Source organism: Ovis canadensis, chromosome 19 (assembly GCF_042477335.2).
Source record: "Ovis canadensis isolate MfBH-ARS-UI-01 breed Bighorn chromosome 19, ARS-UI_OviCan_v2, whole genome shotgun sequence".
In the NCBI taxonomy this organism is placed as follows: domain Eukaryota; kingdom Metazoa; phylum Chordata; class Mammalia; order Artiodactyla; family Bovidae; genus Ovis; species Ovis canadensis.
In genome coordinates this window covers 40,461,878-40,606,056 of record NC_091263.1, presented here as the reverse complement: position 1 = coordinate 40,606,056, position 144,179 = coordinate 40,461,878, and the positions used below count along the sequence as shown (strand labels likewise).

At 38.7% G+C, this 144,179-nt stretch overlaps 1 non-coding gene across 1 annotated transcript; it reads left to right on the top strand.

Annotated features, from left to right (window-relative positions):
- The first annotated feature begins 5,132 nt into the window (after positions 1-5,132).
- On the top strand, positions 5,133-5,205 carry TRNAW-CCA (transfer RNA tryptophan (anticodon CCA)). Its single transcript has one exon. It is a non-coding gene; the product is annotated as a tRNA-Trp (tRNA).
- The last annotated feature ends 138,974 nt before the right edge of the window (positions 5,206-144,179 follow it).

Here is a 144,179-nt window from a genome sequence, read left to right as displayed (position 1 = left end):
ACCTGCCCAAAGAAATGTCCTGGGCTAGGCATTTGAAAGAGAGTTCTAAACCGGCCCACTGTCAAGCAGGCACTTCATCTGGATACTGTCAGACCACGGTTTAAAAATAAAAACCGAATGATTTCATGTCTCAAATCGCTGCTTTTTAATGGAATGTAAATGAAAACATGAATGAGGATTTCCTCACAAGAGTTAAAGTGGTCATAATCCAAAGCCTACTGAGAAATAAATGCTGGCTAGGGCCTGGAAGAAAGAGAACCCTCCTAATCTGGTGAAAACGTAAATTGGTACTACCTCTATGATATACAGGTGCCTCACAAATCTACGAAGAGTTGGGACCCTATGAGGGGGGAATTCCACCATGGGGTCAACAGAAAACAATATTTTTGCAAAGATAACTGCACCTGGATATTCACTGCAGTACTATTTACAGCATCCCACCTAGAAAGAATCAAAATGTCCAGTGACAGATAAATGATTAAAAAACATGTGGTACATTATACAATGGATTATCTCTCAGCTATGAGATATCATGAAATAATGCCATTTTCACAACATGGAAGTCATACTTAGTCGATAACTTATCTGGGACAGAAAAAGATATAAGCTTAGGATATCACATAGGTTGAATCTAGAATTTCATAGGAATGAATGACTTTCAACACAGAAACAGAATTACAGACTTGGGAAAAAAAACAATACTCCCCAAAGATGAAACATGAATGCAAAAATAATTTTAGGAGGTTGGCATTAACATACATGCATAAGTATATGGGAAATACATAACCAGCAAGGACCTACTGTTGGGCTGCTACTGCTGCTACTGCTGCTAAGTCACTTCAGTCGTGTCCCACTCTGTGTGACCCCAGAGACGGTAGCCCACCAGGCTCCCCCGAACCTGGGATTCTCCAGGCAAGAACACTGGAGTGGGTTGCCACTGCCTTCTCCTTTGGGCTAGGAAACTTCCGTTAAAAACGCGCATTCATCCACATGTGCAAACATTCAAACAAAACGCGCATACATACACCTACAACTGAATCACGCGGCTGTACACCTCGAAACACACAACCTTCTAAATCATTTATACTCGCAAATAAAATAAAAGTTAAATTTAAAAAGACAGAAATGGCGATTGTATTCCACTGAGACACTAGGGAAATCTATTTTTGTCTGAAGTCTGGAATCCATGCACGTTCCAGTCCCAAAGCTACTATTTCTAAGGCAAAGGAGATGGGGACGGGGTGCCAGCAAAGAAAGCCCCCTCAAACCCTGTTTGCCCTGCCACTCTCTGGATGGCATCAGGAGCTGGGGTCCAACCCTTCCTACATTCATACCAAGCCTCGGTTGGCTCCTAAGGGTAAGAGGGATGAAGTAATGAGACTCAAGCACCCGGGTGAGACTTCCCCCGCGACAGGACTTTCCCCAAGGCTCTGGTGGTTGCACTTACGAGTGGGGCAGGAGTAAGTGCTGCCGCCTTGTGGACACTTCCCACAACTGCAACTTACAAAGGGCAGATTGTCAGCACTTGATACTCAACAAGGCCTTGGGGTTTGTAAACAATACCTGGTTGGAGAAATGATCTGGGCAAAGATTTGAAACAGAGCTCTAAAGTGGGTCTACTGTCAAGAGTCACTTTCCACTGGTATATTGTCAGCACACAGCTTAAAAGAAAACAAACAAACAAACATGACTTCAGGCCTCAAAAGTCTACTTTTTAATGCAATACAAAACAAGATGACAATGAGGATTCCCTCACACAAATCAAAGTGGTTATCCTCAATAGGCCTACAGAGAAATAAATGCTGGATAGGGCCTGGAAGAAAGGGAACCCTCCTACACTGTTGCTGGGAATGTAAGCTGGCACTCCCTTTAAGGACAGCCATATAGAAGCTCCTCACAAATCCATGGATGGAGAGTGGTACCCAACGAGGGGGGCAATCCCATATGGGATCATATTTTGCAAAGATAACTGCACCTGAATATTCACTGCAGAACTTTTTACAATGTCTTAGAAGGAATCAGAATGTCCATTGACAAACGAATGGTTAAAAAACCAATAGTACACATATACAATGGATTATCTCTCAGCCATGAGATTGCATGAAATACTGACATTTTAGTAACATGGAAGGACACAGACATGCTCAGATGCTAAATGTTGTGAGATAGAGAAGTATAAATAGCTTAGGTTATCACTTAGAGTCTAGATTTTCACAGGAATGAATGAATATTTGAAACAGAAACAGACTTTCAGGCTTAGAAAACTAAAGGTTCTCCAAGAGGACACATGGGGGAAAGGAGGGTTTAGGAGGCTGGTATTAACTTATATATACACACATATTCTGGAAATACAAAATCAACAAAGGCCTACTGTAGGGCACAGTGATCCTCAATCAACACTGTGTATTAATTTATACATGAAAAGTTTCAAATAACAATAGTCACATATCAGGGGCTTCCCTGTTGACTCAGTGGTAATGAATCTGCCTGCCAGTACAGGAGGTGATGGTTTGATCCCTGGGGTGGGAAGATGCCCTAGAGATGGAAATGGCAACCTGTTTCAATATGCCTTCATGGGAAATCCCATGGACAGCGAAGCCCGGTGGACAAGAGAGTCAGACACGACTTTCCAACTACCCAACAACAACAGTCTATGTAAATCTAGAACTAAATCACGTGACTGTACATCTCAAAATATACAACCTTCTAAATGGATTATGCCAATAAAAAAATTAAGAATTCAATTAAAAGAGAGAATATATTCCATTCAGGTCTTGGGGACCTCTGCTTGTGCCACAGGCCTGGACTCCATGCAGGTTCCAGTCCAAAGCCGAATTGTTCTGATGCTAAAGAGATGGGGAGGAGATGCCAGCATGTTAAGCTTCTTCAGCCTGAGTGCCTGGCCACTTCTGGTTGGCAACATGAGCTGTGGATCTTGCTGGGCCTTCCTACACCCATACCAAGCCAAGTGTATCCAAAGGACGGTGCTCACTGTGGGCTGAAAGAGCTTTAGACTTTCCCCTGGTCTCCAGCTCCGATCTCCTTCTCCACAGTCATTCCAGGCACATCTACAGCACCCTGAGGACAGAGTTTTAGCAGGGATTGGTGTTAGTCTGGGCTCTTAAGAGGGATGAAGTAATGAGCCCTAAGCCCTGGGGTCTTTGTGCTGGCACTTTCCATTCTTAACTACCTCCCGGGACACAGCTTGCCCTAGGCTCTTGATCTAGTAACCAGAGTGGGGCAGGAGGAAGGGCCACCACCTGTGGAAGCGTCTTGCAACTGCAATTTACAAAGGGCAGCTTGTCTGCGCTTGCGATTCACGATTCACAAGGCCCGTGGGTCTGTACACAATAACTGCTGGAAGAAATGTCCTGGGCTAGGCAACTGAAAGAGAGCTCACAACACTCCCACTGTCAAGCAGGCACTTTCAACTGGTATACCGTTGACCCAAGGTTTCAAACAAACAGGCAAAAAACCCACGCGATTTCATGCCTCAAACCACTACTTTTTTGCAATGCAAATAAAAATGTCAGTGAGGATTCCCTCACACTCCTCAAAGTGGTCATCATCCAAAGTACTACAGAGAAATAATTCTGCACAGGCCATGGAATAAAGAGAACCCTCCTACAGTGTTGGAACAATGTGAACTGGTAGTCCTTCTATGGAGAGCAGTCTAGAGGTTCCTCACAAATCCATGAAGAGAGGAACCCTATGAGGGGCCAATTCAACTACAGACCAATCTGCAAATGAAATAATATTGTGCAAGGAGGATAACTGCACCTCAATATTCACTGCAGCATGATTTACAATATCCAAGACCCAAAATGAGTCAAAATGTCCACTGACAGATGACCGATTAAAAAATGTTTGGTACATTATACAGTGTAATACCTCTCAGCCATGAGACACCATGAAATATGCCGGTTTACAATATGAATGGACCTCGCCATGCTTGGACACTGACTGTTGTGGGACAGAGAAAGATCCAAGCTTAGGATATCACCTATAGGCAGAATGTAGAATTTCATGGAATAAATGACTCCAAGACAGAAACAGACTCACAGACTTGGAGCAACGACGACAACAACAAATGATAATCCACAAAGATGAAATATGGATGCAAGGATAATCCGGAAGTTTGGCATCAACATATACACACAAGTACACTGGGAATGCATAACCAGCAAGGGCCCACTGTGGAGCACAGGAAACGCAATTAGCAGCGTGCGTTCATCCACATGTGTAGAGATTCAAATAAGAACAGTCCTAAGCACGTCTACATTGGAGAAGGAAATGGCAACCCACTCCAGTGTTCTTGCCTGGAGAATCCCAGGGACAGGGGAGCCTGGTGGGCTGCTGTCTATGGAGTCGCATAGAGTCGGACACGACTGAAGCGACTTAGGAGCAGCAGCAGCAAGCACGTCTACAACTGAATCTCATGGCTGCACACCTCAAAATACACAACCTTCCAAATCAATTATACCCCAAAGTAAAACAAAAATTCAAAGAAAGAAAGAGGTAGAAATGGCAATTGTGTTCCACTGAGGCACTGGGGACCTCTACTTTTGTCTGAGCCTGGACCCCATGCATGCTCCAGTCCCAAATGCTAAGGAGATGGTTAGAAGTGCTCACAAATGAAGCCCCCCCCACCCCCAATCCCGATTGCCCTACTCTGGATGGTAACAGGAGCTGGGATACAACTGGGCCTTCCTACACCCATACAAAGCCTAGTGTATCCAAAGGGTGGTGCACACTATGGGCTGAAAGAGCTTTAAACTGTCCCCTGGTCTCCACAGTTTCCAAGGGGTGGGTTCTCACCTTCTGCTTTTTCAGTAGTTCACCCCATATACCAATCACCCTGAGGGGCTGGTTTTGGTAGACATTCGTGTTAATCTGGGCTGTTAAGGGTAAGAGGGGTGAAGTAATGAGACTCAAGTCCTTGGGTCTTTGTTCTGGTACATTCCACTCTAACTTCCATCCAGGACAGGACTTTCCCTAAGGCTCTGGTTGAAGCAGTAACCAGAGTGGGGTGGGAGGATGTGCTGCCTCCTTGTGGCTGCTTTCTGCAACTGCAACTTATAAAGGGCAGCTCGTGGTCATTTATTCACAAGGCCTATGAGCCTGAAAGGGCTTCCCTGGTGGCTCAGAGGTTAAAGCATCTGCCTCCAATGCGGGAGACCCAGGTTCGATCCCTGGGTCAGGAAGATCCCCTGAAGAAGGAAATGGCAACCCACTCCAGTATTCTTGCCTGGAGAATCCATGGACTGAGGAGCCTGGTGGGCTGCAGTCCACGGGGTCACAAAGAGTCGGACAGGACTGAGTGACTTTACTTACTTACTTACTTACGAGGCTGAAAACAATACAGACCTGAAGAAATGTACTGGGCTAGGTGTTTGAAAGAGGGTTCTTCTAGCTCAGTTGGTAAAGAATCCACCTGGAATTCAGGAGACCTGGGCTCGATTCCTGGGTCAGGAAGATCCCCTGGAGAAGGAAACAGCAACCCACTCCAGTATTCTTGCCTGGGAAATCCCATGGACAGAGGAACCTGGCAAGCTACAGCCCACGGGGTCCCAAGAGTAGGACATGACTTAGCAACTAAACTGTCACCATCTTCTGATCCAGGCCCTCTGTCAAGCACGCACTTCAACTGGTCTATTGTCAGCCCACAGTTTCAACAACAACAACATGATTTCATGTCTCAAATCACTGTTTTTTAATGTAATGTCATCACCCAAAGGACTACAGAGAAATAAAGCTTCACAGGTTATGGAAAAAAGAGAACCCTCCTACACTGTTGGTGCAATGTAATCTGGTACCCCTCTATAGAGAGCAGCATAGAGGTTCCTCACGAATCGATGAAGAGAGAAACCCTATGAGGGGAATTTGACTATGAGTCAATAAGCACACAAATAATATTTTGTGAAGAAAACTGCACCTCAGTATTCACCACAGCACTATTTACAATATTTAAGGCTTGGAAGGAATCAAAATGTCCATTGACAAATGAATGATTAAAAACATGTGGTACACACATACAACAGAGTGTCTCCTAGCCATGAGATAGTATGAAATAATGCCACTTTGACAGCACGGATAGGCCAAGCAATCCACAGGCTGCAATGCAGACCCCACGAGCGTCAACTAAGACACAGACAGATAAACTATAAGAACATTTTTTAGTTGAAGAGTAATAACCATATGATCATCTCAACAGATGCAGTAAAGGCTTTTGACAAAATTCAATTCTCTTTAAGATAAAAAGTCTGCCGAAAGTGGCACAGAGGGAACATACCCTCTGTGCAGAAATAAATCAAGCACTTATGGGCAATTAACCTATGATAAAGGAGGTAAGCATATACAAGGGACGAAAGACAGTCTCTTCAATAAGTGGTGCTGGGAAAATGGTGCATGTGAAAGAATACCCAAATACATCAACATAATAAGGGCCATATATGACAAACTCATAGCTAAGATCATATTCAATCGAGAAAAGCAGAAAGTCTCCGGAAAGATCAGGAACAAGACAAGGGTGCTCACTCTGACCATTATGACTCACCACAGTATTGGGAATTCTAGCCACAGCAATTGAAAAAGCATCCAAAGCAGAATGGAACATGCAGAACTGTCACTGGTTGCAGATGACATGATACTATGCAGAAATCAATCTAAAGAAGTCACTGAGAAACTACTAGAGCTCATCAATTAATTCACTTAGTTGCAAAATTAACACACAGAAATCTGTTGCACTTCAAAGCACTAACAATGAAAGATCAGAAAAAGAAATAATGCCATTTACCATTGCACCAAAAAGAATAAAATACCTAGGAATAAACCTACCTAAGGAGGTAAAAGACCTATACTCAAAACACCATAACACTGATGGAAGTAACTGACGATGGCAAAAACAGATGTTAAGATATACAGTGTTCTTGGAATGGAAGAATTAATATTGTTAAAATAACCATACCACCCAAGGCAATCTACAGATTCAACGCAATTCCTATTAGAATATGAATGGTATTTCTCATAAAACTAGAACAAATCAATTAAAAACTTGTAAGGATACAGAAAAGACCCAGAATATTCAACACAATGTTGATAAAGAAGGCTGGAGGAATCACACTCCTGACTTTAGACTTTACTACAAAACTACTAAATCAAACAAGTATGGTACTGTCACAAAAATAGACACAGAGCTCAACGAAGCGGAGAAAGTGCAGAAATAAATCAAGCACTTGTGGGCAATTAACCTATGATAAAGGAGGGAAGCATATACAAGGGAGAAAAGACAGTCTCTTCAATAAGTGGTGCTGGGAAAACTTGGTGCCTGTGAAAGAATGAAACATTCTCTCATAAAATATACAAAAATAAACTCAAATCACTTAAAGACCTAAACGTAAGACATGAAACTCTATAACTCCTAGAGAAAAACATAGGCAGAATAGTCTTTGACATAAATCACAGCTATAGTTTCTGGGATTTGTCTTTTAAAGCAAAGGAATTAAAAACAAAGATAACCAGATGGGACATAGTTAGACTTAAAAGATTTTGTGCAATAAAGGAAACCACTGACAAAAAAGACAACCTACTGAATTAGAGAATATATTCATAAATAATATAACTAGTAATGGGTTAATATCCAACATATATAAAACAATTCATACAACCCACCATCAAAAATTAAAACAACAACAATCTGATTAAAAAATGGACAGAAGATCTGAATAGACATTTTTCCAAAGAAGACATACGGATGCTGAGCAAGCACATGTAAAGATGCACAACATTATTAATCAGAGAAATGCAAATTAATACTGCAATGAAATATCATCTTATACCTGCCAGATGGCCATTACCAAAAAGACCACAAAAATCGAGTGTATTAAAAGGATTTGGAGAAAGAAGAACCCTGGTACCTTGTTAGTGATGAGCTAAATTAGTGCAGCCACTGCGGCCAACAGTATGGCAGTTTCTCAAAAAACCAAAAATAGAACAACCATGTAACATAGTAGTTCTGCTCCTGGGTATATATCTGAAAAAAATGAAAACAAACACTGTTTTCAAAAAGAGACATGCACCCAATGTTCGTAGCAGCATTATCTACAATTGCCAAGATACGGAAAGGAGCTAAGCGTTCATCCACAGATCAGTGTGTAAGAGGTGGCACGTACATACAACAGAATAGTACTCAGCCAAAAAAAGAATGACATTTGGCCATTTTCAGCAACATGGATTACCTTGGAAGATATCCTATGAAAGAATAAATCAGAGCAAGACAGATACTACGTGATATCACTTATACGTGAAATCTAAGAAATAAAAGTTCTGAACAGAACAAAAAGGAAACAGTCTCACAGATACAGAGAACAAACTAGTGGTTACTAGTGAGGAGAGGGGCAAGAGAGCAGTAGGAGATTAAGAGGCACAAACTATTATACTTAAATATACTACAAAGATATACTATTATAGCCACAGGGAATATAGCCAATAATTTATAATAACTATAAAAATGAGCATAATCTTAATTGTAAGTCACTATGTTGTACACCTGTAACATATAATACTGTATGTAACTATATCTCAATTAAAAAATAAAATGAGTGAAATTAGATGCTTCTGTCTATATGAAGTAACTGAGTCGTTACTGTGGCTTTAACGTTAATGTCTCCCCATAATTATACACTGAATTCCCCATGAATGCCATGAATGGCATCAGTGGTCTTGTAAGAGAGATGCCCAAGAATTCCCTGGCTCCTTCCACCATCTGAAAGTGTTAGTCATTCAGTCCTATGTGACTCTTTGCAAACCCATGGACTGTAGCTCGCCAGGCTTTGTCCATGGAATTCTCCATGCAAGAATACTGGAGTGGGTTGCCATTCCCTTCTCCAGGGGATCTTCCTGACCCAAGGATCAAACCTGGGTCTCCTGTGTTGCAAGGAGAATCTTTACTATCTGAGTCATCATGTGAGGACACAGTGAAACAGGTCCAGCAATGAACTGGGAAGCATGACCTCATTCAATCATGCTGGTGCCGTGAGCTTGGACTCACCGGTCTCCAGAACCAGGAGTTACACAGTCTTTGCAAAGATTAATAATTTGGCTCTTTGGGGGTAGCATTGGCAAAAGATATTTAACCACCACGTGTCTTAATTTTGAAAACAGGGATAATAACCCTGTGAGACTTACATGGTTACGAGAATAAAATAAGACCAAAGCACTATCTCCGCGAAAAGTTCAAAATGCTCGGGGAAACAATTTTTAAAGTAAATCCCTGACAGCTTATTTTCTGTCATCCATCATCAACATAGTTCAGTTCAGTTGCTCAGTCGTGTCCGACTCTTTGCGACCCCGTGAATTGCAGCATACTAGGCCTCCCTGTCCATCACTAACTCCTGAAGTTCACTCAAACTCACGTCCATCAAGTCTGTGATGCCATCCAGCCATCTCATCCTCTGTCATCCCCTTCTCCTCCTGCCTCCAATCCCTCCCAGCATGAGAGTCTTTTCCAATGAGTCAACTCTTCACATGAGGTGGCCAAAGTACTGGAGTATCAGCTTTAGCATCATTCCTTCCAAAGAACACCCAGGACCAATCTCCTTTAGGATGGACTGGTTGGATCTCTTTGCAGTCCAAGGGACTCTCAAGAGTCTTCTCCAACACCACAGCTCAAAAGCATCAATAACACTCCCTCAAATAATATGGTGTTTTTCTGGTTGATATGTATAATGTGTATAGTATTAAAATATAAAACATGCCTGTGTCATTAGCCATGAAAACACGCAGAATCAAAATTAATTACAAATGTCCATTTTTCAGCTCAGCTGGTAAAGAATCCATGTGCAATGCAGGAGACCCCGCTTCAATTCCCGGATTGAGAAGATCTGATGGAGAAGGGATAGGCTACCCACTCCAGTATTCTTGAGCTTCCCTGGTGACTCAGCTGGTAAAGAATCTACCTGCAATGTGGGAGACCTGAGTTCAATCCCTGGGTTGGGAAGATCCCCTGGAGAAGGGAACAGCTACCCACTCCAGTATTCTGGCCTGGAGAATTCCACGGACTGCATAGTCCATGGGGTCAATTTTCACTTTTCATACATTTGTCATCTATAGGTATACAGTTATGCCTTCTATCAAAAAAAAATAAGATTCGCTACAAAGGCAGCAGCATATAATAGGTAAGTGTCTAAATAATAAATTGGCACAGAAATAATTCCAAAATAGTATCACAATGGATGGTTGCATTATTCATGTAGTAGAACAATACTTAACACATATCAATACAATTCTCCTTTAATAGAGAATCCCCCAAGCAAAGTAACCATTCCATTTTGCTGTGAGGAGAAATTCCATTTTACAAAGTTGGCTGCGGAGGCTCATACATATTTTATAGCTGGTAATCAGTATTTTCCCAATATAAATTTCATGTTCCAGTGTAAAAAGCAGTTTGCAGCAGCTGTTGCATAATTTTTAAATTACAAAGATCTTAATCTTCATGAAGTGTAAGAAAGTAAGAGATAAAACATAGTGAAAATAAAAACAGTTTGGAAATGGCTGTGTCTTCAAAAATTAACAATCTGAATGTTTTACTATTTGGGCAATTGTAATAGGAAGCCTGCATCCCATAAAGTTTTCAAATTGTTTCAGTGCACATTCCTTGCAGAATAATGGGGGGCAAAATGTGGTTCTGACCTTCCAAATTATCATCATTGCAAATACCGGCTGAGAAGGGAATTTGCTTATACCAGTTTATGATTTTATCATCTTAAAATCATTTCTATTGGGTAAGTGCGAAGAACACTAAGATGATAAAGTCTTACAGTCTGAGTTTTAGCTTTGTCCCCATCATACTGAAGCAAGTGCTTAGCACACATGGCTATATTTCTTGGGGTCTGTTTCCTTACTTGGAAAAAGGACGTTTAAATTAGTCTACAACAATTCATTGCAGTTTAAGTTTCTTTAATCTTATGGATAAGGCCTCTGATATGTATATGATACATTTCTGCTTTCCTTTTACCGCATGCGTTTTATCCTATCAGTACAAGAGTGACTAGAGGGTTAACGAGGTTCCAACCACATTTTCAATTCCATGACCAAAGACAGTCCCAGTCATCATGAACATTCAAGATTCTAGTTACTCGGAATCTGGAAAAGATGCAAAGCACATTCTATTTATATTAATGTTTAGTCAGTACTGTATTCTGATATTGAAGACATTTAGATTTTAGAACATGTATATGTTATTCTCCACGCTTCTCACTCTATGATGAAAACCTACAATTCTGTTTCTATCATTTACCAAATGCCCAATTCACAAGAAATGCCATAAAATTAGATGGTTGACATTCTGTTTAAGCCTGAAGACAAAGTTAAAAGTAAAGAGGAAAAGAAACACTGCAAAGAAAGCTCTTCATTACATATTTCAAATAGCTTTTGTATGAGGATGCTGATGCTGTATGGTGTATAGAGTTCATAATTTTAAAATACATATATTTATTTTGGTTGTGCTGAGTCTTCATTACCATATGGCCTTTACTCTAGTTGTGGCCAGCAGGGGCCACTTCTCTAGTTGGCAGTGCCCAGGCTTCTCATTTTAGGCACTTCTCTTGTTGCAAAGCACAGGTTCTTGGGCTTCAGTAGTTGTGGTTCCTGGGCTCCAGAGCACAGACTCAACAGTTGTGACTCATGGGCTTCGTTGCCCTGCAGCATGTGGGATTGTCCCAGATCAGGGATTAGACTCACATCTTCGGCACTGGCAGGAAGATTCTTTACCACTGAGCCGCCAGGGAAACCCCAGAGTTCATTTTATATTGTGTAGTCAAGAGGCAAAGATTTTAAAGGCTGCACTAAAGTAAAAGAATTATGCCACTTAAATTTTCTGTACAAGGATATTTCTCTCTTCTCCCCTACTTGTTTCTTTACCAATAACAACATGCCCGATTTTCCAACTTGGTTTGCTCTACAAGTTGGGATGATGACTCTTCCACTTTTATTGAGCCTATAGCTCTGTGAATACTTTCAGACCCAAATGGGTTGTATGAAAAAGTGTTCTCATTTCAATAACTCTAACTGTAGTGAGTGAATATTATTGATGTGGAATTGAATCTCTTATTTAAGATTTTAAATGACGAGGAAGGCAATAATGGCTATTTTAGGAGTCATGAGTTGAATCCCTAGGTCAGGAAGATCTCCTGGAGAAACATGTGGCAACCCACTCCAATATTCTTGCCTGGAGAATCCCCATGGACAGAGGAGCTGGTGGGCTACAACCCACAGGGTCACAAAGAATCAGACATGACTGAAGCAACTGAGCATGCACAAACACAGGTGAAAAACTGCAGCAAAGTCTATTTTGACAGATGTCTTAGGATGCAATCAACTGGTTCCAGTGCCCAGCAGGTGACCTATACACTGTCAAAACTCCAGTTCCTATTAATTCGATCTTTTGTTAATTGTTCATGCTACATTATAACACCGACATTTGAGTTTTCCTCCACATATGGCTCAGAAAGCCACAACAAGTTACTTGGATTTGGTACGTGCCATGTTTTATGTCTCCAAAATTCCTAAATTGAAATCCTAATCCCCTATGTGATGTTACTTGGAGGTGATTAGGTCATAAGGGTGGCACCCTTGTGAATGGTACTACTGCCCTCTTAAAGAGGCCCGGGAGAGCTCCTTCGCCCCTTCTGCCATCTGAGGACACATATGAGAGTCATCTATAAAACACCAAGCATGCTCTTGCTAGACAGTGAATCAGCCAGCACCTGCATCTTCAATTTCTCAGTCTCTAGAAATGTGAGGAATAAATCTCTGTTTGTAAGCCATCCAGTCTATAATATCCTGTAACAGCAACCCAAAGGGATTAAGACCGTGTAGGCGGTGAAATCCATCTACTATCACTCTAAGTTGTCTTCCAAATAGAAACACTCTCTAGGTCGGTGGGTACAGCTAGACTGGCTTTGGGTCACACATTCACAGCATTTATTTATTCTCTTACATATTCTACCATGTTGATTCCTCTGTATGACCATGTTTTTCCTCATAGTAAACCCAAAGCTGATTTTCTAGAGTACCTATCCACTGATTCTCATTGGGTTTTTGATGGAAAATGTTCATTTGTTTTTCACCACCGCTGAAGGGTTGCTTAAGCCATGGCTTGGCAGTAGACGGTGGAAAGCAGTTGGAGGTTCACTAGTACCAAGGCAGACCTAGTCGGTCTTGCTAATAGCTTTTCTTTATATATATGCTCAATACTCCCAATTTCTACATTGGTGACAGATATGGTAAATTCCAAAGCTGTACTTGCCTCTCCCAGGCAAGAAATGAGCTAAGGGGTATATATTTGTTGCTTAGCGTTATTCACAACTGCCCTGCTTTTCTTAACTCTCCACTACTTGGGTACATGAAGGAGGACCAACTGATAAAAGAATTCAAGTGATGGTAAACAGATACTTTTCAGAAATAAAAAGAGTGTACCAAGAAGCCATTCCCAAATGGTGCGCCACATAACACGAATTCTGAGGGGTATTTTAAGTTGGAAAAAGTGGTAGAAATGTTGGGCAGACACAACATCTTGCATCTCTCTGTTGAAGGTGATGTATATTAACATGGTTCTGAGAAGTCTGGTGGTAAAGAATCTCTTTTAAGTTACTGTTTTTCAAACAAATTTACTGCAAAAGTTTCCCTTCTAACATTTCTTAATCTTATACAAAATTAATATTCCAGCCCATGCAGTGTTGGGAACATAGACTATTGTACAAGTTAATGTGTAACTTAGCATGCAAATAGAATAGTATTAATAAAATGGACAGCTGAACTTTTGCAAGGGGAGCTGTCCTAATGCAAAATAATCACATTGTTTCCATTACTTTAACCAGGTGGGAGTCTAAAGGGAGCTAATCAGACAATTTGAGGTCAATAAGAATACCAAGTGCCCTCATCTATCAAATAACTATCTTTAACTCCTAATAATGAGTACAATTCTTAAGGGAATCTCTTTCATGTTTAGTATAAGATAATTAAAGGAACAAAGATAGATGAAAATCATACTTGCATGAAACAAATCCTATTTGTAAAAAGAAGCAAGTTTCAGACTCCTAGGTGAGGCAGAGAGCTATTTCGATTCTTTAAATGCACAGACAGGCAGACAGAACAGATGACTTTATTTGGATCCTATTGAGTTTGAAACATCTGTAAAACTTCACTGTGAGTTCCTTTCAGGCCTCAAAGACAGGGCTCCTTATTCACAAGGAACTTGATTTAGTACATGAAGATGGTGATCACTAACACTAGCAAATCGTGGGCATCACGTTATGACTTCACAAATGTTAGCATTCCTGTCTCCTTCCACAAAACTCCTCAGTAAGAGTCTATGAGTTAGTAGTACCATTGGCTGCTCTATAGTATCAGCCTTATTAAAATCTGGAAACTCTGCTTGGTGAAATCAACCCAATTCGACTCATTTCCAACAAAGAACAGTTTAATCATTTGAGGGGCGAGGGCTGGAGCTAATTCTATGTTTCAGTGAATTAACCAGCTTAACGGGCATTTTATGGGCTTCCCTGTTGGCTCAGAGAGTAAAGAATCTGCCTGCAGTGCAGGAGACCCAGGTTCTATCCCTGGGTCAGAAATATCCCCTGGGAGAAGGGAATGGCTACCCCTCCAGTATTCTTGCCTGAAGAATTACATGGACAGAATAACCTTGGACACGACTGAGCAACTAACAGAGAGGCATTTTACATATGGTTACTCATTGTGATAATGTTTTTGAGAGTGTAATAGCAAACAGCAAACGTATTTATGGGGAGCCAAGGGGAGAAGTAAATATCAAAAATAGGTGGACACTGCATCATGTTTTCAAAGATGTACAAAATCCTTCAGTATGTGCTGTGACTACTAAAAGAAATAGTTTCATTTTTTAAAATTTAGCAAACACTTGTATGATTTAGTATGTGGCAGGTAGAATTCTCCATTCATTTCAAATATTACTTTTTCCTCAAAGCCTTTGTATGTATTGCTGCTAAGTTGCTTCAGTCATGTCCGACTCTGTGCGACCCCATAAACGATAGCCCACCAGGCTCCCCCATCCCTGGGATTCTCCAGGCAAGAACACTGGAGTGGGTTGCCATTTCCTTCTCCAATGCAGGAAAGTGAAAAGTGAAAATGAAGTCGCTCAGCCGTGTCCGACCCTTATCGACCCCATGGGCTGCAGCCCAACAGGCTCCTCCGTCCATGGGATTTTCCAGGCAGGAGTACTGGAGTGCGGTGCCATATTAGGTACCTCTAATTATCCCACTTTACAGATGAAGAAATGGGAACACAGAGGCTAAATCACTCCTGAAGGCTCTAAGCTAGCAGGGGTTGAGACAGGATTTGAACCTAGAAATTCACTGAAAAAATCTGTATTCTTAACCACCATGTTACATTATTCTGGCCACTGGATTTTTATGTTATGTTATTTCTTTTAAAGCTCTGTACATGTGTGTTAGTATCTGTATATGGCATTCAGGTTAGAAGAAGAATTGCAAAATTTCCTAAAACTGGAGGGAGAATGGCAACAGACATATCAGCTAAAAAGCCAACCTCGCTTTCTAGTTAGAAACTAGTAGCTTAGAGAAATGATCTTTTTGATACACTGAAATATTGCTGTTAGGAACAGCTGGTTATAGAATTTACACACTTATTTGTATGACATGTTTAAATAAATTTTTTCAAATTTAACTCAAAATGACATATGAGTATTTGGGAAGACCGGCTGATAGATTGGGGCACTAAGAAGTTTGGGATGTAAGTATTCAAACAAAGCAAGATTTCATGCCCTACATTTTTGTTGAATAAGATGCAAAGTGATCTTTTTGAAATTTTTATTTTTAATGTACAAATTATAAGTCACATAAAATGGTAATAATAATCCAATTTTAAAATGCTGCTAATAAAAGAAATCCTGTGTTAGATAGAAAACCAAACATACTAATTTTGCTACCTTTAATTACTCAACTGATCTGTTGGATGAGCCTAGAGGATGTTTGCTTTATAATCTGCATTAAATTAGGCAGAAATCAACAAATAACACTGCAAAACTCCTTGAAATACTATAATTTTAAATTATCTTTTCTAAGGAAAAATTTGCCTTCATTGATATATTTTGCAATTTACTATCTTGATTGGTTTTCTATTACTAATAAGTGGTAAACATTTAGGAATATATTTTCAGTATATCTAGAAAATTAATTCTAGTCAAGGGATTTCCTTATTACACATGAAGCTAAATAACTTGGAAAGTTGTAAGAATTAGAGTAAAATCCTTTAGGTTCACTTCATGTTGATAAATATTTTCTGAGTTCTTCTTCTATGAAAGACAACGAAATGGATGTTGAAGAGACTATCAAAATGAATAATATTTAAGTGTTTCCTGATAGGTTTTCATAACCTAAAAACGTTAGAGAGTATATATGCATATTTGTAAAATTCACATATTATATGAGCGTACACACATGCACAAACACTGCTGCTGCTGCTGCTAAGTCGCTTCAGTCGTGTCCGACTCTGTGCGACCCCATAGACGGCAGCCCACCAGGCTCCCCCATCCCCGGGATCCTCCAGGCAAGAACACTGGAGTGGGTTGCCATTTCCTTCTCCAATGCATGAAAGTGAAAAGTCAAAGTGAAGTCGCTCAGTCGTGTCCGACTCTTAGCGATCCCATGAACGATAGCCCACCAGGCTCCTCCGTTCATGGGAGTTTCCAGGCAAGAGTACTGGAGTGGGGTGCCATTGCCTTCTCCGGCACACACACACACACATACTGGCAAATAAATACAGATACTTAATTGTGTATATTTGCCAGCAAATTAAAAAAAAAAAAAAGTATCACTAGCTTCGAAGAAACCCTCAGGGGTAGCAATCAATCATTTGTTAAAAAAAAAAACAAAACTTCATTATCATTAGTTTTGAAGAACTTGTAGATGTTAATTAGCAGTTGTATGTGGAAAAAATATACAACTGTGAGTATAAATGTTATCTGGAAAGGTTAAACACAGAATGGGGAAAAAAGGAACATACTAAAAGTGTATTTTGCTTATAAAACATCCATTGCTAAATAAGGAAAAATGATTTTTCAATACCTAGAAAATTAAATACTGCTTAGTAACAAAACACGGTATCCCTTTAAGTTGTAACATTTTAGTCTTTCTCAATGAGACATAAAATAATGGTCATCTCTCAAATAATAAAATCTCAGGCTTAGTCACACTATATGTTTTAACAAGTGTTTTCATTGGAATAATGCAATGTTCTTTATCAGAAAATCCAAAATAAAGAGGACTGGAGTTAGAAGTGAACTTGAACCCTGTTTCTGCATGACCATCGGAAAGGTAATCACCCTATTTCATTTTCTAATGGGAATGATATGCTCTCCTATGGCAAGAATTGAAAACTTCAATTTTTAAACGGGCTTTTAGACTAGGGCATATAATAACACTCAGGAAACGGCGGTATCCTTATTTCCTTTCCTACCCTTTATTCTTTCCCAATTTATACCTCTGTGGTATGCACACTGGAGTGCAGGTGTACACACACACACACACACACACACACTCCCTTTCCATTAGGAAGATGTCCAGTTCTTTTCAAAAATGTCATATTGTCCCTACATTGCAAATGTCGTAGGATTTCTTTGCAATTATTCTTTGTCATTTTTTACTTTGATGTTTCAAGATTGCAGTGAAAATGCAAGTTTGATATTGCTATGGAGATTGCCTAATTTTCTCATCAGTTTCATGTAACTTTCTGCTTTGGGTTTTCAGTTTATTTAATATTCTTATGCTTCTATGTCCAGTTTAGTTACACCCAAAGAACTGGGTAAAATAACACGGACTTGAAGATATTTAATATAACTCTAAAGAACAGATCTTCAGCGAAAATTTGTCTTAGACTCTAAGAGACCCTTAGTCATCGCTCAGTCAATATATATGAGCAAATTAGCTTTCCAGAATTAGAAATACATATATAATTCTACAAATATACATAGGAATATATGTGCTTTTAAATTTAAAGAAATTCATTTTTTAATCTTAAGGGAGAAAATGAAAATCATTCTTTTGTCTAAGCACAATGATATTCTTTCTAATTTTCCATTTGTATCAAATCTTAACTTCTGCCTTGTGAATACATTTGCACAAGGTCATTCAGCTAATCTGGAAGTATCAACATTCTCTAATAATTCTATCTGTGCATGTAGCATGTCAAAAGATAATTACCAGAAGTTGAAAATATGATTTTCATACAAATACATCAGGAGCAATTCTCCTCATTAATGCAGTAATCAGCAGGAAGGCAAAGATGATTCAAAGGATAATTGTTGGAACAAAGATTGTATAGTACTGGGGAAAAGAATGTGGGCATAACATTGCTAGATTAGCTACAAAACTGGTTAATGCTCTACAGGGCAAGAAAACCCAAACCTTTTAGTTACATTTTCTATTAGAAAATAATGATTTACATCTCTACCAGGCAAAAGTCTAGAAGTTAACTTGCAACTTCACAGAATATGTACTTTTACAATAAGTGTTAAGTTGATCAGTGGTACATTCCTGAAATATAGATAATTTAAAAACCTTTGCGTTGGTCTGATAAGCAATACTCTAACTTAATATGTCTATGAGAGTGTGCATGGCCCTGCCTTTGCCTGATTTACAAGTTTGATTCATTTTTCTTAATAAACTATGTTTGACTCCTACCAATACGAAAGGACACCTAAGATGGAAGCAGGACGTGCCTTTATTAGTTTGGACAGTTGGATGAAAACAACAGCATTCATGTAGGCTCACCTATGTTTGAAGGGAATTTATTGGAAAGACTATTTTGGTATTGTTCATTTGCTAAGTCATGCCCGACTCTTTGTGACCCCATGGACTACAGCGTGCCCGGCTTCCCTGTCCTTCACTGTCTCTTGGAGTTTGCTCCAAATATGAGGTAACTTAAATATCAAAGGAGAAACTGATAAGTTTGGAGCCAGAAATGGGGCATCTTAGTAGATCAAAGCCAGAGCCACCTATGTTTGAAGGGAATTTATTGGAAAGACTATTTTGGTATTGTTCATTTGCTAAGTCATGCCCGACTCTTTGTGACCCCATGGACTACAGCGTGCCCGGCTTCCCTGTCCTTCACTGTCTCTTGGAGTTTGCTCCAAATATGAGGTAACTTAAATATCAAAGGAGAAACTGATGAGTTTGGAGCCAGAAATGGGGCATCTTAGTAGATCAAAGCCAGAGCAAAAGAAAGGTATACTAGTTTTCTGGGGCTGATGGAACAAATGATCACAGACCAGGTTACTTAAAACAAGGGAAATTTCATTTCTCATGGTTTTTCAGTCTAGAAGTCCAAAGCAAGGTGGAGGAAGGGCTCTACCCTCCAAATCTTCCAGAGAAAGGTCCTTTCTTGCCTCTTCTGCCTTACGATAGCCTCAGGCATGTTGCGGTTTGTGCCAGCGTAACAGCAACCACTGTGTCTGTCTTCACATGACTGTCCTACCTCTATGTCTGTGTCCATTTATACTGCGTGAGGGCCATTTTAATCTCATGCTGGAGAAGACTCTTAAGAGTCCCTTGGACTTCAAGGAGATCAAACCAGTCAATCCTAAAGGAGATCACTCCTGAATGTTCATTGGAAGGACTGATGATGAAGCTGAAGCTCCAATACTCTGGCCACCTGATGTGAAGAGCTGACTCACCAGAAAAGACCCTGATGCTGGGAAACATTGAAGGCAGGAAGAGAAGGGGATGATAGAGGATGAGATGGTTGGATGGCATCACCAATTCCATGGACATGAGTTTGAGCAAACTCCAGGAGATAGTGAAGGACAGGGAAGCCTGGCGTGCTGCAGGATATGGGGTCACAAAGAGCCAGACATGAACAACTGAACAACAACAATCTCATGTAAGATGAGGTTGTATGACCTCATCTTAACTTGACTGCATCTACAATCATGGACTCCATTTCCAAACAAATATTATATTAATGATATAAATGGCATCTAGAGAGACTTCCCTGGTGGCTCAGACAGTAAAGCATCTGCCTGCAATGCGGGAGACCCAGGTTCAATCCCTGGGTTGGGAAGATCTCCTGGAGAAGGAAATGACAACCCACTCCAATATTCTTGCCTGGAAAATCCCATGGAGGGTGGAACCTGGTAGGCTATAGTCTATGGGGTCGCAAAGAGTCGGACATGACTGAGCAACTTCGCTTCATTTCATGGCATCTAGAAAAATGGTACAGATGATCTTATTTGCAAAACAGAAATAGAGATGTAGGTGTACAGAGCAAATTATGGACACCAAGCAGGGAAGAGCTGGAGGTGGGAAGAATTGAGAGGTTAGGGTTGACATATATATACTAAGTATAAAACAGGTAACTAATGAGAACCTGCTGTATAGTTCAGGGAACTTAAGAGTTCTGTGGTGTTCTACACTGGAAGAAAATTCAGAAAAAGGGAGGATATATGTATGCTGCTGCTGCTGCTGCTGCTGCTACTGCTGCTGCTAAGTCACTTCAGTAGTGTCCGACTCTGTGTGACCTCATAGACGGCAGCCCACCAGGCTCCCCCGTCCCTGGGATTCTCCAGGCAAGAACACTGGAGTGGGTTGCCATTTCCTTCTCCAATGCATGAAAGTGAAAAGTGAAAGGGAAGTCGCTCAGTCGTGTCTGACTCTTCACAACCCCATGGACTGCAGCCTACCAGGCTCCTCTGTCCATGGGATTTTCCAGGCAAGAGTACTGGAGTGGGGTGCCATCGCCTTCTCTGGATATATGTATACATATAGCTGATTCACTTTGCTGTACAGTAGAAAGTAACACAGTACGGTAAAGCAACTATCTCTCACACCTCGTGTGTGCATGCGCAGTCATTTCTGATTCTTTGTGACCGTATGGACTGCAGCCCGCCAGGCTCCTCTGCCCATGGGATTTCCCAGGCAAGAACACTAGAGTGGGTTGATGTTTCCTCCTCCAGGGGATCAAACCCATGTCTCCTGTGTCTCCTGCACTGGCAGGTGGATCTTGACCACTAAGCTACTTGGGAAGCACCATAAAGCAACTATACTCCAATAATGTTTTTCTTTAAAAAGAATGCATGCATGTATGTATATAACTGAATCATTTTTCCATACAGCAGAAATTAACACAACATTGTATACCAACTACACTTCAGTTTAAAAAAAAAATGAATGCTATGACTTTTGAATGCAAAGTAGTGCCTTATATATCTTGCAATAAATATAGTTTCCTCCTGTCTCCCACCTACTCACGACAAAAGTTGCATTAAATTACCTCAACTTTATTCATCAGCAACTCTGACCTTGCAGATGCCTGAGAAATTTGAAAGGAAAACAAAATCTGTCTTCTTCTCCTGCTATTTCCATCACCTTTTAAGAAAAAGAGTTCTTTGCCATAAAATAGCCCTAGTAACACGTTCACAACCAACTGCTGTCTATTTAGAGGGAAAGCAGGCAGGTAAATGGACTACATTGTCTGACTCTTTACTTTTATCATTGCAGGATGGCAAAGAAGTTTAAAAATACGAGTTAAAAGCAGCTTCAATTTGTGTGCAACTAGGAGATATACAGCTGAACTGTGCCCTGCTGAGCACCTGTAATTTTATTTATTTGAAAAAGAAATAAAGATCCAGCTGTGATGGTGGCAGCAATGCTACCGGCAAGAAAATGAGTGTCACTCTTCCAGCACAGGATAAAGAGATTGGCCATCTGAGAAATGCGGAAGTCCTGTTTCTTATCTCTGTCTTGCGGAACTAGATAACAATAACGTGAAGAAGAGTGAAGCAGCAGGGGGTGGGAGGTGGTGGGGGAGTAATTTTCCCAGACACCTTTATTCTGGCTGGAATTATACCTTCAGGAAGATTCCTGGTCAGTATTTTGTTCCGAGTGGATTCACGTTATTGAACTGCTTATTTGCACCTCCTAATAAGGAGTAGAACTAATTTCCTGAATAGAAAGCACTCTTAACTCCAGTACATTAAACACCTTCTTTTTAATTAGCCACTTACAGTGTAATTATAGAAGCACTTGAGTGAAGGCTGGGTAAGGTGTGTGAGGTGGTGGTGACATTCTTAATAGACAGGCTCACTTAGAATGGATTTAAACCCCTAAATCCTTAATTATTTTCTAAGCTCTTACTGAAATAGAAGGAATGTGGTATCCTCAAATGGGCATGCATCATGCATTCAAATTTTTTCACCCAAAACAAAAACAAAAAAAACAACATGCCTGAATGCGGTTGTCAGTGCTATGCAATATTCAAGGAGAGGAGAAACATTCTTGAAAACAAGGCTTAAGATTATCATTCAAAATCGACACTTCTATAAAAGGCTGGAAAGTATCTGTATGATTCCGCTACACATATGATTTAGATGACATATGTTGGAAACTCTAGATAAACGCCTCAGAAGTAGATTTCAGGAAGGGCAGAATTCTCTTTCACTGTCAACCCCTGACTGATGAGATCTCAGTTTGGGGGAGAGGGCAGAGTATCATGTAACTGTGGGTTCCCAGTTTCTTGTTCCATGTGTAAGAAACTTAGAAGTTGTCACTCAGGCTCAACAACAAATAAAAAGCTCAAGAAACTAAAAAATCAATAACCCTTCTTGGATCCATGAGAGAAGAAAACAGGATACACCGCTGCCCCAAAGATCGAGACAGACAGGGAAAAACAGGGCATCATGGTTTCCTGGAGCAGAAATTCACTGGCAGAGACCAAGGCAGGGATTGGTGCTATAGTAGAAAACCTTAACTGTGAACGATAGATTGCTGGAGATTCAGTGTGGGCAACTCAGGGCTAAACACTCCAGGGGGACCCAGCCATCAGGGGGCACCCACAAACTAGTGAGCTTATACCTCCTGAAGCCTTCAGCAGATTTCTAAAGTCACTACCAGAGAACATTCTCATTTTGCTCCTGGCAGAGGGAGGGGAATGGGAACTGTTTCGAAACACATCAGAGAACTCTGTTCTTTTACAGCTTGTGCTGTGTTGTCCTTAGTCGCTTAGTCATGTCGGACTCTTTGCGACCCCATGGACTGAATCCCGCTAGGACCCTCTGTCTATGGGCATTCTCCAGGCAAGAATACTGGAGTGGGTTGCCATGCCCTCTTCCAGGGGATCCTTCCAACCGCGGGATTGAACCGAGGGCTCCCACATTGCAGGCTGATTCTTCACTGTCTGAGCCACTAGGGAAGCACAGATGGCCTGCCCTCAAGGAAACTAATCAGAACCGGATCAAATATTAGGAGTACATAGCTGCCTTGAGGGTTTTCCCTGGTGGCTCAGTGGTAAAGAATCCATCTGCCAATGCAAGAGACTCAAGTTCAGTCCCTGGATGGGCAAGATTCCCTGGAGAAGGAAATGACAACCAACCCCAGTATTCTTGCCTGGGAAATCCCATGGACAGTGGAGCTTGAAAGATTATAGTCCATGGGGTCGCAAAAGAGTCGGATACATTGAATGACTAAACAACAATAGCAAGCTGTCCTGAGGGAAGGGAAATACCCACCTCCAGCCACTCAAGCTATTCTTTCCAGTCTAGAAGGGGGAAAAAAAACAACAATAAACAACAAAAATCCCCCAAACCTAAGAAGCTCTTGTGAAGTTCACAGTACAGAGGCAGAGGCTCATAAAAGGACAGAAATTTTAGGGCCATGTAAAGCTTCCCTTCCACCTACACTTCACTACCACATTCCTAAGGCCTATTTACAGCAATTTTTTAAAATCCAGTGCATGATGTCCAGATATATATATATGGTACAGTAGTGTCAACTATAGTTACCATTCTATTCCTTAGATCCTCCGAACCTATTCATTTTACAGTTAGAAGTCTAAACCCTTTATTTAGAACCTAAACCCTGTAATTAAAAGTCTAAACCAACCTCTCAGCTTTTGTCCAAATCCCCAAACTCTAGCAAACAACATTCTCCCCTTTGATTCCGTGAGCTTGACTATTGAGACAGTCAATTCCCAGGCAGGTTGATAAGAAGTCTGGGGTCCCCGGGGAGGAGAAAGTGGTCTGAGGCTCTCAAAGAGGAGCTAGGGGTCTGGAATCCTCAGGAAGGAGGAAAGGACAAACATCTTTTTGTTTTCTCTACATTCCTTAGTCTTAGTCACATAAAACGTTTTTCTTTTTTCTTTTTCTTTAAGCCCAGAACTGCTGATTACACAGCAAACAACTCAGTTTAAACTTTGTTCAGTTCAGTTGCTCAGTCCTATCTGACTCTTTGTGACCCCATGAACTGCAGCACGCCAGGCCTCCCTGTCCATCACCAACTCTCAGAGTTTACTCAAACTCATGTCCGTTGAGTTGGTGATGCCATCCAACCACCTCATCCTCTGTCGTCCCCTTCTCCTCCCACCTTCAATCTTTCCCAGCATCAGGGTCTTTTCAAATATGAGTCAGTTCTTCACATCAGGTGGCCAAAGTATTGGAGTTTCAGCTTCAACATCAGTCCTTCCAATGAATATTCAGGACTGATTTCCTTTAGGATGGACTGGTTGGATCTCCTTGTGGTCCAAGGGACTCTCAAGAATCTTCTCCAACACCACAGTTCAAAAGCATCAATTCTTTGGTGATCAGCTTTCCTTATAGTCCAACTCTCACATCCATATGTGACTACTGGAAAAACCATATCCTTGACTAGATGGACCTTTCTTGGCAAAGTAATGTCTCTGCTTTTTAATATGCTGTCTAAGTTGGTCATGATTTTTCTTCCAAGGAGTAAGCATCTTTTAATCTCATGGTTGCAGTCACCATCTGCAGAGATTTTGGAGCCTCCCCAAAATAAAGTCTGTCACTGTTTCCACTATTTCTCCATCTATTTCCCATGAAGTGATGGGACTAGATGCCATGATCTTAGTTTTCTGAATGTTGAGCTTTAAGCCAATTTTTTCACTCTTCTCTTTCACTTTCATCAAGAGGCTCTTTAGTTTTTCTTTGTTTTCTGCCATAAGGGTGTGTCATCTGTGTATCTGAGGTTACTGATATTTCTCCCCACAATCTTGATTCCAGCTTGTGCTTCATCCAGCCCAGTGTTTCTCATGATGTACTCTGCATATAAGTTAAATAAGCAGGGTGACAATATACAGCCTTGATGTACTTCTTTCCCTATTTGGAACCAGTCTGTTGTTCCATGTCCAGTTTTAACTGTTGCTTCTTGACCTACATACAGATTTCTCAAGGGGCAGGTCAGGTGGTCTGGTATTCCCATCTCTTTAAGAATTTTCCACAGTTTGTTGTGATCCACATAAAGGCTTTGGCATAGTCAATAAAGCAGAAATACATGTCTTTCTGGAACTCGCTTGCTTTTTATATGATCCAATGCCTGTTTGCAATTTGATCTCTGGTTTCTCTGCCTTTTTTAAAACCAGCTTGAACATCTGGAAGTTCATGGTTCATGTACTGTTGAAGCCTGCCTGGCTTGGAGAATTTTGAGCATTACTTTGCTAGTGTGTGAGATGAGTGCCATTGTGTGGTAGTCTGAACATTCTTTGGCATTGCCTTTCTTTGGCACTGGAATGAAGACTGACTTTTCCAGTCCTGTGGCCACTGCTGAGTTTTCCAAATTTTCCAGCAGATTGAGTGCAGCACTTTCACAGCATCATCTTTTAGGATTTGAAATAACTCAACTGGAATTCCATCACCTCCATTAGCTTTGTTCACAGTGATGCTTCCTAAGGGCCACTGGTCACCTTTCCCTGGTCTCTTCGACCATTTCATAATTGCATGGGGAATTAGCACTACTAACATAATCTGTTGGATCATAGACCTTCAAGGGACTTGTGATCCATGCTGTTATTGTGTACTTTTACTTAGACCCTGTGCATGGAAGCACCTAGCCTTGCTAGACTAGGCAAGCCTTTCTAGGAAGTTACCAGGAGCATGTATGGAGCGAGGGGGAACCAGCTCCAGCAGCACGTTTGGGAACTAGGTGGAACTCTAGCTCCAGGAGTGCTTTCAGGCTAGAGGTTACTCTCTTGGCTACCTCCCTCAGGAGCCAGAGACCTGAAAGTGAGTCTCTGTCACACCTGTGCCTCCTGTCTATGGGGATAAAGGCACTGCTGGTGTCCATGTGGTTTTTGAGGACACAGATCTGGAATCGCAGGATCTGGTCAGATTGGAAGTGCAATGGGCTTCTTCCTTTGGTAGTGCTGGCTCTTAGCAGACCAGAGAAGCCTCTCTGATGGCTTCTGTCTCAACTCCTTAGATATTCTTTCTGTGGAATCTGTGGAGATGAACTGGAAGGCTTTGTCCTTATAGCTTGAGGACAAAAATCACTTTTTCCTAACTGGCTGACCCTTTCACTATCACATATACTGATGTGGCAATGACTCACTGCTTCTACTGTGGTCAGACTATACTCAGGAATGAGGATAGGCACATGGAAACACGGATGCTTCCCCCAGTAGCCCCAGCTTGGGAAATATTCTAAAAAGCTACCCTGCTCCACCCCGGGTGGCATCAGAGAAAAAGGAGCAAAAATCAGACAAAGGTCTTAATGGTGAGGGACTGGACATCAATCTGGGATGCCATCAGTTCTACCCCTGGTGCATCCCACCTCAGTGGTAGAACCGGGAGGGACAAGTAAGGTGCCTGCATCGGTAAGGGACAGACTAAGTCCCACCAGGGAAGGAAAGCTTCGGTGGAGAGTCTGTTTACACCTGCATCTAGAGAAGGACGGATGCCTTCGGTAGAAAGGAGCCACGGCTGTAGATGCCGCTTTTTTCTCTCTTACAGATGGGAACTAACAGTTCCATAACTACTCCTTTAAAATGTATTAAAAAACTGGGACGTTTGATCCCTAGAGTTTAAAAAAGACACTTCTGATCTTCTTCTGTGATACTGAATGGCCACAGTATCCTTTAGAAGACAAGGAATGCTGGCCTGTTGAAAGGTCTCTAAATTACTATATTGTTTTACAGCTAGACAGGTTCCATAGAAAACAAGAGAAATGGATAGAAGTTCTGTATGTGTTGCTCCTGATTTCTCTGCAAGACAGGCCAGACTTGTGTCCTAAGGGTACAGATTTTGGTGTGAAACCTACGACTGCCTCCTGTTCTCTTCCTTTGCCCCTGTATCTGGGGGGTCCCAACTGAACAGGCTGAGAATTAGGGCACCCTTCTAGGAGGGATTGCCTGGGTCTTGGTAGACTATTTAGAGGATCCAAAAATTACATAGAAGACTTTATGGGACTAACTACTTTATGACCTTACTTAGAGAGATGTAATTCATGTCTTAGCACAGACACGGACTTCTGACTTGAGAGCTTGAGTTTTGCAGAAAGTTTCTCCTTTTGGAGATGAATGGCTTGAACATGAGACAAGGGGAAAGAGGGAGCACAAAACAGCCCTCCTTCCTACTGGAAGCCAAGCAGTTCCTATAACAGAGCTGCTCTGCTGGATGTATTCTTGAAGGACTCTGGCGAGTGCATGCTGAGACTTGATGCTAAGTTTGCTGACACAGAACAGGAGAGAAGGAAACTTCTGATAAACTCCTAGTATAGAGTATAGGAGACTCTTTGCAAGTTTATTGATGCTGATCCTGAAAGTGCAGAGGGAGAAATGATCTTAAAAGATAGATTTCTCACTCAGTTGACTCCAGATATTTGCTGTACCTTCCTAAAACAGGCGTTCGGACCAAACCAATATTTAGAAAAACTGTTGCACCTGGCTCAGACAATATATTACAGTAGAGAATATGAGGAGGAAAATAGAAGCAAAAAAGAACCAGGCAAAAGACTAAAGCCCCAACAACGGCTGTCAGACCTGCTCTGAAATAGCCTGAGGAAAAATGCCCAGAGGGACCCAGGTGAAAAGGGAAGGACTTGTTATTACTGGGGAAAGGAGGGGCCTCTCAAGTGGGATTGCCCTCAGGCATCTAAGCTGCCCCTAGCTCCACGCCTAGTCTGTAAAGGATCACACTGGAGAAGAGACAGCCCTCTGAGGTGTAGACCCCAGGGCTTGGACTCTCAGGACAATCAGGACTGAATGTGCCTGGGGGTCCCCACACAAGTCTTCGTCCTAATAACACCGGAGGAACCCCAGGTATTAATAACTGTGGAGGGCCAATCAATTTCTTTTGGATACTCGGGCAAATTTCTCTGTGCTCACTGAAGCTCCTGGTCCACATTCCTCCAGATCCACTATCACAATGGGACTGTCTGGATGAACCAAATGTTATTTCAGTCATCCTTTAAGCTGCAACTGGGACTCTGTACTATTTTCCCACAACTTTCTATTTCTGCTGGAGTCTCCCTCACCCCTTCTGGGAAGGGATATTCTGAACAAGGTCCAGGCCTCTGTTTTTCATGAATATGGAGCCTGCTCTTTCTCTCCCACTAATGGAACAAAATGTAAATCCTAGAGTGTGGGCTAATGGCAAAACTATGGGTCGAGCACAAAATACCATTCCTGTCATTATCAAACTCAATGATCCTCACCTAGTTTCACATCAAAAGCAGTATTCACTAAAGTCCAAAGTTAATGAATGGGCAAAATCTTACTGTACTGACTTCTCGTGATGTAAGTGGGATCTTAAACTCTAAAGTTCAGAGTGACAATGGCTCCATCTTTAAAGCTGCTGCAACTCAAAAGATGTCAAAACCTCTAGGAAGAGAATATCACTTACACTGTTCCTGGAGACCCCAATCTTCAGAAAAAGTTGAAAAGGCTAATGACATCATTAAAAGACTCTTGTGTAAGCTAACTCAGGAAACACAAGACAGTTGGTTTAAAGTTTTACCCATAGCTTTAATGAGGGCTCAAGCTGCCTCTAAGAAGAAGGGACTGTCTCTATGGGAGACAGTTTTTGTGCACAGATATTGTCATACATCCTGAAGCCTTAGAATTAACTATGTGGCCCGGCTTTCAGCTTTTCAACCTCCTCGTCAATTGACGGCTTCCCATTGTGGGTTTCTCCACTTTAAGGAAAGGACTTTCTTCAACTCTGAGAATACCGTCACCAATAACAATCATATGTGATGCCTCTTCTTGATTTGATGACATCTAAAAATTCTAGGATAGACTGATGTAACTATGTACATAATATGACTTTTAATTTTGATCATGTTTTAACTTGGTTTAATGACTATTTTGCCTTACATCTGTAACTGTATAATGGGGTTTGTTTCTAACCGTCTAAAAGCTTTTAAGTAACAAATGGTTGTCCAGGCTCCTTCTAGTGCCACAACCTCCTCCAACTATTACTCGGGGCCCCTGGATCAGAGACCCTCAATATGAGGGTTTAGGAGAATACGTTGCCTCAACAATTTAGGGACGACACCCCTCAACAGCAGGAAGTAGTTATAGAATGAAAACGATGCCCCTTTCCCTTGGCAACATAATTCTCTTAAAAGAAAAGGGAGGAATGAGTCAGTTCCTAGGCAGGTTGATAAGAAATCTGGGGTCCCCAAGGAGGAGAAAGGGGTCTAGGGCTCTCAAAGCAGAAATAGGGGTCTGGAATTTTCAAGGAGGAGGAAAGGACAAACATCTTTTTCTTTCTCTCCACATTCCTTAGTCTTAGTTACATAAAAGCCCAGAACTGATGATTATACAACAAAGAACTCCATTTAAACCGTACTAAGGATTATATAACAACAATGCATCCTGCTTGAGGACAGTTTCACCTTCCTGAAAACCTTCTGGCTAATCTTGTTATCTTAAAATGTAAAGTATGGGAGTGGCCTAGTAAGATCTTTAGAACCTTGAGACATTCTTTCGATTGATTGTGATAACTAATTTAAAAAGTATATAACTCTCTTGCTTAGACTATTGAGGGGAACACTTTCCGTGCCCCTTCTGATGTCTACTGTCAGAAGCTTTCTCTGCCCGTTTTCACTTTAATAAAACTCTACTATACAAAAGCTCTTGAGTGATCAAGCCTGGTCCCTGGTCCCAAAGTTAAATCTTCTTCAGAGATCACAAATCCGGCACTGCTCACTGTAAGCTATCACTATTTTTAAAGATTATGCATGCAAGTGACACTATGCAATATCTGTATTTTTGTGGCTTATTTCACTTAGGTTACTGCCTTCCACGTTCATCTCTGTTTCAAATGGCAGGATTTTCTTTTTGTTGAAGGCTTAATATTTTCCAGTGTGAAAACATAACATATTTTCTTCATCTGTCAGTTGATGGATGCTTAGGTTGTCTCTGTATCTTGGCTATTGTGAATACTACTGAAATGAACATGTGAATGCAGATATCTATTTGTGATGGTGATTCCACATTTCTACTGGGTATGTACTTAGAATTGGAATTGCAGCCAAAGATGGAGAAGCTCTATACTGTCAACAAAAACAAGACCAGGAGCTGACTGTGGCTCAGATCATAAACTCCTTATTACCAAATTCAGACTCAAATTGAAGAAAGTAGGGAAAACCACTAGATCATTCAGGTATGACCTAAATCAAATCCCTTATGATTATACAGTGGAAGTGAGAAATAGATTTAAGGGCCTAGATCTGATAGATAGAATGCCTGATGAACTATGGACTGAGGTTCGTGACATTGTACAGGAGACAGGGATCAAGACCATCCCCATGGAAAAGAAATGCAAAAAAGCAAAATGGCTGTCTGGGGAGGCCTTACAAATAGCTGTGAAAAGAAGAGAGGCAAAAAACAAAGGAGAAAAGGAAAGATATAAGCATCTGAATGCAGAGTTCCAAAGAATAGCAAGAAGAGATAAGAAACCCGTCTTCAGCGATCAATGCAAAGAAATAGAGGAAAAGAACAGAATGGGAAAGACTAGAGATCTCTTCAAGAAAATTAGAGATACCAAGGGAACATTTCATGCAAAGATGGGCTCGATAAAGGACAGAAATGGTATGGACCTAGCAGAAGCAGAAGATATTAAGAAGAGGTGGCAAGAATACACAGAAGAACTGTACAAAAAAGATCTTCATGACCCAGATATGCACGATGGTGTGATCACTCATCTAGAGCCAGACATCCTGGAATGTGAAGTCAAGTGGGCCTTAGAAAGCATCACTACGAACAAAGCTAGTGGAGGTGATGGAATTCCAGTTGAGCTATTTCAAATCCTAAAAGATGATGCTGTGAAAGTGCTGCACTCAATATGCCAGCAAGTGTGGAAAACTCAGCAGTGGCCACAGGACTGGAAAAGATCAGTTTTCATTCCAAGCCCAAAGAAAGGCAATGCCAAAGAATGCTCAAACTACTGCACAATTGCACTCATCTCACATGCTAGTAAAGCAATGCTCAAAATTCTCCAAGGCAGGCTTCAGCAATACGTGTTCTGTGAACTTCCTGATATTCAAGCTGGTTTTAGAAAAGGCAGAGGAACCAGGGATCAAATTACCAACATCCGCTGGATCATGGAAAAAGCAAGAGAGTTCCTGTAAAACATCTATTTCTGCTTTATTGACTATGCCAAAGCCTTTGACTGTGTGGATCACAATAAACTGTGGAAAATTCTGAAAGAGATGGGAATACCAGACCACCTGACCTGCCTCCTGAGAAATCTGTATGCAGGTCAGGAAGCAACAGTTAGAACTGGACATGGAACAACAGACTGGTTCCAAACAGGAAAAGGAGTACGTCAAGGCTGTATATTGTCACCCTGCTTATTTAACTTATATGCAGAGTACATCATGAGAAACGCTGGGCTGGAAGAAACACAAGCCGGAATCAAGATTGCTGGGAGAAATATCAATCACCTCAGATATGCAGATGACACCACCCTTATGGCAGAAAGTGAAGAGGAACTAAAAAGCCTCTTGATGAAAGTAAAAAAGGAGAGTGAAAAAGTCGGCTTAAAGCTCAACATTCAGAAAACGAAGATCATGGCATCTGGTCCCATCACTTCATGGTAAATAGATGGGGAAACACTGTCAGACTTTATTTTTGGGGGCTCCAAAATCACTGCAGATGGTGACTGCAGCCATGAAATTAAAAGACACTTTCTCCTTGGAAGAAAAGTTATGACCAACCTAGATAGTATATTCAAAAGCAGAGACATTACTTTGCCCACTAAGGTCTGTCTAGTCAAGGCTATCGTTTCTCCTGTGGTCATGTATGGATGTGAGAGTTGGACTGTGAAGAAGGCTGAGTGCCGAAGAATTGATGCTTTTGAACTGTGGTGTTGGAGAAGACTCTTCAGAGTCCCTTGCACTTCAAGGGTATCCAACCAGTCCATTCTGAAGGAGATCAGCCCTGGGATTTCTTTGGAAGGAATGATGCTCAAGCTCACACTCCAGTACTTTGGCCACCTCATGCAAAGAGTTGACTCATTGGAAAAGACTGTGATGCTGGGAGGGATTGGGGGCAGGAGGAGAAGGGGACAACAGAGGATGAGATGGCTGGATGGCATCACGGACTCTATGGACGTGAGTCTGAGTGAACTCCAGGAATTGGTGATGGACAGGGAGGCCTGGCGTGCTGCGATTCATGAGGTCACAAAGAGTCGGACACGACTCAGCGACTGAACCTAACTGATAGTAGTTCCATTTTTAATTTCTTGACAAACCTCCTTACTGTTTTCTATAGTGGCTGCACCTATTTTCATTCCCACCAATGGTGTACAAGGATTCAGTTTGCTCTACATTCTTGCCAATATTTATTCTCTCTTCTCTTTTTTTGTAAAAAGACATACTAGCAGATGTAAAGTAATATTGTAGCTTTGATTTGCATTTCAATGGTAATTAGTGATGTTGGGTGTCTTTTCAGGTACTTGTTGGCCAGGTATATGTCTTCCTTAGAAAAATATCTATTCAGGTCCTTTGTTCTTTTCGTTCGGTTATTTTTTGCTATCAAGTTTTAGGAATCTCTTGTATATTTTGGATATTAACCCCTTATACAATGCATGGTTGCAAATATTTTCTCCCATTAGGTGGCCTTTTCATTTTGTTGATGGTTTCCTGTGCTGTACAGAAGGCTTTTTTGGTTTGAAGAAGAACTTGAACTGAGGCCTGAATGACAAGCAGAAATCAGCTACGTATCAGAAGAAGGCTATCACAGAGGTAAAAGCCTAGGGTGCAGTGCATGTGGGAAATGGTGTGTGTGTGGTGAGGAACAAAGCTGAGCAGAAAGGTGAGAGCAGACTTGGGAATCTCATGTTTATCTTTTGTTGGTGAGAGGGCATTGAAAAGAATTCCCTCTGAGCAGGATTCCTCCAGTTATGGTATAAAGAGGGAGTGAAGAGAGAGGCTGGCAGGCAGAGTTGGTGAAGTAAGGTGGATGAGGAAGTTAGGCATCTGCTGTGGTCAGATCTAGAGAGGAGGAGGACCGTGTGGATGAAAATTGGACAATGTCAATACACAGCAAGTGCTAAGCACCTGATGTATGTGATTTGGCTTAACCATTTCCATTTGTTAGTTACAAGTGAAGAAACCAAAGTTTAAAAAGTTAAACAATTTGTATGCATCAATAGCTTTTGAGTTCCAAAGCTGGTATGTGAATTCTTAAACTCCTTTTTTCCTGTAGCCCAGACTTTTGGCTGCAAGAAGTATTGAGGAGGATGGAGGGGTAGGAGTGGAAGGAGGAATGAAGATGGGAAGATCAATAAAAGGAGTGTTGTTTCATGGCAAACAAAAACAAAAACAAAACAACAACAGTGTAGTAAAATAAAAGTGCATTAGGCCATGGTCTGAACTCTTATTTACAGTAGTTCAAAAGTTGACTTTAAGACACCCTTTCCTTCATGCTCATATGATTTTGTGGGGCTAGTTCCTTTTCATTACAAGTAGTTCAGAGGCTGAGTTTAATACCACAGTGGCTTTAAAATAAAGTGTTCTCAGGGAATTCCCTGGTGGTCCAGTGGCTAAGACTCTGAGCTCCCAGTGCAGGGGGCCCAGGTTCGATCCCTGGTCAGGGAGCTAGATCCCACATGCTACAACTAAGACCCAGAGCAGCCAAATAAATAAACAAAAATTAAAAAAAATAATAATAAAATAAAATAAAATAAAGTGTTCTCAATTAAACACAGTTTTGCCTCTTCTCCTCAAATTCATGTGGCCCTCTTAAAATAAGTTTAAAATTATACAATAAGCTCTTTGAATGCCAAAATCGGTCTCTTCCAAATAAACAGGAAGTGAAAGTGTTAGTTGCTCAGTCGTGTCTGACTCTTTGAGACCCCACGGACTGTAACCCACCAGGCCCCTCTGTCCAGGGATTCTCCAGGCGAGAATACTGGAGTGGGTAGCTGTTCCCTTCTCCAGGGTCTCTTCCCAAACCAGGTCTTCTGTATTGCAGGCGGATTCTCTACCAGCTGAGCTACGAGTACTTTCTCAGGGACACATCACAACTAACCTGTGAGTTGGTGAGTGTTCTTTGGGGACAGTTTACATGCCAACCCAGATTTGCTCAGTTTATTTGCCCCTGTGCTTCAGCTGCTGAAGCCACTGAAAATTTCAGCATATGGCCTCATCTGCCTGATCTCCATAAACCATTTCCAGGATAAATGCTCGGTTTGGATAAGCTTCCATTTCACCTGCCATTAATCCACCCCAATCCTACCTACCAGAGGCTCTCTCTAGTCTTCCTACTTCTGAATTCAGGGGAAGCCCTTCCCCACTTGGTGTGGGATGTGGCTTCCTGAATGCCTAGGTGGACTGGGTGACAAAACCAAGAGCGGGATATGGGGAGAGCTGGAGAGTTAAGGGTTCATAGGCTTAACTAGGAAAAATGAGAAAGAGGCAATAAGAAGGAGCTGTACCAGATACATATTTCTTGTCTTTATCCCACTGAAGGGTGCTGAGGATGGTGGCTGCACAAGTCTGTCTGGAATTGCCTACATAACTGAGCAGCTGTCACTGTTCCTGTGAAGCTGTGACCCACTTGGTAATAGTGTACTAGCAGGCACAGTCACCTTCAGTACCCATGGGGGATTAGTTTCAGGGCTCCCGAGGATGGCAGAATTAGGGATGCTCAAGTTCCTTACATAAAATGACATAGTACAGTTGACCCTCTGTATCTGTGGTTACCACTTTCTGAGATTTAGTTAACTTTGGACCCAATGCTGGTTATATCTGCAGATGATGAACAACTGGTAGGGAGGGCCCACCATGTTTGCTTCCAGTGTTTTCTGGCCTCTTTGGCATTTTCTCCCTTACTCTTATTGCTGCACGATTGCACTCACTCCACCAAAGGGTTAGCAAACAAGTTCTACCTTAGGGTGTCTTGTAGAGAACCTGACCTAAGACAAACTATTATTATTGCTGTTAGCATGATCAGCCAAGGGAAATATGATTTAAAAATTAAATGTGAGGTCATAGAACTAATAAGGAGCTTATCTGAGATCAGCAATTGGGCCACATTTATGTAGGATATTTGCCTGATATATCCTAGCTATTTCAAGAATCATGGGCAGCATTTGTGGCTGTTATGGGTTAAATTCTGTGACCCCAAAAGGTATGCTGAAATTTTAATCCCAGCACCTCAGAAGGTGGCTTTATTTCAGAATAAGTTCATTGTAGATATAACTGGTTAGATGTTTATAGTTAGTTATAAGATAATGTCATATTGGAGTCAGATGGACCCTTAATCCATCTGACATCCTTAAAAGAGGAAAAGACAGACAAGCCCATGGAGAATACTACGTAACACGGAAGCAGAGATTGGAGTGACACCAGCTATTAGCCAAGGACTGATGGCCACTACCAGAAGCTAGAAGGACAAGAAGTGATTCCCCCGTACAGTTTCCAGAAAGAACAAGCGCCTCCTGAGACCTTGATTTTGGACTTCCAGCCTCCCGAACTGCAAGAGATTAAGTTTCCATTGTTTTAAGGCACTGAGTTGTGGTACTTTGTTACAGTAGCCCTTAGAAAACAATGCTGTGACTCTTGACATATTAGGGAATTTGAACCTGGATATATCAGGTCAAATTTGGTCTTGAGTTGACTTAAAATTTATATACCTTTTTTTTTTTTTTAATGAAAGTCACACACTCTTACTAAAAAAAGTTATGCAATAAATCAAGAAAAGTAAAGGATTTATAAATCCGATAACCCAGAGCTGTTGTTAATATTATCTAAAAATATTAATTTTAACTTCTTAGTATGTGAAATGTCACAAATGGATAAAATTAGGGAGAGTATTATATTAAAACACCTTATACCTGCCACTTAACTTAGATAGTTATCCACATATGGCCAACCTTGATTACCTACAACACCACCCATTATTTTATCATTCCACTAGCGTATTTTAAATCAAATCTAAGACAGCATATACTTTTGTCCATGAACAGTTCAGTTTGTACTTCTAAAATATAAATGATTCTATTTTGTAACCTAATTAAAATACCATTATTGCACTCGATGTATTTGAAAATGTGTTCAAAATCCCCTAGTCAACATTTTGTTGTTGTTCAGGCGCTCAGTTGTGTCCAACTCTTTGTGACCCCATGGACTGTAACATGCAAGGCTTCCCTGTCCTTCACTAACTCCCAGAGTTTGGTCAATTCATATCTGTCAAGTTGGTGATGATATCCAAACATCTCATCCTCTGTCTCTCCCTTCTCCCCCTGCCCTCAATCTTTCCCAGCATCAGGGTCTTTTCCTATGTTCAAGCTTTCACAGTTGTTTTTAAATGTGTTTTTACTATTTTGTATGCTTAAACTGGGATTAAAAAAATATCCAACAGGTACCATTTGGTTGAGATAACTGCTAAATCTCTTATTAATCTACTGGTCCCTTTTCTTTCCTTATTTATTTTCATGCCACTGACTTGTTGAAGAAATCAGTTACTTGTCCTGAAGAATTTCTCACACCCTGAATTTTGCAGATTGTTTCTCTGTGGTGTTTTCAACACACTGTTCTACCTGTGTATGTCCTACAAACGGGTAAGTCTTAAAGTTTGGGTTCAATATAGTGACATGGATAATTTATAGCTGTAGGTGAAGCTGAATAATTTCTATTGTATCACATCAAATACGCACATTCTACTTTGTGGGTGTGTGTTTGTATGAGTATGTGTACATGTGTGTGTGGTACTAAGACTGAAAGAGGTTGACAAACTGATCTATCTGTTATGAAGCTTCCCACTAGGCATTCATTTTTGGGTTTTGGTTTTACCAGCTATTAATCATCATTCTTCTTTTCAATATTGGTTACAAAATGGTAATAACCTAATTTTATCGTTAATTCCACATTTATTATCTGAACTACGTCTATATAAACTCTTGGGCTATGTTGATGTAGTCTGAATAGAAAAGTACCTGATTCTCTTTTTATCTTTTTTTTTTTTTGTATCATTATGCAGTCACATGATTTACATTTTGGTACATTTCAATTCATTGCCATTATTACTGTGATTTCCTTTTCATGTAAGGACAGTAATGTGCCTTCCTTCCTTGGGAAGTTTAACCAAATGTTTCAGGCTTCTATATATATTTTTTCTGCCCCAAACCTATAATTGGTCATCTCTCCAAGGTGTCCTGTTTTCTTTGATGAGGAAAGACATTTAGAGACCATGACCTGCGGGCTGGGACTATTAACAAGTACTGGGATAGTCATTATTTCTAGACATTTTAGTGAAGAGATATGGAAAATATCATGTCAAAATAAAGCATGAGTTTATTTTGATAATTTCAACTTAAATATTAGATGAAAAGGCTTTTGCTTAACTTCTTTAAATTTACATTTATATTTTTCTAACAATTAAAGCCATGTCTCCTGATGACATAAAAATACGTATTTGATTTATTCCAAAATAGGTAGGTAATATGTTAAAATAACAATATCAGTATTATTAAAATATGATTACAGGTAGCATTTTAAGATTTCTCTTTTTTTTCTTTTTTCTTTTTGCCAAGGGAGGGACAGTTTAAGGGTGTGGAACTGAGATGCACAAACTATCATGTTTAAAATAGACACGCCAAGAATACACTCTATGGCACAGGGAATTATAGCTATTATTTGATAATAACTTTTAATGAAATATAATGTGTAAAAATACTGAATCACCAGGCTGTACAGCTGATACCAAAATAACATTATAGATTGACTATACTTCAATTTAAAGGAAATAAAGATGTTTTTGCCATATCTTTGTTATTGAGATATATTCCAAAATTCTTATACAGATTATTAGAATGCAAAGCTGCTTCTTTACATCTTTAACTAACTGTACACTCAGGTTCTTTATTTTCCTTTGGAATTTAAGGATTTGTTTTCTATATTACACATTACATAAAACATATTTCTGCTTCCAAATTCAAAACTAAAGTAAACCAAGCTCTATTTTTTATTTTATTTTTTCCTTCTTGCTCTTATGCTACTGCTGCTACTACTAAGTCACTTCAGTCGTGTCCGACTCTTGCGACCCCATGGACTGCAGCCCACCAGGCTCCCTCGTCCCTGGGATTCTCCAGGCAAGAACACTGGAGTGGGTTGCCATTTCCTCCTCCAATGCATGAAAGTGAAAAGTGAAAGTGAAGTCGCTCAGTCATGTCCAACTCTTAGCGACCCCATGGACTGCAGCCTAGCAGGCTCCTCCATCCATGGGATTTTCCAGGCAAGAGTCCTAGTCAAGCCAAAGTCACTCAGTCGTGTCTGACTCTTGCGACCCCATGGACTGCAGCCCGCAAGGTTCCTCTGTCCCTAGGATTCTCCAGGCAAGAATACTGGAGTGGGTTGCCATTTCCTTCTCCAAAGGTGATCAGCTTAAGTCAGGTTTAAATCCCTTATGAGTTTACCGATGGCATTTTGTTGATGCTGATCACCACAGTTCTTTCTCTGAACTACCATACTACAATGCTCTGTAATTCTTTTTTTTTTTTTTTTAAAGAAGGCAGGTGTTTAAAAATGGACTCATTTGTTGTTTTTTTTAAGACAATTCCACATAATGTTACTAGTGGCTAATGATGGAATTCAGCTTGCCACCCACCCTCCCCAGGCCACTCCTCAAAGCAAGCTGCTTTATAGAACTTTCCCAACTGTGCGAGAATTTTGGAGTTAACTAGCAACAAGCCGAAAATTTGGTTATGTATATAAGTACAAAGCTGGTTCATCAAATCCCTGTTCTGGCCCTCAACCCAGTGCATTCCAACTAAGGCGTCATCTACCTCCTAGGTAACCATTATTATTAGTTTTTGTTTTACTTTCCATCTTTTTATCTCAGTTTAAAGATAACATAATATATACTGTTCTGTATCTTTCTGGAAGTATAACGATGTTAATTTCAATCATGTAGGTTTAACCATTATTTTGTCTTAATAGTTCCACGTCAAAGAGCAGTGTTTCTTTTTTCTTCTATTACACACAAAAAAGCTTTGATACATATTTCATACATACATCTTTGACTATCCTCTCACTATTTCCTTAGATTAGATTTCCAGAAGTATGATTTCTAATTTCAGTGTGAATATTTTAAGCTTAGTCACATAAATGCCAAGTTGCTTTGCCCGGATATGATATTCAAGTGTACTTTCCCCCACACCATTTGAAGTGCCAATTATCTGTGCTGACAGTCTGACATGAATAAGAAAGGCATTATGGAACAGTCCATTTCTGTAACATTTTTTTCTTTGGTGACTTTCATCAAGTTAAGAGGTAATGAAATTTTGTATGAAATTTCAAATCATTCAAATCAATACTATAATGCAGAAGGTTTAAAATATAAAACCATAAAACTTCTACATTATGCCTTGGCATTTCTAGAATGATGTGAATGTTTTATTTCTGATTTCCTTGTTCTTTTCAGCCTCTAAGCACAGAGCACTTATGGGAGAGAGATCGTGATATTCTTAACAACTTCCTTTCCACTTTAGGAACCCACGCAGTTCTGACTTTTGTTTTAGCAATCCTTCCCCAACAAAACTTACCTGCCTCATGTCAGGGCCCTCAGGACCTTCACAGATGAAAAGTAATTCATTTGATAAATCAGCAAGAAATACAGAATCAGTCAACCGTGTGATGTGGCTACCAGCAAAGCTCAGGTTATAGTTATTGAAAGTAAAGTGTTAGTCGCTCAGTCATGTCTGAGACTTTGCAGTCCTACGGACTATAGCCCATGAGGCTCCTCTGTCATTGAATTCTCCAGGCAAGAACACTGGAGTGGGTAGCCATTCCCTTCTTCAGGGGATCTTCCCAACCGAGGGATCGAACCATCTCAGCCACCAGGGAAACCATAGTTATTGAAATAGATATCTATACTATGGAGGACCATGCCATATTTACAGTATTTATTAATGAAACAACTATTAAGTGCCAACTGGATATCAGGTCCTCTGCTAGGGTACTGGGGTTACAATGGTGAACTGCAAAGACATGCGCCTACTTTGATAGAACACACACTCTCCAGAGATCACAAATAAATGTCTCACTGCAGGGCTTTCCTGGTGGTCCAGTGGTTAAGAATCCACTTTGCAGTGCAGGGGATGCCGGTTCGATCCCTGGTCCAGGAAGATCCCACATGCCATGGGGCAGCTAATCCTGCGTGCCGCAACTACTGAGCCCATGAGCCGCAACTATGGAGCACACTATGACACAACTACTGGAGACCACACACCGTAGGGTCCATGCTCCACCACAAGGCAAGTCACCGAAAGGAGAAGCCTGCACACTGCAACTCGAGAAAGCCCAAGAAGACCAAGGGCAGCCAACATGAACAAGTAAATTAAATTAAAAAATAAATATCCCATTACATATCATACTTGATATTCAGTTTTGAGTCCCAGGAGTTAAGAGGAATGGTGGCAAGCTAGTATGTGCTCAAAGAGGTGACCCGAGTAGTAAGAGTAACTGTGCTGAATCTTAAGAGAAAAAGTCAAGAGAATGAGATATTTAGCCCAGTGGAATAAGAGTTCCTTGGAGTTATACATTCTTCAAAGAAATCTTGAACTGGAAGATCATGTTCAAGACTAGAAACAGTTGGCAGTTACTTGCTTTTTGGCTATATGACCTTTGTCAAACATACATACGAAGATACCCAAGTAGCCCTCACTTTACACGGTACCAAGTTAACTGACATTAATGCATATTACACACATGTGTGACCTGCTTAAGCAAGGACTGAGTTTCCACATAAACACAGTCACACATTTGTGTTAGTATGGTGTTGTGCAAAGTGAGGGCTACTCACACCCTGACTGAAGTGCCTGTGGAGTAATGAAGCTTTAGTGCGTGCCCTCTCCCTTATGTGCTCCAGTGGGCATTTAGGGTCTTGCACTTGTAAGACCCTTAGAGTTTCTCAGCACACAATTGAAAATGAAAACGAGGGCTTCGTGAAGGAAAAGATCTGTTAAATTTTTACTTCTACTGTATGTTCATCCCATAGCAATATATTTAAGAAACAATTAAATTAGTGCTTCTGACAGTGATGAGTCTGCTGCTACTGTGGATATATGCCCAGGTTACAATCTATTAATGTTTCCTATGCTGTCTCTGGTAAAATACATTTCACAATTGGCATTAAGCATTTCTGAATTTTGGGTTTAATATTTGCCTCTTATCCTCTAAAATATAAATTTCATATTTCAATTGTGTTTAGCTTGGTCCTCAGTTTATCTGCAGTGTTTACAAATAGGTGTTCACTCAATATTACTGGCTGAATGAATTAAATAATAAAGCAAGGCAAGAAGAAAGGGAAGAAGGGAGAAGAGGGATAAAAGGAAGAAGGGGGACAAATAATTAGTAACTTTCAGATTTTATAAATTTAACTCTAGAAAATACTGTCAGATTTTATAAATTAAACTCTATAAATGTGGTAACGTGCAAACGGGTTACAGGGAAAAACCAAAATGTTTTACAACTATGATTACTATTAGCATTGCTTGTTAACATTTATGGAGTTTACTTTCTGCCCAATATTAAGTTCTTTACAAGTCTCATCTTATTCAGCCTTCAAAATACATGGATGCAAAAGTAACTTTTTATTACCTCCATTTACCATTTCAGAGAGCATTTGGGTAAAGTACTAATAAGACTTTTTGCTAATTGCCTCTGTATTTTCATGGAACTGTAGAAGCTCACGATTTTCTAAAATAAAAGCAACTTTTAGCAGGACAGGCTTTGGTCTTTTTTGAGTTATAGGTTCCTGACACCATCTTGAAATGGAAGGGAAGATTTGGAGAAGGAACAGTTCCAATTTTAAAATCACACCACTCTCTATTCTCTTTGTCTCTGTATATACAGACAACTCTTACTTATCGCCATAAATGGGATACACAGAAAATCTCCCTGCTAAGAATCACGAGGCCACAAAGACATAAAGACATGCTGTGTTTCCCTTTAATCCTGGAGTAGCTTGAGAAAGCAAACAGAGTAAGTTTTTTTTTTTTTTTTTTTGGGTCAACCTTTCTTGCCCAAAGGGAAGAGTCGAGTTCAATGGAACATGACAAAGTGCTTTGAGATCTGAGGAGCAATTATATCAACTCGAAGTATTTCATGTAAAGTCAAAGGTGGTTTTATGTCCTTGAAAAAGAGTGTCAGTGCTCCCCTTTTATAGGTTTGTGCTTTGAAACAGTAGAGAAATCAAAACCCTATAATTTAATCCTTTTCTGCTTTGGGGGACACTTGCAAAGATTTGGGAAATAATAATACGATGCCTTGTGCTCTGAAGTCTTGCCTTATGTATCCCCTGTGGATTTCCTAAAATGAGACCGAGGCTACTGAGAAGAATATTGCTTTCTTAATGAAGCCAATACTTCTTGACAATTCTTCATTAACAAAATTCACAATTCAGGGGCACCTACTGAGCAGTGAGTGCAATGTATTGACAACTTGAGCAGTTACTGAAAATCTATATACTTGGAACAGTTATCCTTGCCAGTGTTAAGTGCATTAAAAAAATTTATTTTTGGGGGGCTGCTAACTCCCCAGGAGGGAAACTAATAAATAGTCCCATCTTCTGTGTTTCTGTGACATTAACCTTGGAGGTTAGTATTACTGTAACCTGTCTTTTATATATGGTAAGTGCAGTTCTGAAATCTTTGGGGACCCTTTGTGTAACGCTCTCTTGGAGCAAGGGGGTACTGGTTGCAGCATCTGTGTTGCGGTATAAAGTATGTTTTATGTAAGTGTAAAATATGTTTCATCTCCAAAATGAAATAACTCGAGAGTCTATTAAATATAAGAGCCTTCACCACCACAGCAATCACCTTTAAGGAGATTAGAGGAAAACAAAAGACTTCCGACCACGAAGACTAACTGCTCAGCGCTTGCTTGCCTCTTTTCTTTTAAATCCCTTTGTGTTACATTATTGAACAAGCCTCTTGGCTCCAGACTATTTTTCCTAATCACTAATACTCCCATCACCTGCTACACTCCCGGTTCTTGCAAACCCAAGTCCAAATGCCAGGCTTCTGAGTCCCTGGAGGGCAACAGCCTAAAGAGGATTGCTCAGATTAAGCAGACTTCTTGCCTTGTGGTTAACTGCCTCTGTGATTTGAGAATTTCACAGAAGTTCAAAATTTCCTCAACTTTTCAGCTGATAGTCCTTGATCTTCTCTGGACTCAAGGCCTTCCAGAACCTTGAATATACGTTATCTATTCTCTTTCCAGGGAAAAGAAAAGCACATAACCATGGAGCTTGGCCTACAGTCCCCAGGATATGATAGTGAATATTTCTGAAATTCTATTTCTGTTGATCTTACCAGGGGTTTGTGATGAAAAAGGTGAAACGAGGTCCCCCATTTATTGGACTTTTAGTACAAAGGATGCCCTCCTCTCATTTGTCAGGGCTGCAGATACTAGCTCCTGAAAGAGACAAGTCCTGAAATCTTAGAGGCACAACACAATCTTGTATGTGTGTGTGTGTGTGTGTTGTTTTTTTCTCACCAGGTCTGATGTGGAGTCAGGCACTTGGTAGAACGTGTGGCTGCAAGGTGACAACAGAGGAACAAAGATGGTGATGGCAGGCCACATTGTAAGTCCATTACCCCAGGCCATGCTGCTGATACCGGCTTTGTTTATAGACCTATTAATATGTTTCAAATCCACCCGTAAGAGAAACAATACAATGTCAGAGTGACTGATATTTGACGTGTATTATCAGATTTGGTGTCTGATAATATTTTGTCTGGTGTCTGATCTTCTTGTTAGATTTGGGGTCTATTATCTCCCTGGGCTATAACTTTTCATGGAGAGAGGGAGACAGAGAAAGAGTTTAGGTAAAGTGCTGATTTTTTCTTCAAAAAAAGAAAAATAGACTTTATGTGGCTTAAGACGATTTACTCACAAGAATGCTCTGATTTCTTAGAATGTCCACCTAAGTTAAAGAAAATATCTCAGCTGATTAGAATCTCCCTCTTTTGCTCAGATATTATAATAAAACAAAATAGCATATTGAGAGAGAAACTCTTCCTCCCTAATACACACACACACTGGAATTGACATTATTTACATGGTACTTCAAGCTCCAACTTTGCTTATTTGGCCACGTGTGTGGCATGTGGGTATTAGTTCCCTGACCAGGGATAGACCCTGTGCCCCCTGCAGTAGAAGCGTGCAGTCTTACCCACTGCACTGCCAGGGATATTCAAGCCCCAGCATTGATCTCTGGCCTTTCCGTAGAAAGACAGATGAAAACCTGTATATCTGAGCCACGTCCCGGGGAGAAGCATTGCTATTCCATCAGCTGTAAGCCATCTCTACACTGAAGAAAACTGTGTGAGGTCCTTTGAAAGTCTCTGACCACTGTGGCAAAGAGGAGAGAAAGAGAAAAACAGAGGAAATTCATCATGGATTGTCGCTCTGTCTTATCTTTCGTGTCCTCATATTCAGTAAATGTGCTTTTTTTTTTTTTTTCATGCATGCCCTGTAGTAAATATTGCTTAGTTCAGTTTTACTGTGTAGATATGCCTATGATAACTGAAATAAGTCATTATTAAATGAAGTTAATTCATAAAGCACTACTCGAGGCTTACCTGTGGATTCCACAGGAGAAGCATCCATTTATTAACAATCTTCTCATTTCACCATATTTTCCTCTTATGTCAATCACATAAAAAAACATAGATGTCCTTTATTCTTTTATTCACACAACAACTATTTCTGAAGCCTCGCTATGTGCTTGTGATTCTTCAAGCATGTAAAAGAATGTTAAAGAGATTTGTTCTCAGGACTTCCCTGGTGGTGCATGGATATGAACCTGCCTGCCAATATGGAGACATGGGTTCGACTTCTGGGCCAGGAAGATTCCACATGCTGAGGAGCAAGTAAGCTCCTATGTCCCAGCTACTGAGCCTGTGTGCTGCACCTACTGAAGCCCTCTTGCCCAACGCCTATGATCTTCAACAAGAGAAGTCACCACTATGAGAAGCCTGTGGACCACATCTAAAGAGTAGCCTCAACTCTCCGTAACTAGAGAAAGCCTGCATATAGCAATGAACACCCAGCACAACCAAAAATAACATTATAAAAGCGGAGAGATCTGTGGTCCATTTTCCAAAGGAATATGAAAAGAGAATTGGAAACAGGACTTAAAAATCTCAGAACATCTGTTTACAGTGCGTTTCACTGACAAAATAAGTAGAAATCCAGAATATATGATTCACAGGTCTGTATCTCTGAGGCTGGAAGCCTGGGTGTTACATTCCACAGACTCTTGTATCTCTAGGGCTCTGGATTCAATCTGCCTGTGCCAGTGAGACATGCTTGTGTGCGCAGAGGAAGATGTAAGAGGCAGAACAGGCCACCTTCCTCCAGCAGTGGAGTCTGACGGTGTTGATTTCAGAAGACGAGAGCATCTGCAGGGTCTGGCCAGACTCCATATCCTAGGCCAGTTCTCACCTTTGGCAGCTCCTTTCTGATGTTAATGCAGTTTACAGGATGTGACCTAAAGATTCAGCAGCAGTATTTCCCACCTACCTCCCACCTAATTCCAAGTGTGAAATTCTGTTCTGTTTGAAGTAATTAATATTCTTTTCTTTACCTGCTCTGAAATCTACTGATACAGCAACTCTTTTCTTTGCAAAAGAATTCTTCATTTTAAAATAGGATTTACTGAGAGGCTATGTGTCCTGCAGATATCAGTTCCATAGTTTTTAATTTGTACTAAATGAAATAAGGGTCCTTTTGTCAGAGGTGCTGGGAAAATCTGCATTTGTATCTCATTCTTGAAAATCATGATGAACTTTATTGATCATTCAACACATTGGCATGTGAAAGTGTCTACAAGGCCAGCAATAAAATAACCACATTGAACTTTTAATAAAGCATCATTTTTCACACTCAATTAATCAAGAGGGTTTTTTTTTTTTTAAAATATAATCTTTTTGGAGCATCTTAGAAAATTACCCTTTAAAAAAAAAAAAGAAAATTACCCTTTTAAAACTTCATTATGGTAAGTGGCATATTGCACCATTTCTGGAAATAGTAAATTCCTGTAATAAGTGATGCTTTTCTTTATAAAATAAAATTAACCACACTGGTTTTCCCAGGATACAGATATTACAAAAAATAATTTATTACTATTGCAGAAAGTATGTCCAGAAGAGTGTTCATATGAATGGATTTTTAGGTTTTAAGTAGTGTTACAAAAAGTTGTCAAATCTATCTAGAAGCTTTTAAAGATAAACACAAGGCCAATCTCTGTGTTATAAGTATGCCTGATTCTCAGCAGGAAGATTGCTGTAATTATTCAGAGCTGCATATTCTTCTGCTATGTCTGCCATAACAAAACACCATATTGGGCAGCTTGAAAGAGATTTATATCCTCCCGGTTTCAGAGCCTGGAAAGTCCAAGCTCAAGGTTCTGTAGAGTTTAGTTTCTGGTAGGGTTCTCTGGCTTGAAGATGGCTTCCTCTGAGCAAAAGTGGGCAGAAGGGGAAAGAGAGAAAGCCATATTCTCTCTTCTTGTAAGGCCACCAATCCTATCAGATTTAGGTCTCATCCTTATGACCTTATTAATTATCTCTTAAAAGGCCTGACTCCTAACATAATCAAAATGTAGGTTAGAGCTTTTTTAAGAATTTTTTGGGGACACAAATCAATCATAGCAAGTGGATATTCATTTGATAATAGCAGTAGGGTCATACAAATTGTTTATAGTCAGTAACTGTTTTGATTCATCAGGACCTCTGTACCTTTTAAAATATTTTGACTATTATCATTGAAATTGAGATATGGGAATCACTGTGTGTACCTCTTGTCTAGAGGTAAAAGTGAATAGAATCACATGATCTTAAAGTTATTGTTGGACATGTTCTACTGAGTTATAAACTTACATTATTAAACTAACATAAGGGCATTGACTTCAAATTTTAGGAGACAGAAAATTCTCTTTTCTCCAGCTCTTCTCAGTGTTGTGCTAATGATCATAGTATTGAATTGCACTTCTAACTGTGCCTTCTCAGACTTAAGATAGTTCAGAGGAGTTGATCCAACCTGAGACCAACACACGTGCAGTCATGGAGCCCATTATTTCATACGTCTTTGTTCAGAAAGGCAATGCATCTCCTATGTGACTTCAGTCCAAGCCTTTTTGTTTTTTCTTGGAAATCTTCCTTATTTTTCTGAAGGTGGTATGCAAGGCACCCTCTCTCCAAGAATACATCCTAATTAGAGTGTTTTCAAATTAGAGGAACAGACCACATTCTGCTTCCTGACACCTTTTGAACACTTTACAATTTACATTAATTAGACAAACTGGGTGGTGTTCTAACAGGTACATTAATCTGACTTTTCCTTGGAGTAAATCACGTAATTAAGATTAACGCCATTGTCAGAGTGGGGAAGGAACTCCCCCCTGGACCAAATTACATCTCTGTTTGTGATTAACCTTCTTCCCCACTGGTTTTTGCAAAACAAAGAAAATGGGCCTCTGAATAAGAGTGTGTATTCTCCCTCTGCTGATTTGGAGCCTATCGGGACAAGTTTTATATACTGTTATCTGTTGTTCAGAGTCAGAGAGGAAAAAAGGTGACAATCCTATTAACAAGAAAGCTAAGTCAGAGATTCTTTCATTGGGAAGTTCATATTAAGCAATTTCAGGCATGCAACTATTTTAAAATTAATTCACAGAGCAGCTCGAGTGTTTATATTACTATTATAGTGTTTCTGTGTTTATTACCAAATGCTACTGTCCATTCTCTTCTGTCTTTTTCTCTTACCATGAAGGAAATTCAATATAACATTGAGGTCAACTAAAACTTTTAAATTTCCCCTAAATTTTAAACACCATTTGTTCAAAATTTTGACAAATCTTTGGACTTTGGCCAGTTCCAAGGGTGTTGATTTCAGAGGCAAACGGACACACCAATGAAAAATTAAGGGTTTGTTGCAGTGCAATACCAGCTCTGCAACCAACCAATCATGTAACCTATATTAACTTCTCAGAGTTGCCACTTCCTCTTCTACAAAAGAAATGATAATAATAGTACCTGCTTCATAATAGTGTTGTGAGAACTGAGATACTTAACATGAGATAATGTTGTGAGAACTGAGATAAGAAAAGAAGTTAATGAACTGTTTTTTCGATATACGTGCTGTGATTTGAAAACGTGTCTCCTTTATGTGCGTGTATTGTGTGGTGTGCGTCCCTAAATTGACTAAATCCTATCATTAGAACCAGTTTATTTTTTAAATACATTTAAGGAAGTTTAATGTTACCCTTCTGGAAATCAATTTCTACTCGCATGCTTCTTCCAGGCATCAGGAAGTCCTGATTTGATTGACTTGTAGAGAAAGAAAGTACTTAAGCGCCCCCTGGTGGCAGCTCTTGGCTTTTGTTCCTGCTATCTCCACAGCTAATAGTTCCACAAATACCATAAAGATCATGCAAAATGAAGTCTTGGCCCATTAAGTTAATTAAGCACCACTCGGCACCATGGTGTGTATGACCCAATCTAACGATTTTCATGATCCAAAAATGAGGCTAAATTTAGAGTAACGTCTCTCCTTTGACTGTGAATTTAGTCACAGCCAAACTCTTATTAGAGTGATTTTAGATTATGTGATTTCTGGGGTAGGCACTCCAAAATTAACTTATAAATTGAATGTTCACATAATCTAAAGCACTTAGCCACCGTTCATTAAAATTTAAATAAAACTTTTTCTCTAACCGCCAACACTCTCTCCACCAAACTATGAATTCTACTTTCTTGCCAGCACCCTGAACCAAAGCACAGCAGGATATTGAGTGGTTAATACTATTACTTTACTTCCCCCTCATTTTTCCCCCCGAGCCTTCAAGATTCAGCATATGTAATAGGTCTTCCTTAGGACTGCAAGCCAGCTGTGACATAGTGACAAGAGGCAGCCAAGTGGATCAATAATAATAATCCAGCCAGCACCTTGACATGAGCTGTAAGTTTCCCTGGGTTTGTGGGCAATTCATGCATCTTGTGCAATGTTGCCACGTGTGTCTGGGATTCACAGGAAAAAGACTGCAGTGTATCTATTAATGTAGGTGGAGGCAGCCAATTAGTGGAATTGTTCAAAGATTCATATTTCCAAATGCAGTACAAACACTGCCGTTGGGAGTGTTATACTATAAATGGGAAGTTCTGATATTAAAGGGAGAGCCCTCTCATGGCCTAATTAAGTCAACGCCTTAACTTTTACTTCTTTTATCAGTTGGTTGAGTTTAATTAAAGTCTTTCAGCACCTACGAAACAATGTGGTTAGTTCTCTGAGAAGGTATTTGAGTCCTTAAGAACAATGTTTTGGGGTTTCCCTAAGGTAAGTCTGATTCAGAAACTGTTCAAAGAAGTTGATTTTATGAACCGCCACTCTGACCCACACCCTGACCCTTCCTTCTCTTTATTCCCAAAGCTACTACCCTGTTGAGACTCTTACTCTTTCTTTCTGAGCTATTAAGCATCCCTGAACAGATGTCTTCCTCTCAAAGCTTTATCCCTCATATCTATCTCACATAGTGTGGCCAGAACAGTCTTCATAAGGAACTTCTTATATTGTCACCTTTTCACTCAAAACTAACATTCTCTAGAAACAAAGTCCAGTGATCATATATGTGTTTGCTGTTGATGTTTAGTGGCTCAGGCATGTCTGACTCTTTTGCAACCCCAAGGACTGCAGTCTGCCAGCCTCCTCTGTCCATGGAATTCTCCAGGCAAGAATACTGGAGTGGGTAGCCCTTCCCTTCTCCAGGGGATCTTCCCACCTCAGGGATGGAACCTGTGTTTCCTGCATTGGCAGATGGATTTTTCACCACTGAGCCACAGGGGTAGCCCCTTATGTATATATGTGCTCTGCTTAGTCGCTCAGTTGTGTCCGACTCTTTGAGACCCTGTGGACGGCAGCTCACCAGGTTCCTCTGTCTGTGGGGATTCTTCCCTCAAGAATCCTGGAGTGGGTTGCCACACCCTCCTCCAGGTTATGTATATATACACACACCTAAATATATGTGTACTTATATTTACACAATTGTATAAGTGGGTCTGTTTCTTTAAATTAATTTCAAATATTTTCATTAGAAATGGTTGACTTTTCCCCTCAATACTTTCTAATACTGAGCATATAAATATACACATATATATACATACACAAAAATACATAGCACCTTTTTATACTATACAATTGCTTACACACACACACACACACACACACGTATACAAGTTGTTTATAATATTTTAAAAATTCTAGGTCACATATGGAAACAAAAACCAAAAAAGCAAGCATACCTATTGCCAGATGCCATTATAACTTGGCTCCTTTCCCCAGAGGTCAATGAGACCTCAGAACACTTAAGAAAAAGCTGGAGGTGAATGTGCCATAATAGTCTCCATTAAAAAAAAAATGGTGAAATGCAATCTGGACATTTATGGCTGGTTGATGTCAGAGTTGGAAAACAAGGTACCCAGCTTCCTAGTCAAGGGAGCCTTTCATGCTGTCACATGACCATCATACACTGATGTGAAGGAACTCAACAGCAGTCAAGGATACAAATCAAGAAAGTTAAAATAGGGAGACATATTGATAGAAGAAGCAAAAGGGCTGAGAAAAAAAAATCATCTTGGTTGATAAGTGATGTTCTTTCTGATCAGAAAATGTCCCTCTCCACCTAAGGAAGTCCTTAGCTTCAAACCTTACATTGATTCCTTGAGACTGTGATTAATTCTGTGACCATCTAAAGCAAGTACTACCATTAGCAAAAGAGGGTTTGAGTCTGGGTGATGCCAAAATTTTTTCAATATGATCTCAGGGAGAACATTCAGCTCAGAGGCCCAGTGTCCAAACCATTGGTCTCAAAGTCTACAAATTAATTATTTGCCACCTCCTGCCAACAGCTCTACTGCACGGATAGAGGGGACATGGCTGCTCGTCAACAGACCCAACACAGAGGACATAATTGTTCTGACTGGCCTGGACCCTGGCAAAGGAACTGATTCTTTAGCATGAATTCACATAAAATCACCTTGTTTAAAAATGAAGATTTCCAGATTGTAAGATCCTAGTTCTGTGTAACCAAGGAGCCTTTGAGAAGTATTATTCTAAAGCTATTCAATTCAATCTTGCATACACACAGCATCACTGGAAATCATGTCATGCATACACATACACATATCCCTTGAGAAGGAAATGGCAACCCACTCCAGTATTCTTGCCTGGAAAATCCCATGGACAGAGGAGCCTGATGGGCTATATACTTCATGGGGTTGCAAAGAATTTGACATGACTGAGCATGCATCAGTTCAGTTCAGTCACTCAGTTGTGTCCGACTCTTTGTGACCCCATGAATCACAGCACGCCAGGCCTCTCTGTCCATCACCATCTCCTGGAGTTCACTCAAACTCACGTCCATTGAGTCGGTGATGCCATCCAGCCATCTCATCTTCTGTGGTCCCCTCTTCCTCTTGCCCCTAATCCCTCCCAGCATCAGAGTTTTTTCCAACGAGTCAACTCTTTGCATGAGGTGGCCAATGTACTAGAGTTTCAGCTTTAGCATCAGTCCTTCCAAAGAACACCCAGGGCTGATCTCCTTTAGAATGGACTGGTTAGATCTCCTTGCAGTCCAAGGGACTCACAGGAGTCTTCTCCAACACCACAGTTCAAAAGCATCAATTCTTCAGCACTCAGCTTTCTTCACAGTCCAACTCTCCACATCCATACATGACCACTGGAAAAACCATAACCTTGACTAGACGGACCTTTGTTGGCAAAGTAATGTCTCTGCTTTTGAATATGCTATCTAGGTTGGTCACAACTTTTCTTCCAAGAAGTAAGCGTCTTTTAATTTCATGGCTGCAGTCACCATCTGCAGTGATTTTGGAGCCCCCCAAAATAAAGTCAGCTAGTGTTGCCACTGTTTCCCCACCTATTTGCCATGAAGTGATGGGACCAGATGCCATGATCTTCATTTTCTGAATGTTGAGCTTTAAGCCAGCTTTTTTCACTCTCCTTTTTCACTTGCATCAAGAGGCTTTTTGGTTTCTCTTCACTTTCTGCCATAAGGGTGGTATCATCTGCATATCTGAGGTTATTGATATTTCTCCCAGCAATCTTGATTCCAGCTTGTGCTTCTTCCAGCCCAGCATTTCTCATGATATACTCTGCATATAAGTTAAATAAGCAGGGTGACAATATACAGCCTTGACACATATATATATATTTCATATATACATTTTAAATATATATGCACACACGTGTATGTGTACTCACAAGGACAAAGTTTGTGATCTTGGCTTCATTAATAACTTTTAAAAGCCTTCCTTTGTAAAAGAGCTGAATAATTTAAATTATTAGAAATTGTAATTTGCCTAACTGACACTATGAAAATAAAATTATGGAGTAGACAACACTTTTCCAAATAAATTCACAATTTAGTCACACACATAAATACATATGTATGTGATTTCCATCCCATAATGAGTTTGTCTGGACCTCTACTCTCTAAAAGGTGACCAAAAGTTTATAGAAGATCAAATAGTTTCTATCATAAACAGAAGAAATCAACATAGATTACAAATTATAACACTAAATAAGAATTTTACAGCAATGAAATGTGTTACTTATATACACTCAGTTCAGTTCAGTTCAGTAGCTCAGTTGTGTTTGACTCTTTGTGACCCCATGGACTGCAGTACGTCAGGCCACCCTGTGCATCACCAACTCTCGGAGTTTACTCAAACTCATGTCCATAGAGTTGGTGATGCCATCCAACAATCTTGTCCTCTGTCATCCCCTTCTCCCACCTTCAATCCTTCCCAGCATCAGGGTCTTTTATAATGAGTCAGTTCTTTGCATCAGGTAGCCAAAGTATTGGAATTTCAGCTTCAGCACTAGTCCTTCCAATGAATGTTCAGGACTGATTTCCTTTAGGATCAACTAGTTTGACCTCCTTGCAGTCCAAGGGACTCCTAAGAGTCTTCTCCAACACCACAGTTTAAAAGCATGAATTCTTTGGTGCTCAGCTTTCTTTCTAGTCAAACTCTCACATTTGCACGTGATTACTGGAAAAACCATAGCTTTGATCAGATGGACCTTTGTTGGCAAAGTAATGTCTCTGCCTTTTAATATGCTGTCTAGGTTGGTCACAGCTTTTAGCTTTTCTTCCAAGGAGCAAGTGTCTTTTAATTTCGTGGCTGCAGTGATTTTGGAGCCCCCCAAAATAAAGTCTGTCACTGTTTCCCCATCTATTTGTCATGAAGTGATTAGACCAGATGCCATGATCTTAGTTTTCTGATTGTTGAGTTTCAAGCTGACTTTTTCACTCTCCTTTTTTACTTTCATCAAGAGGCTCTTTACTACTTCTTTGCGTTTTGCCATAAGGGTGGTGTCATCTGCATATCTGAAGTTATTGATATTTCTCCCAGCAATCTTGATTCTAGCTCGTGCTTCATCCAGCCCAGTGTTTCTCATTATGTACCCTGCATATAAATTAAATAAGCAGGGTGACAATATACAGTTTTAATGTACTCCCTTCCCGATTTGGAACTAGTCTGTTGTTCCATGTCCAGTTCTAATTGTGGCTTCTTGACACAGGAGGCAGGGCAGGTGGTCTGGTAGTCCTATCTCTTTAAGAACTTTTCACAGTTTGTTGTGATCCACACAGTCAAAGGCTTTGGCATAGTCAATAAAGCAGAAGTAGATGATTTTCTGGAACTTTCTTGCTTTTTTGATGATCCAATGGATGTTAGCAATTTGATACACACCCACACACACATGTACACACACACATTATACATTTTGAAGAGTTGAAAAGAGAAACTCTTTAAATCTAAAATAAAAAACCAGGCAACATGAGAGAATTTAACTGAGCACAGATTATGCTGAATTTCTTGGTAAAGTTAAGCTCAGAGCCTGTAAGGAGCATCTGTGTTGTAGAGACATCAGCTAAGCAACTGAATATAAATTGGAAATTGAGGAAAGGTGAGATGAGAGTTTATAAGATGAGTTTATTACCCTTGATGCTACTGATATTTTTAGCTGGATATTCCCTTATTATAAGAGGCTTTCCCATGGATGTAGGATATTTACAGCATCCATGGTCTCTGCATACCAGATCCCAGGAACACGTTCACTCCTCTAGTTGCATCCACCAAAAATGTCTCCAGTGTGTGTCACGGGGAGAGTGTGTGTGTGTGTGTGTGAAATCACCCTGGCTGAGAACCACTGGTTTAGATACAGAAATGGGTGAATCACAGCTGCGGGGGTGGTGTTGAAGCCAGTGAGAAAGTTAAATATGTAAAGAACTATGAGACACAAAATATATATGTATATATATTTATAGGGTAAGCATGGCAGGGGATGAGGAACTGAAAGAAATTCAACCTAAGAGGTGGGAGAGAGACCAAGCAAACAGCTTCTTTCTAACAGTCAGTTTTAGGAAGGAGTCATTTGTTTTAGAGATGGAATACCTTAAGTATCCATTGATCTGAGAAACAAAAGATCATTATTAACTCAACGAGTCCAGTTTTAGTGGGTTGGTGAGGGCAGAAATGAACTGTAATGAGGAAGAGAACACTGATGAATTCTTGAAAAACATAAAATATGAAGGGAATCAAAAGGGAGGTAGCTAGATTAGGTATGTGGGATAGAAAGGTTGAATCTATTTATCTATTTTTAGTGATAAGAGAGATAAGATTGTTCAAAGTTGAAAAAGAGCGTGTAATATGGGAGAAGCCAAAAAATTCCATTCTGAGACTCATAGGAGCAACGCTAGCGTTATTGTTTTAAATATACAACATCTGTAACCAGACAGAGAAACATGGCGTTTGGGTTATGGTGCGGATTTTACCTTGTAACTGACAGTATGACAGGTGTCCTTATTTAAAAGACCCCATTTTCAGATGCATGAACAAGGAAGCATTTAGAAAGTGAAGGAACATTAGGAAGTTAAGGTCAAAAGAAAATGTCAAGTCTGTGAAAGGAAAGGGCAATGCCTAGAAACAGCCAAGGGGGATGCTAGGGGCAAGGAAGAATATTAAACCTAAACTCAAGTCAGCCCAATTACAGTCCACTGGTATCACCTCTTTCTAGATTTTTTTTTTAAGACATTCGGATCTTTTTAGCCTGGAGAACTACAGTATGTGCAATAACCACACCTTTTCTTGTTAAAAAACTGTAGAGATCTGGAAAATGTTGTTATTCTTTCCCCACAATGATTGATGTTAGCTTTCCTTGGCTGATGGTTCATTATTCTTTCCTCCCCAAACATAATTTGGGAACATTTTCTGTGAAAACATAGAAATAATTACTCCTCAAATTATGTGTATTTTGGAGTTTAGATAGATGTAGTCTTCTCAAGTACTGGAGTAGCAAGAAGGCAGATAAATCCAGTGACACCATTATGTTCTCTTTACAATGAGGAAGTTTAATAACAAGGTCTCTAGAGTACCTCCAATATTGAAAACTGAATTATTGTTTTTCTGACATTCTGGGAACACCAGCAATATAACTTAGTGGCTAAAGTTATAGTAAATCTGAGTGTGTGTGTGTGTATGTGTGTGCGTTTGTTTGTGTATGTGTGTGTATGTGTGTGTGTGGTGTAATGAGATATTTTCGTTAAGTCAGGCAATTCAGGTATATTAACTCTTTAAACCATAAAATCATTATCTAGTGCCCTGAGGCAGCAATTTAGTAAATGGTATTCTAAGTAGCCTGGAAAATGTAATGGAGCCTCTGAGAAATGACCAAAGCCTTTGGACTGGAAACTGTCCTTACATTGTCCAGCATAAAACCATATTGGTGTGAAGAGGAGCCATTAACAACATTTCATATATAACATATAAGTAGCCACATTTTGGTGATTTATTCCCAACAAAATGTGCATTTGCTGACATGGAAGAGCAATCTTCAGAGGAAATGGATCTGTAATATATGACTTAATATGTCTTCCAAATCAAGCTGCCATTAAAGACAATAATTTGTGTACATGAATTGATCAAATAAATGATCATTCACTCTGATGAATGTTATCACTAAAAAATGACAACTGAACAATGATATCAGAATATACAACAATATTGAATTACTGTCTCAGAAGTAGCAAAGCTTGTGTCTTAATTCATATCTCATAGAAAATTTCAATAAATGCTCAAGAAATAGATTACTACTTTCTTACAAATAGTAAGAAATGTGCTCTGTCTTATTATTCACATAATGGAGAAAGCAGGTAAATATTTATAAGACAACTCATATCAAAATGTATATTAATCAAAAGAAGACAGATTATTTAAGAATGAAAAGGGAATGCGGCAGACAGTGTTTAATTTTACATATTCTTAGCTTTAAACCTCTTTCTTCACCCTCACTGGTTAAATCCACAGATTACCATAGTATGTTCTGTTTGTTTAATTTTTTTAAAAAATTATTTTTTATTGAAGTATAATTGCTTTACAGAATTTTGCTGTTTTCTGTCAAACCTCAACATGAATCAGCCATAGGTATTCATAGATCCCCTCCCTTTTGAAACTTCCACATGTCTCCCTCCCCATCCCACCCCTCTAGGTTGATAGAGAGCCCCTGTTTGAGTTTCCCGAGCCAATCAGCAAATTTCCATTGGCTATCTGTTTTACATATGGCAATGTAAGTTTCCATGTCACCCATCTCCTAGAGTAATGGAAATAAAAACAAAAGTAAACAAGTAGGACCTGATTAAACTTAAAAGCTTTTGCACAGCAAAGGAAACTATAAGCAAGGTGAAAAGACAACCCTCAGAATGGGAGAAAATAATAGCAAATAAAACAACTGACAAAGGATTAATTTCCAAAATAAACAGCTCATACAACTCAATACCAGAAAACAACCCAATGAGAAAGCAGGAAAAAGACCTAAACAGACATTTCTCCAAAGAAGACATACAGTGGCTAAAAAACACATGAAAAGATGCTCAGCATTATTCATTATTAGAGAAATCCAAATCAAAACTATAGAGATATCACCTCACACTGGTCAGAATGGCCCTCATCAAAAAGTCTACAGACAATAAATGTTTGTTCAACTTTGAGTGTGTCTTCTTCTCCAGTCCTGGGGATAAACCTTGGCTACAATGATCTCAGGGAGTTTTGGATAACCTCCAACTCACTGCTACAGGGATTGGTTTGTGTTACCCAGGCATTGACCAATCACCACATGGGGTTCCAGGTCCCATGAGACTGGCTGCCAGATGGTTCCATGAGCAGAAAGCTCAATACTCTTCCTTGTCCTTGTTCAGTTGCCCACTTGGTCCGACTCTGCGACCCCATGGACTGCAGCACGCCAGACATGCTTCATGGGTGTCAATACTGTTAGTGGGTGTCAAGCAAAAAACACTGTTCTGCGTTCTATTGCTGGCCATCTTGTGAATATGGTCAAAATATAAATATAAAATGAATATGTGGAGAAAGACACACAGCAATCACAGAAAGGTCAAGCTCTTATTAAACCAAGGATTATCCTAATCTACCTCTGAGCTTCAGTTTACATGAACTTCAGTCAATCCTTTTTATAGTTTAAGCCAGTTTGAATTAGATTATCTTTTATTTGCTATCTGATGCATCCTTCACTATTACATAGACTGCAATCATCTTAATTTCATTGACTCGAGCTTTAATTTCTTCATATGTCAAATGAGGATACATTTGTCTGTCTATATTAATGATATTATAAGAATATCCAACCAGACATATGAAAATACAGTTAACCCTTGAATGATGTGTATTTAAACGATGTGGGTCCACTTACAGGTAGAATTTTTGAAATAATACATGCTACAGTACTATACAATCTGTAGTCAGCTAAGTCTGTGGATGCAAACCTGTGGACACTGAGGAACCACATATGCAAACAGTCAACTGTAAATTATATATGGATTTTCAACTTCGCAGAGGGCTCCTAACACCTGTGTTGTTTAAGGGTCAATTCTACTTTGTAAAATACTGTAAAGAATGTATGGCACTATTATGTGACCAAAATAAAACAAATTTATTTTTCTTTTAGCAATCAAGTTACTCTCAGATGACACTCTATTTTATACAATAATTTTTAGGTCTTTTTGTTTTTTTCCTTTCCTAAGTCATATTGTTTGCCAGATGTGCAGTTCACAAATTGAGGTATAAAATCAAGTTACTGGTCATAAAAGTGGATTTTCTGTAGAATATTTCACTAAGAACTGTGGGGACAGTTTCATCTGGATTCACTTGGAAGATACTCTACATCAAATAAAACCTAATCCATCCTAGAAGGTGCATAAGAACAATTTCGTAACTCCACAAAGCTCTGAATTACTGCATTCCTGAAAGTTGTTCAACCTTTCATGATGTATGTGTACTGCTTTCCCCTTTCACTAAAATATGCTAAACGTTCTTATCTTAAAGATAACTTTGAAACTTTGCCTATGAGCATACTCAATGTAATAACAAAACCCACAATTGTCACCTTTATAAGTTATTAAGAATCCATAAACATATATAGTTTGGAAAAACACATGTACACTTAGAATTCCTTAAGTATATCTGTGGTAGACTATTTCAATGCTTTATTTCCCCTCTCCCAGCAATGGAATTATACACCAAAAACTTGTCCAGTAATTCTGCAGCATCTCTGATCCCACTTATCCCTGGATAGAGATTGGTAACTTGCTACCTGACCAATGTGAATTTGGTAGATATGGCAGAGTAGAGGATTGAAATGTTTCTCTGATTGGGCTTGACTTCCTGTATCTCTGCCTCTGTGATGAGAACATGCCAAAGTATCTCTCTGAGAGTAAAAGAAAACACATATATAAGAACCAAACCACCCAGCCAAGCCTACTTATATCAGGAGAGCTATGTCTGGCCCAGCCTACAAAAATGTTGATCCACAGGCAATTCAGAGATGTGTGAGATTTAATACATGCTTATTGCTTTAAGCTAATGAGTGTGAGGAGATTTGCTAAGCAGAATTTCGTGGCAATAGCAAATTGAAACAGCTATGTGTGTGTGTATGTTTGTATGTATGTTCAACACCATGAAGCATATAAAGATGTATAAATTCATTGTCCACTGACTGCAATGAGCTAATACACTGAAGAAGGAGATGGATGAAAATAGTTGCAATAAATAGAAGGCTATCATAAGCTTTTAAAGACTGATACCTTTACCATCACACCTTTCATATCCAGCCTATATTTTATGTTGCATGATTCCAACTGGGAATGAAATGGATAAGTGATATAGTCTATAACAGTTGGATATTTTTATTATTTCATCACTATCAACTGGAATCCAGGGAATAACCTTTACTTCACTTCTTTATTTCAGGTTCAATCATAATATTCTAAATTGTGTTTCCAGAAATGCAGAAATCAAGTATGGTTTCTTTAGCTTATTCAGTTTATACTCATCCTGCATTCAAATGGCTGTCCCCATTACCCTGCAAAAACATATTTGAGGAACCAACTATTTTATGCTCTCATAATCCCTTTTCTGTTAAAGGGTTTTCTATTGTCTTTTTTATAACCCATTCGGTGCCCTCATGTGGGCGGTTTTAAAAGATAACTGGAATTTTAATAATGAGGTTAACTTATTGCTAGCATTTGTCCTTTTTAGACTGGAAGAGTACCTGTTTTCATCTGATGGGTAAAACCACACTTTCCAAGACTCTGCTTTATGTTACCTGATACCAACAATAGGAAGAATGTATGGATATGGAAGATGAAAACATTAATACACACACAGGTGAAATATCAGTGTAGAATTGGATAGATAATATAGTTCTATTTTTAAAATCTGATGCTTTTTTCATAATCAAGCTCCCAAATATACTTGAACTCTGTCTCATACAGACCTGGCAAAAAGACTTCCCAATCAATTGTCCAAGGAGAATGCCTAGGTAGAAATGTCTGATTCAAGAAAGATTCACACATGTGCCACATCTAGAAGACCCCCACATGCCACACTAAAAGGTTTTGCATGCTGCATCTAAAGATCTGGTGTGCCACAATAAATAAATAAAAACAAATATTAAAAAAGAATGATTCATGCATACAAGGTGGGTTAGTCAGTGTTCTCTAGAAAAGCAAAAACAGTAAGATATATGGATATATAGAGGAGAAAGATGTATTTTAAGGAGTTGACTTGTGATTGTGAGGGCTGACAGTCCACAATCTGCAGGGTAAGTTGATAGGATTGACACCCAGGGAAGAGTTAATGTTACTGCTACAGTCCAAAGGCAGTCTGCCAGTGGAATGCCCTTTCTCTGGGGAGAGGGGTCTTTTTTTTTTTTTTTGGTCTATTAAGTCCTTCAACTGACTGGATGAGGCCCATTCACATTTATGGAAAGTAATCTGCTGCTGATTAAAATGTTAATGTCATCTAGGAAGAAATTTCTTTACAATAACCTTCAGACCAGTGATTTGACCAAATAGGTACCATGCCCTAGCCAAGTTGACATAGTAACCATCATAGAAGAATTAACTATGGGTGGCAAAGAACAGATGATAGTTTCTTCACAAAGAATTGGCTTTGTGGATTTTAAATAACCCATTGATTGTCTAAAAATGTTTTTAATTCAAATCAGAAGTTGATGAAATATAAAGAAAAATCATTTTGTTAACAGTGCCCAAATCACTTAAAACTGAAGAGATTCAAGGGAAAAGACAAAACATCGGGCAGTAATTATCAGTTTACTTTATCTCTCCTAGGCTTAAATTTTCTTACCTATTTCTGTAAATATTACCTAAATGCCATTTCCCCCCCTTGCCTTAGCATTCCTAGACAGTTTCACTGTCACACAGAACAAAACAATTAAAGTTTTTGTGCAGAAAACATGAATCTCAAATATCAGCAGAATATCATCTTTATGGAGATGTGTTATAGCCAGAGAAAAATATAAACCTTCTATCCTCAGTGGGATTTTCTTCTTGAAAAACATTGAAAGTCTATTATAAAGCTTGTCATAAAAATCTCTCCCTGAGCCCTAGATTATCCCATAACCACCTAGTGATCCAACACAAGGTATGATGTTATTATAGAAAACTCACATATTCACATCCTCTTGCAAAAAATAATCTCAGTAAGACCTAAAGAAATAAAAGCAGTCTTATTTCACATTTGTTCTTTTCTAGAAGATGAGGACCGTCTTAGGCTCATTCAAGTTCTCAGATATAAACCGATTTGTCAAAGTATTTTCAACACTTCTAAGTGAAATGTAGCTTCTCTGGGTCCCTCAAATATCTCCAAATTACATTTTTTCATAACCCTTCAATATACGGACTCATGCTGATGCTCTTTTACCATCTTATCACTCAATATTGTCAACTCAGCAATATTTGCCAGTCTAGGAAGTTCTTGTCTGGTTAATAAGGCAATTATCAACTTTTAGAAAATGCTTAGAATTCTTACTTGTGTCGAGTATTTAGGGTTGGATAAAATGCTTGAAATTTATTAACAATTGGGTGTATATGATAGAGTAGTTCTTTTTTTCCTCCTAACTCTGGATCAAATACTGGGTAAAGTTAATAACTGCAACTAATACTTTTGAGCATGTACATGTGCCAGGAACTATAAACTCCATGAAGGCAGGTGCTTTTTCTGTATTATTCCTCATAGCCCAGCCAGCACTTAATGTATTGTTTGGCTTATAATAAGCATATAATAAATACTTATTGAGTAGATGGAGGTATGACCTCACCTAAGACTCATATCCACTTCTAAGTTAGATTATACTCATCTTTAACATGAGATAACTGAATCTTTGCAAGAATGAAACATGTGTCTCCATCTCTATGCCATACTGCTTTTGAATTTCCACAACTCACAAGCGACAATATGAATTTTAAAACTTATAAACTATATTATGTGGATGCTGTTTTTTTAGATGTTTTTTAACTCATAGATTGTTTACTGAAATATTAGTACATAAGGAAATAATAAAAATTACTATTACCAAGGACTTAAAATTTGTTCCTGTAACATTTATGCAAATAAATCTATTCCACAGCAGGATAGCTGTCCCTTTTTTCCTTTCAAAAATTTTTATTTATTTTCATTGAAGTATAGTTGATTTACAACATTATGTTAGTTTCAGGTGTACATATCCTGTTTCTTACATGTTTTATATGTATTAGCTCGTATCTCAATCTTATGCTCCTAATTTGCCTCTTCCTCTTTCCCTGTTTCTCTTGGTAACCACTAGTTTGTTTTTTATATCTATATATATATATTTGGAAACCATTACATATATCTGGATGCTAAAGTCAAATAGAAAATACTTAGTAAAAACAATTCTGGTCATCATGAACCCTACTGAGTATAACAGAATTGACATTATCATGGTTTAGCTAGACACAAAAGGACTGATGCTGTATGATTCCACTGACATGAAGTGGCTAGAATCATCAAATTCTTAGAGGCAGAAAGTAGAATAGCGATTAACAGGGCTGGAATGGGGAAGGGTGAAATGGGGAATCATTATTGAATGGGTACAGAGTTTTAGTTTGGGATAATGAAAACATTCTGGAAATGAATACTGGTGATGGCTGTCCAACAGTGGAACTCTACTTAATTCCACTAAACACTTAAAATGGCTAACATGATAAATTTTATGTTACACATATTTATCATCATATTAAGAAACAGTCATGGTTTAGAAGATACTGAACAAATGCTACTGTTAAGGGAGATGTGCTTGCTAGATATTGGTTTAAAAAGTCAGAATTACCAATAAAAATTATGATTAACCTAAAATCTATTTGATTTTTAAGATTATGCACTTTACAGATAACACTGTAATTATTCCCACTTTCACAAGTTTTCTATGTTTTCTAGTAGTTCTTGACCTTTCGGGAAATAGGAAAATTCTTAGAATCTACTATCATTCATAGACTCTCTTTCTACAAAACTCACAAATATTAACAATTCAGTGCAGAAATCTACTGGATTCAAAGAGACAAGAGTCCCTAGCATATGTACCTTATTCAAATCATTAAAGATCTTATCCTAACCCCTGAAATCTGATGATGAATTTCCCCTCAATGGATCATGTCTAAAATGAGATGATGGGAAAATACACACTTGCATTGTGGGGAAGGTGTAGTACACTACAAGTCATTCCAAATAATAGAGGAAGTCTTCATGACAGAAGCTGGTGACCAAGACTTTGCCAACCATCTAACATTTGGCCATCACTGAGAAATTACTATGATCTTTTGCCAGATGCCACCATGCTGGACAGCACTGTCACAGGGCAACCCCCCAAAAAACTCAGTAACTTTCATTCACTCAAGATAAAAAATAGATTCTATTTATTTAGAGGATAGATGGCTACAGACCAAAGAACTTGGGGGATAAATGTTTCCTAACATTTTACCCACCAACTTACACATTTGATATATTTGCCATATCCAATTAGTATCTATAATTAATGTTTTTAAAATCAAATTTAAATATAACTTCCAAGATTTTCTAAGCAATCATAAACACAGACACATATATTTTTACTAACTGATATTAACATAAACATAAAACTGCAGTAATTAACCAATTTGTCACTCAAAACCATTTAACTCCCCCAGCACTACAGTACTACCTTTTGAAACACTGAGATAAATAATACTCAAAAAAAAAAAAACCTGAGCATTTAAATCATTCTGCTTTAAAATGTTTAAACTCTGTCTTTCTTGTGGAGTTTTCAACATTCTGTTTGAATACTAAATCTCTAAGTTTTAAGTTTACTTCCCTTAGAAGTAGAGCTGAAATTGAGAATTCTGTTACAAGAACTTTTGGGGGGTGTGGGGTGGGGAGAAGAGTTGCTCTTTGGAGACTGAGTATGGAGGAAAGCAGAATAGGGCATAAGAGACTAGCTTAGATCTAATCACATGGATGGGAAGCGAAAGCCAAGCACCATGGTTAGCGCTACCTGGAGACAAAGCAGTGCCAATGAGTCACTGCCCCAGAACAGACGGACAGGAGAGGCAGTGGGAGCAAAGCTTACCAGCCAAGCAGCTGTGAATTATTATCCAACACTTGAAGAGGTACCACTCCAGTATTCTTGGGCTTTCCTTGTCGCTCAGCTGGTAGAGAATCTGCCTGCAACGCGGGAGACGTGGGTTTGATCCCTGGGTTGGGAAGATCCCCTGGAGAAGGGAAAGGCTACCCACTCCAGTATTCTGGCCTGGAGAATTCCATGGACTGTATAGTCCATTGGGTTGCAAAGGGTTGGACAAGACTGAGCAACTTTCACTAAAGAGGTACAGGCGATTTCTGTGTGACACCATCTGTGCCCATGACACAGGAAAAGCTAACTAAATGCTACCAAAGTCTTTCTTACATCTATTTATGAGCAAATTATTACGATTCTGTTGCATCTGGCTTTATGTTACAACCCAAGTTTTCAAAATGGATATAGATTCACTGGCACACCATCTTGAGCGTTAGCCAAGGACATAGGTAGCACACTTAAAACATTAAGTCCTGCAAATAAGTAGTAGCAAACATGTTTTTAACATGAGATATATACGCGTGCGTGCGCGTGTACACACACACACACACACACACACAGACACACACATTATTGTTGTTGTTAAGTCACCCAAGTCATGTCTGACTCTTTGTGACCCCATGGACTGTAGCACGCCAAGCCTCCCTGTCCCTCACTGTCTCCGGGAGTTTGCCCAAGTTCATGCTCATTGCATCGGTGATGCCATCCTGCATACACACACACACACACACACACATATGTATATGTATGTATGTGTGTAGGATATATACACTTATGTATGCATATATATATACACGTGTGTACACATATACATGCTGCTGCTGCTAAGTTGCTTCAGTCGTGTCCGACTCTGTGCAACCCCAGTGATGGCAGCCCACCAGGCTCCCCTGTCCCTACATATACACATGTATATAATAGAATAGAATGCAAAGTCTACATGAATGTGTAGAATAAAACAAGAAAATTTTGTTTGGGGGTTACATTCTCTACAACTCTGACATATGTTTTTATTCTCCTCCTCCAGTGTTACTGTAAAGGATGCTTCAGGTCAAGAGTCATTTATTGAGAGCTGAGTATGTCCCAGGTACTGTGCTGAGTTATTTATACACACATCACCTCTTATTCACCTTCCCTCCAAATCCTTTGCATCCTCTGTTATTATGCCCCTTTAGAGATGAGCAAATGGATGTATGACCATCTATGCTAACTTGCCATACAGGGAAAACCCAGAATTCAAACCCAGAAGGAAACCAAGACAATGGCCATTTGCAAAGCCATTATAGTCCTCTACCCTCCACTCTTGCACTGTAAGTTCAGACACAGAAGGGGTATTTTAAAAGTAAAATCTGGAGTCACAGAAACAACATGAATTGCCCAGGCTTTATTTGGTAAACAGCAGGATTATGTTGAAGTTAATAATGTGGGCTCTAGAGTTTAGTTTGCCTGACTTCAAACTGAAAATCCTTCCACTTATTAATAACAAACTAGGCGTACTTATTTAACTTTTGCAAACCTCAATTTTCTCCTCTGTAAAATATACATAGTAGAAATCCTCTCTGTGTTATTGTGAGAACTTTTTATGGATTTAAAAAGGTCCAGAGAGATGGTATGGGGAGGGAGGTGGGAGGGAGGTTCAGGATTGGGAACTCATGTACACCCGTGGCAGATTCATGTTGATATACGGCAAGACCAATACAGTATTGTAAAGTAAAATAAAGTAAAATAATAATAGAAAAAGGTCTAAGAACAGTATGTGGCATATATACTCATCTGTAAATTTTAGCTATTTTCTGGCTTCATACTTCGGTTCTCATTTCGTAACTGTAAATTTGGTATCTTCCCAAGATGGCTATTTTAATCACTTATATAAAAACAATAGATTCCTTTTCATTAACTTTAGGAGTCATTACCACTATGAATTCACTCCATGTACAGACACAATTCAAGACCTTCCCTTTATTCCAGGACTCCATCCTTTGCTGCTAACTCTGGATAAGATATTTGACCTCCCCACCCAAGCATGGTTCTCGTGTTCTGACAGAGGGATCATTCAGATGCAGTTTAAGTTGAAGCTCGCTTTGTAAGTTTATTTTCGATGGTTGTCTTCCTTTGTTGTGGTTGTTGTTCAGTTGTCCAGTCATGTCTGACTCTTTGTGACCCACAGACTGCAGCACGCCAGGTCTCCCTGTCCCTCACCATCTTCCAAAGTTTGCCCAAGTTCATGGCTACGGCATCCGTGATGCCATCCAGGCATCTCATCCTCTGATGCCCTATCCTCTACCCTCAATCTTTCCCAGCACAATGGACTTTTCCAGCACAATGGACTTTTCCAGCGAATCACTTGTTCACATCAGATGACCAAAACACTGGCATTTCAACTGCATCATCAATCCTTTCAAGGAGTATTCAGGGCTGATTTCCCTTATGATGACTAGTTTGATCTCCGTGCTGTCCAAGGGACTCTTAGGAGTCCTCTCAAGCACCACAGTTCGAAGGCATCAATTTTTCAGTGCTCCGCTTTCTTTACAGTCTACTGCTCACAACCATACATAGCAGTGGGAAGACCACAGCCTTGAGTATACTATCTATATTGACGATACTGTCTGTATTGACTATATTGTCTTCCTTTATCCAAAGGGAAATCAGCTTTCTTTTCTTTTCATAAAGCATGAGAAAGTAGTTTAGAAATTAATATGAAGGTAGAAATCCTGTAGACTGAATTTTTGTCCCCCTGAAATTCATGTGTTGAAACCACATCTCCAACATGATGGTTTCAGAAGGTGGGTCCTTTGGGAGATGATTAGGTTATGAAAGCAGAGCCCTCCTGAATGAGATCTGTGTCTTTAAAAATGAGACCCCAGAGAGTTCCGTTTCTCCTTCTGTAATGTGAGGATGAAGTGAGAAGATTCAATTTACGAACCAGGACATGGTTTCTCACCAGACACTGAATGTGCTAGTGCCTTGATCTTGGACTTCCTAGGCCCCAGAACCATGAGAAACTAATTTCTGTTGCTTATAAGCCACCCACTTTATGGTATTTTTATAGAGGAAATCAGAGAAGGATGTGCTGTATATTTAGATTTAGAAGAAAAATGAGGATGGGACCAACACACATCTTTAAGAAGAAGTATTCTCTTCCCATTTGCCAGCCAAAATGCAAATTAATTTTCAGCTCCATTTGATTTCTAAGACAGTTCTTTCTGAACAAAAAGGAAAAACTTGTGCTCTTCCCCCTCATTCTTGTGACTGCATAGTAAATTAACAGCAAAGTAATGATGAATATGGAAATTAATCAAAAGGAAAAATATACTTTTCACACACATATTTCTAAGTGAATTAATGATTTCCTTTATTACAGTAAATGTGTCAAGACAGCAAAATGTGAGGAATAATTAAAAATGTAAGATTAAATGCTGTTGAAACTCTGCCCAACCTTATTAATGCACCACTGAGCTTAAGCAAAAACCTGGGATAGCAATAGAAGTTATAAGAAAGTGTTACAGCCAGAAATTTTCAAATAAGGAGCTAAGAAAAAGTGAACTAAATCATAATAGGTTTAAAAGAGAAGTCAAGGGAGGAGACATAAGCAATTCAATTTTAAACATGGCCAAGGGCAGGGAATACACAGAAAGAATAGTGTAACTGGGAAAAACTAATCTTGGAAATAAGTCAAGGGTGGCTTAGAAACAGAGGATTCAATAACCTAGTACTTAGCTCTTGGCATAGTTCCATAAAGGAAAACTTGCATGATGTTTCTTCTTGCATGAAGCCAGTCCAAACGCTTTGAATCAATGAACTGGTTATATAGATCAAATCATTTTGGAAAACTCTACCTTCTCTCCAAAAAGAGAAAAGAGACCAGGGGCTATTCAGGGAGTGAATGATTCAAAAATTCCTGTGTGAAGTAAAGGTGTTTACCTTTGATTTAAACAATGTATGTTTAATCCCAGCATGAGCAAAGCACAATACTAGATCCTAGAGAACAAAGACAGAAAACACCCAGGATCTTTCCATCTTTCCTTGAGTTCTTTTTTTTTTTTTTTTGCTATCACCTTTTAAAAAATTTATTTTAATTAGAGGATAATTGCTTTACAATATTGTGCTATTCTCTGCCATATATTAACATGACTTTGCCATAAGCATACATATGAGCCCTCCTACCTGAACCCCTGTCCTACCTCCCTCCTCTCCCCATCCCTCTCACTGACTGTGGGTTCCCTCATTGCCTGTCTGTTTCACATGTGGTTATGTGTATGTTTCAATGCTATTCTCTCAAATCATCCCACCCTCTCTTTTCCCCAATGTGTTCAAAAATATGTTATTTATATCTGTGTCTCCCATGTATGCAGGTCAGGAAGCAACAGTTAGAACTGAATACGGAACAATAGACTGGTTCCAAATAGGAAAAGGAGTACGTCAAGGCTGTATATTGTCATCCTGCTTGTTTAACTTATATGCAGAGTACATCATGAGAAATGCTGGGCTGGATAAAGCACAAGCTGGAATCAAGATTGCTGGGAGAAATATCAGCAACCTCAGATATGCAGATAACACCACCCTTATGGCAGAAAGCCGAGAAGAACTAAAGAGCCTCTTGATGAAAGTGAAAGAGAAGAGTGAAAAAGTTGGCTTAAGGCTCAACATTCATAAAACTAAGATCATGGCATTTGGTCCCATCACTTCATGGCAAATAGATGGGGAAACAGTGGCAACACTGGCTGACTTTATTTTTTTGGGCTCCAAAATCACTGCAGATGGTGACTGAAGCCATGAAATTAAAAGACACTTGCTCCTTGGAAGGAAAATTATGACCAACCTAGACAGCATATTAAAAAGCGGAGACATTACTTTGCCAACAAATGTCCGTCTAGTCAAGGCTATGGTTTTTCCAGTAGTCATGTATGGATATGAGAGTTGGGCTATAATGAAAGTTGAGCACCAAGGAATTGATGCTTTTGAACTGTCGTATTGGAGAAGACTCTTGAGAGTCCCTTGGACTTTAAGGAGATCCAACCAGTCCATCCTAAAGGAGATCGGTTCTGAGTGTTCATTGGAAGGACTGATGTTGAAGCTGAAACTCCAGTACTTTGGCCGCCTGATGCAAAGAGCTGACTCATTGGAAAAACCCTGATGCTGGGAAAGATTGAAGGCAGGATGAGAAGGGGATGACAGAGGATAAGATGGTTGGATGGCCTCACCAACTCAATAGACATGAATTTGGATAAACTCCAGGAGTTGGTGATGGACAGGGAGGCCTGGCATTCTGCGGTCCATGGGGTTGCAAAGAGTCGGACATGATTGAGCGACTGAACTCTTTTGCTGCCCTGTATATAAGACTGTAAGTACCATCTTTCTAAATTCCATATATATACATGAACATACAATATTTGTCCTTCTCTTTCAGACTTACTTCATCTGTATAATAGGCTCTAGGTTCATCCACCTCATTAGAATGGATTTATACCAACTTATACCAACTTACACCAACTATCATACCAATTCATTAGAACTGACTCAATTGTGTTCCTTTTTATAGCCGAGTACTCTTTCATTATGTATATGTACAATAACTTCCTCATCATCTGCCAATGGACGTCTAGGTTTCTTCCATGGCCTGATGGTGGTTTAGTTGCTAAGCCATGTTTGACTCTTTCCCACCCCATGGACTGTAGTCTGCCAGGCTCCTCTGTCCATGGGATTTCCCAGGCAAAAATAGTGGAGTGGACTGCCATTTCCTTCTCCAGAGGATCTTCCCACCCGAGGGATCGAATCTAGGTCTCTTGCATTGCAGGCGGAGTGTTTACTGACTGAGCCACCAGGGAAGGCCATGTTCTAGATTTTGTAAATAGTGCTGCAATGAACACTTGTGTACATGTGTCTCATTCACTTATGGTTTCCTTAGGGTATATGCCCAGCAGTGGGATTGCTGGGTGGTCATATGGCAGTTTCATTCCTCGTTTTATGGCTTGAAGGTGTGAATGGTCTCAGAGGAGGGAGGAACCAATTCTCCCTGGAAGCAAGACAGGTTTTCAGAGCTGAGGGTATCGAATAGGAACACAAAGGTTAAGTTAATGGCTTCCAGGCAGAGAGGCCAGCACAAGCAAAAGCAGAGAGTTATGCTCTAGGAGGGATCTATAAACTGAGTTCATGTTCCTGATTAACCAGAAACATATGGAACAACTGGGAAAATGGTTGAAGACAGACTAGGCTAGAAATGCAGGAATCAGAAATTAGATAATTAAAGATATTGATATCATATTAAGGGATTCATACTTATACCAACTCTTTTTGGGATCCACTAAAGAGTTTTTCATAAGATAACGAAATATATCAAATTCATAGTTTATAAAAATGGAGAGGGAGGGGGACATAGTGGCATTTAAGAGGTTGATTCAGACAGAACTGAATCTGCACCAGAGCCTTAACTTAAAACTAAACCCTAAGCTACTTTTGGACATGAGTTTGGGTGAACTCCGGGAGTTGGTGATGGACAGGGAGGCCTGGAGTGCTGCGATTCATGGGGTCGTGAAGAGTCGGACACGACTGAGCTACTGAACTGAACTGAACTGAAGCTACTTTCAGTTTGGTCACATGAAAAGCTGGATACTATTATCTGTGCCCATGCTTGCTAGCTACACATTTTAAATGCATTCTGTAAAATCTTAGCACTGGACCTGGGTCATAACACTCTCAGGGGCTCAGCCATGTCCCACTCTTTTGTGACCCTAGGTAGCACACCCAGCTCCTCTCTCCATGGGATTCCCCAGGCAAGAATACTGGAGTGGGTTGCCATATCCTCCTCCAGGGGATCAACCTTCCCAAGCCAGGGATCAAACTTGTGTCTCTTGTGTTTCCTGCATTGGCAGGCGGGCTCTTTACCAGTAGTGCCACCTGGAAAAACCCAATGTGAAATAAAACAGCTATTGTTATGATGGTAAAGAAAGAGATGAAGCATAGAGCATGAAGTTAAAAGGCTACTGAAATAATCTAAGGAGGCATGGGTGAGGGTGGTGATAAGAACGTAAATGAAGTGGGTGTCATGGGGTCTGAAAGGTTGAGGCCCTATTCAGGAAACCAACTAGGGTCTGGTGTCAGGAGATGCAAGAAGATGGTGTATATTTTTGTTAACCATTGACATTAGAAGAAACTGGAGTCAGAGAGGCTAATGAGAGAGCAATTAGAATTTTCAAATCATTATTTAACCATAAATGTGGACTTTAAGGGAGAGGAGACATGTATTTCTGAGAGCTTGCTTCTACATTTTACATTCTTCCCCAAACAGAAATGCAGACAAGAAAAATGAGAGATGGGGAAAACCACATAGAGAGATAATAAATGTGCATTTAAAAATAGTGAATTGATGCTTGAAGGATTATGTTGACTAAAAATGATTTATAAAGACATTTGAGATCTTATTTACTTTTAAATACACTATTAATAATGCAATATTTTCCCCATGCTTGATTTCACTGATATTTTTTGACTACTTTAAAATTCCAGGAAACACAAAACGCATTTATGGGTAATTACAGTGCTTCATTCAATTTGCTTATCTCTACACACAAATGACAGTTCTTTCAAGCATCAATAAACAATCCAGTGCAAAGTACAAATGGGTTTAAATGTAATATATTTAATTTGCTAAAATTTTACAACATTTCCCAAGAAAATCACAGTTTTAGCATTTTTACTAGGTGATTTATTTTTTCTTCTACTTCACTTTAGAAGTCAGTCCTATGCAATTTAATCTTTCAAAGAATCCCTCTGCTGATAAACTACAGAGAGTACATGCGGCTGATTTGACCCAAACCTTTCAGTCAATAAATGAGAGGGAATCTTATGAAAGGAAATGCAATCAGGATTTTCACAGAAGTTTTTTTCCTGAAGGGCAAAAATAATAGTGGTGTTTGAGTCATTTTTATACCTGGGAGCAGAAGATGTCCTTGCAAAATATCTTCTTGGCAGAGCTCAAGTAGGACAGACAGTTCCAAAAGATAAGCAAAGCGTGGAAGATAGGAGCAACATCAGAAAAAAAAAGAAATAAACTAAGAGCATTTCCCAAAGCATTAAAATTACAGGATAAAAAAATTCGTTTACATTTATCGAACATAAGTTTGGTGACTTTCTGGAAATGAAAGATGGACTTCAGGACACTCATAACCAGGATGGTATGGATTTTTTTTTTTAAATTTCCTTCTGCCTTTCCTTTCTCTCATTTTCCCTTCTTCCCTTCCTTTCTTTTCTGGGAAGTCCAGATTTACCTCTTTCATTAGGATGAATCTATAAATAAGATGAATGTTCATGACACATTTAAGCAAATGTGCTCTAATTTACTGTGTGCATTATTTTCCTGTGTAGCCAAGAGTCAAATATTAAGGTGCTTTATGTGAGATGTGACTGTCTGTCTTGGTAAGAAGTATCGCATGGGATTAACTTTATAACTAATTTTATCAATTGCATGTGTGTGTGCTTAGTCACTCTGTCATGTCCAACTCTTCGCAACCCTATGGACTGGAGCTCACCAGGCTCCTCTGTCCATGGGAATGCTCCAGGCAAGAATACTGAAGTGGGTTGCCATGCCCTCCTTCAGAGGATGTTCCCAATCCAGGGATTGAACCCAAGTCTCCTGCAGTTCAGGCAGATTCTTTACCGATCAATTGCTACTTCTCTATTCCCGATGTACCTCTGCTACTGAATGTCCAGGATGTTTAGTGTTAAAGAGAAAAAAAAAAATAGGGGAACAAAGGCTCCCAAACTCTCATGATCATTGCCCTGGAGATTCAGGTACTGAAGTAAAATAGAAAGTATGTTTAAATGATATCCTGTCTGCTTTTTATTATATTCAGTTTGAGAGGGAATTTCTGTTATGGACAAAACAAACCAAGTTTGAGCCTGCAGTGAAAGCCATTTTCTGGATAATTGAAGCTAAAGATATTTTTGATCTTCAAATGCCTAGATCCACTTCAGAGAAAAGTATTTTGAAGAGTTTTACATGATTATCTGCGTTCTCACTGTCTTGAGGTGTATGTTAAGAGAAACTTGTTTGAGAGTTCATGCATAGGGACTTTGCATTTTTTACTTTTTTTGAAATTTATTTTTCTGTATTTGGCTGCACCAGATCTTAGTTGTGGCATGTGGGATCTAGTTCCCTGACCAGGATTTGAACCTGGGTCCTCTGCATTGGGAGTATGGAGTCTTAGCCACTGGGTCACCTGGGAAGTCCCAGAGGGACTTTACTTTTAACTTTTGCAAATCTGAAGAAACAGATGGACAAAGGAGAATGTTTAGTAAACTGCAACTTTCAAGAAGCCACAGTACAGGACATAGAAAAATGGACTGGTTCAAAATTGGGAAAGGAGTATGACAAGGTTGCATATTGTCACCCTGTTTAACTTCTATGCAGAGCACATCATGCAAACTGGATGAATCACAAGCTGGAATTAAGATTGCCAGGAGAAATATCAACAACCTCAATATGCAGATGATAACCATTCTAATGGCAGAAAGCAAAGAGGAACCAAAGAGCCTCTTAATGAGGGTGAAAGAGGAGAGTGAAAACTGGCTTAAAAATCAACATTCAAAAAAGCTAATATCCTGGCCTCTGGCCCCATCGCTTCATGGCAAATAGGAGGAGGAAAAGTGGAAGCAGTGACAGATTTTATTTTCTTGGGCTCCAAATGACTGCAGATGGTGACTGCAGCCACAAAATTAAAAGACTCTTGCTCCTTGGAAGGAAAACTTTGCCAACAAAGGTCCATATAGTCAAAGCTATGGTTTTTCCAGTAGTCATGTACAGATGTGAGATATGGACCATTAAGAAGGCTCAGCATTGAAGAAATGAGGCTTTCAAATTGTGGTGCTGGAAAAGATTCTTGAGAGTCCCTCAAACTGTAAGGATATAAAATCAGTCAATTGTAAAGGAGATCAACCCTGAATATTCATTGGAAGGACTGATGCTGAAGCTCCAAGATTTGGCCACCTGATGGGTAGAGTTGACTGACTGGAAAAGACCCTGATGCTGGGAAAGATTGAGGGCAGGAGGAGAAGGGGGTGAAAGAGGATGAGATGGTTGGATGGCATGTCCAACTCAATAGACATATGTTTAAGCAAACTCTGGGAGATAGTGAAGGACAAGGAATCCTGGTGTGCTGCGGTTCATGGGGTTGCAAAGAGTCGGACATGACTTAGCAGCTGAACAACAACAACAAACTTTTATTTCAGAATCTGTGTGTTTCTCACTGACAATCTTTCTCATTACCAACTGCCAACTTTGTGTGTTTTCAAGGCTTCCATATTAGATGTAGAAGTTTCTTCATAGAAGCTGATCAATGAAAATATTTGATATAGAGAGGACATAAAAATGGCAATCTTCTTATAACTGCACTCATTATGACAGATGACAGATAAGCATGCATATGCTAATGAACTAGAAAAAATGATAGGAATCAATAAACATTAGAATAAAAATTAATTAGAATCAGTAGCTTGGTATTTTTAAGCATATTTTCATATGAATATAGAAAGGTACATTTTCTGGATGTGAAAGTTTGCCATCTCTAGTACATATAATTAAGACTGTTGACTATTCATTACCCTGGAATTAGATCTACCTGACTGAAAAGCAGAAAGTAGTCAATATAGGTAGAAATCTAGCCTGTTGGAGACAGAAGAGAAAATGGAATAAAACATTAACCACTACTCCTTGGATGTGGAATGAAGGATACATATTAAAGCAATCCAGGGTCTTTAGCCTGGTGACTTGGGATCAGCTCAGGATACTTAAATTTGTGGAGGCTTGGTTAGTAGAGTTCTCTAGATAAAAATCCTCTAACCCCCATCTTATCAGCTCTATTATTATGTGCTGTGGAAGAAAAACAGGTCATGAGAGTGTGATCTAAAATAGACTCTGTCCCTGGTACCTTATGGGCACCACCCCATCAAGGTTTCAACTATCAAAGGTATCCCAGTAGCAGTGGCCAAGTGTGAAGTTTTCCATGACCAGCCTCTGACAGTAACATTGTATGACTTTTAGAAGAACGTCATTGGTGCACTATTCAGATTCAAGGTTTCTCTGCTTTGGGCAGAAAGACACAGAAACACTAATAAATGCTTCATTTCAAGGAAGATAAGGTGTTCTAATGATTAAGAAATGAAAAAAAGTGACTATATATTCTTTCTGCATTAGTGGAACAGATTAAAATGGTTTGGTGTACTTAACTTTCACTAAGATGGAAGCATGCTGGCTATATTGTTTCCTGTATTTTTTTCACTTAATATATCATATCATCAACATTCCCATGTCTCTCTTTTAACACATATTCATTTTTAATGACAGGTAACTTCTTTTTAGTCTAGACTTCTTGTTTTCTCTAAAATTTTATACTGTGCTGCCATCTATAAAAAAGAATGAAATCTTGCCATTTGCAACAACATGGATGAATCTAGAGCTTATAATATATGTGAACTAAGTCAGAAAAAACACAAATGTAGTACAATATCACTAGTATATTGAATCTAAAAAAATGATACACATAAATATATGCATAAAATAGTAACAGAGCCACAAAGAGAATGTATATATTGTTACCAAAGGAGAAAGAGCAGGGGATAAATTAGGAACATGCAATTAACAGATACAAACTACTATACATAAAAACAACAAGAAAAAGGAAATACTGTATAGCACAGGAAACTATATTCAATATCTTGTAATAACCTATAATAGAAAATCATCGAAAAATATGTAACTGATTCATTTTGTTATACACCTGAAATAAACACAATGTTGTGAATCAACTATGCTTCAATAAAAAATAAAGAAAACAGAGCACATAAAAAATAAATATTACACTGCCATATTCAGGTTTTATGGAAAATAATTTCCATGAATTTGACAGGTCATTGTCTTGTCAGTTTCAGGTAATTAAGGACTAGCCATTGGTCACGGTACCTACTGTATAATCTCTACTGTCTCATCAGGTTCTTGAATTTTGCAGTGCTCACCAGTCTACAGTTAGCTTAATTAAAATCAGTGGAGTTGAAAGTTTATACTTTCTCGCTCTCTAAAGGATCCATTTTCCAAAACACCATAAGCAAATAAACTGGCATGTGGATTTTTCTGGGGCTGCATAATAGACACACACACTTAACTGCACATATTTACTTCCCCAGAAAACTGACTAACAATTTTACACTTGTTAACTAGCTAGCAAACTCCAGGTTTCTTCCTCAGAGTGGGGATGCTCACCCACAGATTTTGCACAAAGAAGTAGTCCAATTACTAGCAACTGCACTCATGAAGAGGCTCAAAAGATGAATTTGTACCACAGTTATCACCTTCCCCCCAAACTGAGTTATACTGTTCAAGTTAGCTGGCAAAGATGTCTCTGCTGTTGTTTTCTGGATTTAAACTGGAAAAGTGGTAGCTAGAACCAGAGGAGAGACTTTCCAACTAATGAAGTGTCAAATTAATATCAGACTTTAAAACGGATCATTTGTGATTTGTACTTTCTGTACAAAGTAATGATGTGCCATGGCAGAAGTGGACATCCCTTCGATTTCTTTCCACAAAGAGGACAAAGACTGAACTGGAAAAATTAGCAGCATGGATATATCCTGCCCTTCCAGGCTTCAAGTTTTGCTTGATATAGTGTCATTACCTTTTTTCCATTTCCTACACACAACAGCATGCTTGCAATGTGTCAAACTGTATACCTATAACACAGAACCTTTAAAACACTAAAGGTTGACTTCGGTTTTCCCACACTCCTAAAAAGGCAACCCCAATTTTCTTGAAGGATATATAACTCACATACATAACAAACTCGCACACACACACACGCACAACCCATGACACTTCAACTGAGAAGGTCAAGAATGAGTAGAAGTATACACCGTGTACCAAAAGGAAAGATGAGGGGATTGCCTTGATGGTCCAATGATTAACATTTCGCCTTGCAAGGGAAGGGCTGCAAGTTTGCTAAGATCCTACATGCCACAGAGGAACTAGGCCCATGCACCTCAACTACTGAGCCGTCAGACCACAGCTAGAGAGTCTGTGCTACAACTAAGACCCGACACAGTCAAATAAATAAATTAAATACTTTAAAAAAAGAAAGATGGGCATTGGATGTATCTGAGAGAGGACTAGAAAAGGCAAGGAGGTATCTGTAAGCATCATGTGCTTGAGGAGCTCCTCATATAAGGATTTGTTTATGACCAATAAGACATTTCAAATGAGTGGTGGAAAAGCTACATTGTTCAATAAGCCTTCAATAGTGTTGGAACAATTAACTATGCTCTTGAAAATAGAACTCTTCAATTCATACCAATGCTTACACAAAGCAGTTCCAAATATGGAACACAGATATAAACACATATATATGCCTGTTGTTGAGCCTTGAGCAACTCAGGTTTGAACTGTTGTCGGTCCACTTAATGCAGATTTTATTTTCAGTAAATATTACAGTACTACATGATCTGTGGTTGAAGCTCCAGATGTGAAAGTGCAGGTAAGAGAGGCTGACTGTGGGTTTGAGCTCATTTTGGTGTTCAAGGCCAGTCCTGGAACCAATCCCCCTCAGACATCAAGGAAAAAAGACAAAGGTAATACAAAGATTTTCAGTTGTAGGGGAGGTATTAGCACCTTTAACCACATTTTTAAGGGTCAACTGTATATACAAACTGTATATACAAAGGTGTCTGTATATACACCTATGTGCGTATAGGTATGCATATACTGTTTCAAGCAATTGCAAAATTGGGTGAAGAAGATCTTTTTAATGTTTTAAACTAATGGAAAAATGTGAGATTTTATATCATATTTACTATGTACTACTATAAGAAATATTAGGGCTTCCCAGGTGGTACAGTGGCAAAGAATCTGTCTGTCAATGCAGGAGAAACAGGAGACTCTGGTTCGATCTTGGGTTGGGGAAGATCCCCTGGAGGAGGAAATAGCAACCTACCCCAATGTTCTTGCCTCAAAAATCCCATGTACAGAGGAGCCTGGTGGGCTACACTAGTGTTTAAGCCTGAAGGATAGTAGCTGAAAAAAACATCTGTGGTATATGTAAAAAATATATAAAAAATAGTATCTTGTGTATGAGTTACAAATCAATAATATAATGAAATATTATAGAAATGTGGGCAATACATATATACATATACTCATTTAATATAAGATACAAAAATGACCTATAAACTGAAGGAAATTTTGTTTGAATTTTGTGGTAATAACATGAATGCTTATTCAAATATTAATTAGAAGGCTCTGTTCTCTGGTCTAAAAAGAACTACTATTTGCTGGCATGCAAGTAGCTTAGAAATTTTCATTCCATTATAAAATCTAGTAAAAAGCTGAATGGAGTGAATGAGCAACAGCTCTTCTTAAATCCATGAGACAGGAGGGCACAGGGCAAATGACTGACTCTCAGATTAGAAATAAACAGGTCAAATTCAGAGAATCACAAAAACCCATAAGCAGAACCCTCCACAGGAACTAGTGCCAGGGTTGGAAAACCTAAACTATAACTGATAAACTGCAGGAGAGGCTGTGTGGCTACATTGGAGTCAAAAGCTCCAGGGAGTTTGGTCACTGGGGGCACCTGCAGATTTGTGAGTTTAATCTGCAGGACCTAAACTAGCTTCTCACACTAAATATCAGAGAAAAATCGCTTATGCTTCTGGCAGACAGAGGGGAAAAAGAACAATTTTGAAACACTTCAGAGCTTTCTTTTTTCCTCAAGCTAGTCTGCTCTCAGTTCAGTCGCTCAGTCGTGTCCGACTCTTTGCGACCCCATGAATCGCAGCACGCCAGGCTTCCCTGTCCATCACCAGCTCCCGGAGTCCACCCAAACTCATGTCCATTGAGTCGGTGATGCCATCCAGCCATCTCATCCTCTGTCATCTCCTTCTCCTCCTACCCTCAATCCCTCCCAGCATCAGGTTCTTTTCCAATGAGTCAACCCTTTGCATGAGGTGGCCAAAGTATTGGAGTTCCAGCTTCAGCATCAGTCCTTCCAATGAACACCCAGGACTGATCTCCTTTAGGATGGACTGGTTGGATCTTAAGAGAACCTATTTTTACCAGAGATTAAAGTCTTGGGGTGTTTTCAAGGCCTAACCAATCTGGGGAAAGGGTAATACTCAACTTTAGTCACAGTCATAGAAGTGTAGACCCCTTCCCCTCCTCCCACATGCCCCCACCACATTAGTATTTATAGCAGTTGCTTTTTCCTGGTACATTAGAGCCAATCATCAAGAAAATGTTACAAGGCATACTAAAAGATAGAAAAGACAATATGAAGAGACAGGGAGAGCAAGCATCAGAACTAGACTCAGATTTGTCAGGGCCGTTGGAATTATCAGACTGTAAATTAAAAAGAAAACTTATGAATATGCTAGGGGGTCTAAGGGATAATGTAGGTATACAAAAGCAGATAGGCAGTGGAAACAGAGGGATGGGAATCCTAACAAGGAACCAAAAAAGAAATGCTAGATAACAAAAACCATCATAACAGAAATGAAAATGCCTTTGATGGACACAGCTGAAGAATCTCTGAGTTTAAGTTTATCTCAATAGAAACTACCCAAACTGAATCACAAAGAGGAAAGAAAATTAAAAAGCAGATTGTGCAAGTACTGTAGGGTCACTACAGAAGGTTTAACATACATGTAATAAGAATACTGGAAGGAGAAGAAAGAGAGAAAGGAACAAAGAGATGCTTAAGGTACTATTGACTAAGAATTTCCCCAAGTCAATGTCAGACAAGCAAGCCACAGATCCAGGAAGCTTGGAGAACACAAAGAAAGGTAAATGCTCAAAAAAATTGCACTTAGGTCTCTTATACTCAAACTGCAGAAAACCAAACTTAAAAAAATCCTGAAAGAAGCCAGAGGATAGATAGCTTCCCTGGAGGCTCATGTGGGAACAATCTGCCTGCAACGTAGGGGACTTGGGTTTAATCCCTGGGTTAGAAAAATCCCCTGGAGAAGGAAGTGGCTACCCACTCTAGTATTCTTGCCTGGAGAATTCCACGGACAGAGGAGCCTGGTGGGCTACAGTCCATGGGGTCTCAAAGAGTTGGACGAGACTGAGCGACTAATGCTTTCACTTTTCATACAGCGGGAAAGATAAGAATTATATCCAACTTCTCATAAACTATGCAATCAGTAAGAGTGAAGTGATATATTTAAAGTGGTAAGACAAACAATATCCACCTAGAATTCTTAGCCTTGCAAAATTATCCTTCAAAACTGAAGATTATGAACAGGTAGAGCACAGTGGATTTTTAGGGTGGTGAAAATACTCTGCTTTATACTATAATAATGAATACATGTCATTATTTGCTGTTGCTGTTAAGTCGTTCAGTCTTGTCTGACTCTTTGTGACTCTATGGATGCAGCCCCTCAGGCTCCTCTTTAATGCGATATTCCCAAGAATACTGAAGTGGGTTGCCATTTTTTTCTCTCCAGGGGATCTTCCCCATCCAGGGATTGAATCCACATCCCCTGCATTGGCAGGCAGATTCTTTACCACTGAGACACTAGGGAGGTCCACATGTCATTATAGACTTGCCCAAACCCAAAGAAGCTACAACACCTAGAGTGAATCCTCTAGGTAAGCTATGGTTCTTAGTGATTATAAGGTGTCAATGTAGGCTCATTAACTGTAACAAATGTATCACTTTGGTGAAGAAGTTGATAATGGAGACTATACATGCATGGGGCAGGAGACATATAAGAACTGCCTATGTTTTCATCTTAATTTTTCTGTGAACCTAAAATTGCTCTTAGATAATTGGCTTTCACATACATTGTGCATATTATCAGTCCTTAATAATGAGTAAAACATAGAATTTAAAAGTTAAATTTATCTTTCATAAATTAGAAAAGGATGGTTTTAATTCCCTAGGTTTTTGTGTAATGAAGCAGATTTTACATTCTAACCATGAGGCATATTAATTATCTGTTCATTTCAACAGGGAACATTTAATAGCAAATACAACCCTTGGAGAGTTCATTTCAACCCTTCACTTATGAAACTAGTTATATGTGTATATTACTGTGAATTTCTTTGAGATTTTACATTATATTTAATACCAGCATCCTTAAGGGATAAAATAACAGGACTGTCACATCTGTATTGTGATGAAAATAAACACATGGGAAATAGAGAAGAGAAAAATCAGCCGAATGAAGCTTAATTGTGCCTCCTGGAAAGAAAAGCCCATTCTATAGGATGGTTGGACTAACTTATTTCTTTAGCTTATATATTTAAATTTGTGACAACGTGTATCATGTGAGAAAACACGGTATCATTACTGATCATTTGGGCTCTTAATATGAATAGTAAGACTGATACAGCCTCAGTAGGAAAATGCCCACTTAAAATCAAAGGGTTATTGTGGTGGATGTCCCCTGACACTCAACAATCAGAGAAGAGGCTAAAACATCCTGCCCTAACCATCCCTCTCATTTATTATGGTTTGGTCTCATGCCTAGAAAGAAGTTTCAATTTACTCCCAGTTCTCCACCAGGTTGTGAAGTTACACTTGCAATTGAGAATATGTGCTCAAGTTTTACCGACGTTTACACAAAGAAAGGACTCAACATGCCAGTATTGGCTGTCACGGTTTGAGGAATAGAGGCAAAATGGCTTTTAAACCTTTACACTCTATTTCAGGTATTCAGTTGCATAAAGAATACTGGTCTTAGTTCAGAATTATTCCCACCTGGCTGCCTTGAACATCACTCCTAATTTTTCTTCTACTTCTTTGGCCCTTTTCTCTTGAACACCCTTGCTAGCACCAAGTCACTTCTCTGGCTTCTTAAAATTGAAGTGGTCTGAGTTCTTGGTCTTTCTTTCCTTCCTTTACACTTTCATTAATTTTCCTGGCTAAATATTTTCTAAATGTTAACATCTCCCACATTTATCTCCTCAGATAGGTTGTCTCCTAGGAACATGAGGGTCTTACATGTAGCTAATTCCTTACTTTCTCTACTGTGATGTCAAATTGACATATACATCTTAACAAACCCAAACTTGAGTCCTAAATTTTACCTTCAAACCAGCTCCTCCTGTGCTCTGCCCACAACCAATAAATGAGAGCTAAGATTCAGCCAGATGCTTAAGAACTTCATAAACATTTTTATTCAACACTTTTTTTTTAATACCCTATATCTATGCTCAGAGGTTAAAGCGTCTGCCTCCAATGCAGGAGATCTGGGTTCGATCCCTGGGTTGGGAAGATCCCCTGGAGAAAGAAATGGCAATCCACTCCAGTATTCTTGCTTGGAGAATCCCCTGGACAGAGGAGCCTGGTAGGCTATAGTCCATGGGGTTGCAAAGAGTTGGACACGACTGAGCGACTTCACCTTCACCTTCAATCTCTCAGGTAAAGTTATTGCCTACATCTTCAAAGTACATTTAAATATTCTTTCTCAATACCCCCACTGAAACCATTCTGGTCCAAGGCACTAATATATTTAAAATTTTTAATTGCAGGATAACTGCTTTACAATGTGCTGTTTTCTGCCATACAACAACGTGAATCATCCATAAATATACATATATCCCCTCCCAGCTGAGCCTCCCCAAGCAACTAATATTTTTGTTTGTACTATTAAAATAATCTCTTATTCTCTCTTCCTCCACTCCACAAAGCCAGAGAAATCCTGTTAAAACAGAAATAATATCATTCCTTTGTTCAAAATACTCAAAAGGCTACTAATCGCAGTTATCCACTTATGCGTAACAAATAATTCCAAAGCAGAGAGGCTCTAAAAAACTAACAATCATTTACTGTTGCCTCTCAAGAGCTCTGAGACCAGTGGGGCTCAGCTAGGTTATTCTGACTTGGCATTTCTCCTATGTCTGCCATCTGATGGGGGCTGGGGCAGACATATCTTGAAGTCTTCCTCATTTACAGGTTTGGTGCCTAAACTGGGATGACATAAATATCTGAAGACTCATCAGGCACGTCTCTGACTCACTTATGTGATCTTTCCATATGGTCTCTCCAATATAGCAGCCTGAGGGTAGTTAGATTTCCTACACGGCAGTGGACTTTCTCTGGCATGGTGATCCCAAGTGGAAGTTGCATGCCCTTTAAGACCTGTGCTCAGAAGTCACATAGCATCATTTCCACCATGTCCCACTGGTGAAAATTAAAGGTGAGAGGTAGAGCCACCGTCACATACTCTGTCTATGACAGTTTTTTGTTGTTGTTGTTTTGTTTTGTTTTATCATGTAAAGTTTCTTTTATTTTTGGAGAATATTGATCAAAGGGGATTATATCCTATTTATTAAGGAAATTGTGAGTTAGCAATAGAAATATAATATGTTGAGTAGGTGAATGAAGAGGTGTGTAGAGACTGCAGAGAAGTTGACAGGATAAAAGGAGAAGGAGCCAGAAGAATGTTGGATTTTTGTGATCATGAGCTGGAGTCTCTTGGAAGCTCACTTGGACGGTTAACTGATGCTACTGACATCCCATTCTTCCATCTGCTCCCGAGTTCTGTGTCGTCACTGACAGCTTCCCATATCATGCATCTGTATGTCTGAATTTTTGCCTCAGGCGTTACTTCCATGACATAGACATTTGCTCAAATTACACAAGGCTACTTAAGATGTTTGCTTAACTTACAAGAAATAGCAGGGAGTTTGGGTGAAGGGGAGGGTATGATGATTTGAGAGAATAGCATTGAAAAATGTATAATATCATATGTGAAATAGATCACCAGTCCAGGTTCAATGCATGAGACAGGGTGCTCAGGGCTGGTGCACTGGGATGACCCAGAGGGATGGGATGGGGAGGGCGGTGGAGGGGGGTTCAGGATGGGGAGCACATGTACACCCATGGCTGAGTCATGTCTATGATAGCGTTTACTCTGCAACTGTGATGGCTTTTCCATCTCCTTTGTACTCCTTTCCTCACTGATATCCTTCTAATTTACCACCTTGCTGGACCCTCCACCTGGAATGCTCTTCCTTTAGATAGCCATCCAGCTGACTCATTGCTAACCTCTTTCATATACTTGCTTAAATGTCACCTTTCCAGTAACTCCTTATTTGAATAATCAATTTAAAATCCACTCTGCTCTCCAAAACTCATCTGCCTTCCTTGAGTTATTTCCCCATAGTCCTTGGTATTCCTTATGGTACCCTCATGTTACATAAATAATAACAGGCTCATTTTATTTATGGTTGTCTCTACCCCATCAAAATCTGAGTTCTATCATGTCATGGATTTTTGTCTTTTTTCTTTATTAATGTATAGACGAGCGTAAACAGTACCAGCATATGACAAGTCTTCAGTAAATATTTGTTAAATGAATCGAGGCAGGAATGCAGTGATGACGGATGGAACAATAAAGAGTGAATGTGTAAAATTTATGGGCAATATTATAAAATAAAATGTATTAGCTCTTTGGGGTTATGTTGCTGCTAAGTCACTTCAGTCGTGTCCGACTCTGTGCGACCCCAGAGACGTCAACCCACCAGGCTTCCCCGTCCCTGGGATTCTCCAGGCAAGAACACTGGAGTGGGTTGCCATTTCCTTCTCCAATGCATGAAAGTGAAAAGTGAAAGTGAAGCCGTTCAGTCGACCCCATGGACCCCATGCAGCCTTCCAGGCTCCTCCTCCATGGGATTTTCCAGGCAGGAGTACTGGAGTGGGGTGCCATTGCCTTCTCCATTGGGGTTATGTTCGTTGTACATAAAAGTGAATAAAAGCATTAAGTAAGAGGGAAGATCCTGATGTTAATATTGATTCCCTTTTCCCCCACGATGAATGATGTTTTGAAGATCTTGATGCTAACATTGAACTACAAGGGAAAAGAATCTGCCTGCAGTGCAGGAGACCTAGGTTTGATTCTTGGGTTGGGAAGATTCCCTGGAGAAGGAAATGGCAACCCCCTCTAGTATTCATGCTTGGAGAATCCTGTGGACAGAGGAGCCTGGCAGGCTACTGTCCATGGGGTTGCAAGAGTCGGATGTGACCAAACCACCACCATGCTAATGTTAGGTTTAAGTTCATTCAGTGCCATCATAGGAGGAAGAAAATCCCTTGAGATCTCCAATATTAAGGTTTTGATCCCTCACCTTCTGCCTGTTTGAACTCATCCTTCAGTTTGGGAATAAACTTGGGATAATGCAAAAATTCATGATGAGGTGAGGAAAACGCAAGGCATTTTCTTCTTTCCATTGATGTCTCAGAGGAGTGAACTTCCAGGGAAGCCACAAGGGGAGTGGAACTTAATTTTTGTATTTTAAATTTCTGTTATTGACTATTTAAAAGTATGTGATTCTGAATCAGATAAAACAGCCTGTACTTCAACTCTGTAATTTTCTAGCCATATATTTGAAAAACGTCCTTAAAGTTTCTTATCCTCAAAATTTCTTACTCATCCAGAAAACAGACAGTAATACTTAAATCAGGCAATATTGGGAGAATTAAATAAAATTGGATTTTATGATAAATGTATTATATTTAGAATAGCATCCAATACATAAGCATTTAATAATTATAAGACTCTTTTCTTATATTTATTTTCAATGGCAATGCACATATAGAAAGAAATTTGTAACTTATTTCAAATAAGTATAAAAATGAAATTTAACAGAATAGCCCTACAAGAATGAAGTTCATTACACTGGGCAAGAGTACATTAAGTATGAATCACATGGAAAGCAATAACAACAAAACAGATGTGGTAAAACACTGACACAGATAGATGTGTTTGTCTTCCTGTATTGGACACAACTTTCCAATTTGAGCATTCAAATCCTCTCTAGATTTCAGAATATTAAAAAATCTAGACAGAGCTTTTTAGCAGTTCAGTGGGTACAGTTTCCAAGCTTTCATTTGTTTTTGTGGTTTTTTTTTTTCTTCTGTTTTTTAAACTCTCTAATACGAACAAAGCTAATGGAGGTGATGGAATTCCAGTTGAGCTATTTCAAGTCCTGAAAGATGATGCTGTGAAAGTGCTGCACTCAACATGCCAGCAAATTTGGAACACTCAACAGTGGCCACAGGACTGGAAAAGATCAGTTTTCATTCCAATCCCAAAGAAAGGCAATGCCAAAGAATGCTCAAACTACCGCACAATTGCACTCATCTCACAAGCTAGTAAAGTAATGCTCAAAATTCTCCAAGCCAGGCTTCAGCAACACGTGAACTGTGAACTTCAGATATTCAAGCTGGTTTTAGAAAAGGCAGAGGAACCAGAGATCAAATTGCCAACATCCGCTGGATCATAGAAAAAGCAAGAGAGTTCCAGAAAAACATGTATTTCTACTTTATGGACTATGCCAAAGCCTTTGACTGTGTGGATCACAATAAACTGGAAAATTCTGAAAGAGATGGGAATACCAGACCACCTGACCTGCCTCTTGAGAAATCTGTATGCAGGTCAGGAAGCAACAGATAGATCTGGACATGGAACAACAGACTGGTTCCGAATAGGAAAAGGAGTACGTAAAGGCTGTATATTGTCACCCTGCTTATTTAACTTATATGCAGAGTACATCATGAGAAATGCTGGACTGGAAGAAACACAAGCTGGAATCAAGATTGCTGGGAGAAACATCAATAACCCCAGATATGCAGATGACACCACCCTTATGGCAGAAAGCGGAGAGGAACTAAAAAGCCTCTTGATGAGAGTGAAAAAGTTGGGTTAAAGCTCAACATTCAGAAAATGAAGATCATGGCATCCGGTCCTATCACTTCATGGGAAATAGATGGGGAAACAGTGGAAACAGTGTCAGACTTTATTTTTGGGGGGCTCCAAAATCACTGCAGATGGTGATTGCAGCCATGAAATTAAAAGACGCTTACTCCTTGGAAGAAAACTTATGACCAACCTAGATAGCATATTCAAAAGCAGAGACATTACTTTGCCGTCTAAGGTCCGTCTAGTCAAGGCTATGGTTTTTCCTGTGGTCATGTATGGATGCGGAGAGTTGGACTGTGAAGAAGGCTGAGCACCAAAGAATTGATGCTTTTGAACTGTGGTGTTGGAGAAGACTCTTGAGAGTCCCTTGGACTGCAAGGAGATCCAACCTATCCATTCTGAAGGAGATCAGCCCTGGTATTTCTTTGGAAGGAATGATGCTAAAGCTCAAACTCCAGTACTTTGGCCACCTCATGCGAAGAGTTGACTCATTGGAAAAGACTCTGATGCTGGGAGGGATTGGGGGCAGGAGGAGAAGGGGACGACAGAGGATGAGATGGCTGGATGACATCACGGACTCGATGGACGTGAGTCTGAGTGAACTCCGGGAGTTGGTGATGGACAGGGAGGCCTGGCGTGCTGCGATTCATGGGGTCACAAAGAGTTGGACACGACTGAGTGACTGAACTGAACTGAATACAACAGAAATAGTGCCAGAGAGAAAAGATTATGTATTTCCAGTCAAAAAGCTACTTAATAGTGACCTGGGAACTAAAACTCAGAGATAATTTCAATTCAATCAACTGTTATGGACTGCGTGTCAAGTATGTCAGATATCATAACAGACACTGGGGATAAAATGATGAAGAAAACACATTTCTGTCTTTCCTAAGTTTCGGTGGTTTGTCGCCTAACTTTGAAGAATAATACCATTTCCTGGAGAATTCACAATGCACATCAGTAGCCGTGACTTCTGAGAAACCTACAATAAATAAATCTATCTGCTACCTATCACTGTCTTTCAAACTTACTTGACAATGAGACTCTTTTTCTGTGTAACATCTACAACAAATTTGCTACCTAAAACATTTCTATCTAGTCATTCATTTTATTCTACCCTGTTTATTTCTTCTCCCCATGGGATGATTTTTAAGTTAAAAAATTTTTAATTAGACATCTAACAGAATTTTGAAACCCTTGCCATCTGTGGGAACTGATGTTAGCCAGTAACGTGGGAAGAAAAGATGAAAAAGGAATATAACCAAAGTTTCTTTATTTTCACAAAGAAAATAATGATTATGATGATTTTATATTCCTGCAAATCTCTTTATTACACATTAAAACTGTAAAACTGGAGTGACTGGAGTCCCTTCAAGTAACCCAGTATATGCTTTTCATATTTGACTTATTAGCAGGCATTGCTTTAAAGAATGGGTGTCTCTGTCACAGGCACTTTGAAGACCACAAGCATGTGTGCTATCCATCCATCTTCACAAGGTGATGTGAGGTAGAGGAATGACTGGCATGAGACCACACAGCTACAAAGTGATGGATCTGGAACTCAACTCTACTAATGAAGCAATTTAAGTAAGATAGATACACTGAATTCTATTAATTTCACTTTCGAAATAATCTCACAAAGTGCTAGGCTAAAGATTTATATTTGTATTATCTCTGAGAAAACAAAGCAAATTTGAAGTGAAATTTCAAAAACTAAAGGATTCAAATTATTTTCAAGTGTTTTTTAAGAGTCCCATTTCCAGTACTGTCATCTTCATGCAAACAATTAAATTGAGATTACAAATTATTCCCTTCAGTAAGGTTGATCTGAAGAGAGATTCTACTCAGAGACATTTGTCAGCAGTTGTTATACATTATTATAAGAACTGCCTTAACGAAACAAGCTCTTTCCATATGTATCTCTATCAGTTACAAGAATACAATAAATTTTTGTTGGAATGCAATGTTGTCCTTTCTGACATCAGCATCAAGAGGTCAAGGATGAATGTTAAATATTTTTATCTTCTTATATAACACTTCAGGGAAGTAACACTGATGAGTCTGCATGTTGAAAAGGTATCCCACTTATGGGGGCTTCCCTGATGGCTCAGTGGGTAAATAATCTGCCTGAAATGCAGGAGACGCAGGAGGTGCAGATTCGACTTGTGGGTCGGGAAGACCCCCTAGAGGAGGGCATGGCAATGCACTCCAGTATTCTTGACTGGGAAATTCCATGGAGAGAGGAGCCTGGTGGGCCACAGTCCATGGGGTCACAAAAGAGTCAGACATGACTTAGCTGCTAAACCACAACAAATCCCACTTTAGAGTCTAGTTGTTCCCTTTTCCTGATAAACTGAATTTACCTAGGTATTTTTGAGATCAATTTGCAATGAAAATTTTTAGAACTATATCATTCATAATTTCTTGTCTCTTTCTCAGAGCAATGTTATCACTTACATAATGCCTATCATTTGATTTGTGCTTAATAATTGGTGAGTAGCTCAGCCATAAAGAAAGGATGAAATAATGCCATTTGCAGCAAGTAGGGGCTTACCAGGAGGCTCAGTGGTAAAGAATCCACCTGCAAATGCAGGAGATGCAGGTTCAATCCCTGGGTCAGGAAGATCCCCTGGAGAAGGAAACACAACCCCTTCCAGTATCCTCGCCTGGGAAGATCCATGGACAGAGGAGTCTGGCAGGCTATTGTCCATGAAGTCGCAAAGAGTCGGACGTGGCTTAGGGACTGAGCATGGACACACACAGATGCAACTAGAGATTATCATACTAAGTGAAGTAAATCAGAAAGAGAAAGACAAATACCATACGATATCACTTATATGTAGAATCTAAGATACAGCACAAATGAACCAATCTACAAAATAGATACAGACTCATAAACATAGAGAAGAAACTTGTGGGTACCAAGGAGGAGCAGGGTCAGGGAGGGAATTGAATAGGAGGTCCAGTATAGCAGATATAAGCTATTACATAAGGAATGGATAAACAATGCCCAGTGTTTAGTACAGTGAACTATATTTAGTATGTTATCATAAACCATAACGGAAAAGAATATTAAAGAAGAATGCCAATATATATATAATTGAATCGCAGCAGAAATTAACCCAACATTGTAAATCAACTGTACTTCAATAAAAATAAATCAAAAAATCGAAGTTATTATTACTATGGTGCACATAAAATATAATAGTAAAAAAAGTGTGAAAAGTAGACTTCTAGATAGAATTAGCATTCTTAGTCTAGCATCCCAATTTGCACACTGTTCATTTTTCTGTCATATCACCTGTGAATTTTATTACTTTGGTGTGTTCACTTGTCTTGTCTCTCAGAATATATGTAATCACAATGATTCCTTCTAAGTAAACATACTATCTTTGACCCCTGTAGCTCTCTAATTGCACTGCATACATGTGTACTGTAAAACTTAATGAAAATAAATAAGGCATTTTTGTTCCTTTTTTTAAGGTAGCATCCAAAAAAGGAGACTAGTCAATTAAAATGCATGATGTTTAAATGATATAAGAACACGGTCAGCTTGGGCTTCCTCACAGTGCAGCAACTTTGCAGTATCTACTTGTCATATGACAGCTGGTTTACCCCAGAGCAAGCATTCCAAACAAGAGGAAATGGAAGCTGATACGCTCTTGGAATTGGCACAGTGTCACTTTTACTATAGTTTCTGACCCAACAATCACAGGAAAAACCCAGGTTCAAGGAGAGAGGAGATAAACTCCACCTTTCAATGCAGAGAGTGAGAAAGAAGCTCCTGCCATCATTAGTTTCCCACAGACAATTTAACCTGTACCCTCACTAATGAAATTCTCCCAGTTTGACTTGACAATTAATGAAAAATGTTTAAAAGGAAAAGCAAACAAAACACTGCACAGTAGTCATAATTACATATTCATTTGCATTCTTGTTCTTGATCACTACATATATAAGAAACAATCTATCAAGGAAATAAACCATCTCTGTAATTGTTTTCTGAGATGAGAATCAATGAGTTTACACTTAGTCACAAAACAAATTCACTGCTTTTTCTTGCAGATAATTAAACACCAATTTGTGGAGAGAAAATTGCAGACAAAGGATTCTGAGCAGCATCCATGACTCATTATTAATAAAAAAGTTGAGACAGGACCTGTGACTGGTTTGTGATGACAGAAAGTAGATAGCTACTCCTCCTCACAAAACTATAAGATTACCTTGCTAAGCATTTATTTCAGGGTCTGAGAAAGAATGTTCTTATAATATAGGTCTGTATGTAGAACAGAATAAATGCCTTGAATACTCATTGAAAGGAGGGATAAATACAGAAAAATCTATGTCAAATGAATCTATTCTTAACTCTAAAATATGTTATCATCTTTTTCACTCTTTACAAAATAGAACTCATAATTCAGTGTTGCTTTCTGAATGTCAAAAGTGGCGGGGAATAAATCATGTAACAGAAAAATCTTAAGAGACCATCTAAGTTGTTTTGGCTTTTGGGTGGATAAAGTTGAGAAGAGAGGCATAATAGGAGAGGTGCTTACCTGTATTGGAACCACGGGATAAATGCTAACTGGTAATAGGTGAGTTAAATAAGAGGCCCTTCACCATGAAATGTTATTCTAACTTTAAAAAAGAAATTTATAAAAAAAAATAGACTTACAGGTATAGAAAACAGATGTGGCTGCTAAAGGGGTGGGAGTTTGGGGGAGGGAAAGATTAACAGTTTGATTAGTAGATGCAAACTAATATATATAGGATGGATGGACAACAGGGTCCTGCGGTGTAGCATAGGAAGCTATATTCTATGCCCTGTGATATGAAAAGAATATATATATGCATAACTGAGTCATTTTTCTATAGAGCAGAAATTAAACAACACTGTAAATCAATTATACTTCAATAAAATTTAAAAAAAGTTTATAGAACTCACAGTCCTACTGTACTTCTGAAAAATAAGTATTTTGAAATATACACCAGAATAATATGTTGGAAATAGATGGAAATAAACCACCAATTTTTGAATACTACATTGCTTTATGTAGTTATGAAGGCATAGAAAGATTGTTCAGTAAAATTATGTTGATGCAGAAATTTGCTTTATAGATCAAACTTCTATCAATAAGAAAAAGGACAGGACAGTCTGCAATTTGCCTATGAACTCCACTAAAACAAACTGATGAGCTGTACATGAATTACTGGGGATCAAACTTTTGTGTGGATTTTCATGAAACACAAAATAGCATTAGTGAATTTTACAGAACCAAGCATGAAGGCAGAAGAGACATCTGAGGGAACCAGTATATTTACTTATTCTTCTACTGCTTAGCCTATGAGTGGACTCTCAACACCAGAAAACATTCTGTCTACATGAAAATTGCTAATAATTTTGGCTGCATATGTATGGATATTTACATATTCATATACTAACTATGCACTTGTACCTATTGACACTCTGTAAATTTTATATTCTTTATTCTGCTGCTGCTGCTGCTGCTGCTAAGTCGCTTCAGTTGTGTCCAACTCTGTGTGACCCCATAGAGAGCAGCCCACCAGGCTCCCCCATCCCTGGGAGTCTCCAGGCAAGAACACTGGAGTGGGTTGCCATTTCCTTCTCCAATGCATGAAAGTGAAAAGTGAAAGTGAAGTCCCTCGTTGTGTCTGACTCTTAGCAACCCCATGAATTGAGGTTAAAGCATCTGCCTGGAATGCTGGAGACTCGGGTTCGATCCCTGGGTCGGGAAGATCCCCTGGAGAAGGAAATGGCAACCCACTCCAGTACTCTTGCCTGGAGAATCCCATGGAGGGAGGAGCCTCGTGGGCTACAGTCCATGGGGTTGCAAAGAGTCGGACACGACTGAGCGACTTCACTTAGGCTCCCCCATCCATGGGATTTCCAGGCAAGAGTACTGGCGTGAGGCGCCACTGCCTTCTCTGCACTACTCCATCATATTATCCGGTAAATTTGGTGACTCTTGCTTCACTCATTTATTAATGTCTCTCATATCCATCACTCTCCTGTCTTTTCTGTTTTTCTGGTCTATATCCTACAGCTCCTTGAATGGAGTTGTTCAGAGATTGTCTCCCTTTTGGAACCCCATACACAGAGACTGGTGGTCTCTTAAGGAATATACTCCACGAATACATTAGTCACTCCTTTCCTCCTAGTTTTATACAAACTAGAATCTGGACTTAGCTTGGCTTTACAACAAAACAGGGATCTCCGATCAAGAAATTCTTCCCTCATTTTGTCTTTCATTTTAGGAAGCCCTGTTTGCCGTGTATGGATATAATGGTTTTCTAAAGAATCTTTACTATGTACTATTTTGTTCTCAAGTTTCATTCATCTCCTCCTTCCTTTTGTTATTATCCATAGGAATTTAAGGCTGTCTAAACTACCCTGATCTTCCCCTGTGATGAAGAACCCGCCTACCAACATCTTAATTCTGCACAGTATCTATTAGAGTGTATTACTAAATAAAGGCTCAATGATTATTTGCAACTTTATGCTGTGGTTGACTTGCCATAAAGAACAATTATTTCCTAGGGACATGTATTGCTCCCAGAGCAAGAGGTAAGAATTACATTTTAGCAACCACGGACCTAAACACGAATGGTAAACAAGTTTATCAGATGCTGAACATCAAAAGTGAATGCCATTTAGTCACAGTTTTACTTTTTCAGCTAACCCAGGTTTTAGGATCCAAAGGCAGTTGTAACACTATATTGCAGACTTGACTTTGTGCAGGATGACCAACAGAAAGCAATGCCATAGCTGTTCAATTTAACAGTATCATCTTTGATGGTAGTTAACATAAAAAGTGAATTAGCTTTTTAAGAGACAACATCCAGGGCATCTGATTTTCAATATATATTTTTTCTCTTTAAACCCTAAGGTTGCTCAATTTTTAAAAAATAAAAAAATGACATATTAACTTTGTTTCTAATGAGAACAGAAGACACTAAGAAATCTCATCAATACACTTAAAGGAAATTTTCACCTTTGCTACATTTTGTTTTTTTTTTTTTACCACACTGGCTCATCTTTTAGTAAAGTTTAAAATAGCTTAACAAAGAATAACATTTTCTTTAGTTATTTGAACATACATTTTCAGGAGTGAAAAATTATAATGACAGCATTCCAAATGAATTTTCCAAATAAGTTATAGATGCTAATGTAAAGGTAATGATTATTTGGGTAAAAATAAGTGAATAAATAAAAACTAACATTGTAAATTCAGTGGGAAAAAAAAAGAATAGAAACCCACACTTAAATTTCACCTGATAGTGGATTATGTAACACCTATGGGTACACAGCTATACAGAAGCAAACAAAACCCAACAATTCATATTAGGTATGTGTGTGTGTTGTGTTCACTTAGTCTTATCAGACTCTTTGTGACCCCATGGACTGCAGCATTCCAGGCTTCCCTGTCCCTCACTATCCCCTAGAGTTTGCTCAAATTCTTGTCCACTGAGGCAGACTCAGGATCTAATTAATATGCTTTCAGGGAACTGAAGATAATATTCCCTTATTTAATAGAGTTAAATTAACTTCTTTACATAATACTTTAAAAATTCTCTTTCTAGTACTCAGATTTTAATGAAATGCAGATCACTGCTAATCTTCATGTTAAATAACATCTGGGATTGTTCTTTAGCTGAGTAAATTGGGTTAAAATATTGCATTTTTATTCCTAGCTTAATAGCTTAAAGAAGTTTTAAACATTTAATTATTAACAATGACATGAAAGAATTGGAGTGATTACTTAGATGGTTTAAGGATTTAAAAGTTCTCTCTTCTGAGTCAAGTTCATATTGAGCATAAACTAGGTCTAACTAGCCCTCCCCAAATTTAGCCAGTGTTCGACTTTGCTTGAAAGAAACTGTGGAAACACAGCATACATTAAATGTAGCATTATTTGAGGTAATCATTCACATAGTAATATAAGTTTTGTAGGAAAAATATCAATTGTCAAGGTTAATAAATTCACTTTTTAAAAGTAACAGATCTAGCCTAATGATTCACTCATTCAACAAATACTTGCTATATACCTGTCCTGTGGAGTTCACTGTTTTAGGCACTGGGAAGAGAGCACTAAACTGGTTCTCAAAATGCTTATGTTCTACCAGAAGTAAAGACACATGCACAAATACAGATTTTTTAAAAAGACAAATGATTATTTAAACATAAATGAATTAAAAGAGTTATATACTGATTGGTGGTGGAGGCGATGTATGCTGGTAAATGTTTAGTAACCAGCTCTCAAAAAACAGAAATCAGACACAGCCCTCAGTTGTAGTATTTGCTGTTTTCAGTGGGGTAAATTATCCCAAACATGATTTCAAGCTACAAGGTAACACTCTTGAGTATCAAATTGGAAAGGGATGTGTATCACCAGTCCTAGTGAACTGTCCTGGGAAAGCCCAGCATAATGTGATGAAGCTACTTCAGACTCAATAGCCCTCTCTCAGAAAGTGACATTTAGAGCTTTTTTTTTTTTCTTTTTTAATGCTCTGAAAACATTGTCTTTTTTTCCCCTTTATTTTTATTTCAAATTTTCTAATTGGAGGGTAACTGCTTTACAATGTTATGTTGCTTTGACTAAACAGAATAAAAGACATGTGTTGAGCTACAGGAGCTTCATTCCAAGCAGAGAAAACAGCTAGTGTCAAGTCCCAAAACCAGTCCAAGCTCCAAGGGATGGTAGAACAAAAAGAAGGCCAATTGAGTCTGGACTGTAAGGAGCAAAGGAAAGATACAGCCAAAGCCTTTATGTTGAGCCTCATAATGTAGGGTAAGAAATGCAGTTGTAAAGTATTTGGAAAATCTCCATCATATTGTCTTGATTAAAACTCTTGTGCTCTCACGCTATACTGTCTACAGTTACAGTCAGAAAGAGGGAAGGAGAGACCTTGGCTGTTTGATGACAGAAGGAATATGAGAAAATGTTTGGGAATTAGGCTGAATAAAAGTTTGACATTTATAACTATCACCATAATATTCCTAATTGTGCTGTCCCACTTAACCCAAAATTTGTTTCAGGCAAAATTTATTGTTTCTGCTTTCATTTTTTATAGCAAAGTCCTACTGTCTTTCATGTTATCACTGCTATCATTTCTAAAAAGTGATTTGATCATATCAAAATGACATGATCTAAAATGACTTCCTGAGAGCTTGACCTAAGAGATTACACATAAAACAAATGTTTTTAAAATTGTGGCTATGGTAGCTCATAACAGCAGGCATTAGATGCTATGGACATAATGTCTGGCAAATAAAATGTTATGGATTCCAAGGGAACTGTAGTTATTTCTAACTCTATTCAAAACTGTTCTGTAACTCTAGATAGAATTTCCCTGGGCTATAGGAAAGCACAGATGGTATTAATGTTTATTAGACCCACAAAGGCTGCTTTTAAAAAATGTATCTGAAACACACTGAAGTTTTGCCAATTGAGCCAGAAGAGGAAGGTCAGAAACAACAATGCAAGTAGACTTGCATTGTGGGTGGGAGAAAAGAAAAACATTTCTATTAACAAAGTCTAAGGGTGAAAGTTTGTTAACAAAACAGGAAACATTAATTTATTGCAGGCTAAATGATCAACTCAGTTACATATTGTGTTTATGAATTCAATGGACTGATGCAGAGTTTGTCAGATTGAAAGTAGAATAGCAAGGTGCTACACCTTTCCTTGAGTTTATAGTCTAGCGGAGAAAACCCATAAATAAACAAACAAGGAAACAAAAATCCCAGCAAATGTGGTCAGTTCTCAGCAGAAGTGTGACAGTATGTAACAGAAGCACAGAAGAGGAGAAACAACTGAGGTTTGAGAAAGACCACCGCAAGAGGAGATCAACCATTCACTGAAATACGAATAGGAATTTGCCATTAAGAGTGTGGAAGGAGGAGTCCCACATAAATCCGTGAGAGTTTCAGGATGGTCAAGATAAAAACTACTTGCGAGAATAAAGAGGAATGATGTTTACAGAGTTTAAAAATAATTTGGATTTGCACTGTATGCCTCGTTAAGAGTCAGTTTTATCTCTCTTGGCTTTGAGGATTAAGCAGAAGCCTTTTCTTTTTAACAACAGTTTCCTTCAAAAGAGCCTAAGTTGAACAGTTTTAAAATAGTGTAGCTTTTAAAAAATAAACGAGCACAACACAATCTCAGTATGAAGAGTCTCATATACCTGTGTAACCAAATAACACTGCCCAAACCAGAAAATTAACACTGGCACAATACTGGTAGCTAGACTACAGACGTGACACAGAGATCATCAGCTTTTGCCAGCCCTATCTCATCTCTCAGTGTACAATGCTACAGAATGCTATCAGATATACAGACAACTGTCACTGCAATCAGGATACAAAACTGTTCCATCACCATAAAGAAACTCCCTCATGTTATTCCTTAATAGTCACACTCTCCATCATAACCCTTAGCGATCACTGATTCGTCCTCCATCATCACAACTTGTCACTTTCAGACTTTTCTATAAATGGAATCATATAGTAAGCAATCTTTTGTGATTGGCCTCTTATCCACTTATCATATGGTCTTGAGGTATATCCAAGCTGTGTGTCTCCATAGCTCCTTTTTTATTGCTAACAAGTATTCTGTTGTACTGATGTACCATGGTGTGTTTATCCATTTAATTATTAAAGGAAAATTGGACTGTGCTAGTTTAAGGCAGCTATGAATATCTGTGTACAGGTTTTTATATTTACACGTGAACATAACTTTTAATTTCTTTGAGATAAATACCCAAGAATGTGACTGCTGCCTCATATGGTAAGTGTATAGTTAACTTTATAAAAGACTACTGTTTTTTCAGAATGGAGACACTGATTCATATTTTCAGCAGCAAGGTAGAGAAGATCTCACTGTCCTTCATCCTTGCCAGCACTTGCTATTGTCCATATGTTCTCCTATTCTAATAAACGTAGAGTAGTTATGTTATGTTATCCACAAGATGGCGGAGTGGCAGGATGTGCACTCATCTTCTCCTGTGAGAACTCCGAAATTGCAAGTAACCAATGAACCACTGACAGGACAACGCTGGATCCCACCAAAAAAAGATACCATCCAAGGGCAAAGGAGAAGCCCCAATAAGACAGTAGGAGGGGTGAAATCACGTTTAGAATTAAAGCCCATAATCGCCAGAGATGCTCAGAGGGCTCATACAAAACCTTGTGAGCACCAGGACCCAGGAGAAAGGAGCAATGACCCCACAAGAGACTGAGCCAGACTTGCCTGAGAGCGTCCAGATGCCTCCGGCAGATGCATGGGTCGACAGTGACATCCCGTGGGGTCAGGGGCATTGAATACAACAGTCCTGGCATAAGTCCTTTTGAATGAGGTCACCATTACCCCTACCATAGTTTGGCCTCAGGCCAAAATACAGAGAGGGAACGCACCCCTAATCATCAAAAGAAAGTTAAAGATTTACTGAGCACAGCCCCGCCTATCAGAGCAAGACCCAGATTCCCCCACCGCTAGTCCCTCTCATCAGGAAACTTCCACAAGCCTCTTATCCTTATCCATCAGAGGGCAGACAGAATGTAAACCACAATTACGGAAAACTAACCAAACTGATCACCTGGATCACAGCCTTGTCTAACTCAATGAAACTATGAGGCATGCCACGTAGGGCCACCCAAGAAGGATAGGTCATTGTGGAGAGTTCTGACAGAATGTGGTCCACTGGAGAAGGGGATGGCAAACCACTTCAGTATTCTTGCCTTGAGAACCCCATGAACAGTATGAAAAGGCAAAAAGATAGGACACTGAAAGATGAACTCCCCAGGTTTGTAGGTGCCCATTATGCTACTGGAGAAGAGTGGAAATATAGCTTCAGAAAGAATGAAGAGGCTGAGCCAAAATGAAAACAATGCTCAGTTGTGGTTGTGACAGGCGATGGAAGTAAAGTCCAATGCTGTATAGAACAATATTGCATAGGGACTTGGAATGTTAGGCCCATGAATCAAGGTAAATTGGAAGCAGTCAAACAGGAGATGGCAAGAGGGAACATCAACATTTTTAGCAATCGGTGAACTGAAATTCACCAGAATGGGCAAATTTAATTCAGATGACCATTTTTTCTACTACTGAGAGAAAGAATCCCTTAGAGAAATGGGGGGTAGTCAACAAAAGAGCCCAAAATGCAGTGCTTGGGTGCAGTCTCAAAAATGACACAATGATCTCTGTTCATTTCCAAGGCAAACAATTCAGTATCACAGTAATCCAGGTCTATTCCCCAACCACTAATGCCAAAGAAGCTGAATGGTTCTATGAAGACCTACAAGACCTTCTAGAACTAACACCAGAAAAGAGATCTCATTTTCATCATAGGGGACTGGATGACGAAAGTAGGAAGTCAAGAGAAATAATACTTGGAGTAACACAGTATGGCCTTGGAGTACAAAAAGAAGCAGGAAAAGGCTAATAGCATTTTCCCAAGAGAACACACTGGTTATAGCAAACACCCTCTTCCAAGAACACAAGAGATGACTCTACACATGGACATCACCAGATGGTCAACACCAAAATCAGACTGATTATATTCTTTGCAACCAAAGATGGAGAAGCTCTATACAGTCAGCAAAAACAAGACCAGGAGCTGACTGTGGCTCAGATCATGAACTCCTTATTGCAAAATTCAGACTTAAATTGGAGAAAGTAGGGAAAACCACTAGATCATTCAGGTAGCTGGTTTTAGAAAAGGCAGAGGAACCAGAGATCAAATTGCCAACATCTGCTGGATCATTGAAAAAGCAAGAGAGTTCCAGAAAAACATCTATTTCTACTTTATTGACAATGCCAAAGTTTTGACTGTGTGGATCACAATAAACTGTGGAAAATTCTGAAAGAGATGGGAATACCAGACCACCTAACCTGCTTCTTGAGAAATCTGTATGTAGGTCAGGAAGCAACAGATAGATCTGGACATGGAACAACAGACTGGTTCCAAATAGGAAAAGGAGTATGTCAAGGCTGTATATTGTCACCCTGCTTATTTAACTTATATGCAGAATACATCAGGAGACATACTGGACTGGAAGAAACACAAGCTGGAATCAAGATCGCCAGGAGAAATATCAGTCACCTCAGATATGCAGACGACACCACCGTTATGGCAGAAAGTGAAGAGGAGTTAAAAAGCCTCTTGATGAAAGTGAAAGAGGAGAGTGAAAAAGTTGGCTTAAAGCTCAACATTCAGAAAATGAAGATCATGGCATCCGGTCCCATCACTTCATGGGAAATAGATGGGGAAACAGTAGAAACAGTGCCAGACTTTATTTTTGGGGGCTCCAAAATCACTGCAGATGGTGACTGCAGCCATGACATTAAAAGACGCTTATTCCTTGGAAGAAAACTTATGACCAACCTAGATAGCATATTCAAAAGCAGAGACATTACTTTGCTGACTAAGGTCCGTCTAGTCAAGGCTATGGTTTTTCCTGTGGTCATGTATGGGTGTGAGAGTTGGACTGTGAAGAAGGCTGAGCGCCGAAGAATTGATGCTTTTGAACCGTGGTGTTGGACAAGACTCTTGAGAGTCCCTTGGACTTCAGGGAGATCCAACCAGTCCATTCTGATGGAGATCAGCCCTGGGATTTCTTTGGAAGGAACGATGCTGAAGCTGAAGCTCCAGTACTTTGGCCATCTCATGCAAAGAGTTGACTCATTGGAAAAGACTTTGATGCTGGGAAGGATTGGGGGCAGGAGGAGAAGGGGACGACCGAGGATGAGATGGCTGGATGGCATCACTGACTCGATGGACGTGAGTCTGAGTGAACTCCGGGAGATGGTGATGGACAGGGAGGCCTGGCGTGCTGCGATTCATGGGGTTGCGAAGAGTCGGACATGACTGAGCGACTGAACTGAACTGAACTGAAGACTGTACAGTGGAAGTGACAAAGAGATTCAAGGGGTCATGTCTGATAGACAGAATACCTGAAGAAGAAGTATGGCCAGAGGTTCATAACATTGTATAGGAGGTGGTGATCAAAATCATCCCCAAGAAAAGGAAATGCAAAGAGGTAAAATGGTTGAATGATGAGGCCTTACAAATATCTGAGAAAAGAGTAGCAGTGAAAGGCAAAGGAGAAAAGGAAAGATATACCCATCTGAATGCAGAGTTCCAAAGAACAGCAAGGAGAGATAAGAAAGTCTTCCTCAGTGATCAATGCAAAGAAATAAAGGAAAACAATAGAATGGAAGAGCCAAGAGCTCTTCCAGAAAATTAGAGACACCAAGGGAACATTTCATGCAAAGATGGGCTCAATAAAGGACAGAAACATTATGGACCTAACAGAAGCAGAATAGATTAAGATGAGGTGGCAAGAATATGCAGAAGAATTATACAAAAAAGATCTTCATGACCCAGAGAACCACGATGATGTGATCACTCAGCTAGAGCCAGACATCCTGGAATGTGAAGTCAAGTGGGCCTGCGAAGCATCCCTATGAACAAAACTAGTGGAGGTGATGGAATTCCAGCTGAGCTATTTCAAATCCTGAAAGATGATGCTGTGAAAGTGCTGCACTCAATATGCCAGCAAATTTGGAAAACTCAGCAGTGGCCACAGGACTGAAAAGGTCAGTTTTCATTCCAGTCCCAAAGAAAGGCAATGCCAAAGAATGCTCAAACTACTGCACAATTGCACTCATCTCACATGCTAGCAAAGTCATGCTTAAAATTCTCCAAGCTAGGCTTCAACAATATGTGAACTGAGAACTTCCTGATATTCAAGATGGATTTAGAAAAGGCAGAAGAACCAGAGATCAAGTTGCCAATATCCACTGGATCATAGAAAAAGCAACAGAATTCCAGAAAATAATCTACTTCTGCTTCATTGACTATGCTAGACCTTTGACTATGTGGATCACAACAAACTGGAAAATTCTTCAAGAGATGGGAATACCAGATCACCTTACCTGCCTCCTGAGAAATCTGTATGCAGGTCAAGAAGCAACAGTTAGACTGGGACATAGAACAATAGACTGTTTCTAAATTGGGAAAAGAGTACATCTAACCTGTGTTTTGTCACCTTCATTATTTAACTTATATGCAGAGTACATTATGTGAAATGCTGGTCTGGATGAAGTAAAAGCTGGAATCAAGATTGCCGGAGAAATATCAATAACCTCAGGTATGCAGATGTCACCACTCTTATGGCAGAAAGCGAATTAGAGCCTCTTGATAAAGGTGAAAGAGGAAAGTGAAAAAGCTGGCTTAAAACTCAATGTTCAAAAAACTAAGATTATGGCGTCTGGTCCCATCACTTTATTGCAAAAATCTGGAGAAAAAATGTAAACAGTGATAGACCTTATTTTATTGGGCTCAAAAATCATTGCAGATGGTGACTGCAACCATGAAATTAAACGACAGTTGCTCTTTGGAAGAAAAGCTATGACCAACCTAGACAGCACATTAAAAAGCATAGACATTACTGACAAAGGTCCATCTAGTCAAAGCTATGGTTTTACCAGTAGTCACGTATGGATGTAAGAGTTGGAGTATAAAGAAAGCTGAGCGCCGAAAAATTGATGCTTTTGAACTGTGGTGTTGAAGAAAACTCTTGAGGGTCCCTTGGACAGCGAGGAGATCAAACTAGTCAATCATAAAGAAAATTAATATTCACCTGAAGGACTTCTTCCTGAATATTCACTGGAAGGACTGATGCTGAAGCTCTAATACTTTGGCCATCTGATTCAAAGAACTGACTCATTGGAAAAGATGCTGATGCTGGGAAAGACTGAAGGCAGGAAGAGAAAGGGATGACTGAGGGTGAGATGGTTGGATGCATCACTGATTTGATGGACATGTTTAAGCAAGCTGTTTGAGTTGGTAATGGACAGGGAAGCCTGGCACACTGCAGTATATGGGGTCACAAAGAGTAGGACGTGACCGAATGACTGAACTGAACTGATGTTACTGTAGTTTAATTTGCATTTCCCTAATGGCTAACGATTGTGCATCGGAAACCTTTAAGCATAGGAAAATGATGTCAACATATAATGGCTAAGTAATTTGGGGAACTATCCGGAGGATAGAATGAAATTTCCAGGGATGGATGGCTAAGGGAAAACTGAGAATAGGGGATGGGAGACAAGCTGGATATTCAGATGATGTCCAGTATGAGACAAAGTTTACCTAAAATAGAGCAGTGACAAATGGCAGGAAAGGGAAAGATCTGATTTGAGAAGCATTAGAAAGTAGAATCAAAAGGATTTATGAGAATGAATAAAGAAAGCAGTCAATGATAATTATAAGATTTTAAATTATAAATAGGGAATAGATATTAAATAAACATACTTAAAATAATGGAGAGAACAGTTTGGAGGGAGAAAAAAATTTAGAGATTTATTTTGGGGGCCATATTAAAATTGAATTATTTATAAAGCATACCAAAATATCTGGCTAAGTGAGTGGTAAGAAATATGATTTAAAGTGATCACTTTGTATGACCAAAAAAAAAAGATCTGTTGTATTAAGTGCAGTATTTTTCTCAAAATTATTTTCAGACTGTTTTTAGGAAAACTGCTGGTAATTAATCTCTGATCCATAGACTAGTTCACCCTAAAAGTAAGACAAAATCCAAAGCCATTTTAACTTTTAGAAACTAATGTGAACAATTCTTTGGAAGAAAACTGTTATATGACAATAGCTGAAGGGGAATTAGAAAGCCAGTAATGATTGAAGAGTTTCCCCAGATTTACAGAGGCCTGGGTACTCTGTCAAAAGAATGGATGACATTTGTTTTTCTACTCACTGTGTACTTCATCATGGGCTGGAGAAATCATTAAAGACCACCAATATAATAAATCAAATCTCAAAACCTATAGCCACCAACTGTTGCATTTTTGTTTTTTTATTGTAAGATAATGATTATATATACATATATGCATATATATAATATAGTTCTATGAAATTCTATCATATAATATGTATTACATACAAAAAATAATCACATTACTGCTTCCCCTATGGCTCAGTGGTAAAGAATCTGCCTATAATGCCGGAGATGCAGGCTTGATCCATTGGTTAGGAAGATCCCCTGGAGAAGGAAATGACAACCCACTCTAGTATTCTCGCCTGGAGAATCCAATGAACAGAGGACCCTAGTGGGCCATAGTCCATGGGGGGAGGTCTCAAAGAGTTGGACACATCTTAATGACTAGCAGCAACAAATCATGAAGCATACCTCGGTATGGCATAAGCCCTTTTGGAGGAGATCGCCATTAACCCCACCATAGAGTCACCAGAACTTACATGGGACTGGGGAAACAGACTCTTGAAGGGCATAAACAAAACCTTTTGCACACCAGAACCCAGGAAAATGGAGCATTGACCACAACAGACTGACCCAGAGTGGGCTGTGAGTGTCCAGGAGTCTCCAGCAGAGGCATGGGTTGGCAGTGGCCTGGTTCAGGGTTGGGGGCAAACATCCAGTCCCATCACTTCATGGCAAATAGATAGGGAAACAATGGAAACAGTGAGAGACTTTATTTTGGGGGCCCCAAACTCACTGCAGATGGTGACTGCAGCCATGAAATTAAAAGACACTTGCTCCTTGGAAGAAAAGCTATGACCAACTTAGACAGCATATTAAAAAGCAGCGACAGTACTTTGCCAACAAAGGTCCATCTAAGTCAAAGCTATGGTTTTTCCAGTAGTCCTGTATGGATGTGAGAGTTGGACTATAAAGAAAGCTGAATGCCAAAGAATTGATGCTTTAGAACTGTGGTGTTGGAGAAGACTCTTGAGAGTCCCTTGGATTGTAGGAAGATCCAACCAGTCAATCCTAAAGGAAATCAGTCCTGAATATTCATTGGAAAGACTGATGCTGAAGCTCCAATACTTTGGCCACCTGATGTGAACAACTGATTCACTGGAAGAGACCCTGGTGCTGGGAAAGATTGAAATTGGGAGGAGAAGGGAACAAAAGAGGATGAGATGGTTGGACGACATCACCGACTGGGTGGACATGAGCTTGAGCAAGCTCCGGGAGTTGGTGATGGACAGAGAAGCCTGGTGTGCTGCAGTCCATGGGGTCACAAAGAGTCGGACATTACTAAGTGACTGAACTGAACTTAATTGAAACAGTAGATAAACCATGAAGCAAAATGTTTAACATATCATTTTATCTGATTCTCCTAACAACCCTCTCTTGGGGCTTGGTAGGAAAAGTAATATCCCCATTTTAAAAATTAAGAAAATCCTGTAAACCATGAAGAATGTACATGACATTGGGTATGGAAGACATTTTTTCTTCCAATAGTTTAACTTCCTTTTTTCTATAATAGCCTGAGAAATGCAATCTTTCCTCAGAGCTATCTGATCTTGGTAAGTCTTCTTGAATCACAAACACTTGATTAAAGGGCAAATGCAATCCATATTTATGTTGTTATAAAAAAAGATGAAAATCTATAAAGTACTGTGATCATATTTAGAAAAATTTCAATCAAACTGTTCTGCCAATGCCTAAATATGCTGATAGTGCAAAGAAACAGATGTCTGGTTTTATTCGACTGCCAGTGATATAGAAAAGAAAATTATTAATAAGCATAAATGTTACTGAAATCAAAAGACATGGAATATTCATATAAATGAGTATACTGTGCCACTTCCAAAGAAAACTCAAAAAAATAATATGAAAAATAATTATATAATGAAGAAAAATATTAAGCATCAGTGATAAATTTAAAAACTTATTGGCAAAGTAAGGGTGGGAAATGTTATATCCAAATAAAACAATGAACACATACAAAAAAAGGAGAAATTAATTGAAATCTATCAAAGATATTAACTCTCGAGAAATTCTTTTTTTTTAAAAAATCATAGTTAATATATAAAATAAGAAACAATGACCACCAAAAATAGAATATGAAATAATAAATAAAGGCTGTGGTAAAGTAAAGAATTCCCAAGAAAAATACCAATGATACTTGCAAAAGGGATACTTCATGTGACAGAGAAAAACTACTCTGTTATACAGCATGTATGTTAGGACAGCAAATGTAAAATTGACTTAACTATGGTTTATTCATGCAAAGGAAACTGATTTCAGAAACAGAATGATTCAACTTGTGGTTAATAAATGTATCAAAAGAAGCAGGACATTCTATTGGTGTGGGAAGCACAACTAAGGAAATGGGGAGGCCAACTATTCTGACTGAACAGAAGTCCCAGCTCTCTAAAACTGCCCCTAGCACCATTCAGAAGTGGTATTCCAACAAAATGCAAAGTGTTTTTAGATATATTGACCAAGTGTTTATTTTTTTGAGAGCATTTTTTAAAGACCACAAACAAGAGGAAATGAAACAAGTACTAAGGATTGAAAATGTATTCTTCCCTAAAACCTTGTACGATAGTACCACTGTTGTTAATTTATAAATTTTTCAGTCACACCCCAGTTTGTAGAGGTTAAACAGATAAGAACTGTTCATATAAGGAGCTGCAAACAAGCAAAGAAAGAAGAAACTGCGCATAGCACCCTTTAATGAAAATGCAAAACTTTGAGGAGCCCCTGCTGTTAAAAAAAACAACTATGGAATTCAATAATGGTAAAATTTTGAATCGAATTGTAGTTTATCAGTAGAATGCAAAAGTATGTAATGTAGCTATCAGACTTTATATCAGCATGAACTATATCAGTATGTTCAGTCACTCAGTCATGTCTGACTCTTCGCAACCCCATAAACTGTAGCCCACCAGGCTCCTCTGTCCATGGGAATACTGGAGTGGATTTTTCAGGCACATTTGAATGAATGAATATTAAATGAATATTAAAGCACATTCATTTTTTCCTCCAGTGCACAAAGTTTTAAATCGATGTGTTTATTCAGGAAATATGTATCTATATTCAAATGAATATTTAACAAATGCTCTCAAAATACTGGAGTTTTAGGTGATAATGACAACATATAGACAGGTCAGTTAGAAATCGACAAAATGATTCGAATACTATAGAAGTCCTATATTCATTCATTTAACAAAGACGTTGAATGTGTAAACAGTGTCCACTGAAAATAAGTCAAGTTGATGAATATACAACTATTTGGGCAAAAAAGCCACATATGCTTCCTTTCATGATTTACTGAAGAAAACTACAAAGAAGTTCGAAAAAGTCATAAAACTGATTCATTAAAGCTGATATGAACATATACACACCAATAAGTAGGGAACAGTTGCTGCTTCTGTTGATTACTGACACTCTGGGAATAAGGCAATTAAAACAATGAAATGGTTCATAGTCTGTTAGACAGAGAGGAGAAAAACAGCAGAATGCTAGGGGAGGTAGCTATGGGACAATGGCAAGTCCAAGACCATCTGAAGAGCACTACTTTTGTCTTTTCTAAAAATTAAAATATTAACATTCCACCGTATTGTTGTTCCTATCACTTGAGCTAATATATAGAAGTATTTTAAAATTGGAAATCAGTATGTATATATAAAATATAGGTATTATCTTTTATATAGATTTAGACTTAAGATATGAGCTGTTTCTTCTTCCTCTGATATAAAGCATAGCTATCATTTAACAGTTTCACCTTCATACATTTACTAAGTTTTACTAGCAAAACAATGCACTATGAAAGTTTTTGGCACCGTGCTTGATCCGAAGCAGACACTCCCTAAAATATCCATCACATCTAAGATTTGTTTTAGAATCCAATCGGAATCTTCTGAAATAAAGGAGCTTTAAGAATGAGAATCAGCCATGTTTACTGCAAAGAATTATGATTTCATTTTCAAATAAATCAACCAAATCTATCTTTTCAAGAGTTGTGTTACTTAGGGACAAAGCATATCTAAATGAAACCAAAGATAAATCTGCTCTTTTTTCGAACCCAGAGAAATTAATAACAGAGTACTGGCACCAAAAAGACCATGGATAATATGGAGATTAATAGAAAAAAATATGGGACAGTAGCTAGGAAGAAGCCAGAAGGATGGAGGGGTAAAAGGAAAGCTGTGCCTCCAAAGGTCAAGTCAAGTAAAACTGAAATAAAATCTGGTGATTTTAATCACTGTGTCCAATTAATGTAGCAAGTTCCCAGGGGAATATATATTCAAGTGGGGGGGGGGGCACAGAACAGTATCAATCTATTGAGCATCAATCTTTTTGCCCCAATTGGGCAAATAACATGCATGAATACATAGATTAGTTCTTAGGGGAAAAAAATGTAACTCTTTAAAATCTGTCCCATATTATTCAAATTCCTTGTAGATGAGTAAGCATTTTAATAGAAGACACTAGTACAACCACAGCTGCTCTTTAGGTAGGACTCTATCAACTGCAAGTCTTTTTCCCTGTGACTACTTTCTATTTCGGAATATCATTTTTTCACATTACACAAAAACCTCAGAATACATACAGAGGAGAGAAACTGAAATGAAAAAGGCCAATCTAGCCATGGAAAGAAGTTAAGAGTTATACTTTTGGTATTTACCTAGAAATTCTGCTTTCATTTTCCACATGTGATCATAAATTCTTCTGTTCATGTTTGCTCAAGGAAGTGTGCTTGGTAATAAATTTTCTTAAATAGATTTATGTCAGATATTCCACAAAGACTATAATTCTTTCATTTTATGAAATATGCAAACTTTCTGAAAATGAGTTTGATTTTTACATATGATATGTTTAAAAGAAAAACATCTCATGAATGGAAATGATTGAATTAGGATTTAATAAAATTCATATATGAATTTAATAAAATTCATATATGTGAATTTGGAGGCACATACATATATATAACTTAATAGAAAATGACAGAATAAAATATGTACTGTGATGATAATGGTGGTTACCATAAAAGATTAGAATATAGATTTTAAATGGGAAGGAGCTGACTCATTGGAAAAGACCCTGATATTGGGAAAGATTAAAGGCAGGAAGAGAATGAGACAACAGAGGATGAGATGGTTGGATGGCATCTCCGACTCAATGGACAACAGTTTGACAAAGCTCTGGGAGATGGTGAAGGACAGGGAAGCCTGGCCTGCTGCAGCCTATGGGGTCACAAAGAATTGGACATGACTGAGCGACTGAGTAACAACAAAGATGTAGGGGGACACTTTTCAGTCTATATAATTCTCATTATTTAAGCTATAGCAATTAAGCACTGCTTGTGTAATATTTTAAAAAAAGAAATATGTTTGTCTGCTTCTTTGTTTGGAGAATTATCTAACACAGTGCTGCCTAAGATAGGAGAGAGATCACTGACCCTTTGTTCTAACATATATATATATATATACATATACATACACATACACATATATACATATGTGTATGCACAGTGTATGTATATATATATATAGTCCCTTTTAAGTAGAAATAACTAGCAACATATGTATGGGAAATAAGCTGGTGTATTTTGAATGTTCTTAAGATTTGACTTGCAAAATAAACAAGGATGAGCCAATAGTGAAAAGAAGTAAATCCAACAAGTCAGCACTAAATAGGGGTGAACAAGTTGAGGTATTTGTATTTCATCTGCACTATAATCCTCACATTTAAAATTTTCTTCCTCAACAGTTTAGTGTAAGTTATTTACTTATTGATGAAATGATGAAATGCAAATGGAGGTTTCCAGGAAGATGAAATGGCATGGGCTGCATTTTTAATAGGTTGTCTGTGTGTTCATGTAGTCTGTAATGCTTTCCTCTGATGATACAAATTTCAGTGTTTTAGGAAATGTCAGAACTCTTGTCCACTCTACCTCACAAACTCCAGGCTCCATCACCAACCTACCCATACGTGTAAACCATCTGTTTGCCATATTTTGGCTGAATCCAAACATATTCACAAAGAGGCCATCTGTTCCCTTCTTTTAAATATCTATTTACAGTACTTTTTCTCTTATCTACTTTACATTTTTTTTCTTTTTGCATAACTCAAAATTCAATTATATAGTCACATATGAGCATGTCATTTTACCCAGGAGGAGAAGTCTTAGATGAACCCCTGGTTGATCCAAAGGGCATGGATAATACTGGCGGACTAAAAATATCCACCTAAAAATGAGAGATAGGCACTAAGATAAAAGTTTCACAAAGCATGAAGTTGATCATAGATCTGAGATTCTCTGGAGAATTTTGGGCACATGATTTCTGAAAGGCTGGCACTTCACCACATACAAGAACAATATACGAATTTGTATCAAAATTTATTTCTGCCATCTGTAATATATGTCAATTGTAACTGTGCAGTTTACAGGAAGCATATACTTTCAACTGAAAATTAAGAAAAAAAAAAAGGAAAGGAAAGAAAAGCAGGAATAAATGGTTAGGCACCTGTAATAGGCATTTATGTAATTCTGAGGCAAGTTTTCAGGAAAGGCCTACCAAAGGAAATTCCTAAGGTTATATATAAAGAAACTTTTAATGTGAGGGGGTGTTTGCTAAATGTAGACACTATGATGGACATAAAAAGCAGAAATATTAAAGGTACTGAATTCTTTATTTTCTCTGCTTCCCTGGGAGCACACCAGCAGAAGAATTCTGTAGCTAAATGGTGTTTCCAACTGTGTGGGAAGCTTAGAGTTGTGAGATTATAATAGAGGCAACAGATTCAGATGCCACCATCACCAGCTCTTTCTGTTTGCATATATAAATAAAAAGCCAAAAGAAATTGACCAAAAGTCCCGTATGTGGATGTATATGTATACATAAGATCAGTTTCATATATATTTATATATATTTTTATAAAATGCATGGTAAATATGTTTATAACTTTTATCTATAAATTTCTATTTCCAAGTTGTATTTATGATAAAAGACATGAACAAGTCAAGAAAAAATGAAGTGTATTTAACAAACATTATTAAATTTAGATAGTAACACTTATAAGAAATGTAACAGACAGATACATGCATAGTGGAAAGATAGCAGACAAATTGAACATGGTAAACATTAATAGGTAGAAAAAAATTAACCCAAAATGTAAAAAAGTTGTTGCATTAAAAAGACAAATATAGCAACCATATAGTTGCTGTGAGAGTATAAAGAAGCCTGAATTAAAATTTCCTAGGTACCCAAAGAGAGAATTTTATTAAATATGAAAAGAAACACATGTTTTGTAGGAAGGAAAGTTTGTTGCTCTTTTTTTTTTTTTTTAGTACTTGTTTTTGAGATAAATTTCTTACATTGAGTTATTTATAGATAAAGAACATTTTTTTTCCCTTCTAGAAAACTCTAGACAAGTGACTCATAATCAGTCTGCAACAGTACATCACACTAAACCATTTTATTAATACAAACAGGCTCCAAACTTCAACCTTCGATAAGGTAGCCAATTCCAACCAGAAATCTCAATGCAGCTATGTACACACCTGAATCTTGCTACATGGTAAATCTGCGTCTAACATTCTGGATCTAGAGCAGCGTCTTTCTCCATCTGCCTAGAGCAGACATCTTTTTTTCATTCATTTTTAGAGAAAAAATGAATCTCAGTGATGAGTATTTTTGTGGTGCAATCAAATTATGAAAACTTTGCCCTCCTGTCTCCAAGCCCCAGCAGCACTCTGTAACAAACTCTTGGTCCCCAAAGAATCTACCCTCCATGCTCTTGTTGCTGAGGCTCCTTTTCTCAGTGGGTGTGGTCTTTATGGAATAGTGATAAGATGATTTAAGCCATAACAGTGGCTATAAATTTTAGCAAATTCTGGGAGATGGTGAAGGACAGGGAAGCCTGGTGTGCTGCAGTTCATGGTGTCTCAAAGAGTCAGACACGACTTAGTGAGTAAACAACAATAAAACTTCTGTAGAATAAACCTGATTCTTGAGAAACCATGATGTTCCTACCATGGCAATCCAAGGGAATGCAGGTGTCTTTGGGACTTTTCTCTGGCACCTTGTCCCTTACCTTTATTTCTTTCTTCACACACCAGGCCAACTGTAAAAGGCGAGGGTGGGGGACAGTTCAATGCCTTTCCGCTGCCTTTAGCATGCAGAGGGGTAAGATCATAGGTAACTACTACTTCAGAAAGGAGTAGCCTTTCCCTCTATAGTCCTTTCCATGTCCACACACTTGAGGTTTTCAGGACTGATTTGATTTGTTTTCTATGTTCATTCCAAGCACTACAATGGGTATTTTTCAGAACCTGGAAGAATGAAACATTTAGTTTACTCTTCTTGTGAGCATTATCAGGGAAGCAAGAAACAGTCCTTAAAAGCTCTTGATCCCTGATATAGTATAAAAAGCAATTTTTGCCACATTTGAAACAACATACTCTTAGAAGGCTGTCTTTCTGGGAAACCATTGCACATTCAGCAGGGTTGTGAACCAGTTGCTGCTAGGAAGTGACAGGACTTAATATAAAGGCACACTTGTGTTAAAGAAATATCCTGCCTGCCAGAAACGAAAAGAAATTTTCACCATGACTTCTACAAGAGAACATGGACAGTAAAGAGCTCTTAGTTCTTCTCTAACAACAACAAACAGAACTTTCAATAACTGTGCTCTTCACTGCTGCACAGCTTCAGGACAGTGGAAAGGAAATCCAGTGTTACAATCCACAGAGCCGTGTGGAGAAGGTTGAAGTAAATGTGAGGGGCAAAGGAAAGATGTCAAATAAGGAAAGAGGACCCAACACTTAAGGTCAACTAAGTTTGAGAAAGATAGGGTCAGGGTTAAATTTTTTTTTATTTTCTGTGGGATTTCTGAAAGTCTTCAAATGCTAATGTGATTTATGACTCCTCCAGGATGAGGGAAAAAGTGTGTGGAGCATGCCAAATGTAGTTACCATGGAAATGTCTGCTTTTGTAGAACACCTTGAGAGACGAGCATCCCATTGGACACACTTTGGAAATTGCCGTCCCTCATAAATAACAAGAAGCAACCATTGTCACCGTAAATATGAAATTAATTTTGCCTGGAGAGATACGATCTTTTTTTAAAATTTTTAAATTGACGGATAATTGCTTTACAGAATTTTGTTGTTTTCTGTGAAACAGAAACATGAATGAGTCATGGGTATAAATATGTCCCCTCCCTCTGAACCTCACTCCCATCTCCCTCTCCTTCCCACCCTTCGAGGTTGTAACAGAGAGACTCTTTGAGTTTCCTGAGCCATATGGCAAATTCCCATTGGCTATCTATTTTACATATGGTAATATAAGTTTCCATGTTACTCTTTCCATCAGTTCAGTTCAGTGGCTCAGTCGTGTCCGACTCTTTGCGACCCCATGAATTACAGCACGCCAGGCCTCCCTGTCCATCACCAACTCCCAGAGTTCACTCAGATTCACGTCCATTGAGTCAGTGATGCCATCCAGCCATCTCATCCTCGGTCATCCCCTTCTCCTCCTGCCCCCAATCCCTCCCAGCATCAGAGTCTTTTCCAGTGAGTCAACTCTTCGCATGAGGTGGCCAAAGTACTAGAGTTTCAGCTTTAGCATCATTCCTTCCAAAGAAATCCCAGGGCTGATCTCCATCAGAATGGACTGGTTGGATCTCCTTGCAGTCCAAGGGTCTCTCAAGAGTCTTCTCCAACACCACAGTTCAAAAGCATCAATTCTTTGGTGCTCAGCTTTCTTCACAGTCCAACTCTCACATCTATACATGACCACTGTAAAAATCATAGGCTTGATTAGACGGACCTTGGTTGGCAAAGTAACATCTCTGCTTTTGAATATGTTATCTAGGTTGGTCGTAACTTTCCTTCCAAGGAATGTCTTTTAATTTCATGGCTTCAGTCACTATCTGCAGTGATTTTGGAGCCACCCCAAAACAAAGTCTGACACTATTTCCACATCTATTTCCCACAAAGTGATGGGACCAGATGCCATGATCTTAGTTTTCTGAATGTTGAGTTTTAAGCCAACTTTTTCACTCTCTTTCTTCCTACATCTCACCATCTCCTCCTTCCACCCCACTGTGTCCAGAAGTCTATTGTCTAAGTCTGTCTCTCCATTGCTGCCCTGCAAATAAATTCATTGGCACCACCTTTCTAGATTCCATGTATATGTATTAGTATACAATATTTACCTTTCTCTTTCTGACTTACTCCACACTGCCTAATAGGCTCTATGTTCATACGCCTCATTAGAACTGACTTAAATGTGTTCCTTTTCATGGCTGAGTAATATTCCATTGTATATGTGTACCACAGCTGCTTTACCCATCATTTGTCGATGAACGTCTAGGTTGCTTCCATGTTCTAGCTGTTTTAAATAGTGCTACAATGAACATTGGGTACATGTGTCTTTTTCGCCTTTGGTTTCCTCAGGGTATATGCCTAGGAGTGGGGTTGTTGAGCTTTATGGTGCTTATATTCCTAGGTTTTTAAGGAATCTCCATACTGTCTTCCATAGTGGCTGTATCTGTATCAATTTACATTCCCACCAATAATGCAGGAGGGTTCCCTTTTCTCCACACTGTCTCCAGCATTTATTGTTTGTAGACTTTTTGATGATGGCCATTCTGACTGGTATGAGGTGATATCTCATTGTAGTTGAGAGATAAATTATTTTAATCGGGAAAGATCACATACTCTAATTCCACATCCCCCAAATTGTAGAGCTTTTTTAGAGTCCTAGATGACTGTGGGCTTAATCTACTCTGCCAGTGCAATTGACGCCAAAATAATAGAGACTTTGAGAAAGGGAGTCACCTGATCAAATACCAGAATTAGAACTCTCACATCAGTCTCTAAACTTGGTCTTGCCACTTTTTATTCGTGTTTGTCAGATTTAGAATACCATGGAGTTTTGAAAAATTTAATTCAGGAACTTTCCTGGTAGTCCAATGGTTAAGACTCCACACTTACAAGGGAAGAAACCTGGGTTTGATGCCTGATCAAGGAACTACATTCCACATGCTATAACTAAGACCTGGAATAGCCAAATAAAAAAATAAACATAAAAAATTAAAAACTAGCTTCATAAACATATATACACAAAGCTAACAAACGTAGACAGAGATTCCACTTGCTTCATGGCTAAGATTTTGGTGAGGCCTATATTCTCGGAGAGTCGGATATGACTGAGCGACTTCACTTTCACTTTCATGCATTGGAGGAGGAAATGGCAACCCACTCCAGTATTCTTGTCTGGAGAATCCCAGGGATGGGGTCGCACAGAGTTGGACACGACTGAAGCGACTTAGCAGCAGCAGCAGCAGCAGCATATTACTTCTACTGGAAACAAATGAATTTGCCCTTTTCATAACTCAATGTGGAACTCAAGAATTCATCACCCACAAAATTGGTTCTCACAATTTGCATTTTCCCCCCCATGAAACTGGGTTCTAAATAAAGTTCTCAGTATATTAAATGAACACAGAATGGTGTGCAGGTGGGCTTGCCCTTGGTAACAGACACAGCTGTGCCTATCAAATGCAAAAAATACGGTATTTAATTTTGGAAAATTGCTAACAGCAGCTAGGAAAGTCACCTTTAGCCATCACTCAGAGGAAGAAACTAAAATATATTATGAACAGTATTATTTTTTCCAAATGTTTCCAGGCTAGAGTTGCATTCTGTGCCCTTCCAGAACCACTGAACAATGAAATGGGTAGCAAGTTGCCAAGCACATACAGCCCTGTGTCTGTTGGCCTAGGGTGTGTTAGAGGCTGGGGCAAAAGAGGTTAGAGAAGTGAGGATTGAAAGTAGTCGCAATCCCTCCATTAAAGGCCAATTCTTCTGGCCCACCTGAATTCCTAGGTGGAATTCCTAATATATTGCAGCCTTCACTTACCTTTCACTACTCTTCCTCATTTTTTACCCCTTACCTTGGCAGTGTTCAAATAGCAGTGTCTCATCGTGGTGCAGTTATTCATTTGGCAACTCCTATGGCTCAGACAGTAAAGAATCTGCCTGCAATGCAGGAGAGCTGGGTTTGATCCCAGGGTTGGGATGATCCTCTGGAGAAGGGAATGGCAACCCACTCCAGTATTCTTGCCTGGGGAATTCCATGGACAGAGCAGCCTGGTGGGTTACAGTCCATTGGCTACAGTGTCACAAAGAGATGGACTTAAGTGAGAGACTAACACTTTCACTCCCCACCCCCCCCCCCACTCCAGGCAGTCATTGCTTGTGGAGAATGGGTGGTGGCACAGAATGCCTACATGTTGATGATACAGGTGGCTGAAGTTAACCAATTCATCAGAATCAGTTAGATGACTCATGTATTTCAGCACTTTTTCCCCAGTGAAATTTGACTAGGGAGAGAAGATGTCCTAGTTCGAGCATCACATGTGGACTGGAGTAGAGTCAAAAGTTCTCTTTCAGTATTACAGGTGTGTCTATCAGTGTTAACACCGGCTAACTACACAGCAGATCAATAAAGACTAGGTAGGGCATCACAGAAACAGTCAGCCTTGCATAGTGAGTCCCGAGTTTTTGCTGTCATTCATTGTCACTTTAACTGAAAGTACAGCTCATTCCTGTTTCACACATTTTCTACCTTATGATGGCAATAGCTCATCTATTTAAAGATGTTTTACTTCACAAATTGTTTCTCTATGCATACGTCTTTATTCTTCAACTTTGTAATAATTTCAATGAAGATTCAATTGCTCTGCTAATTAAATTTACTTCCCAGTCTTTGTCTCTCAAAAGATGAATAATAGAGCCAAATTTGAATTAGTCTTTATGTGTGCTAAGTTATTTAAGTCGAGTCCAACTCTTTGTGACCCTGTGGACTGTATCCCATCAGGCTCCTCTGTAAGGTAGCCTTTAGGTTGGTCCAATTAATGTTATGTATATATGTATGAATTTCAAATAAAAAGTAGATTTTTCTAGGCTTGATATCCTTAAAATGTCCCCACATATCTTATTCCTGTGAACATAAACATCAAATTTCAATTTGCCTTTACAATTATGAATAATAGGGAACTGTTATTCCCAAGGGAAACAATAAGAGAGGAAATGTTTTATAGATTTTTTATTTTTACAGTCATTTGCATGTTTCTACCAAATGGGAATAACACCTTTAATATGGAATATCCCTCAGGTCTCCTTTTTGGAAACAAAAATTCATAACCACCTGTCTTCTGATGAAATCTAATAAATTTCTAATATGGCATACACTTCTCTAAAGTGTTCCAAAAATGGAAAAGGAGGTCTCATCTATACCAAAAGGTAAGGATAAATGAAGCATGCTTTCAAGGTGTGTTGTTATTCCATTAGAAAGAAAACATACCAAAATATTAAAGTTAGGGTGATTTCATAGTAATAGTTTTAGCTATATTTTATACCAGCCAGATTCAAGCAATTTTTTAAGCAGGTGTCAACTTTATTCATAACTTTCAGTTCTATTTTTCACAAGAATATACATAATTACTATGCTTTGACTCATGCTGCTTTATTCCTATTATTTATCTTGCTACTGCTAAGTCACTTCAGTCGTGTCCGACTCTGTGCGACCCCATAGATGCAGCCCACCAGGCTCCCCCGTCCCTGGGATTCTCCAGGCAAGAACACTGGAGTGGGTTGCCATTTCCTTCTCCAATGCATGAAAGTGAAAAGTCAAAGTGAAGTTGCTCAGTCGTGTCTGACTCTTAGTGACCCTATGGACTGCAGCCTACCAGGCTCCTCTGCCCATGGGATTTTCCAGGCAAGAGTACTGGAGTGGTGTGCCATTGCCTTCTCCAATTATTTATCTTACCCATAATTAAAATAGAGACTGATAATAAAAATGGAAACTGTATTGAACTATCTTTTACTTGGTGAATTTTCAATGAACACAAATTTAAGATCTACAATCCAGATTAATGCCAAGATCTCAATGGTTAGGATAGAAAACTTTTATGCGACAACATTCACATGACCCCACTTATGACTATACACTCAAGTGTCACATACACGAATTTCTTATGTGTATAAGAATAAATATGTTTTACTTTTTTTTTTACTGATAATACAGATTAAATTTTGCAATAGACGAGAGGTTACTGACACATTTAGTGGTTAAAGATGACCTAAAAAAATGTTTGAGAGAGAAAGCCATTTCCATAAATATTGGGTATTAGACGGAAATTACAACAGTCTTTCATGTTCTGTTTCACTACACTTGCATAATGACAACTGCAGAGATTGGTCCATAGCTCTGCTACCATCTGGAAGTAACTATATTTGTTATGCTTTGTGTTAGACATTGTGTAAGAATTTTGTATATGTTATATCATTTCTTTTTTGATAACCTGTGAGGTTCATATTTTATTACCACCTCGTAGACTGAGAAACTCATGCTGAGAGAAGCTAAACAAACAGGTTTCATATTTGAAAGCTGTTTGCCTCTTATTCTTGAAGTTATCCTTCAGTGGACATATAGAACAAACCTGTAAAGTCAGAAATTTATAATTTTACCATGAGCATAATTTGTTTGCTGATTCCAAGATAAGCATCTGTATTTTCCCAACACTATGTTAAATGTCATCTGGACAAACTTCTAACCAACTTCAAATTGTGGTTTTTGGATTTTTTCTGTTTTATTTCTCCTACTTGAGCTTAATATAGGTATTTCTGTGTTACAGTGAAACAAATAGAAGGTGTTTTATCTCTAAATGAAAGGACAAAAGTGATGAGCTTGGTGATTCTACAAAATGTTAATTGGTTATGGAACTAACTAGAAGTCAGCTATAGTCAGGGCAATTGTGAAAGTGAGCTATGGCCACAGAATGTTTTCTACAATAAGTCTTTAGGGTAATATGAAAAAATTTACAATATTAGCATTAAGAAAGATTTATAATGTCTAAAATTTTTAAACTACTTTTGTCTATTTTTAAAAAGTTTCTTTATACCATAATGAGACTTCCCTGGTGGCTCAGACAGTAAAGCATCTGCTTACAACGTGGGAGACCTGGGTTTGATCACTGGGTAGGGAAGATCTCCTGGAGAAGGAAATGGCAACCCATTCCAGTATTCTTGCCTGGAAAATCCCATGGACAGAGGAGCCTGGTAGGCTACAGTCCACGGGGTCACAAAGAGTTGGATATGACTGAGTGACTTCACTTCACTTGGCTACATTTGTTATATGATGATTAAACTTCCATCTGTAATAAATTTTTAAATAAAAGAACCATGCAAAGTATGTTCCTCAAAAATGGGCACATTTTGCTTTATGAATGTTCTCAATTAATATAATGTGGTAGTATATTAGAACACTATAATCCCAAAGTTGATCTAATAGTGAAAGGCAAATTATGTGTTATCCTAATCAGGATATTTTAATTACTAGCAAAAGAAATCTATCACATACAGGATAAATTAAGAAAAAGCAACTTGAATCTGATATGCTATGGAACCCAGGAAATCACAATCTCTATTTTATGTCATCTCTGTTTCACTCTGAGGGTCTTCTCTCTTCTAGATGAACTTTTACTCCTCTATTACCATTTCTCATTTTCTCTACTGAAAAACTGTTACTTCTTTAGGCATAACCAAGGACAAACCTGACAAATACATAGCTCCTCAAATGAAATGCCATTATTTTATTTATTTATCTTTAATTGAAGGATAATTGCCTTCTAGTATTGCATTGGTTTCTACCAAACATCAACATGAATCAGCCATAGGTGAAATGCAATTATTTTAAAAGTTAAGCATCAACTCAACAAATGTCACTCAATCCCAAATCCAAATTGGCCTAAGTTAAGCAATGTCTATCAGAGAGATGCAATAAGGAGAAACATGATTGCTGAGTGTCCTTTCTTTTGGATAATAGCAGGCATGCAAACCTCAGTAACAAGTCATGTGACCTGTATAGCTGTTCCCAAAAGCTTTTACTTCAAATGCACAGGAAAAACAACTATGAATTGTCCCTCACCTACCATATAAAGAAATTAACCCTGACACACCAGTCAGTAAGAAAAAGACTCAGGTGTAAGACAGTTTGGCTGATTTCAGAGCCTGATCCCTGTCACATCTCCAGGAGACCCTGAAACCTATTATTAAGTCATGAGAGAACAAGTTTAGTGGTTTTGTTAGGTTGGTAGAATAGGAAACAGGAGTCCAAAACAGCGGTGGTTAAAAGACAAGGAAGGGGAAAGCCTGCAAAAATAGAACAAAGGAAGGTCTGAGGACCAGAGTGAGGCCCTCGGGAGAACAAACAGCACTCCTGGCTAGCCCAGTTTACATAGGGCAGGCCCGGGGGGTGGGGGAGTGGGGGCGGGGTGGGGGGAGGAAAAGACCTATAAAAAGAGCAGCCAAAGGGCCAGGCCTCTCTCTCTCCTCTGTGTCTTTGGGTTGGCATTTCCTCATGCCTCGAGGATGTATTTTCCTGCTATTTTCTAAATAAAACTGAGCTGTAACACTGATCTAAGAACTATAACATGGTCTGTCCAAGAGCTGTGACGTGCCGAGAGCTTTAATGTCCATCGCTTCAAATCTTTGTTGTGATGAGACAGAACCAAGGAGATTACCCTCGCCTGACAGTTTCATACTACAGATGGCAAGATTCAAAAGCGCATGTATGTGTGCTCAGTTCTGTACAACGCTTTGTGAACCCATGGACTGTAGGCTTCCAGGATCCTCTGTTCATCAGATTCTCCAGGCAAGAATATTGGAGTGGGGTTGCCATTTCTTCCTCCAGGGATATTCCCAACCAGGGATTGAACCCACGTCTCCTGTGTCCCCTGCATTAGCAGACTGATTCTTTACCACTGAGCCACCTGGGAAGCTTCAGAATATAACAAAAAATAAACAAAACAATGATGATAACTGCTAACATTTGTTGAATGATTGTGAGATCTGGGCATGTGATAAGTATTGGATCCATTTAATTTTCTTATCCACCCTTTAAGACAGGGACCATCATTATCCCACATGACAAAACAGATGCAACAAGAGACTAAGCCACTTGCTCAAAACAACAATGCTAGTTAATTGTAGATCTAAACTCAAAGTTTAAACTTAGGCAAAAAGATTCCAGACTACCAGCTTTTAATAGCCCAAGATTTGATTGTACATATCACTAGGGAGAGAAGGAAGAAAGAGAGAAACTTACTGTTAATTCCTATATCTCTCTTTATATATATTTTAAAAATGTATATATGCATATACATGTTATATATACATATGTATATGTGTATGGGTATATGAACACATATATTCTGCATAAGTATAAAAATATATTTAATCTCCCAAATATTCAAAGCTGAAAATGCATGTCAGTAGAGTGGTTTTTTCTTTTTTCCTTTGCCTAGGAAAACTGCTTGCTGGTCCCTTTCCTTTTGTCAGAGACTGATAAGGGCTGTGCAATCTTGTAGTCAAAACATCTCACTAAAAAGCTTCTTTGGTGGCAAAGCCTATCTTGGAGTGTGTTTGGCTTCCTGGCTGCCTTATTTGTTTACAACAATGCTCTTAAAATTGTCTCCACCATCTGTGTGAGGTCTAGTTCCTTGAATGAGAATGAGGTATTAAAATGCCATCCAGATGTCTAGATGCATATCTGCATTAACATATTATGCAAATTGTCACGAGGCACTTTTTCTCCTTCTTAAACAAAAAATATTTTTAGATAGCCTGTGAGAAAGTAAATCTGTGGAGGCAAAGGACATTTTTTTTAAAGGTAAAGACAAACAAGATGCATCATATTTGTGTTGCTCATTTTGATAATTATATCTTATGAAATCGTGACTTACATATGATTTTGTGGCTATCCCTTTGCCAAGATGGATGCCAAGAGAAAGAGCAAAATTTATCTTGAAAGAGGGATACTATGAACCCAGCATACATTGATTTATTATGAAAAAATCATATATTAAAAACATTAATGAAAACACTACCTTGATTCAATATCCCATTTCACATTTGGCATATGTCATCTTCTAAACTTGTGTCTCAGTTTACTATTGCAATAAACAAGTAAAACTTTATTTCTGATGTATTTATTATTTAAAAATTCCAAATAATGACACATTAAAAAATGTTTCCATGTTTATGGGTTTATGGATTGTATGTGATATTTTATATTGGAAGTTTCTTGAACATGTTATAAGAATTTCTATACAAATGTGGTATGTTGAAATATAATAATTCCCTTAGATTTCAGAAATAAATATGATTCATAATTTACATGTACTGATCCTCATATCTTCTCTAATCACTGTGTTCCCTTTATAATTTCTGAATATATATTTTTGGAAAGGGGGTAAACTTCTTGGCTCTTTTATATCTGAATTCAAATTCAAAGTTTTTTTTCCTTCCTATAAATAAACAAGAATAACAGCAGTGCTTATAAAACACATGTTGCAAACTCAATTATTCCCAAATCAATATTTAAACTGCAATCTTATTTACTTACAATGAACTCCATTACATGCTTCAGAGATAACTAATTCATTATTGCTACTGAAGATCTTGACATAAGGTGGATAATTTAAAACAAAATCAGCAAGACAAAACTAAGCTAAAATCTTTTTAGGGTCATATTATCTGTGAGTTTACCAATAATGATATATTTTCTTTTTCTTTTTCTCAACGAGTGTCGATTCAAAAAACAGACCATTAATACCTACAAAAAGCCAGTTAAAGGAGTTAGTACCTTCTATGTTGTCATATCAGACTTTTTCAATAGACATGTGGCATGATCAAATAAAAACAGATTTATTGACAGCATTAGTGAGAATGTGGAAGATGGATTGGAAGCAGGAAAGCAGTAAGAGAAAGGATGAGAAGTTTAGAAATACAAGTTGGGATTGAAGCTGTTCATTAATATACAGTGAATCAGCCATGTTTTCTATCTTCTTAATTCCTCTACAATTAAACTGTGTTGAGAAGAGCAAAGAGAAAGTGAAGATTAATTATCTAGTAGATTCAGTTCATCCAACACTCACTGGAAAGAATTAGATGATCCAGGCCTTCTTTTCACCCACATACTTTGCTGATAAAGTGTCTCCCTGATCCTGCCAAACATCCTTGCTTGGATCTGGGGCTAGGCCACTCTTCTTTCCCTCTCATATATAAATGCTTAGAGCCAATTGTCACCAACTATCCCAAAGTTCTTGCCAGGATTCACAAGCAAAATTAAATGAAAAAAAAAAAATGTAATTCAACACAAATCTGTAACTTTTCCTTAAAAACTGACCTCAAACCTAGTTAGTGTATCTGTGGTCAGAATTCTAAGAGAAAACAAAGATGTTGCATTTACTACCATTGATCTGCCTCTCAGAATGCTGGAATTAATGACCTTCAAGATAAGAACTACTAAAGAATTTGTAGTGTAAAACAATTCCTAACCAAACCACCCAAAATACACTGTGACTGTTGGTCTTTCATTTAGGAAAACTACTGAGAAAGAGGTGCAATATACTACTTGATGGAAACTTGTATTTTACTCCAAAATGCATTTTGACAGAATTAACAGATAGTACAACCAGCCCACCACTGCATTCTATATACAATTTTCACTCGAAGCAGTTAAGATTCAGTGATCTGACTGTCACCTAAAAGTGTAGGAGAGTTTACCATGTGCTCCAATCCCAATTTCAAATGACATTACATTGTAAAATATAGATCCTGCTTTGGAATGATAAACCACTGAGTAAACAAACTCATTCTTTAAGAAAGCCTACTTACAGAATCTAATGCAAAATCCCATTCCTTCACTTACTGCTTTATAGTAGTGTTCACCCAGTTAATAATTCTTGAGTGCCAGTCACCGTCCCACCGCTGTCATCCAGCACAGACACCCATATGAAGTTCCCTTGTTAATACTGCAGGCATGGTTCAATCTTCCCTCTTTCAGTCACTCTGCCTTTCAATCTATCATCCCAAATGCAATTGCTACATTTCAAAAGCACAACTATGCCATCTTATTGATCAAAAATTTCATTGACTGCCATCATGTTAAAAAAAAAATAGAAAACTTTTTCATAATATTTATTTTTTTCATTGTCTGGCCTAACCAAACTTAATATTTTTCTCTTTGTACTTGTCCTTCTTCTCAAGGATTTAAAATTTCATTTAATAAGTAACCAGATGCCTTCCGACCTCTTTGTCTTGGCTTGTGTTTCTTCTTCCTTCATAAATAACTATCTCCAGATCTCTAAATCCTGTCAATTCATCAAGAAGACTAAAGCAGTGGCACCTAGTAGATATAGCCCACTCTTAAAACATTTCTTCTGCAAAGGTCTTCTTCTACTTAAAACTGCATTTTAAAAATCTCAATTGAAGTATATATATACATATAGAAAAATGCATGCATCATATATGTATGGTTTATGAATTTTCATGAACTGTACATAACACACAGTTTAAAGCAGCATAATAATTCAATGAGAACGCCAGAGGGCCACTTCACATCCCCTACTATCACTATAGTTACTAGTCACTGGTAACTTGCCTGACTTTTAACAGCACAGAGGAATTTGTCTGTACTTTACATACATAGAATCATACAGTATATATTTTTTTGGGTCTGGCTTCTTCTACTTGTTAGGTAGTTAGAATAGGAAAAAGGAGTCTAGAATGGCAATGGCCGTGGAATGTGTTGTGTTTACTTTTCCCAGGCTTTTCCCTTCTTTGTCTTTTAGTCATTGTCATTCTAGACTCCTTTTTCCTATTCTAATTACCTAACCTATTCAACATTATATTCATCCATGTTTCTACACATAGTTTTGATTTATTAATTCTTGGGGCTATATTATATTCTACCATGCAACTATGAGACAGATTAGTAATTCATCCTACTGCTTAGGGAACTTTGGGTAATTTCCAAATTTTGACTAACATGATTGTGCTGCAATTGATATTTTAATTATTATATGGACATATATACATTAATTCATGAGTATACATATATATACATATATATATATATATATATATGTTTCTTTCAGGTATGTAGCTATTTTTTAAACAGTCTCATTGCCCATATTAGGCTGTAAGTATCTTTAGGGCATTTTCTCTCCTTTCTTTTGTTCCTAGCATCTTGCCCACACTGTTCATAGCAAATATATAAATTATTATTAGCAGAACATGTTAGTGCATATAATCCATTGGAAAACATACACCTTATATAAAATGAGAAATTAAACAATAAACCATTTTCCTAACTCTCTATTAATTTTTATTACTACTACTTTAAATAATCTAAATCATCACTGCCTAAAATAATCCAAATATCTCAGTGGTTGGCAAGGGCTCTCTGTGATGACCCTGGGGAAGGTCAACTGTCTTCTGCTAATTGCTCTAATCTTCGAATCCAACCAGCAGAGTTAAGGTGATAAAAGTTGCAAAGAAAAGTCATACATTAAGCGGTAAGTGTGTTAAAAGAGTCACAATTAAGGTAATATAGGGCATCCTAAATACAGAAGTCCATGTAATTTTCTAAAAGGAGCAAATCTCCAAATCAACGGAGCTGATTCTGGTTCCCCTAAGACTAATAAAGGCACTGCATGGCTCTCAGTAAAGCTGAGATTTGTGTATTCCCACATAGCTCAAGAGACCCAAGAGACATACTGTAAATTCTTCTACCAGCAAAGGAAAAATGAGCAATGAATTTTGCTAGTTTTAACACCAGATCCACACATGCTTTAAAAATGTTCAAGGGCAGCCAGTTCTTATTTATAGTAAGGCACTCCTAACACCAGACCTAAACTTCCCAAGTCTTAAATTTATGCCTCGATTTGTGGCCATTCCTTATCACTGCTGTAGTTAAACGCATTGTGAGGAGCCAAGGTAAACCCATTATGGGGTACTCATCTGAGCTCTTCAGCGTTTTCTGTGAAAGAGCACAAGTAACCCCAAACAGTGATTTCCTTTGCATAGGCAGTGCTAGGATTTTTGAGGTCACCCACAAATGAGGCAAAGTGTTGGATTTAATAAACTCAAACAGATCTGTCAAAAGTGTATCAATAGTTTTAATTTCAATAATGTTTTAAAGAATGTTTAACACACACTGGATAGACATTTCAGGAAATGTATAAATCACTTTTAGACTTAAAAACAAATGCAAAATATTGAAAAAGACATCTTGACCTATGTGAACACAATTGTGGACAAAAAGGCTGATGATTATTTATATTTTTACTTTTCTCCCAAGCAATCCTTTCTGCTTTTAATTAAACAAAACAACCCTATATTCTATATTCATTTTGTTTACTTATCTCCTTAGAAAATCTATCCAATTTCCCCATCTTCTATAAGAAAGGCAAACTTTAAAACGGTCTTCACTTATAGATAGGTATCTTGCTGAACACTCTGCCTACATGTTTCTCCATATTTTATCAGCATAAAGAAATAAAAATTTAAGTATCACAAGGAAGCATCAAAGGAAAGAAAGACGAAAGGAAGCACATTTTTTCAATTATAGATTAACAAAAAAAGCATGAATGATCTAAAGCTGAGCTTGCTAATTTATTATCTACAATGATGAGAAAAAGTTCAATGTTCTCTGTGAAGCAACTGGGAATTAAGAAAATATATAGGTCTCACTTTCAGCTCAAATTGCTTACCTCATTTGTGGGTTGAAACAGATCTAAAAATTCCCTGAGAAGTAGCTCGTATTCATATTTTATAGCAGCTGAAGTCCGTGTATATATGTGTGTGTGTGTGCTTGCATGTATATGTTGAGGTTGGGAAAACACCTTATTTAAGCACATACACTGATCAGATGTCTTTGTGTCCGTAGAAGTTTGTTAACCTTTATGTCCCTTGGATAGTCTTACTTAAAGCCTAGGGATTCTTTGGACATTGTTCAAGTTACAATTAATTATTCCTTCCCCTGAGAAGAGAGGGGAGTAGCCAACATTTTACTATTGTTACTGGAATGCGGTATAGTAAAGCTCTGACAGTATTATTCTACAACATAATATATACATGTTATAAGAAGGGAAGAAGTCTAGAGACATAATTTTCTGTAAAATATGTACATACCTCTGGCCAGAACAGTATATCTGTTTGCTAGTTAACAGGTATTGAGTGCTTACCATGATCCAGATGATGGTCTAGACATTTTGCAAACATTTTTCCCTCCATTTAATCCCAAAACAACACCTCCCTTTCTTATATCTCCTAGTGCCTCTTTTTAACTTCAGCTGGTTGGTGGCAGTCACCAGGCATATTCTGACAATATCTTGCCTGTTGTGTGGCAACAAACCTCCCAGTATCTGCCCTGACCTTCTGTCCCAGGGCCGGGAGAGATTCCCGTGGAACTGTTCAGATACATGTGTGTAAACCTCCAAGTGTGTCAAAGTTAACACCCCATGGGGAACACACTAGGAAAGGGGGGTCTGCTGTGAATACTCCGCTCCTCAATTTCTTGGTAGCCCTTTCTCTGGGAAAGTCTGTACAGGTCTCAAAGGACTTGCAGCAGGGTTGAACCCCAGTGATCATAGCAGTGACCAGCTTGGGACAGAGCTCTAAATTAACTCTTGTGTATTCACGATTTTACTCTTCCCAGGACCCAGCCGCATGTGATCCCCTCCTACAACAAACCAACGCACCCAATCCTGTATCTTGGACTCTGCTCTTTAGGGAAATACAGGTTATACAAATCCTAATATATAATGACCTAATATGGAAGGTTTCATATTAACTCTATTTTAAGATGAAAAAAAGGCCATGCAGAGAGGTTAAGTAACTTGCCCAAGGTCACACAGTAAGTATTAAAACCTGGATGCAAAACCAGTGAGCCCAGAGCAGCCCAAATCCTTATGGCCTCCCTGGCTTCACCAGGACCAAAGTGAAATAGGGAGGCTATTTTCAAAGGAAAGAGGGCTGCACGGCCTGCAAATAGTAGATATGACTGAATTCTGAGGCAACCACATAAATACATGCACACCTGCACAAAATGCTGTACAACCTTCCTTTTCTGCTCTATGCAATTCAAACTCCACCACACTACGTCACATTTCCTCAAGTTTCACTGCAGAGTTTATTAAAAGTCAAAGGATTATAAGGTCTGATAAAATTATCAGCAAGGATTCTTCCTCTTCACATCTGTCCTCATTCTGTGGCCCAAGGGAATAAACAATGCTCCATCCAAGAGAACAGCTATTTCTTGAGATAATAGGTCTGGAAACTCAGCCTCCTCCTCATGGCCTTGTATGACAACTTTCATCCAGTGACTTGGAAAACAAAGATACCCTATGAGAATAGCACAAAATACTTCGGCAAATAATTCACAAGCTGTTTTTTTTTTTTTTAATTAGATATGGAAAGCAAAATAGTTACCATTTATTGAACACATACTACATATATATGTCAGAGTATCTGAAAAACTGGAAAAGACAAGACAGTCTTATTTGTAAAGGGATATTAATTGCATTTTCAAATAATATGCTCAAGATATATAATTTTTCAAATATATTCTTCAGGATAACATCGCTCAATTTAAAGCCATGAAGTCCAGTTATAAAAAAACTTCAGAAAAAAATGCAATAAATGCTCAAAAAAGTCTGAAATCACAAGGAAAGTAATGCCCTTATTTTACAGCTAGTAGCTATTGTGGTAGAATTCGATGTGCAATTCCATATTCAGTCCTTTACTGCAAAACTGCCTATTAGTAACCACCTATAACTTAATAGTGTCTGGTGTCTCTATTTCAATTTATTTTATTGTCTGTGAGTGCCTAGCATAATACCCTCGAGGCCTAGAATCCTTTCAAGCAAAAAACATGTTGAAAAAAACAATTCGTTCTGTGGTCACAAGCCTGTCTTCCAAAGAAGTGAAAACATATAAACCTTTGTTATAAAGGTGGATGGTGCAAAATGATTACATTTGGCAGTTTCAATCTAGGCACCAGTGTCCTCTGAAATGTTTAGAGATGTAACTGGCTTTTATCTATGATTTTAAAAGGGTTAGTGAAAACTTTTTTGTTTGTTTGTTCCTTTTCCCAGGGAACTCCAAACACTGAATATCATTCTGGCCTTGATGCCACAATCAGAACTGTTCCCATCTAGCCTCCTGATGAACAAAGTTCAAGGTCATCTCTCCTGATGCCTTGGGAATCTGTATCCACATGGCCACTGCTGCTGCTTTTACATATGCTGAGACTGGCTGATGGAAGTGCTACCTTGCTTGCCAGCCTACACCTTACCAGGACATATCCACTCACACATCTCATCACACAGTGTGCTCTGAACTCCAGCTGAATGGTGAGAAGCTATAACCCTTTGCTCCCTTCTTTCTCCAGGGACCCTGCTAGGTTAAGAGCATGAGCTCCCAGGGCAATGCCTGGGTTTCCATCCTGGCTTCCCCTATTCCCAGCTATAGGGCCTTTGGGTAGATTAACTTCTAGCATCTCAACTACTTCCTTTGCAAAAGACTGATCAAAAATAATAATTATTCTAGGAATATTGTAAGAAATTAATAAAATATTTCATGTAAGATGTGTTATAGTTTAGAAAAGAGGGAGAATCTATAAATTTGGGATCTTATTAGGCAATCATCTCTGGTTAGGATCCTGGAACTTCAGGCCAAGGCTAAATTTTAGTTTCTGCCTAACTATGTATTTTTCTTCTTGACTCCAACATTCAGTCCCAATTTCTGTCTGTCTTTAGATGCTCAGTTCAGGTCAAACCAGGTCCCATAAAGACTCTGTTATCTATACTTAAAGGTTGTATCTTTCCCAGTATATCTAGGTGTTTTTGTTTTTGTTTTGTTTTTGGTTGTTGTTTGTTTTTGAGGCACTGTGCAACATGTGTGATCTTAGTTCCCTGACCAGGGACCGAACCCACACCTCCTGCATTGGGAATATGGAGTCTTAACCACTGAACCACCAGGGAAAGTCCCCACTTTTAGTTTCTTCACTCAAGTTTTACTTTTTACCTTCTCACCAATCCACCCGTCTTACAATATTAATCCTCTTATTCCATTTATATACTATACTTTTAATTCACAGTTCTGACTCCTCTACCACTTATTCACAGTAGAATATGAAGTGTTTGCCATATGTAAAACAGGAAAATACCAAGATAAATAAGACAGAAACAGATCTACTGATTTTTTGTCTCTTGTCCCTCAGGTTCTAATTATATGCAATACCATTGTTCTAAAGTTCATACGTGAATCAACATGCATTCTCTTTGAAACATCATGTATCATAAAAAGTTGCATATATTTTTTTGTGAGGTTATCAAGAACTATAGGAATGCACACATTCACAGACTGAACATCATCGCTGCTTTATACCATGTGTTTTTTTATTCTATCCCTCCAAATATGGTGACCTTTCTCATAAGATTATTAAGCAAACATACGGCTATGAATACATATGTACATACATATGTACAAAAGTACACACCAGTCTTATAAAGCAGCAAGTGTAGAGGGTAGAAAACATTCTACAATCACCTAACTACATACTCAGTAAAACAAAACAAAGATTTAGAAAAGTCACTTTTATATGCCATTCAGACTGCTATATAGAACATGATAGACTTTGTGGCTTATAAGCAATGAAACCTATTTCTCACAGTTCAAGAGTTTGGAAAGTCCAAGATAAGGGTCTGGTGAGAGGATGCTTCCTGGTTAATAGGTGGCTGACTTCTCAATGTTCTCATACCTGGAAGGGGCAAGAGAGCTCTCTGGGGCCTTATTCATAAGGTCACTGATACTATTCATGAGACCTCCACTCTCCTGAATCACGTCCCAGAGACCTCCCCTCCTAATACAATCACCTTAGGCATTAGGATTTCAACTCATGAAGCAGCAGGGTGTGGAGACACAAACACTCAGTCTATTGCAATCACTGATGTATAATACTTATTGAGCATGGCACCTTTCTTCGTGACATTCTGGCAATATGGATCAGATCTCAATAGTTTCCATCCCAGTACAACTACTGTCGAGACAGATATTTTAGAATAAGAGAAATAAATATCAAAACTCCGTGATGTTTTATAACCCCTTTTCAAATATTTTCTCCCCAAGCCTACCTTAACCAGCTTTATAACTAGCATTAGTGGCTTAAAAACTAGGAATCTGAATGCCTTTAAAACACTGCTATTTCCTTCTGTTCCTCAGTGCATTTATCTGCAGTCAATGTCATGCATGCTTTTACATCTTGGTTTTTTTTTTTTTTTTTTTTGCTAAACATTAGACTAGAATTCACATTGAATAATTAGAGTGCTTCACAATATACAAAATTATAGTTGTAAATGTATCCAAGAGATTATTTAGAGATTAAAATATATCTTTGCAGATTAGGTAATATTTTTTCTTTGGAATGCATATAAATGTGAAGACACATTTAAAGTCAAGAGGAATGAATTCACCGATTGACCTTAAATCATCTACTTTTTAAACATTGGAAGCAGACTAAACTATTGAGTTATACAAGTAATTTGTAGGTTAAAAAAGAAATAAAGGTGTGTTTTTACTCTGAGGAAATCATTTATCACTACCTTCAATGCTACCTAGATTATAAAATAATGAATCTTACACCTTCCTTGTCTGAATTGATTGGAAGGATCCTAACAATGTGAACAGTATTTTCAAAATGCAATTGATGTTTCCTTTGACTAAAATAAATTACAAAACTGTGGATATATGTTCAGTAATGCTAATGATAATCTCAATTGTTCAGCAGAAAGCAATACAACTTGAGTCAGATATTTGCAGGCCAAGACCAATTAAGGTTCAAGGAAATTATCCACAAAATTCAAGTAACAACAACAAAAACAATACTTGGACCTGAAGAACTGAGCAACAGAGCTTCTACATTTAAAATAGCCATTCTTCAGGAGAAACAAACTTGGTCTTAAGACTATATATATTATTTTTCTATAATCATAAGAAGCCCAGACCACCTAGAGAAATTATATATATATATATATATATATATATATATATATCCATATTATAAAAGTTGAGGGCTTCCCTGGTGGCTCAGATGGTAAAGAATATGCCTGCTATGAGAGAGACTTGGGACTTGGGTTTGCTTCCTGGGTCAGGAAGATCCCCTGGAGAAGGGATGGTAATCCACTCGAGGATTCTTGCTTGAGAAATCCCATGGACAGACAAGCCTGGCAGGCTGGTTTCATACCGCCCATACAAATTAGTTGAAATTTGGCTCAATATGTAATCTGATTTTTTTCCTCCAGCTTTCTTAAGCTAACATAGGCATGTTCTATGCTCAGTTGCATCTAACTCTTTGCAATCCCATAGATTGTAGCCTACCAGGCTCCTCTATTCATGGAATTCAAGAATACTGGAGTGGGTAGCCATTCCCTTCTCCAGGGGATTTTCCTGACCTAGGGATTGAATCCACCTCTTTTGCATTTCCTGAACTGGCAGGCAGACACTCTTTACCATTGTGCCACCTGGGAAGCCCTCAAAATAGACATATTGATGCTGCTAAGTCTTGTCAGTTGTGTCCGACTCCGTGCGACCACAGACAGCAGCCCACCAGGCTCCCCCGTCCCTGGGATTCCCCAGACACGAACCCCAGAGTGGGTTGCCTTTTCCTTCTCCAATGCGTGAAAGTGAAAAATGAAAGTGAAGTCGCTCAGTCGTGTCTGACTCTTCACGACCCCATGGACTGCAGCCTACCAAGCTCCTCGGTCCGTGGGATTCTCTAGGCAAGAGTACTGGAGTGGGGTGCCATTGCCTTCTCCACAAAATAGACATATGACATTGCAAAAGTTTAAGGTATACGGAGTAGTGATTTGATATATGGATATATTGCTATAATTGCTATTGCTATAATAAGGTCAATTAACACATTCATCACATAGTTACAGTGTTTTTACATTGTTGTTTTACTTGTTGTGCCATGGCCTCTCTGTGGGTGAAATGTATTTTCCTGGCCCTTGACTTTAGATGTGATTTTATCATTTGCTTTGGTCAATGATAGGTGGGCAGAAGTAATACCATGTCACTGCCAGGGGGGTGTTGAAAGAGAACTGGCATGCATTTACTTTCTCTTTTGCACCTCTGCCTCTGACATATGAAAAGTATACCCTACCCATCCTGCCGGTCCAAGAACCGTGAGAGACCTGTGGGCTAGACCCATGGTCCTACAGTAAGAGATAGAGCTAGCCAGTTATTGCAGCCTAAAGCAGCACGTCCTAAGCACACTGAGCCTTGACCAGCCACTTCCCAGACAACCTGCAGACACACACTCAGTAATAAATGATTATTATCATTTTAAGCCAGTTTTGAAGGTCTGTCACATAGCAAGAATAAAGTGATACAATGGGAGAATAAACAGAAAACTGAGCTTTACTTACCTAAACTTTATTTATCAGTTCCCTATTCTCCATGGCAGGGATAGATTTATATTCTTTAGCCATTTGTTTATTTAATAATTTTATTCAAAAGCTACATTGTATCATATATTTCAGAAACACCAATGAGTAAAAGAAAGTATACATTTATTGATGAATAAAGAATTATATAGCTTAATAACTACTTAATAACTAATGAGGACATTAGGACTTCAATTCTTTTTAATTTTTTAAATATAAATTTATTGAATTTAGAAAGATGGTAACAATAACCCTGTATGCAAGACAGCAAAAAGACACAGATGTATAGAACAGTCTTTTGTACTCTGTGGGAGAGGGAGAGGGGGGATGATTTGGGAGAATGGCATTGAAACATGTATAATATCATATATGAAACGAATCGCCAGTCCAGGCTCGATGCATGATACTGGATGCTTGGGGTGGGTGCACTAGGATTTCAATTCTTGACTTACCTGGTCAGTCAGGGAATACTTCCTGGAGGAAGTGACCCAGTAGCTAAATTTGATGAATAGAGATTCAAGTGCCTCTCTACCGGCAGCAGTGATCTTAGGTTTAGACTGACAATGTAATTCATAAGACACAATATACTTCAACTAGCATCAGGTTAACTGATCCCTAGAAAGATACAGAAAGGAAACAATTGAGAATGCACAACAGCAGCTTTGTAGAGTTTCCATGACTCCCAGGCACAGTTTATGTCATTCTGCACTTGAAAGAAGCGTAGTATGAAAGACAAGCTAACCACATGCAGAACTTCACGTTTGAAAGGTTCTAGCCCTAAGCTCATTTCAATTTTTATGTGTAGTATTGTAGGCATTCACTCAGGGCTATGGACTCATGTGCATATTCTCAGCTATATCTCATCATCAACATTACATACTTAAAAAATAGGTGCTGTAGCTAGTCCTGTAGTCACCAACTGGATTGTCACTTATTTTGCTCTAATACAAGTCTACTCTCAGAAAGTCCTTGAGTTGATAGTTCATGAAAAATTGATGGCAATACTTCTATGTCCAGGAGGCCAAAAGAAATGTGAGAACCAGCTACAGACACTTTTAATCCATAGAGTTATTCAGAAGTAGGAGCAGGAATGTAGTAGAACATTGAGAATTAAAAAGTTGTGAACAGAAGGAAAAGGGTGCTTTAAAATCCTAAAGTAAGAAAACTCATCATCACACTGGAACTGAAAATAGTTCAATAGTTAAATGTGAGGGTGATATAATGAGAGATGGGGGCTGAATAAGTAAACAGATATAAGAAGAGATAGCCAAAGCTACACACGATCTTTATAAACCAGAATAAGTATTTGGAATGCCACACTGAGAGGAACCAAGGCTGTGTAATTGCACACATACATATGTACACAAAATGTACACATATATTCACACATATGTTTATACATACTACTGCTGCTGCTGCTAAGTTGTGTCTGACTCTGTGCGACCCCATAGACAGCAGCCCACCAGGCTCCTCTGTCCACAGGATTCTCTAGGCAAGAACACTGGAGTGGATTGCCGTTTCCTTCTCCATACACATACTACATGTTTGTACAATTCATTTTTGAATAAGATTGCTTATGATATAGAGAATGGAATGGATTAGAAAAAGAACATAGACAAAAAGATTAGTTAGAAGGGCATGACCACAATCCAGGCAAAAGATAAAACTAGTTTTGACTATAATAAGGACACACGGGCAGAGAGAAATGGTTAGATTAGAAAAACATATCTAGGGGGTAGCATTGACTTTAACAGGCTTCCCTTGTAGCTCAGTTGGTAAAGAATCTGCCTCTGGTGCAGGAGACCTGGGTTCAATCCCTGGGTCAGGAAGATCCCTTGGAGAAGTGAATGGCAACCCACTCCAGTATTCTTGCCTGGAGAATCCCATGGACAGAGCAGCCTGGCAGGCTGCAGTCCACAGGGTCACCAGAGTCAGACACGACTTAGCAACTAAAGAGAGAGAGTGATTAGTACATAAGGTTGAAAAAGAAGTTGGAAGGCTCAACTGATTAGACCATGGAACAGCAAGGAGAAAGATACAGCTCCATTTTGGAAAGTTTAATACTGAGCTATTTAAGGAAAATTCAAATAGAAATTACCAATAGAGAGGTAAATAAAGAAGGATGTAGCTCAGAGTTTCTGAAAAGTCAACTAAGATGAAGACAATTACAAAGAAGTACTTGCACATCTATGGAGGTGACTGAAGTCCAACTGTGGGAGTCAAGGCCAGGTTCCAGAGACTGAAGAATGATAGGGGCATGAAGAAGCAGGATGAACAAATGTTTCTGTAGTCTGATTATTTACATGCTCCCCAAATCCCTAAGTTGAAATCCTAACATCCAGTGTGACATTAGAAGGTGGGGGCTTTGGGAGGCACTTAGACCATGAGGATGGAGTCTCATGATTGGGATTGGTGCTTTTAGAAAAAAGAGAGTTCAGAGAACTCTATCTAGCCCCTCTCCACATGTCAGGGTATGATCAGAAGTCTGCAACCCAGAGAAGGGCCCTTCCCAGACCATGCTGGCTCCTGACATTGGCATTCACAATCTCCACAACTATAGGAATTACATTTCTTTTGTTTAGAAGCTACCCATTCTGCTGTACTTCATTACAGTAGCTCTGATGGACTAAAACAAGTGTAGAATATTTTTCCATGAATTTGGCTGAAATGGAAAGATGTACATGATGAAAATTCCATCACTGCATGTCATTTGATGGTGATTTTTTATTATTATAAAAACAAGATAAATTTTCTGATCAATGAAAAATAAAAGACTAAATAATTCATTCTGAATGACTTGCATCTGATATTATACAGTTGTGTTTATCTTGTCCACTGATAACTGCTTCAATCTGCTCACAGATAATCTCCAAATTTAATCTCATTTAAACTTAGTAATAAAATTATGCAGCATATATGAAAAAAACATATATTTCTTTATGAAAGACATCCTGTCTGCATTATACAACACAGAACATCAAATACATTTTAATTTTTGATCTACGTTATGCCTTTCCTGGGCTTCCCTGGTGGCTCAAATGGTAAAAAATCTCCTGCAATGCGGGAGATCTGGGTTTGATACCTAGGTTGAGAAGATCCCCTGGAGGAGGGTATGGCAACCCACTCCAGTATTCTTGCCTGGAGAATCCCCATGGACAGAGGAGCCTGGCAGGCTATAGACCATGGGGTTGCAAAGAGCTGGACATGACTAAGCAACTAAATACAGCACAGAACACCACTCCTGGACATATATTAGTAAATAAGTTAATTCAGATCTCTATTCTGAATTAAAGACAGTGATCTCTGTCTTTTCCTTTGTTAATTGATTATGACCCTGAACCTCATTTAAAAGATGCCTACATGCAAATAATACAATTTACATTATTTATGTTCTAATAATTTCAAGAGTTGAATGACTAGACACATTTAATGTCAATGACTAGGACATGGGTACAATGGAATTGTCCCTCAGTCGTTTCAGAGACCATTCACTTTTCAAAGATACTATATTGAATTGAAATCCTTCCAGAAAGCTGAATCTGGTCATCGCTGCCTCCCCTTCACCAGCACCATCCTGTATTTCATCTCTTGTTCTACCACCTGTTACTGTTTCAGTGCCTGTGGTTATAATTTATAAAAATTCCCCACATTATACCTTAGCCCCAGTCTGCTTCTTCCAATGATATCTCCTTTGAAGTCTCAAAGTTTTCCCTTATGTTTACATATTCTTCATTTTAGGAAACCAGATAATAAATTAGTTTTCACAACCATTTTTTTTTTTCATATTCTGTAAGCCTGAATAGCTCATGCAATAAAAACATACCGGGGAAAAAATTGATACAGAAGCCACAGAGTCTATGGTAACTTTCCATAAATAGCTCAAAACTGATTAATTAATTACATCTACTTTTTTGGTGAAAAGTAATTCACAGACAAAAAGAAATCACAGTATAGAATGCTATTTTTTAAGCTCTTCAATTCATTTTGAGTTTATTTTTCAGTTAATTTATTTCTTTATTTTTATATATTTATTTTCTATATTTTTATAAAAAAAAAACTCCCCCTAGATTGAATGTAAAAAGAATACAGTTTTATGGTTCCACAAAGCATTTAAATAAGATGAAGCTTTATTTCACATAAAAAAAGAGATTCAAGTTCTCCAGAGAATTCATTATTGGGCAGTAGCAAAATATCATCAAAGGTCATGGCTTATTATAATAAAAATTACAGCATTTTTGACTCAAATCAAATTCCTTGAAATGCAGCAACTACACCAGCAAGAGGTAGATATACTGGGGTTAACATGTGGCAAGTATTGCTCTGACCCCTGATTCTAGTACTAAATGCTGTGTGACTATAAAGAAAAGAGACCAATTTCTGTAAGCGTGGCTTGAGGAGCAGTTTCTTTACAGTCTTACCATCTGCTGCTAGTTAAAATTTGTGTGCCTGCAAAATGGTATTTTTAATCCCCACCCTCTACCCCCCTTTAAATGCTGTAATGAACTGGAAGAATTATTGAAAATGAGAACTATTTCCATACATATTCCAAACCACTCATTAATGAGACTAGAGTACCAATTTCAATTTTGAAATCATACTTCAGCTTTCAACATACTAGAAAATGTTAACTGATTATGAATTATGGCATCATGTTAAAAATGCCTTTTGATGCTTGATGATGGTGAAAAACGGATCATACCTCTGTGCTTTAATGATTAGTTGCAGTCTTGACAAAAATCTCTGCATGTTTCAGAGAAATAATTTTGGAAAAAAATCTAGTTAGCTTTTAGTATTAGTTAAGGATGTACTGGTGTTCAGATCATTTCAAGTGACTAGAAAATATACAGAGACACACATGTAGAAAACAGAACCTAGAGTTTTAGGATGCAAGGAAACTAACCTAGAGTGTAGCTAGTGTGTGGAAGCTATATAACCATCACTGAATGTCTTTTGTATTTACTCATGTGATATTTCAGGTCTTTCAGGCTGCTTGGACAACTTTACATCCTATTATTAATATCCTTTAGTCATTTATATTACACTCAGGTAATTAAAGAAGTTTCACTTATGGTGATTTGCCAAGGCAGCAACTGGCCTCTGCCTTGCACCATCTTCCCCACAAATTTTTGTGTATTATGGGTAAAAATTAACCATCACCACTAATAAACAATATGATACTCTCAATGGCCTTCACCAATGACCATGTATTTTTCTCAAGGGTTTACAGTTCAGCTGAGTTATCTCTGTCCACTGTATATTCATTTGAGATTTTTTTTTTAAACTTGGAAGCCAACAATTAAAATTTATTATTCATGAACATGTTAGCTCAGTAACAATTAAAAAAAAAACCATTCAATTCTCGGATTCTCTATTTTTTAAGGGTGTGTTTTTTTTTTAATTGTATATATTTAAGGGGTAGGATGCAATGATTTGATATACATAGTGATATGGTTACAACAGTTAAGCTACATAACAGATCTTGTGTATGTGATGAGAGCACCTGAAATCTGCTTTCCTAGCAAATTTTTAGTATCCAATACCATGGACTGAGAAGCTGGCAGGCCAGAATGTCTTTGGGGTTGCAAAGAGTTGGACATGACAGCAAGTAAACAGCAACAAACAGTATCATTAATTACAGTCATCATGCAGTACCCTATGTATCTGGAGGGATTCCTCTTACATAGCTGCAACATTTTATCCATTGACTAACACCTCCCTTTTCCCCCATCTCCTTGTCCCTGGTAATCTCCACTCTACTCTCTATTTAACTTTTTTAGATTGCCTGTAATCACCATTCTACTCTCTACTTGACTTTTTTAGATTATACATATAAATGCTATAATGAAGGTTTTTTAAATTTCTGGGTCTGACTTATTTCACTTAGCATAATGTCCTCTAGGTTCATCCATGTTGTGGCAAATAGTAGGACTTCCTTTTTTCAACATTATCAGAATTTCTTTATCCACTCATCTGTCAATGGATACAAAGTATTTCCATATCTTGGCTATTGCGAATAATGCTGCAATTAACACAGGAGCACAAATATCTTCCAGAATTTAATTTCCTTTGGGTATAAACTCAGAAGAGGGGTTTCTGGATCATCAGTTAGTTATATTTTAAAATTTTTGATGAACATTCATAGTGTTACAATGACTATATCAATTTTCATTTCCACTGATAGTATACAAAGTTTCTCCACAGTCTTGCATTTGCGATCCCATTTGAATGAGACCACAGCTTTCAGGGGAAAGCTCTGCAGAGAGAAGAAGCAAAATTGTTCAATGCCTACTGCATAAAACACATATCAAAGCTCTGCTTGTGTCACACGTCATGTCTGCTAGCAATCCACGGCCAAACAAATGACTTTGCTAAATTGAAAGTCAAAAAAAAGAAGTATACTTATGTCATGAATGTACATGGATAGGACATAAATTTTTTAATATTAATCTAATCTAGCACAATGAAGTCTAAAATTAAAGCTCTTTACAACCAAACTCACAGAATAAATAATACTGTAAGCTATCTTTTACTGGCAAAATTATACATTTCAGAACAGTTCTGACATATTACTGTTTTTAGAGTATTAAAGTTATTTATGCAATTTAATTTGGACTGAATGATAAAAAACTAATTGATCCCAATAAATATAGTGATTTAAATAATTTGTAATAGAGGAAAACAATAGAATGGGAAAGACTAGAGATCTCTGCAAGAAAATTAGAGATTCCAAGGGAATATTTCATGCAAAGATGGGCTCAATAAAGGACAGAAATGATATGGACCTAACAGAAGCAGAAGATATTAAGAAGAGGTAGCAAGAATACACAGAATAACTATACAAAAAAGATCTTCATGACCCAGATGATCACAATGATGTTATCATTCACCTAGAGCCAGACATCCTAGAATCTGAAGTCAAGTGGGCCTTAGGAAGCATCACTATGAACAAAGCTAGTGGAGGTGATGAAATTCCAGTTGAGCTATTTCAAATCCTAAAAGATGATGCTGTGAAAGTGCTGCACTCAATATACCAGCAAATTTGGAAAATGCAGCAGTGGCCACAGAACTGGAAAAGATCAGTTTTCATTCCAATCCCAAAGAAAGGCAATGCCAAAGAATGCTCAAACTACCACACAAGCTTCCCTGGTGGCTCAGAGGTTAAAGCATCTGCCTGCAATGTGGGAGACCTGGGTTCGACCCCTGGGTTGGGAAGATCCCCTGGAGAGGGAAATGGCAACCCCCTCCAGTATTCTTGCCTGGTGAATCCCATGGATGGAGGAGCCTAGTGGGCTATGGGGTTGCAAAGAGTTGGACATGACTAAGCGACTTTACTTTACTTCACTTCACAAGCTAGTAAAGTAATGCTTAAAATCTCCAAGCCACGCTTCAACAATACGTGAACCATGAAATTCCAGATGTTCAAGCTGGTTTTAGAAAAGGCAGAGGAACCAGAGATCAAATTGCCAACATCCACTGGATCATCGAAAAAGCAGAGTTCCAGAAAAACATCTATTTATGCTTTATTGACTATGCCAAAGCCTTTGACTGTGTGGATCACAACAAACTGTGGGAAATTCTGAAAGAGATGGAAATACCAGACCATCTAACCTGCTTCTTGAGAAACCTGTATGCAGGTCAGGAAGCAACAGTTAGAACTTGACATAGAACAACAGACTGGTTCCAAACAGGAAAAGGAGTATATCAAGGCTGTTTATTGTCACCGTGCCTATTTAACTTATATGCAGAGCACATCACAAGAAATGTTGGACTGGAAGAAGCACAAGCTGGAATCAAGATTGCCGGGAGAAATATCAATAACCTCAGATATGCAGATGACACCACCCTTATGGCAGAAAGTGAAGAACTAAAGAGCCTCTTGAGGAGTGAAAGAGAGTGAAAAGTTGGCTTAAAGTTTGACATTCAGAAAACTAAGATCATGGAATCCAGTCCTATCACTCATGGCAAATAGATTGGGAAACAGTGTCAGACTTTATGTTTTTGGGCTCCAAAATCACTGCAGATGGTGACTGCAGCCATGAAATTAAAAGATGCTTACTCCTTGGAAGGAAAGTTATGACCAACCTCGACAGCTTATTAAAAAGCAGAGACATTACTTTGCCAACAAAGGTCCATCTAGTCAAGGCTATGGTTTTTCCAGTAGTCAAGTATGGATGTGAGAGTTGAACTATAAAGAAAGCTGAGTGCCAAAGAACTGATGTTTGAACTGTGGTGTTGCAGAAGACTCTTGAGAGTCCCTTGGATTGCTAGGAGATCCAACCAGTCCATCCTAAAGGAGATCATTCCTGAGTGTTCATTGGAAGGACTGATGCTGAAGCTGAAACTCCAATACTTTGGCCAACTGATGCGAAGAGCTGACTCATTTGAAAAGACTCTTATGCTGGGAAAGACTGAAGACAGGAGGAGAAGGGAATGACAGAGGATGAGATGGTTGGATGGCATCACCGACTCAATGGACAGCAGTTTGGGTAAACTCCAGGAGTTGGTGACAGACAGGGAGGCCTGGCTTGCTGCAGTCAATGGGCTCGCAAAGAGTCGGACTCGACTGAGTGACTGAACTGAATATCCTAATCATTGTCTCTGTTTATTTGACGATGCTGAATAGAGTAAATTAGTATTGGTGGGTAATTTCTGAACAGATTATCAGCATTATCACCACTTCGTCAATAATCAAGTCTTCATTTTGGCCATACTACTTAAATGTACTCTATTTGGTGCTGAGGATATAATATAAACAGAAATAAAATGGTTCTCAGTGTCATGGGACTTGTGAGTAGAAAGCCAACACATTAAGTAACTGATTTTTTTTTTAAAGTTAATATAGAAAAAAGATTGATATAAAGAAAAAATAGGATTCTATGAAAGCTTACAGCAGGGAGAATTGTAGCTTCCAAAGTCAGGAAAGGTCATTGTAAAAAAGTAGCATTTCAGTTGCACTATGAAGGGCAGAAGAATATGGCAGATGGAAGGAGCATAAGAGCTACTCTTAGCTTGGAATGAACACATCTTTTGTGAATAGCTACCAGAAGTGCTAAATTCCACGTGGCTTCAGTGTGGAATACTAGGAAGGTAAATGATACAAATGTGAGCTGAAGAGGGAGATAAAGCTGAGGTCATGAAGAACCTCTCAGGAATATGGCATCTGCTAAAAGCCTCAGTCATCGGCACATTTTGAAAGGTTTTCGAAAGTGTAACGTGGAGGTGGAGAACAAGGATGGGTGGATGAAAGTTCACTGCATGCATGTAATTCTTAGGAGGGAGAATAAGAAGATATTAGGGTGTGGGGTGCAAAGTGGTGGTGAAGAAGCAATGGGAGAAAGTTCAAATAGAAAAGCTAGTTTGAGTTACTCTAACAGTCCCTTCAACATCAAACAACAGACAATTTGTTGACAATAACAGACAAGAACTGCAAATACCCAGCATTTTTAAGATCAGATAACTTCTGCCATCAACAATTTTTTACTGGCTTTCTCCTTTGTCCACCACCTGATACCATATTGCTGTCGTCAACTTTTCCCACTGCAGTCATTTCTAATTTACCCTTGTCCACTTTAGGACCGTTGGGTGCCAGAGAAGAACTCTCTCGTTTATTGATTAAATTATGGAGTTGGGTTTAAGAACAGCGTGGCTGGCTTTCCTCTCCTCAGTGAAGAGTAGATCTAGAGATAGAAAAAGTTGCACGTTCCCCCATCCAAAGGGAATTTAACAGTCTCTGTTATATATGCTGAGATCTGAATTAATGCATTTCTGACACCAAAACCACAGTGTGACATACTTGTCAGTTGTCGCTGTCCTTACAAAGACTGAGACTTGCCATCAAACAAAATGCTCTAAAAGGGCAGAATATTCCAAGTAAGTATTATTTAGGTAAATTCTGTGGCCTCAAGTTAAAAGCAAACAAACAAAGATAAACAGATTTCCAAACAAACAAAGACACTATTATTTCTTATTACAATAAAATATTTTACAGAAAGGGAGAAGTTTTATATTGGAAAACAGATGTCTAAAATCACTTTAAATGACTTATTTCCTTTCCAGATATTACTTCTGCTGTGTAGCCTTAAGTACCAAGAATGATCTAATGTCCTCGTTCAAACTATCCTAGAAACAGCTAAAGAATTTTAATTCCAAGATACTGCTGGGCTATCAATATTTTAGAACACTTGGGTGTTTTATAAACTTGTTTCCTTCACATAGAAGACAAATATAGATCAAGCCTAAATCTTTTTGGCTGGGTAGTTTTCCTTAAGTTCTCATGAATGTTAATTTTGAAGTTTATTGATGCACCAGGTAGAGAATTAACTGCCAGCCCTGCAGATCATGGAGTACAGATCTATGGACTCAATTACCCTGTCTCCAATGTAGGCAGGCCCTAGTGCAAGTCTATTTGGCTGTACCACAGTCAACAAGCCCTGCATACTAAACTTAAGGTTTCCTTCTACCACAGAACTCATGCTTTCATGCCATAAATTAAACCAGGCAAGTTACTATTTTCTAGCTATATCATGGCTCAGCGGGTAACGAATCTGCCTGCAATGCAGGAGATACAGGTTCGATCTCTGGGTCAGGAAGATCCCCTGGCGGAGGTTATGGCAACCCACTTCAGTGTTCTTGCTTGGATAAATCCATGGACAGAGGGATCTGGTGAGCTACAGTCTAAAGGGTCGTAAAGAGTTGGACAAAACTGAGCACAGCACACCCAGATACCAGATAACCAGATATATCATTGGAAAATCGATCACTCCTACAAAATCCAACAGGGGACATTTTATATACACATGTGACATGCACTCTTTCTTTTTCAACTCCTTTCTCAAAGAGAAAGCGTCAGAGAAGAAGGGAGAAGAAATAAATACTAAGCATTTGGCAGGAAAAAGTCATACTTTTGTCTGACGAAGACAACTGAAGCTTATATTACTTGCAGTGGTGGGGAGAAGCACAGGTGGCAATAGTTTTCTTGGTCCCTTCCCAAGTAATCTCAGGTCACCTGCTACAATATCCACATAGTTTCT